This window comes from Colius striatus, chromosome 5 (assembly GCF_028858725.1).
Source record: "Colius striatus isolate bColStr4 chromosome 5, bColStr4.1.hap1, whole genome shotgun sequence".
NCBI lineage: Eukaryota > Metazoa > Chordata > Aves > Coliiformes > Coliidae > Colius > Colius striatus.
This window is the reverse complement of record NC_084763.1, coordinates 56,047,005-56,177,099: the sequence shown is the minus strand read 5'-3', so window position 1 is coordinate 56,177,099 and position 130,095 is coordinate 56,047,005. Positions and strand designations below refer to the sequence as shown.

The following is a 130,095-nucleotide window of genomic DNA, read 5'->3' as shown; positions in this document are numbered from 1 at the left end:
ATGCCTTTTTCATGCTCCCAGCCCTGCTCTGCTCCATAAGGGAGGAAAAAACCCTCACCCCACCCCATCCTGGCCGCCACCAGCAGCAGCTCACCCCTATCAGAAAGCTTTTAGTGATGAGGGTTTGGCCCGTCCAGCGTGGCTTCTACCCTGGAAACTTCTCCAAAAGCTACATAAGCTGCTGGAAAACACCCCACAGACACACAGCCTGTGCTGGGGTGAAGGGGAGATGAGGCCAGAGGTGGGAGATGGGGAGTGAAGCTCTGCTCTGGAGTCAAAATCCCTACAACACCTTCATGGAGGTGGCAGAGGGGACCGGGGAGCACCAGAGCTTGTAGCCCATGGAATTGTGCAGCACGTGGGGAAGCAGGGACAGGTTGGGATGGTCAAAGCCCTCACTACAAGGATATTGAGGGTCCAGAGCTGGGCACTGGAGCTGGGGAAGGGGCTGGAGCACAAGGGTGCTGGGGAGGGGCTGAGGGAATGGGGGTGTTCAGCCTGGAGAAGAGGAAGCTGAGAGGCAACAGGAGCACTCTCTGGCACTCCCTGGCAGGAGGCTGCAGGGAGCTGAGGATCAGTCTCATTCTCTCTAGTAAGAACTAACAGGACGAGAGGAAACAGCCTCAAGCTGCCCCAGGGGAGGTTGAGGCTGGAGCTGAGGCAGAACTGTTTCCCTGAGAGGGGTGTGAGCCCCTGTGCCAGGCTGCCCAGGGAGCTGGGGCAGTGCCCAGCCCTGGAGGGATCCCAAAGCCGTGGGGCTGAGGTGCTGAGGGCCGTGGGGCAGTGCTGGGCTGGGCAGGGTGAGGGGAGGGCTGGGACTCAATGAGCTTAAAGGTCCTGTCCAACCAAACGATTCTATGGTTCATTGCCACTCTGGTGGGCTCACCATGAGGTCCTGGCCTTTGGGGGAATGCTGGACCATCCTCACATGGTGACCTGGTCTTTCTTTCCTGGTGTGGGAGAAGCTCTTCCTGCAGCAGCCATTGCCACCAACAGAAGGGGAAGTGTCCTGGGAGTGGCACAACCAATGACACATTTGGGTGAAACACTTCATTTGATGAAGGTGACTACAGCAACCTCCCTGAGAGATGAAACACATGTGGCTTTGTTGGCCACAACTGCCCGTGGGCTCACGTGGAATTTGCTGAAGCAACTTCAAGCTCCCAGCAAATCCCACCCTACCCAGTTTGGTGGCATCCCACCCAACCTGGTTTGGTGTAGGACAGGCAAGTTGGTCTTGTGTGTGTCCAATGCAGTGCAGGGGCTGTCCTATGCCACTTAGCCCACCTCTTCTTCTGCTCCTCATGCCACCAGGCAGGGTGAGATGTGAGGTGCACAGGTTGAGGTTACTGGGGCACACGGACAACTGGTCTCTTGTGGGAGATTTTGTTCTTCAACCCTTGGGATTTCTGAGAGGGGGCAACTCCAAGCTCTTGGTGTCTTAATGCAAAGGTCTGGAAGGTCTGGCAACTTCCTGGGAGAGGGCTGTACCTTACAGAGACACTGGGGAGAAAGACCAAGGAAAGAGATGTTGGGTCCAGCTCACCACAGAGGGATCTGCAAGCCCAGGGTTCAGTCCAGTCGCTGTTAGGGAACAGGCTCTGCAGTGAGAGGGAAGCACTGGAGGAACTGGTAAAGGAGGGAGCAGATGGAGGTGACATGGGAGAAGTGTCAGGTCTCCTTCTTGCTTCTTTCCAGCAGTGTGGTGTCCACAAAAGGGATGTCTCCTGTAGCTTTCCCCCTTCCTGCCCTTGAGACAGCACCCCAGGGACTCCACGAGGTCACGAGGAGTCTTAGAACAAAGGCCCAGCCACAACAATACAGGGACTGGGAAACATTAAGGGAAACCAGGAGAGCTTCCTATTTCCTTGGGATCCCTGATATTTAAGTTTCCTTCTGTCTACTCCAAAAGAAACATGAGCAAGGGCAAGAGACAAAGAGCAAGGAGACACCCTGTGACAGCTCAGACAGCTTTGAGCTTGTGAGGACCCACACAAGAGCCTGGTGGTATTTAAGACATGTAGACATTGCATTTAGGGACATGGTTTCATGGTGGACCTGGTAGTGTTGGGTTACTGGTGATCTTAAGGATCTTTTCCAGCCTAAATGATTGCATGATTCTCTGAAGAACCAAGAAGGGAGGTCTCTGGAGGTTGATCCATGTCCTCTGGCTGGCTCTGCCTGCTTGGGCTGGATCCAAGTGCAACAACCACACTCTGCTGAGTGTCTCTGTGGGCTGGAAGTCCCACAGATAGATGTTCCAGGAGATGGTGAGTTGCACTCCCATGGTGCCCACCCTTCCTGAGCCAGCACTGAGCCCCAAGCACAAGCTTGGGTAAAGCAGGAGGTGGAAGAGCCCTCCAGATTGCCACAGCCTCGCCCATGTGACACAGGACGGAGGCTGGGGACACGGTCGAGCCTTTAGGGATGTATCATGGGCTTGGCAACTGGTTTTCACTCAGCAGCTGATTGTCTGAGCAGGCATGTGGATCATGGAAAAGAAGGGATCACATCAGGCCAAGAGAGAGAGGAAGAAAAAAATAGGGTGAGCAAGAACATTCCTGGAGGCTCTCTGGCCTCTCTCCCCCCATCCTCCAGAGAGGAGAAGGAGGAGGAGAGAGACAAAACAAAAGGCACAAGACAAGGAGCCAAAGCGACATTCACATGAGGGCTGCAAGGTCCAAACCAAGCAGCAACAGGGCAGGTCCCTTCCCAAAACCCTCTCAGCTTTTGGAGAGCCTGGGGGTCCCAGGCTGTGGTGTGGGAGCTGCCCTACAGAGGGCAAACATCTCCTGCTTGGTGTCTGCAAGGAGAACACCCACAGGGTGAGCACAGAGGATGACTGAAATGCTGCTGCTTTCTGCTGACTCCACTTCTGCGTTTTCAGTCTGGTTTTTTAATGTCACAGCTCCACTGGAAATAGCTTTTAGTCTGATGGGCAGAAGGGAGGAGGGGCAACCCACATCTCAGAGAAGACCCTGACCCACCAGAAAGTCCACTGAAGCTCCTGAATTTGTATTTTCTGTGCCTGCCAGGGCTCCCTCACCTCAACAGGGAAGAAATTCTTCCTTGTGTTGCTTTGGAACCTCTTCTGTTCCAGCTTGTGCCCGTTGCCCCTTGTCCTGTCATTGGCCATCACTGAGCACAGCCTGGCTCCAGCCTCCTCACACCCACCCTTGATGGATTTGTCAACATGAATGAGCTCACCCCTCAGGCTCCTCCAAGCTACAGAGCCCCAGCTCCCTCAGCCTTTCATCACAAGGGAGATGCTCCACTCCATCACCTTGGTTTATCTTGTTTTTACCCCTAGAAATCACAGGATTAAGGACTCATGTTGGAAGGGGGTCTCCAGAGCTCCTCTGGTTCAATGTCTTGCTCGAAGCAGGGGGTTTCTCACCTTTTTATTCCCTCCTTCCTCTCTCAGTGCTCAATCCAAGGATGTGGAGCAAAGAGGAGCCATAATCAAATCCTTCACAGCCCAAACATCTGCTCTGCCACTGAACATCAAGAAACACCTCTTGGGTAGCAAAGCCCAGAGCGAGGTGAGGCTGTGAGGTGCCTCTGTCTCAGCCTGGCTTTAGTGTCTTTGCATCCCTTGTGTGATGTGGGTGTTGGCAGACACCAGCTCCTCAGCAGTGGGACTCGTTAAGAGCTGGTGCTGCAAAAACCCAGCACCAGAACTGGTGCCTGGAGGTACCTTTTCCAGATGGGTCACCCAAAAATGCTTTGTGAGGGAGGAAAGTGTGGTGACATTACCCTGCCTTTTGAGCTGGTCCTGCCTGTCCCTGGGATGAGTTACAGCAGAACAGAGCTCTGCCAGCTCTTCGTTTTGGGGGAAAAAGGGACTTGTTTTGTGTAGGTTTTAAGAATGAGGCCTCAGCACTGTGTGCATCAAGCAAGCCAAGCCAAGCCAAGCAAGCCAAGCCAAGTTGTCCTCACTGCTGTTGTGTTGGAGAAACAATCTCTGTTAAACAACTTGACTTGGCAGTTCCAGCATTTTGGGGGAAAGAAATATCTGTGTTCTCCCACCAGGCCTTTCTCCAGCCATCACTGGCTACTGCTTTCCTGCATGAACCATTGAGCTCCTGTCATGTTCAGGGCACTGGGCAAAAGTAAATTGAATAAAGCATGAGAAAGCATGTGGGGTCTATGTTCTAGGTGGGAAAGCCACAGGGTTTTATAAGCTGCTGTTGTTTTTAAAGCCCTAAACAAGATGATTAAAGAACCTAAGTTGTGTCACAGGGCTGGAGGAAAGGTCCTTCTCTTGCTTGAAAGCTGGTTGAAAGGTAAGAGGCAAAAGGTAGGGCCTTAATGGTCATGTTTGAGGATGGAAAAGAGTCCTTGGGTTCATCAGAGTCTGAGCTTTTTTTCAACATCCTCATCAGCATTCCAGAGGAGTAAGAGCAGACCTACCTCTCCACACCTGCAGGTGAGCTCTTGCAAGGCCATCAAGTGCCACATCCACTGCAAGCAACTCCAGAAGGCTCCTGAAAGGAGAAAAAGCAGAGAAGAAAGTTCCAAATGAGCTTTGGTATAGGAATGCAGAAAGTAAAGCATCTGGAGGAAGAAAGGTCTCAACCACACATGTGTGAGGCCGAGGGTGGAGCAGAGAGCCAGAGCTGAGCTCTTGGATTGCCACCAGCAGCTCTCTGAAATCGCTGGCTCAACGTGCAGCCAAGGTTTGTTCAAGGTGACAGCCAAAAAAAGCCAAGCAATTGTTATTCCTCTGCCTTCCCTGAGCACATCCAACGCTCAAGGCATCAATTTGCTGCTGCAGAAAAGCCTGATGCATCCATGTTTTGACTACTGTGTGTAGTCCTGATCTCCAAGAGGAGTGTGATGGAGAAGCGGCAAGAACAACTAAAATGAGTAGTGGGGTGGGGCAGCTGCTTTATGAGGTGAGATGACAAGCTCAGGACCTTTCAAGACCTGGAGAAGGGAAGGCTGTTGGGGGGTTATAAGCAAGGTGCAGCAAATGATGAAGGCAAGGAATACAGTACATGCAAAGCTATTACTCAGGTAAGGGGGGTGACCTGCTGGAGAGCAGCTCTGCAGAGAGAGACCTGGGAGTGCTGGTTGATAACAAACTGTTGACGAGCCAGCAATGTGCCTTCATGGCCAAGAAGGCCAATGGTATGCTCAAGGGCATCAAGAAGAGTGTGGGCAGCAGGTCAAGGGAGGTTGTGCTGCCCCTGTGCTCTGCCCTGCTGAGGCCTCATCTGCAGTCCTGTGTCCAGTTCTGGGCTCCCCAGCTCAAGAGGGGCAGGGAAGTGCTGGAGAGAGGCCAGTGCAGGGCCACCAAGATGATCAGGGGACTGGAGCATCCTCCTTATGAGGAAAGGCTGTGGGACCTGGGGCTGTTCAGCTTGGAGAAGGCTGAGTGGGGAGCTCATCATAAATACCCAAAGGGCAGGTGTAGAGAGGATGGGGTCAGTCTTTTTTCTGCAGTGCTCAGTGACAGGACAAGGGGTAACAGGCACAAGCTGGAACCTGGGAAGTTCCACAGGCACAGGAGGAGAAGCTCCTTTGGTGCTGAGGTGGAGGAGCCCTGGCCCAGGCTGCCCAGGGAGGGTGTGGAGGCTCCTTCTCAGCAGGTTTCCAAACCCACCTGGACACGTTCCTGTGCCCCCTGATTGAGGAAAACCTGCTTTAGCAGGGGCTTGGGCTGGATGAGCTCTAGAGGTCCCCTTCAACCCCCACCATGCTGCAAGTCTATGAAACAAGGAGCAGAACAGTTTAAAACCAATAATAAAGCTCTCATTTAGTCAGCAGGTTGCCACAAGAGCCAAATCCATAAATGGATTCAAAGAATGTCTGAAGAAGCTCACAGGTCTGCCAACAGGTATTAGAGGGAATCAGTAAGCTGGTCCCTGCCAGCACCCTCAGTGCAGTGACTGCTGCTGGTGGCAGAGCAGAAAGGAACAAACTGAAGATATTTTGCCTGCTGGAAGACTATGAAGCTACATAAACTTAGAGAAAAATGGGGCAGTTTAGTGGAGCAGACCCTCCGAAATCCAGTGAGATGCACTTGGATTAGTACTTACCAACTCTAGACTTCACCAAGAAGCGGCAATAAGCTTCAACCCTTACCCAATCCACAGCTAAGAGGTACAATAAGTGGTTGCTGCATTGTGTGGTGCAAACTTAAGGCTTGAATTCAGTGTCACCCTGGAGTCACGTTCCTTTTTGCTCATTGACAAGCCAGGTGTGAGAGCTGCAGGGCTCCTTCCCAGCACGGGGTTTGCAGTTCAAAGGCATCTTTACAGATCAAGGGATAACGCAGGGAGAAGCAGCATTTCATTAGTCAGGAAGTTATAAATTGAGATCTTGATTGAAATAATTATCAAGAATTACAGGAAATAGCCAGAGAAGGATTTACATTCAGGAGAGTTTCCAGGGAGCAGGGGAAATGTCCCAAACAGGAGTTTCTGTTCAGGGGTGCAGTGCATCCAAATGAAGTCCCACCTTTCAGTCCCACCACGCTGCTCCTGCCTTCTTCTTGTTTTCTTATTACAAACCAGGTCCTTACCTTTGTTGTTTTCCTTAGATAATCTTAGGAAGGGGGTAATTTTGCAGGCTGCTGGGGAGATGTTGGTGCTTGGTGGAGCTGGAAAGCAGACACGTGTGAACCACCACAGTTCCAAAGGCCTTTTGCTCTCCTCAAGCTTTCAGGTCTCAGGAATCCATGGGGAGCCTTTCAGTCATGGGAGGGGTATAAATTGGAAGGCAGGAAACCCTTTTCTTCAGTAAACACTCCTATACAGACAGAAACAGTGATTTTATTTTCCTCCCCTGCCTAAGGCATGGGAAGTAATTCCCCAAACATCAAAATTCCCAGGGTGAAGAACACGTAGAAATGGTCTGATTTGATCTCAAATCAGACTGAAATGATTCCATTACTTTTCTCCAACTGAAATGATTCCATGACTTGTGTTAGTGCTGAAGGGAAATGTGAAAAGAAACACAAGGAAAAGCTTCTTCCCTGTTGAGGTGAGGGAGCACTGGCAGATGGGCTGTGGGGTCTCCTTCCAAACCCATCCCAAACCCAGCTGGATGAGTTCCTATGTGCCCTGCTCTAGGTGGTGCTGCTCTGGCAGGGGGTGAATGTCATGGGGGTGAAGTGGAGGCCTGGAAAAGATGTGTTAGAGTGAGAGGCTCAGAGAGTGTGCACCATCACTCAGATATTCAAAGAGAAAGTTACAGAGGGGATTAGAAAGGCTGTGAGATCCTTTCTGTCTCATCTATTCTATAGATCTGAGGGCGACCACGGGAAACCAGCACCGAGCACCTCCAGCCAAGCTTTTGGGTAAGACCCAACACCCAGAAGCTCGAGACAGACAAGCTGGAGTTCCAATTAAAGGAAGAGGGCAGCCCCTGCTCTCATCCCCACATCCCCAGCACAGCTGTGCTGGCATGGCTGGAGGAGGAGAGGTGGCAGGGACGGATGACACGGCGCCGGAGGAAAGCAGCGCTGCGAGGAAGGAACAGCGCTTGGAGGAGTTATTTATGATCCACTGGGAAGCTGAAGAGACAGAGAGAGAGAGAGAGACAGTCTGGGAATCCCTGGGGATCTGTCCCAGGCCTGGTACTGCTCAAAATATTTTTGTAATAATTACTTGCATGAATAGAAGATGTGCTTCTTACAGCTGCAAGTGATACCAAGCCGGGAGGGACTTCAAGTACTTGGGAGGATGGGCTGGGACTTCAGAACAATCCTGACGCAGGAGAGGAACAGCCTGGAAAACAACCCCCCCCAAAAATACAATAAATAGGCTGCATTTTAGCAGGAACAAAAGGGGAAAAACTTGCTGCTTGTGTAAGAATAGTTGGAGCTGCAGAGCACAGCATGGGCAGGGAGCGGGGGAGCCGGGACACGAGCTCTCCTCTGCTCTCTGCCAAAGCAGCAAATCACAGGCAGGGGCAGGGGATGGGGCCTGAAGGACATGTGGAGCCATGCTTTAGATCTGTGAGGGCTGCAGGGTGTTGCCTGCTTGGGTATGGGGACTGGGGAGGTTTGGGCTGGTGGCAGGGTGCAGGAGATAGGCACATCTAAGGATTGGGGAAAAAAAACCCCAACCAAACCTACCCTCACACAGAAACCCCAAACAACTCGTGTCTGTTGGGTCAGAGAAGCACAGAATTGTTTGGGTGGCAACATGCCCTCGTGGGCAAGAAGCCAGTGGCATCCTGGGATGCATCAGCAGAGTGTGGGCAGCAGGGACAGGGAGGTTGTGCTGCCCCTCTGCTCTGCCCTGCTGAGGCCTCAGCTGGAGCCCTGTGTCCAGTTCTGAGAGACAGGGAAGTGCTGGAGAGAGGCCAGTGCAGGGCCACCAAGATGCTTGAGGGGACTGGAGCATCTTCCTTTTGAGGACAGGCTGCAGGATCTGGGGCTGTTCAGCCTGGAGGAGACTGAAGGGGGGAGCTCAGTAACACAAGTATTTGCAATGTGTTTGTCAAGAGGATGGGGTCAGTCTTTTTTCTGCAGTGCCCAGTGACTGAACCAGGAGTAATGGACAAAAGCTGGAACACAAGAAGTTCTACTTAAGGAAAAACTTTAATGCTGAGGTGAGGGAGCCCTGGCCCAGGCTGCCCAGGGAGGGTGTGGAGGCTCCTTCTCTAGAGGTCTTCCAAACCCACCTGGAAACGTTCCTGTGTGACCTGATCTAGGTGGGACCTGCTTTGGCACATGGGTTGGACTGGATGAGCTCTAAAGGTCCCTTCCAACCCCCCCATTGTATGATTCTAGGATTACAGCAGAAAGAAAAGTGAATTCCCCACCCCAGGCTGCCCAGGGCAGTGGTGGGATCCCCGTGCCTGGAGGGATTCCAAAGCCATGGAGCTGTGGGGCTGAGGGATGTGGGTTAGTGGTGGCTGTGGGTTAACAGCTTAACTCCATGATCTTAAAGGTCTTTTCCAGCCTCAGTGACTCTGTGATTCTATTTCTTTAGAAGGTGCAAGTCATCACTAGAGGATGCTGCAGACCTCACCAGCACAGAAGGATTATTAAAAGCAGAATCCCCACCTGCTTTCTCCAGGCCTTTGCAAACACAGCCCTGGCACAAAGCCTGCTGGGCTCAGCCAGGAAGGAGCATCTATTTGTCCTTTTCTTTCCTCTGTGCACTTGCAGTTTAAGTTAGAAGCACCACTACACTGCTTTTATTCAGAGCCCTCACTGCTTTGGTTCCAGGAAAGCTCTGCAGCTCTCTCTGCCAGAGTCCAGGGGGCACCTGACGAGCTGCTCCTCCACTTGAATGTGCTTTCTGCCAGCAGGGCAGGACAGGGCAAGACAGGCTGACAACTGCTTGAAGCTGAACTGAGTGCCATTGGGTTTGGCCACATCCAGGGGACACAGGCTGAGGGATTAGCAAGGAAGCACTCACCTTTCCCTTGAAGTTCTGTGGCAGTGAGAATAAACATGTAACGTTGCCAACTCTGCACTGATTTAACCTCTTTCTTTATGCTCAAGATCTTGCCCTCTCAGTACAAGGGGTTTGCTTGTAGATTTCTTTCCTTAAGCAGTCTTTCCTCAGCCAGGCCCATGAGCCTCTGTTGGGGGGTTCATCTCACTGGTACATTCCTGAAAGAGTCAATGCTTGTCAGGGAAACACATCAATTGCCCTCTTACCCTCTCCCATTCCCATTCCTGGGGACATTCCCAATCCTCCTCCTGCTTTTCGTGGCTCATTTACCAAAATGCACAGGAGAGAGGTTACACAGACACTGTCTGAGTGATGGGACAGGCACTAGGAAAGGAATACTCCTCCTCCTCCTCTCTGCCAGGGTGCATGATGAGCTGGAAGAAGAAAGCCCAAGAGGAAGGGCAGCCCCTTCCTGGCTGAATGAAGGATTTAAGGAAGGAACAAGGCCAGGACTTGGACACAGTGCCAGGGTGGGAGCTGCAAGTGTTAGCACTCTCCATGTCCCACCATCCTTTGGGTAAGGACATCAGCTTTCCTGAGCCACACCAGGCTCTTGCAAGGACAGACACCACAGCAGAAACATCACTTAAAGCCACATTAACGCCCACCCCCCTTCTCTGGGACTCTGCAGCATCACCTTTGTTCAAACCAACCCCCAGGCTTGTCTGATTTCATGCATGCAACCTTATCTGCTTCAGAGGGATTCAAACAGACATCATTAAGTCCAATCAAGGGGCCTCTCTCATTGTTTCTCTGAGACTTTCAACTTACCCCTGGTTAAGCAATTAAAGCATTTTCAAACCGGGTGCAAAATCACTACTGTTCCACCACCATATAAAGAGAAATGATCTCTGTGGCTGTGAAGGAGGGGTGGAGCATGCAGAGCTTGATCTCCTCACTGCTTGAGATCCCAGGGAGCCTTCAGTTTGGAAATGGCAGCAGGCAGATGCTGGGGTGCAGCTCAAGGTCAGCTCGGTGCTGCGTTCTGCTCCCAACCATCCGCGTGAGCAGCACGGAGCACACCAGGCCATGGAGGGGAGATAATACACTGACACAGCACTCTGGGAGCTCCTGGAAGAGCACTTTAAAAATGCTCCTCACCCTGGAGTGCAAGGACAACAGACAGCCCTTGTTTAAGAGGGACAGGGAGGGAGGGAAATCTCCGCTGGCGTAGGGAAAGGGCATTGCTGCTGCAGCTCACTAACACCCTGCCTCAGGAGAGAGAGCTGGTTGAGAGCCAGACTGTTCATTTAATATTGTCTTGTTCCAGGCAAATACAGCACCTGGAGAGGGGATGTTGGCTCCTACAGAGCTTCACTGTGACACTCTGTGTGCCTACTGCCAAAACAGCCCAAGACACACAGAGCTGACCATGGTTAGAAACCCCCCTTCCTTGTCTTTTTTGTGAAGGCACTGCTAGCAGAGTAGTAATTGCACTGTACTGCAGGATTAAAGACTTATTTTAACAGATAAAAAAGTCTCTAATGAGCAATACCTCCTGAGGCATCAGGCAGGCACAAGCCCCTGCAGCCAGCCCAGCCCCCTGCACGCTGCTCAAGCTCTACAGCAGCAGCCTCTGGAGCCTTCACTGGCATCAGGAGATGTTTCACTTCTGCACAAGATCTGGCCTTTTAAGCCCAAACAGCATCATCATGCATTTGAAAGAAAGGCTGTTGACTCAGAAGGCTGATGGGGGCTGTTTTACAGTGGCTGTCAAACATCTCTGAGCCTCCTCTTTGGTCTGCTGTCTTCCCTCCCACTGCATGTAGCCATTCACCCCTCCCCTGCCTTCAATCACCTTTTGTCACTTCTAGGCTCGGATTTCTCATGCCTCTTCCCCCAAGGCACTGCTCTGAAGCTTGGGAGACACCAGGTTAAGGGGAAAGCACACTAAGGATGAAATCCTTAGGGAAATCCAGTTTGACTAACCTGATATCCTTCTATGAGGGCAAAACCAGCTGGGAAGATGAGGGGAGAGCAGTGGATGTCATCTACCTTGACCTCAGCAAGGCTTTTGACACTGTCTCCCACAGCATCCTCATCAGAAAGCCCAGGCAGTGTGAGTTGGATGAGTGGAGGGTGAGGTGGATGGAGAGCTGGCTGAATGACAGAGCCCAGAGGGGGCTGATCAATGGCACAGAGTGGAGTTGGAGGCCTGTGGCCAGTGGAGTTCCACAGGGATGGGTTCTGGGGCCAGTCTTGGTCAACATCTTCATCAACAACCTGGATGAGGGGACGGAGTGACCCTCAGCAAGTTCCCTGATGACACCAAACTGGGAGCACTGGCTGATTCCCCAGGGGCTGTGCTGCCATTCAGTGAGATTTCAACCAGCTTGAATGTTGGGTAGAGAGGAACCTCCTGAGGTTCAACAAGGACAAGTGCAGAGTCCTGCATCTGGGAAGGAACAACCCCCTGCACCAGCACAGGCTGGGGGAGACCTGCTGGAGAGCAGCTCTGCAGAGACACACCTGGGAGTGCTGGTTGATAATAAGCTAAATATGAGCCAGCAACGTGCCCTCGTGGTCAAGAAGCCAATGGCAGCCTGGGATGCATCAAGAAGAGTGTGGGCAGCAGGTTGAGGGAGGTTCTGCTCCCTCTCTCCTCTGCCCTGGTGAGGCCTTATTTGGAGTCCTGTGTCCAGTTCTGGGCTCCTCAGCTCAAGAGGGACAGGGAACTGCTGGAGAGAGGCCAGTGCAGGGACACCAAGATGATCAGGGGACTGGAGCATCTTTCATATGAGGAAAGGCTGCGGGACCTGGGGCTGTTTAGTCTGGAGAAGAGAAGACTGAGGGGGGATCTTATTAACATCTACGAATACGTGAATGGTGGGTGTCAGGAGGTTGGGACATCCCTCTTTTCTATAGTAGCCAGCAACAGGACAAGGGGGGATGGGATGAAGCTGGAACACAAACAGTTCCACTTAAACATAGGAAACAACTCTTTCAGTGTTTCAGTGAGGGAGCCCTGGCACAGGCTGCCCAGAGGGGGTGTGGAGGCTCCTTCCTTGGAGGGCTTCAAAACCCAGCTGGACATGTTCCTATGTGACCTGATCTAGGTGACTCTGCTTCTGCAGGGGGGTTGGACTGGATGATCTCTAAAGGTCCCTTCCAACCCCTACCATTCTGTGATTCTATGAAATCAAACAACAGGGAAACACTTCCAGTGGGCCTTTCCCCCTCCCCAGACCAAGGCAATCAGCCTTCCCATCAGAACAAAGCTGGTGTTCTCAATCAAACCCAGTCCTCATGCAACAGAAGGTCTGAAAGACTAACAGATCAGTCTGCTCAGCCTTTGCAGCTGCTGACTTGAACCAGTACCACGTCTCCAATAGGCTACAAAGGATGTGGGAATGTGTATTGGAGACAGTATTTAGCAAAGCAGCTCAGCTCAGCAGGCAGAGCTTGCTGGGGAGCATCTTCCCCCAGCCAGGAGAGGAACCTTCTGTGGGTCTTGAGGAAACGGCGAGACCTCAAAGCACTGGGAAAGATCAAAATATTTGTTCCTCCAAGGACTTATTATATAAACCCACCCCAGAGCCTTGCTGAGGAATCACTCCCTATGTAGGTCAGGAGAAGGAAAGGCCACTTGTGTGTTGAGTCTTGCAAGGGACCGAAGCAGAGACTGCAGTGTATTTCTCGTTTTGCTGCCCGTGTCCCCTCAAGCAGCGACAAGATTTTGGCAGATGCAGAGAAAAGAGCATTTGTGCAGAGCTGTACAAAAAAAGAGGAGTTTATTTTACAAACAGCAACTACTTTTGAATAACAAAACTGCAAAAAACCATAGAGTGCCATTAGAAAACCAGCTCAGGGGGATGTTTTCTATCTGAAGCACAGCTGAACAGAATCCACTAAATAAAAATTACCCCCCCCCAACCTTCCCTCACATCCCTCCCCAGTCACCTACCAGATGGAATTGTTTGTAAAGCTTGAACTCAAGATATGAAATAGATATGTGGCAGTGCAGTAATTCTGGGCAACTGCAATGAATTGTCTGACTATTTGTGTGGTCTTTTTCCTGGCTTTAGAGAGCCAATTTGGGTCTGAAATATGACAAAGTCTGAACCTGGGACAGTATTTCCTCCCCAAGGTGCTGAATGGTGAGGGTTGTGTTTGTATGTTGTTACAGCACTAGCCCACTAGTTCTGTGTTGTCAGGAGGAGGAGAAAAAAAACCCAAACCAAGTTACATTTAAACTGCAACAAACGTTACCTTGAGTTAGGGATGAAATCTTTGATCAGGTACCCTGAAAGGGCTGCTCCTGTTAGAAATGGGTCTGTAAATGTATGAGGGGAGTAACAAAGGTACTTCATGTTTAAAAGCAGCAGCTTACAGAACACTGATTGGAAAAGGATTTCGTGCACACACTTGTTCATTTTACTACAAGAGGAGGAAGAGTGTGAATCCAGATCCTTGGCTTCTTCTGGAAAGTGTTGTGTGACAAATCCAGGTTTAGGAACCTGTCTTGGCTGTCCATGGACAGACATGGAAGGCATCATTACAGGGGGGCTGGACTAGATGATCTCTGAAGGTCCCTTCCCACCCCTACCATTCTATGATTACAGTCTTTAAGCTTCACCTGGAGCTGCCTCTTTGTGTTTCAGAGGTGAACCAACAGCTTAATTCAATCAGAGAGAGTATGAACGGAGCTCTACCCTGGAAGATGTGACAGCTTCTCATTTTCAAAGCTGCTGGGTCCTGATGAGATCTTCCTCAATGTTTTAAAACACTTGGGAAAAACAAAAGCATCTCCAGCTATTACAGCCAGCCAGTCATGCAAACTCTGATCACACAACAGTACTCAGCAGCTCCAACAAAGCTGGGTTGCTCTGGTTTATCCACTACAGACCCCATCATTCAGGTTACATTATGCCATTGAAAACTCTTGTCTCTTAGGAGACAACTTTCTCACTGAAAAACTTGGCAAATTCCTTGGGCTTCACCAGAATACTGCAAAAATTCCTCAGATGCTCTTCAGCTTAAGCCTGTGGTTTCTGCAAAGCAGGTACCTGTAACAAGGAGTCACTTCTGGTATTAGACCTCACTTTGAAAGCATTGTCCACGCATACCAGTGCTCTTCTAGCCAACAGCACTTCAACAACATCCAGCTCACTACCTGCAGTGTCAAGATAGTCCCTAGAGTGGGATACACACCTCCAGAGGGTTTGCAAAGCAACCATTATGGTTTGTTTTCTCAAACCAACCAAATAATCACCGTCACCTGCGCTTTTAAAGAAGTGTTTGGGACAAACTCATGATTACACCCAACAGTTTACAGCATTCAGCTTCAAAATGTGTTGAAGGATGCCAAGCTCTGTAACACAAACTCAAACAAAACCCACACAGTGTTTGGAAACACTTCCTTTGCTTCTCAGGCTCTTTTAGGAACGTTGCTGTTTATCACCGTGAAACATCGAAGTTTACACAAGTTGGATATTGAGCTCAAACCTCATTCACCACACTTTTCCCTTGCTGCTTGTCAGTTTGACAATTCCCCTCGTGTACCACCACCTCCTCCAGCAGGATTCAGTAGCAGAATCTGTGAGGATTAAGACAGAGTGGCAAGACTTTTGTTTTCACTGCCTAGCTGTTGAGGATAGACCACACCCAATGCAATCGACAAGACAGCACGGAACCCATCTCCCAGCAGTAAAGAGAAAGAGCAGCACTTCAATAAACTAGAAATGGCAGCCTTCATAAGAAGATTTCTTCACAGTTTCAGAGTTTCTAGCATGTTATTTAATAGCAACAGGCAGAAAGCCCCAAGGTGTTTCTGGTTGCACTCATTGCCGCACCCAGAAAAGCGGTGGCAGCGCGTCATGGCTTTGGGAAACCCAACTGAAGGAAATCAAACTGCTTTGGGTTTAGATTTGGTTGGTTTTGGTTTCCTTTTTGACTCTTCTTGTTCTGTAAAAGCAGCATTTGACATAAAACTTGAAAACCCCCCCAAGTGAGTCGCTGAGCTCAGTACTCGGGAAGCGCACGGTCGGCTGAGTTCGTTGGTGAGGTTTCAGCTAACTCAGTAAACACCCTCCAGCCTCCCCAGTGATACTGTCAAAACAGGTTTGGTTTCTTTTTTTTCTTTAAACATAATACTGGGAAAAAAAAAAAGAGATGATTAGATAGAGTTTCCATCCCCAGAGCAACGTTTTCAGCTGTATCTGCTGCTTTCGCTGGGGCTGCGGTTGTTGGAGTAGCTGCGATCGCTTTCGCTGTCCGAGCCGTAAGATCTACAAAGCAAAGAACAAAAGGTCTCAAAGACTCTATTTGGAGCTTCCAAGTCAAAAATTGCATCATGTAAGGAAAAAAAAAATGTCAAGGGAGACACACACAAGACAAGAAGGAAACACTGAAGAAGTCTTCTACAGGATGACACTTCACAGGACTGAGGTGTTCTTTAAAGGACACTCCGTGGTTCACTCCACCCTGATAACTCCAGTCAAGCTGTGGTTGCAACTACAGGATTTCTCACTTGGTCTGACACAGATAGGAAATCACCCCAGCCAACTGTTTTTATAACTCATTCCACATTGCAAGAGTTACTCAGCCAAGGTCAGTTCATAAATCTTTGCTTTGCATCTCGCAGCCTTTTGTTTGGAATCATAGAATCAGCTGGAAGAGAGAGACCTTGAAGATCACTGAGTCCAGCCTTTGTCCCAGCCCTATCAACCACTAAACCACCTCCAGGGGCAGTGAAGATGGGTCTTCAGAATTAGGCCCCATAACAGCAGGAGAGAGAGTGTCTGGAGAGTGGAAGTGGCAGATTAAAACGTTCTGGCTCAGCACCTGGCCAAACGTCAAGATGAGAGTCCAGATGGTTTCTGACAAGCTACAGGACACACTCAAATGACACAGAATAAACTTCCACTAGAGATTTTCTAGCCTCATGCCCAGAAGGAAAGCTTTCTAAATGAAAGATGAGCATATCCTAATCCAACATTGTCTGTCTGAAGCTTCCCAACACCCTAAACCAATCATTTTGTAAGTCTGTTCCCACACTCGTCCTTCAACCTCTTTAACTTCCCCTCCAACCCACCAGGAAAGTTGCCTTACTGTCAGAACTAGGTGAGGAAGTGGGTGACAGCAAAATCCATTCAGAGTTGGTACAAAGTTGTGGGAAAATGAGTGTGAAGACAGCAGAGGCTGAAAATTCACACTATTCAGAGATCCACCTGATTTACCACTGACTCATGTTGAGAGTGCACTGGACTTGCAAGTAAAATGTTCTTTCAACAGCTGTTCTAGGAAGTCACAAATTAACTCTGGAGAGCACAGCAATTTTTAATCTCTCTTACACACTTTAAAACCCGCCCCCCCCACTTTTGCAGTCTAACCAAAAAGAATTCACCATCCAGTGGAGCTCTTTGCAGATCAGGTAGATTTTAACTGATAACAGGGCACTTGGATTAAATCTTGAGAGCTAATTTGTTCTTAGAGAAGCATTTACAGTTCCTTCAGAAGCCCAAATGTGCTTATTTTGAATGCTTACACAACCAACTGGAGCCTTCTCAAATATTTCTTATCCTGGTTTCTTCCCCATCCTCAAACTCTGTCAGCAATACCAACTTCCTCACTCCCACACTTGCTCTTTTTAGTTATTACTTTTGCTAACAATGTATTTTTTATGTTTGGGGAGGTGGGGAATGCCCATCAGGCCTTCATGAACAGACTGAACTTTGGGCAGAAAGGAACCTCATGAGTTTCAACAGGGACAAGGGCAGAGTCCTGCAGCTGGGGAGGAACAATCCCATGCACCAGCACAGGTTGAGGGTGACCTGCTGGAGAGCAGCTCCAGGAGAGGGACCTGGGAGTGCTGGTTGATTGATTAGAAACTAACCATCAGCAACAACGTGCCCTCATGGGCACGAAGCCAATGGCATCCTGGGATGCATCAAGAAGAGTGTGGCCAGCAGGGTAAGGGAGGTTCTGTTTCTGCCCTGGTGAGGCCTCATCTGGAGTCCTGTGTCCAATTCTGGGCTCCTCAGCTCCAGAGGGACAGGGATCTGCTGGAGACAGTGCAGCACAGGGCTACTGAGATGATCAGGGGACTGAAGCATCTTCCTTATGAGGAAAGGCTGCAGGAATTGGGGCTGTTTAGTCAGTAGAAAAGGAGGCTGAGGGGGGATCTCATCAACATCTACAAATACCTAAATGAGGGGTGTCAGGAGGTTGGGACATCCCTTTTTTCTATAGTAGCTAGCAACAGGACAAGTGGTGATGGGATGAAGCTGGAACACAAAAAGTTCCACTTAAACATGAGGAAAAGCTATTTCATTGTTGAAGTGAGAGAGCCCTGGCCCAGGCTGCCCAGGGAGGGTGTGGAGGCTCCTTCCTTGGAGGTTTCCAAACCCACCTGGACACATTCCTGTGCCCCCGATCAAGGGAAACCTGCTTTAGCAGGGGGCTGGACTAGATGATCTCTAAAAGCCTCTTCCAATCCCTAGCATTCTGTGATTCTGTGATCAGAAGTAGGTATGTAGCACATTCTTTTGCATAAATACAGTGCCAAAATCATGCCAGAAAAGCCACACCTGGATCTCCTGTCATAGCTCCTCGACCTTCGGTAGCTGTCGCTCCTTTTGCTCCTGCTCCGGCTCCTGCTGTAGTAACTGTCATATGTGTATGACCTGCTTTGAAGGGAAAAGAAACATACACTTACATTTAAAACAAAACAGTGTTTTTAGACATGAAAATGTATGTATTAGAGACATTTATACACAGAGCTGAGTGGCTACACAGAAATGGCTTTAGAAGGACGTGGCAAGCTGAGTTAATTCTGCATTTTATCAAAGCTTTACATACAAAGCCAAATGCAACAGTCAAAATCTCCATTTCTTAAGTCTAGAAAAGCCTTGGTAGGCATTTAAAAAGCTTTGTGTTCTCTCTATAAAGAGTAAATGCAGTAAAAAAGCTGTTTGCTGACACCTCAGTGAACAAGAAACAAAGTGGTTAAAAGAAGCATCTTACTCATTTTGCTTTGGGTTGCCACCATGGTATTGTATTATTAGGTGCCACAGATCACAAACTAGGAGATTATTATAGGAAGTGCATTTATTGCAGAGTTGGTGGAAGGACTTAATCCATACCTGGATCGACTGTGATGACCATAAGAGCTGCTTCTGGATCTACTTCTACTGTAGGATCGACTGACAAAAATAAAACCACAAAAGGTGTTTTAAGTTAAATCAGAAAGCAGAGCTGAAGAGAGCAGGGGAAGAGGGGCAGCAAGAGAAGAACCAGTTTTGCTCAGAATTTCTTATCCCCACTACAAATCATTCAATGAAATCGTTTTCCAGTGGTAGGAAATGTTGAACTCTGACTGTTCCAACTCGCACGGTTCCAACTGCAGCGCCCATCCTTAAGCCCCTTCCCGGCTCCCTCAGAGACTGAAGGATCTCTGGCTTTGTGACACACCCCAACACTGCCTCCAAATTGCAATTCACACTATCTTAAAGGTTGGAAGGGACCTTGAAAGCTCATCCAGTGCAACCCCCCTGCCAGAGCAGGAGCACCTAGAGCAGGGCACACAGGAACTCGTCCAGCTGGGGTTGGGATGTCTCCAGAGAAGAAGCCTCCACAGTCCATCTGGGCAGCCCCTGCCAGGGCTCCCTCACCTCAACAGGGGACAAGTTTGTCCTCATGTTTCTTTGGAAACTCTTCTGTTCCAGCTTGTCCCTGTTGCCCCTTGTCCTGTCATTGGCCATCACTGAGCACAGCCTGGCTCCAGCCTCCTCACACCCACCCTTGATGGATTTGTGCACATGAATGAGCTCACCCCTCAGGCTCCTCCAAGCTCCAGAGCCCCAGCTCCCTCAGCTTTCATCACAAGGGAGATGCTCCACTCTCTTTATCACCTCAGTGGCCCTGTGCTGAACTCTCTCCAGTTGCTCCCTGTCCTTCTGGAACGGAGGGGTCCAGAACTGACCACAATATTCCAGATGGCAGAACTCTCTCCACCTTCTGCCCACAGCCCTTCTAACCCATCCCAGGATGTCATCGGCCTTCTTGGCCACGAGGGCACATCACTGGCTTGTGCTCATCCCCAGGTCCCTTTCTCCTACACTACTCTCTAAGAGTTCATTCCCCAGCCTGTCCTGGTACCTGGGGTTATCCTTTCCCAGGTGCAAGAACTACAGACACTTACCTACGACTCTTGTAACTGTGGTAAGAACTACTTCGACTTCTGGAGCGATCTCTGCTGTACCATCCTCTGCTTCGGCTTCTTGTGTAGCTTCTTGACCTACAACCAACGAAGAAAAGCACCAAGTGGAATGTAACTGATGGGAAGAGCAGCAGCAAACGGGAAGCAAAAGCACTATTAAAGCTTTACCCTTTCAGGTAAACAGAAAAACGTGCCTTAAAAGAGCAGAACTCTCAAGTTAAGGGGTTAAGGCTGTGGGAACAGCACAGACTCCTTACCTATAGGAGTACGTGGAACTGCGGGATCGACTTCTGGAGTGACTGTAAGATACAGACCTTGTTCTGTGTCTGGATTTAGACTCAGATTTACTTCGTGACCTACTCAGGCTCCTGGATGGGCTGTTGTCATCTCTGCTTGGAGATTCTTCCTCGCTGGAACTCTCTTGGTTCCTCGGCCTTCGATTCAGCCGGGCTGTTTTTCTAACTTCATCAAACAGAGACCCAGGCCTTACTTTGTTCTTAGCTTTTATCTCAATCCTTAACCCTGCTGCTTTAGGCTCTGGTGCAGAAGCTACGTTCTTGACTTCTGTGGCAGTACCAACTGCTGCTGGTTGTACGTTACCAACCCCTTGCAGAGGTTTCCATTTATTATCTGCCACGTTGCTCTGTGCATTTTCAGTAACTTCACTTTTTAAGCTACAGTCTTTAGCACTAGAAGCAGGGACAGAGTTATTTTCTTGCCTTCCTGTTTCTTTTTCTTCTTTAATATTAGCAAAGTCTATAACACTGTTTCCTACTTTGACAGCATCTTCCTCAGGGGTCTCAACCTGTAAATCTTTGTTTATCGCAGCACTTAGAGGTTTAGCAGCGAGAATGACAGGAGACAAAATGTCCACAACATCAACCTTCCCTGGCGAGTTACGCTCTGGAGTACAAATCTCCATGCTGTCATCTGTCTGAATGACATCTTCCAACCCATTCTGGTTACTCTCTTCAGCTTGTTTCACCTCATTCTTGCAAGTAGTCACATTTACTCCCGAGTTCAACACGTTCGTTTTGGTGCCGTCCTTATGAAGGGAACTGTGCTCCGGTGAGGCATCACACACACTGCTTTTACCTAAAAGGTTTTCACCTGCACAAGACCTGGCACCGTTTCCCATCTTATCTTTGACTATTTCAACCATTTCATTCTTCTCACACGTTTGGGGTTTATCTTTGCTGTCCCTGTCAAGCTGCTTTTCTTTATCATCCTTGGCCACCGGCTTCTCGTTTATTTCATCATCATCTTCCTCACCAAACTCCAGGGGGGGCTGCCAATGAAACGTTTCTTTTCTCTTCTGAACTTTGTGTTTCTTCTCCTTTTTCCCTTTGGATTTTTCTTTGGCCTTTTTGGAATGTGATTTCTTAGGAGGCTTTTTTGACCCGTGTCTGTGTTTCTTTGACTTCCCTCTAACGTTTGTCGAGCTGGAACAGGAACTCTCCGACTCGGAAGACAGCGGCTGCTTGCTTGTCTTCCACGTACAATCAGAACCCAGAAAGCCTTCCGAGGAATTGGATGGCTTTTTCATCCTTTTGGTAACACTAAGCTCTGTGTCAGATCCTGATGTGGCCTCTCCTTCTTCTTTGTCAGAGGAGGGTCTGGAATCTCCCCGCCGCCGCCTTGCCTCTCCTCTTTCAGAGTTGGACTCAGAGTCCCATTTACTGCCAGCGTAGGACTTGCGTTTCGTTTTTGCACCACCTCTAGGTTGCTCAGAAGACTTCTCCTTAGCTGCTTTCTTCTTGGTATGATCAGGATCCCGCTCACACTTGGATTTCTCCTCCCCTCTCTCAGAACTTAAGCTGTTTTTATCCAGTTTCTGAGTATCTCCTCCTAAGCGGCCCTCTTTGTCTTGGGCTGCTTTCACCTTGGCTGAACGCTCGCTGTCGGTAGAGAAGTCTGAGGATGACAAGCTGTCACTCTCTTTCAACCCTCGAGACGACTCGTCACAGTCCTTTGCACACTTGTAAGGGACTGTGCTTTCAGAGCTGGTTTCTTGCCTCAGCTGAAGGGATCGAGCTTTGGGATCACTCGACGTGGATTTCCTTTTGCTGCCGTGTTTGTCGTCGTCACTGACGGAATAGTAGGACGTCGACTCGCTGTAAGCTGACCTGTCACTGCGGTATTTGCTCGCTGATGGTGACCTGCCAGAAGAACGAGACTTTGTCCTCGAGCTACTCCTGGACCTCGTGTAAGATCTTGAGTATGACCTGCTTCGAGAGGACCTGCTCCTGGACCTCAGCCAACTCTCTGAGCTCCTGTCGCTGCGAGACTTGGAATAACCGCTCCTGTCGCTGTCCGAGCTCCTCCGGCGCTTTCGATAGGAGGAGGAAGTGTTGGCTTCTTTAACGACTACCAAGCTGTAATTAGTTTGGGTGGGTATTAGATGAGTCGTTTTAGCTTTCATCTCCTGAATCCGTTCATAAGACGGCTTCCAGGGCTTCTGCCCAGGTTTCCACCTCGAAGGCGGTGGACTGTCGCTTAAGGGTATAACGGGGAGGTTTTCTGGGACGACTGGGGCTACAACAATTTTATCAGTGGGGAGCATCACTGCCCTCACAGGCTCTGCGGGCTTGGCCAACTTGTTCTCATTTAATCGGGTGGAAATATTTCGTGGGGAACTGGAAACCGTCTTTTGATGCCTGGGGTTAGAGCTTGACCTCGACCTGCTTCGTGAATGTGACGATTTAGAGGCTGACCTTGATCTAGAGCTTCTTCGGGAGTAAGACCTGGATTTAGACCTAGACCTGGACCTGTAGTGTGATCGAGACCCTCTGCTTGATAAAGTCGATGAGCTCTGGTCTTCCTTGTCAGACTTAGACCATTCTCTTCTGGATGAATGTCTAGAAGATGACGATGAGGACCGAGATTTCCTCTCACGGTCACAAGATGATTTTGTCCTCCTGAGGAAGGAGTGAGAGGATTCTACGTCTGATGAGGCTGACGTTTTCTTCTTTTTCACTTGTTTGTGCTTCTTGAAATGCTTCTGCTTTTTAGATTTCTTTTTATGCTTCACCTTCTTCTTTTCTTTCCTGTGTTTCTTGTGATGGCCAGAGTATCTCACAGTACTTGGATCACAATAACCGTTGTGCGACCAAGACCTTGATCTCCTGGATGCACTTCTGTCATCCCATCTGCTTGTACAGGGGTCACTCAACCTGGGGAAAAAACCCAACAAACATGCCTCACATTAAGTGGAAACTCCAAAAAACCCTTCAGATAAAGCATTTTCCCCACTTCCAATGCAATTAAGCTCAATAAAACTGAACTTGCAATTATTCAGTTACAGAGAACACTCTCCAGTTCTCCTTTTGAGGTTCACTGATGATCATTTGATAGAAGTTCATTTTCAGTGTCATCAGAAATTCTGGAGAGCTGGCTGGCCTCACAGAGTTTGCAATTGCAGACAGAGATAGCAATACAGGATTGGTGGATTTGATTGTTTTACTCTATACCAAAGAAACCACATAACTAAGTCTGAGGCTCAAGGAAAACTGACACGGCAAACTGTATGGAAAGCAACAAGAAACTGGACAGGCCAATTCATTACTACTTAATTATTCAAGATGGCACTATGGGAAACAACTGTCCTGGCCTTCTGACACTTCCCAGCACGTGTTTATCTGGTGTCACATTAGCAAAGCAGAAAGGGTTTAAGAAAGTCTCCCACTGCTGATTCTTGGAATGTAAGTGGAATGCAATAACCACAAAGATACAGTTTTTATTCTAACACAAGTATCACAGAAGTGTTACAGTTGGAAAAGACCTTTAAGATCATCAAGCTCAACCCCTCACCTCACACTGCCAGGCCCATCACTAAATCACATCCCTCAGCACCTCAACTCTACATCTTTTGACTGTCTCTAGGGATGGTGACTCCACCACCTCTCTGGGCAGCCCACTCTAATGCTTAGCAATTCTCCCAGTGAAAAAGTTCTTCCTAATGTCCCAACAAAACCTTCCCTGGTGCAATTTGAACCCACTTCCTCATGGTCTATCATTCATTACCGGAGACAAGAGATCGACCCTCACCTCACTACAGTTCCCCTTGAGATAGCTGTAGAGTGCTCATGTCTCCTCTCAGCCTCCTCTTCTCTAGGTTAAACATTCCCAGCTCCCTCAGCCACTCCTCATCAGAGCTGTTCTCCAGACCCTTCCCCAGCCTTGCTGCCTATCTCTGGACACATCCCAGCCCCTCAGTGTCCTTCTGGTAGCGAGGGGCCCACAACCAGACACAGCATTCGAGGCGCAGCCTCACCAGGGCCCGGCACAGGGGGACAATCACTTCCTTGGCCCTGCTGAACGACACAGTACATCTACACAAGCTATTAAAGCTGGTGTAAAAAAAGCCAAGATGTTTTCAACTTGTAGTAAGGCTCTTACTTATCGCCTTTGCTCCACTTCTCCCCACTCGGGGGTCTGTAGGTTCGTAGCCGCTGCATCTCCTCCTTCCAGTGAGGAGGCGTCTCGCTGCTCTCGTCGTCATCGGATTCGGAACACGACCGGGATCGAGGTGGGGTGTGATATCGCTGTGAAAGCAAAGAAAGGTGGTTGTGTAAGATACTCTCCTTTAAAGGAGATGATATAGACAATGCATGGTGCCTCCCCACACAGATTGTGCATGCACTTTGTACCAATAAGCCAGACGACACCACTCAAGCAAACACACGAAGACATGACAACTTCTAGGCTTCCTGCCACAAGTACCTACTGTTGGTATGCACAGATCCCACACATGAGGGCAGAACACATAGCTAACTCTATCTTTTCATACTCAAAGAGTATTTCACAAAGCCTAAGGGAGGCCAGCAGCTAAGTCATAGAATGGTAGGGGTTGGAAGGGACCTTTAGAGATCATCCAGTCCAACCCCCCTGCACAAGCAGGTCAACCTAGATCAGGTCACACAGGAACGTGTCCAGGTGGGTCTAGAAGACCTCCAAAGAAGGAGCCTCCACACCCTCCCTGGGCAGCCTGTGCCAGGGCTCCCTCACCTCACAGTAAAGTAGTTTCTTCTTATGTTTAAATGGAACTTTGTGTTCCAGCTTCATCCCATCACCCCTTGTCCTGTTGCTAGATACAATAGAAAAAAGGGATGTCCCAACCTCCTGACACCCACCATTTATACATTTGTAAATATTAATGAGATCCCCCCTCAATCTTCTCTGAAGTCATTTTTTTGTTTCAAGGAAGACTGAGGGAAGAGGTCACAGATTCCCTTTACATAACACCTTTAGGAACAGCACAATTACTGCTGATAATCAACTTTTTTTTCCCCAAGATACCGAAGCACAGATGTTTCACTTAACTGCTTGTCTGGGTAAAGACAAGCCCTACTTCAAATGTTACTGCTGTTCAGCTCTTCTGAAATGGGAATCAATGCAAGGCACCTTCCAAGTGAAAAAAAAAAGCCCTTTCACAGAAGGGTAATGAAGCTTCACACTTAAAAACATGCTTAGGCACAGTATTTAAGTAGGCAGTAAGAGCTACTTGTGCAGCAGAGGAAAAAAAAGCCTTCTAATATTGCTAACTCATTATTTTCCATTACCCAGTTGGATACACACTTAGGTAAATTCTATGAGGAAATTAGTTGCTCCTTGACTCAATAAAGAAAAACATCTGGGTTTTACTCAATTATTTTGAACCAAGCAAGCAATATGTGGAAGAAAAAAACCAATTATATTGCTCCCTAGAATAAAACCAGGAAGATGCACGAGTTGGTTTATTCAGTTAATTACAGGCAGAAGTCTTTAAGACATCCTGTTTACATTTAACAAATAAAGGTAACTGGTCATGAAGATTTAGAGCTTCCTTATGGGTTGAGCTAAAAGCAATGACTACTTGTACAAAAAAGGCTTTTACAGATGAATGACATGGAATACGTTGTGAGGGTTTCATGGACCTAACTCTCTCATATTATACTCAAGAATCTGTCAGGAAATAAGAGGATTCTAAACTCTTTTGGAAAGCATCAAACAAGCTCACTCTGGACAGAAACTGTTGCTAATCAAAGCTAGTTACTACAGGTGGCCAAAAAAGAAAGTGTTTCTCCATCTAAATTGCAAGCCCTAAATTATTTCTGATCTTACGGGTTTTCATTCGTAGTTTTGCCAAGAGAGTGTCAAAATCAAATCCCTGGCAAGAGCCAATTCCACTCAGCTTTAACCTATTTAGCCAAAAGTCTTTATTTATATAAGTATTTCAAAACTTTCCACTTTAATGGACATCACAGGTGTCATAAAATGCAAGTTGTCAGATGCAGCCAAGACAGCTTTAATGATTTAATGTTAAGGCTGGCAAATGAGAGCTGGTTCTCTGGTGAGGCTCAAACACTACAACACTCTGGCCCATGCTACAGACACCTAAAGCTGATTTTGTGGCTTGAAATAACAGCATCATGAGGGAATCAGGAGGAAAGCCCATCCCAAATCCAATGGCTCTCATGAGAAAATCACGCTCAGAGGAGTCTCAGTTAAGGCCACTCTAACAAAAAGTGTCTTCAGCTGCAGAGATATTTGATCTCTAGACATCAACTTCTTTTTCACTTTGAGGACTTCCCCTTGGCAAAAAAAATTGGCAGGACCAAGGTGTGTTTGGTTTATAGTTACCCAAATGCCACCTGCTCAACTAAACCCAGGAAAGTAATCTAAAGGGGAAGATTATGTTCAGTCATGGTATGCTACAGTTTGAAATACACTGGAATGAAATGCACAATTAAGACAGCTTTTCTTAGCTTCTCCTCCTACTGACTGAGAAATAACAGTGTGGCTGTGCAGTGTCACTACCAAGAAGTAACATCCTGCCCATGAGGTGTCAAAGAAATTACACAGACTTGACCTCAGCCAGCACAGCTGACAAAAACTGAGGAACTACATTAAGAAGCTAAAAGGAAACAAAAGGCTGATTTAACTCAAGAAGCAGAACAATGGGATTCCATCAAAGCTGCCAACAAAAATAAACTGTTGAAGATGCAAATATCAGAACTGTGGAGGACAAACAATATACATGAGAAAGGGCTGTACATCCTTTGGACTTGTACAACAGCTTTAGCTACTGTTAATCGTTGAGGCTTAACAGAAACAGCAAGGAAACCCAGTGAGTGGAGAAGAGTAAAAGCTCTTGTCACTTCTCATTACTTTAGATCTTGTGGCTCATGGGGGATGAATCTGGTTGAATTAATTTCAGTCTTTCAAGTAAAACTACTTTTTTTTAACGTTTGAAGTCTTCTTGTAGCTGAGGAGTCAGCATTTGTTCTCCCAATCAATCCTTAAGTAAAAAGACAGTGGTAAGAAAAATGGAGGGGTGCGGGGAATACCTCAGCCTTCCAAGCTAGAATCTACATTATGTCAACAGTAGTTAAAGTGTCACACAAAACCTCCAAGGAAATGCAAAGCCCAAGGTCAGAGGAGGTAGTCTGCATAAGAAAAAAGGATTTAAAAGACTGTCACATACTATTGTGCCTCTTCCTTTAATTTTTCGTCCAGATTTAGAGACTGATGGCTTCTGCTCAGTCAGAACTGGTGTGGCATCAAGAAGCTTCCTACACAGATTAATAAAATATGAACTGACATGGAAACATAACTTGAAATTAGCTTAATCATGCAAAACATTCATTTTATTCATTTGCTTTGAGATGGCAGCACCAAGAATTCATTGAATTCTCTGAGAAATAAAGCAAGACATGCACAGTTCTGCAACCAAATCAAGGTATCCTTGTTTTCCAACAAATGTGCAGCCTGTCAGAGCTCTTGCTAACAAAGAGCTTGCAAAGCACTCTTTAGAAAAGCCACTTGTTACTTTTAACTTGTATTTGGTGCACAAATCATCAAGATAACAGGAGCAGAAGCGTTTCAGGATGTTGAGGAGAAATCCAATGACATTCAGCAAGGGCAAGTGTAGAGTGTTGCATGTGGGAAAGAACAACCCCCATGTACCAGCACAGGTTGGGGAATGAACTCTATGAGTGTAGTACAGGGGAAAGAACCAGGGGTCCTGTTGACAGGTTGATAGTTGACAGGTTCTAAAGCCTTGCTTCTTTCCTAACCAATCTTTCTTTTACAGTTTTGCATGTCCTCTAAAGAAATGGAAACTAAAGCTTTGGAAACATGAAGTAAGTAATGTTTCAAGAAAAGGCTTACAGGAGACCATACCATGAACTGAAATCCCTCTTGATTTTAGGTGTCTGGCAATGTAATGTATTACAGAATCACAATGGTAGGGGTTGGAAGGGACCTTTAGAGATCATCTAGTCCAACTCCCCTGCACAAGCAGGTCAATCTAGATCAGGTCACATAGGAACGTGTCCAGGTGGGTCTTGAAGACCTCCAAAGAAGGAGCCTCCACACCCTCCCTGGGCAGCCTGTGCCAGGGCTCCCTCATCTCACAGCAAAGTAGTTTCTTCTTATGTTTAAATGGAACTTTGTGTTCCAGCTTCATCCCATTACACTTGTCCTGTTGCTAGATACAACAGAAAAAAGGGATGTCCCAACCTCCTGACACCCACCATTTAATACTTGTAAATATTAACAACATCCCCCTCAGTCTCCTCCAGACTAAACATCCCCAGTTCCTGCAGCCTTTCCTCATAAGGATGCTTTAGTCCCCTGATCATCTTGTTAATGATCATCATCTTATTAGCTTATCCCAGTCCAAAAGTACAGAAATTTGACAGAACTGCAGTTTAGTAGAAAAGCAAAACACAAACGGAAAACAACTTGTGAACTCAAGACTTCCTTTACATCCAAAGTCCCCCTTGCAACCAAATATTTGCTGTTGTTTACATCACAAAGTTTCTTGTGATTTCACTGGTGTTTTTTTCCTCCATCATCTGTGAGTTCAAGCTTATAAAGTGCAGGACCCTTAAGGACCAAGGAAACAAACTCAATACATCTCGTTGAACAACCCTGGTGGTAAGGAATATTGCAAAGAAAACTGTAGAAAGCACCATGAAACAACCTCACTTAAAAATTCTGACACTAGAACCATCAGTACTAGCAGCAGAATGTTAGAAGGAAAACTTTGTGCATCGTTTCCACCAAGTGAAGAAGAAAGCTCAGTGCTCCTTACGGTTCAGGTTCTACGTTGACAACAGGCACGTCCCTTCTGAGCAAAAACCTGTTTTCAGGCACCGGGGGAATCTCTTCAGGACGTACCACAGGTTTGTCCCTCTTGGTGCCAACATCAACTGCCTTTTCTGTTTTATCACTCTTGTCAGAAAGGCTGCTGTGGGGAAAAAAAACACCAAGTTGGTGAATCCAAATCAACCGTCAAGGGATAAGACACTTTTTAAAGCGAACCTCAAAACAATCCCACGTGATGCTTCCAACTTTAAGATGGCTTAACAAGCAAAGAGCCCACTTCAGGCTAAAGGGAGGATGGTGTTATTGAGGAGAAAGATCAGTTCTCACTTGACAGCTATTAATTTAGTTTTCTACTTGCCGTTTCTCATGAAACACTTTCAAAACATAATCAAATATACACCAAAGATTTGCCTGATGTCTCACTAAGGCAAGAATACCATCCTAAATGCTTCAACATGCAGACATTCACCAGCTAGAGCAACTCAAACGACTATCTACAATGATCTTTAACTCTTTCCAGGAAAAAAGTCCACTCAAGGATCTCAGCTTTAGGATTTTTTTTGTTGGTTGGCTGGGTTTTTGTTTATAGAAGTCAAGCATCAAAACCCAAACACAAGTAAAAGCATTTTCCTATCCCTTGCTGGAGCATTTCATGAAAACAAAGCTGAATTCCTCAGGTTTCCCTGCAATTCTCAAATGTAAGACACTAGTCACCGTCTTTGGCTGGAGGTTCGTTTGCACCTTGGATCCTCTTTCTTCCTCTCTTCCTTTCTTCGTTTCCTTGACTGTTTGGTTTTAGCTCTTCTTTTGCGCTTTCTCCTTCTGCTTCTTTCATTTTCAGCTTCACTTTCAGATGAAGTTTCTGAAGAGCTCGATGCACTGGAGGAGGAGTCTGAAGCTTCCGAGTCAGAACAGACTTTCTTCTTCTTCTCCAAAGCTTAAAACAGATATTTTCAAGTCACAGTGTGCACATGTACAGGTGTGTGTAGTGTGCATCTACACAGCACAAAGTAGACTATCTTTAATATAGACATATATCAAAAGACACACACTTACTGCCTCGGGAGCTCTGTGAACGTTTCTCACAATGAGTTGCATTAAAGTACAATAATAATAAGTCATAGAACTGTGTCCACTCTAAATTCACACCAATAAAATGATACAAATATTTTCCAGTAAAGACAGTCTTAAGAATTTATCTAGTTGCTATGGAGTAAACTGTAACAACTTTCCAGTGCAGCTTCCTCCCTATAAGATGTGTCACTGTAAAGCCAAAACGTTTTCAAATCATCAAGTTTCTAACCCAAGTTGAGCACTAACTTGCACCAAGCTGATACAGAGAAAGGCTGAGGAGTGTACCCTCAGCAAGTTCCCTGATGACAGCAAACTGGGAGGACTGGCTGATTCCCCAGGGGCTGTGCTGCCATTCAGTGAGGTCTCAAACAGCTTGAGAGTTGGGCAGAGAGGAACCTCCTGAGGTTCAACAAGGGCAAGTGCAGAGTCCTGCAGCTGGGAAGGAACAACCCCACGCACCAGCACAGGCTGGGGGTGACCTGCTGGAGAGCAGCTCCAGGAGAGAGACCTGGGAGTGCTGGTTGATAATAACCTAAATATGAGCCAGCAATGTGCCCTCGTGGCCAAGAAGGTCAATGGCAGCCTGAGGGCATCAAGAAGAGTGTGGGCAGCAGGTCAAGGGAGGTTCTTCTCCCTCTCTACTCTGCCCTGGTGAGGCCTCATCTGGAGTCCTGTGTCCAGTTCTGGGCTCCCCAGCTCAAGAGGGACAGGGAACTGCTGGAGAGAGGCCAGTGCAGGGACACCAAGATGATCAGGGGACTGGAGCATCTTTCATACGAGGAAAGGCTGCAGGACCTGGGGCTGTTTAGTCTGGAGGAGACTGAGGGGGGATCTTATTAACATTTACAAATATCTAAAGGGTGGGTGTCAGGAGGTTGGGACATCCCTTTTTTCTATAGTAGCTAGCAACAGGACAAGGGGTGATGGGATGAAGCTGGAACACAAACAGTTCCACTTAAATATATGAAAATACTGTTTCAGTGAGGGAGCCCTGGCACAGGCTGCCCAGAGGGGTTGTGGAGGCTCCTTTCTTGGAGGGCTTCGAGACCCACCTGGACATGTTCCTATGCAACCTGATCTAGGTGAATCTGCTTCTGCAGGGGAGTTGGACTGGATGATCTCTAAAGGTCCCTTCCAACCCCTACCATTCTGTGATTCTATGAAGGTTTCCCCCCTTTTCTCCTTTGAAAATGTGTTTTAAGACTGAACTCACACCTTTGGGTTAGAATAGAACACATGGATCAGCAAAAAGCAACAGTAAAAAACATACAGTTTATTTCCAAAGTCATATCCATGTTGTACAAAGTTTAACGAAGGGTTAGTTCTATATTTCTCATTTCTAAAGTGTTGTCATCCTCTCCTTTCTGCACCCTCATACTTCTACATGATCTGTCCTCTTGACTTTCTCTAAAGGACATAACTAACCACATGATCCTTAAGAAAAGTCAAATGTGAAGTAGAAAATGCAACAGCAACTGTTCAAATGGATACTGAAGACAATTTATCCCTTCTGAATTCTCCTGAAAAGTTATGTCAGGTACATATACTGCAGAGATTAACGTTACATGGGCTCTTAAAATAACCACTTGGAAATACTCCACAACATTCATCTTCAAGAAAAAGATCTGTTTGTGTCTTCACCTTTCCCACTGAAAAAAAAAGTCTGATTACTTTCTGATCCCATCCCATTGACACCAAACATTGATGAAGAAGAGGAAGCAGGCAAATGTTTTCCAAGGCACAAAGGTTCAGGTTAGAAATCCCTTTTTCCCCCCTTTGCTGTGCTTAACACCAGGATTTAATTTGTAAAGGCTTGTACAAGTTAAGAACCTAGAGATTTATCACAATGATTTTTAGATGCTGGCATCAGTTTTTATAGTCTCTAGAAACACAGAGAACACTCAATGAACTTCAGGTGTGTGTTCTGCTTACCATCTTTTGCTGGTTTGGTAACAAGCACCCCACAGTCAATAACTCGTACATCTGCATAGGGTCTACTTGCAGTATCAGTTTTCAGGTTTTCTATTTGTTCTATTACTTCAAACCCAGAAATAACCAGTCCAAAGACAACATGGACACTGCAGAAATAAAACAGTTGGAAAGCACAAACATTCATACGTTGCTGTAGCTGTTTTCCAATGAATCACAGATCTCTGAAGTCACTCAAACACAAACATTCGGCTTCACTGGCATCATCTGGCTCTTAAAATGGATTAAGCTTAAAATGGATTAAACTTAAAAATAAGGGGTTTCTGACTTTTACATTTAGAATAAGGCTAAAGATTCATGCAACATGAAACAGAGGTCCATGCCAGTTCAACTGGAGACAAAGGCTTGATGTCTCTACACCCTCTTGTACGTGGGTAAATAGATCATTTCTAAACCACCCCTCTATTTTTGAAGAAGTCTTGCTCAAGAGAGAGATCAAGGGTCCATATATAAAGACATCAGAGAAATGCAATTTCCCCCAAGAGAAGCAACATTTATAGATTTATACAAGCAATTCCCAGTGTTGCAGGGACAGTTATCATCAAGGAATGCCCAGTTTGACTCTGCCATACCACATTTTTCTCCTTCTTCCATTCACCCCTTAACTTAAACTTTCAGGAACTTACACATTTTGGGGATAAAAACATGGCATTAAAAAAAAAGGGGATTATCCAAATATAATAAACTTGTCATTAGTTGGACCAGATGATCTCTAAAGGTCCCTTCCAACCCCTACCATTCTGTGATTTACAGAGTGAGGGCAGCAACCATTTTTAAAGAAACAAACGTTAGGATTTAAGACCTTCCAAGTTTTTGTCCAGCTGCAGGAAATAAGTTGCAACTTGACATTTTGCTAGAACTGAAGCTTTTGTTTTCCATCTTGTTCTATTGTATCATCTTTCACAGCATTAAGAACTTGCTTCCCCATTGTTGTGTGCTTTCAATACGACACACAAAGACTTCCAAGCCTTCACATTTTAGCCCGTTATTGGAGAAACTAGAAAGGATTCTTACCCATCGAGATGAGGAGCAGGTTTTGTTGTTCTGTTTGACAGACAGCAAGATGGTAAGGTGGTAAAAAACAAAAAAGAATCAGGGATTCAGGTGAAGTAAAAGAGGAGAATGGCACAGGGGAAAAAAAAACATAAAGAGGTGAAGGTAAGACAAAAAATAGTGAAAAATCCAGTTACATACATGGAATTAAGGAAACTTTATAGCTATACACAGGCTTTTTACAACTCTTACATGACTCCTGCTTGAGGTTTAGCTAACTGCATACTTGAATGTTGTAGCAAGGATCATTCTATGCATGCAACAAAATCTTCACGTAAGTGCCTTTAAATACACGCTCAATAGAACTCACTGACAGCCGCAGATCGGATACAATTTGGCAAGAAATGTTGGGCAGCTAATGGAATTTAAGTGCTCCTGAAATTGTTAGGTTCTTACAAGGTCACTTTAAAGTCAGTGTATTTAAAAAGAGAGTTGTTATATGTGGTAAGAGTCTTTGCTTTTTCCCCATACCCCCCACCCTGAACCTTTCTGACTCTCCGTTTACTCGATTGGCCCCAGGACTCAAGAATATAAAGTGACATTTCTGTCTTTAGCCATCAAGACTGTAACACTTCAGCTGGTAAGCTCACAGGCTTCCCAAAAGCAACAGCAGCACAGTGCAAGCAGACATGTAGCTACCCTACAGCTGACTGGTGTGATAGATGCAGACTTCGTGCCCATTTTTCAGCTTCCCACGGTTAGCTGTTTGTTTCCAGCCTGAAGAAGAAATGCCACTGTGTTATCTTTCCCACTCCTATCCTAAAAGGCATTTGGAGTGATACCAGATTTCTGAGCTGACTTCCAATTGTTCTCCTGAAGGCAGTGAATAGATAAATACATGTTAAGATGCACCTTTTTGATGGTAATACTACGACCTGCTATCTATCTCTACTGCTCTCCAAAAAGAGAAGGGAAATCCCTTGTAGAAGCCTGCATAGTGTTGCACAGGGTGCCATGTTTTGCAAACTCAACAAGGATCATCAGAATTTGCATTTCTCTTACATATTGGGGAAGGGGAAAAAAACCCCATAGAAGTCAAGATAATTTGCATTGGAAGTTATTTAAATATCTGGAAACATTCTTCCTCTCTCCTCCCCAGGCACTGCCTTGTCTTCCCAGCCTTCTTCCAATCAACTGCCCTCTCTCTCTCTCTCAAAAACAAATCAATCACAGATGCTTTTTCTAAATTGACAATAACACAGAGATGCTACAAAGCCATTTTTTTCACTGCTATAATTAAACTTGACTTTTTAAGCACATTTCTTCGCTCGAGTTTTGAACTATTAGGTCACAAAACACTGCAGTGCTCAAACAGATGCCAAGGGATGGAACTGTGAATCAGGAGTGTTTACACTCTTGATTGGTTTTTTTAAAGCTCCAAATGCCAACCAGCCCTTCCAATTCTGTAATATTAAATCCTACAGAAAACATATTTGGTTTATCACAGGGGAAAGGAATGCTATCAGGCCAACACTTCATTTCTCAGTGGTAGGGGGTGTTCTTTGTTTCCTCTCTGCTAACACAGCATATTGCTAGCAACTGAAAAAATTCTTACAGCTTTGAGTTCTTTAAGCAAAAGTTAACTGCATTAACAACCTGCTGTTCAGTGAAGCAGTTTCAGCAGCCTTAATTACAAAGCAGATTTAAACTAGGGGAAAATTAGGAGTGGGTTACTTTAATGAAGCCAATAATAAAGGAGACTTAGTGCTTAGAATTAGCTAGGAACAGCAATGGGTTTAAACACACTTGACAGGGATGCTGTAGTAATGTGCTGCCATGCTGCAGCAGCACTTGAAGACCAATTGAGCAAATCACCTAAGCATGTACATCCTTTAGACCAGTCCCCAATAAGCAAAGAAAGGGACAGCTGGTACATGAAAACCCTTGTAGAGGTTTCTTCCATTACACTGGCAATTTGAGAGCTAGAGTGGATAGGATTTTGTCTCATTTAACTGTTCTTGAAGTGAAAACACAAGGAAAAGCATTATCCAAAAAGATAACTTTTTAGATGTAGCCCAAGGAGTTGGGTGACTGCAACAGACTGACTTCCTAGGGGAACCAGAAACCCAGCTTCTTACTGTGCTTTGCCAAGTTCTCATCAAAATGTCAGGGTTCTAACATCACATCTTATTCTGCAAACATGCACTTTGCAAGACCACTTCAAAGTTTTAATCCTTGAACATTTGCTTTGGCTTCAGCGGTTAAATCAGGAGAAACCCCAGTGTACTGTTTTTACATTATAGAAACCTCAAGTCATGGTGTCCTCTGCCCCCAGAATAGTCATTCATTCAATCATTTCTATACAGAACTTGGAGAATCTAAAACATTCAACAACCTGCCTTCTCATAGATAGTATTATCAGAGTTATTTACAGGGGGATAAACACCTTTCTTCACTCTAAATTTAAACTGGTTTAAGGTACTGTTGAAGGGAAAAAAAAAAAGCACCTTTGACAAAAGCATGTTATCACCCACCCCCCTCCAAGAACCTCAGTCCTAGCAAAGAATTCAATGCACATTACAATATGATCAGGAAAAAAAAACAACACAAGAAAGATAAAAACAGCAAGAAGAAAAGGAAAGGACACAGCCTTAGAGGAATGAGACATTACCTTTGGAGCGCACGATGTAACACTGTTTCTGTAAATTTTACACAAAAATGGCAGAAATAAATTGTAATACATTTTCAGACAAAACTGAGTCTATGTTTTATCAAATACAACTTTAAAGTCAATGTTAATCAAGTCGTATGCAGAACAAGGATGCCTAAAAGAGGGCTCTAAATTTTCTTTAGAATACAAAGGTACTTTGAAAGCTACAGTAAATTCTCCTTCAAAACAAAAAGAAGCCTACAGACATAACCTGCTTGCATACACTGGTACAAAGACAAATGGTCAGAGGATAGAATCCTCCCACTCCCCCCTAAGTCTCAATCCAGTAAGAGCTTTAGAACACATATGCCACTTTAAGCAAATGAATAACTGGTATCAAAGGGTTTATTCACGTGCTTGCAGTTACACAGGTGTTCAAATGCTCTACTGAATCCAGCCCTAAGGATGTACTTCATCCAATGGCACCTCCAACATCTTGGCTTACAGACTAGTTAAGTCAGCAAGTCTACAACTTCACACAGATCACCATTAGCTGACACCTTCCTTGTGCCATGAAGCTTCTCCAAAACTAAGGAAAACAGGTGTTCTCTTTAAAATGGCAATGCATGTATCAGACCACTCGTGTTCAGAACTATAGAGAAACACACACAGTGCACATGCAAAACAAAAGACACCATATGCACCAGCTAGCACCATACTTTTGCTCTGGTATAACCCTGAACAGTAGCAATGTTTTAAAAATGCATTATGAATTGAGCTTCTCCATTTTTGTGTCTATATCCCAGCCCCCTCAACTCCCTTCTCTCCCCTTCCCCCCCAATAAACTATTAGTTCTTAATCATGTCTCTGCATATTCAAGCACTGAAGTAACATGAGTGTTGCTTATTACACATAAAAGCACCCTGGGAATGTCTTCACACAAGTTGTACCCTCACATAAACTTTTGACCAAGCCAATGGGACCTGCCTGTGTGATAAGGGCACATACATCACTTTTGCTCAAGGATAATGCAACTTCAGCCTCTTCCATTAGATATTTGTAGATGTTTATATTACTATTAACTCTTAAATATTTGGCTCAGAGGTTGTTTCATTCATAGTAGAAAATAATTACTATTAACTCTTAAATAATTGGCTCAGAGGTTGTTTCATTCATGGTAGAAAATAATAACTATTGATTAGAAAAATACCTGTTTTGGGACACCAAAGAGACTTAGAAATAAACCACTTTGAATAAGCTGGTAACACTCAAGAGAGAATTTGTGAAGTCAAAAACAAGAGAGTCCTCACAATTTCTTTCATCCTTCATTTAGCAGTGGTTAGTTTGTTTGAATTGAGTAACTAGGCATGGCACCACACATTAAAAACATTTTTCAAACACAGAAAAGCTAGTTTTGAGCAAGAAAGCAGAGCTTGAGATACATTAAACCAACACCACCCTCAATATTGGTGTGTGGGGGGAGGGAAATCTAGCAGTAATAGCAAAACAGCTTCAAGTTTTACATAGCTTTCAAACAAGAGGTAAGAACTCCAAGCATCTGAACTGCTAAGGAACACAACCTAGGACTCCTCTTTAAGTTACAATAAGGATGTATTCCTCACTAAACTCTATGGCTAAATAAGAAGGCAATAAATAAACGATGACACAAAACTTCCCAATGACAACAGGGAGGTTGGTTCCCTTTTTATTTCCCTCCTATTGTTTCCCTTGTGCTTCATTCTGCACAGACACCTCTATTTTTCTAGTAAGTGTAGCTTGACAGATTTTGTATGACAATGATAGCACAGGTAAGCCTCTGCAAGCACTTGCAGGATCAGGAGTCTCATGAATGTTCTAGTACTTGTATATACTCATTTTCCTTGGAGGGCTTCAAGACCCACCTGGACATGTTCCTATGTGACCTGATCTAGGTGAACCTGCTTCTGCAGGGGGGTTGGACTAGATGATCTCTAAAGGTCCCTTCCAACCCCTACCATCCTGTGATTTCCACAAGACATGCACTTCTCCTTGCTAGCAGGTTGGGTCTGGCACACATGAAGGAGTTGTTATGAAGAGACAAGACATCACTATCAAATAAGCTCGACTGAGGTGCAGAATATATTGGTAAGGAAGAACATCCCATCCCCTCAACTTTAAATCAGGGACCATTAGATATATTTGTGCAATGCTCTCCCCCCAGGAAGTAATAATTAATAGTCTTTTCTTGGCAGCTGTTCAAAACAGATATTGGAGTAAGTAGAAATGGAGTGGTTCCAACCAACCTCTACCCAAAGGATTCTGTATCTGAGCATCAAGATGGAAACATGACCATTAAAAGACTAACACACTCCAGTGGTGTTTAGATCACTTAAATAACTGATGGCTCTAGAAAAAGTTCTTCACAGAAAAGACTGAAATGAAATCAAGAGGCTAGCTGAAAACCCAAACAGCCACTTTATAACCTGGTGCCTTACATCTATCTTCAACACAGTTCTGCAACACCATGTAACACCCAGTCCTTTTGGGTAAAGGAAACTGAAGTTCCACTATTTCACATATTCAAGCACTATAAAGGGATGGTCTCTGTATTCTTTCTGCTGGATTTCAACAAGATGCATTTCTTCAGACTAGGAACTTTTAGACATGTGTGAATAGACTTGGCCTATTTAATGTATGTGTGCATGAAACAAAACTCTTCCTTACCTAGACATTCTCTTCTCAACTGTTCAAGTAAGAAGAAAAAGTGGGGAAAATTAGTTAATGAGCCTTGAATACAGCATTTCTGAAATTACAGGTGTGTATATATATATATATATATATATATATATACACACACACACACACAAACATTCACTTCTGACTCTTTATTCTACTTTTAACCTTGCCAGGTTCTACAAGTACTTTTAACTTATGGTCATTCTTTTTACAGTGGCCTCACTGAAGCTTCCTGACAATACATTGCCTTTTCCATGCCCAGTTCTCTACCATCACCTCAAGCTCATTCATGCCAGAGAAACTCACAATCAAAGGAAGCTGATGATGCTTTCAGGTTAGTCAGATGCTTGTTTATGTTGATATTAGTTTGAAGCTTCTGTTTCAAGGAAAACTGATCACTGTAGCTCAAATTTTAACATTCTTAGGCGCTGCATAGTCTTGTTATGACCAGTCAGTGAAATCTGCCAAAGAGCTACTCACTGTCTGATTACTTTCTGTAAAGACTAGTGATTCCAAATTCAGGCTTTTCTGTGATAAGGACAACTGTTAGTCAGAATTCTTGTTATTATTTTAGCCCTACTTGGACAAATAGTTATAGACAAGAAAAGGAACTGACTTGCACTCATCTGCTACAACAGATGTGTGTGACAAACACAGCTGTCAGCCCTGAAGTTACCTATGAAAAAAATGCTGAGGTCTGAAGCAATTCAGGTGGAGATGAGCTACTTCCCTTTCTATAAATCTAATCAATAAAACATGTTCAAAGCATTACAAGGATATCTAAAGGCTGCCACTGAAGACTGCCAATTTTCAGGTTATACACTTAAAGGATAATTTTCCCAGCACTAACCTACTGAATAACTGAGAATCCTCTGGAGTTTAATGACATTTAATGAGACACGTTTCAATTTCAGCTTCAAGTATAACACTAAAGGAAGCAAAATAAAAAGAAAAGCTGTACAGATGACCAGCACACTCCCTGAAGTAATCAGACAAATGTCAGCAAGCAAGACTAACTGCTTTAATAGAGTGCATTCTGAAGTGAATTCAGACACTGCCTGGGCAAAATCTTTAGTAGTGGTCTTGAAATTCACTCTCCACTTTATGAAGCAGAAACTATGTACCACCATTAAAAAAGCCAACCCAATCTGTACAGAAAGACAGATTGTTGAACTATGTGTTTCACCATCCATCCTTGCCTATTTATAAACTTAAGTCATCAAACATGAACCTGATTTTGCAATTGATTATATACATACACGAGTGCCCTTACCAGCAGCCTCAGTGGCTTCTGCACAGCTTCTATAACTGTATGGATTCATTCCCAGCATCAGCTGTGTCCTACAGCAGAGGCCTAAGGTGGGATTCAGCTTAAATGCATAAACTTAGATATAGTCAAGACATTCAAAAGTGAGGTAGGCAGCTCAGCCTTTGGGCAGATCTAGGGAGAAGGCTCATTTGCCATCACACAGGCCTCCTGAGCTGCCTTATTCTATCTGCTTGGCTTCCAGCAGCTGTCCCAGGAATGCAGGGTGTCTTGCAGATGCAATATCATATTTGCAAACCCTGTCTTGGGGTTCCCAACAATGTCTTAAAGAACACTAGATGTCTGCAGGCAGTAAAATAACAAAACCACCATCCCCAGGGTACAGAAGTCTAGAATATGCTTTGAAGACCTGTCAACAGCCCACCTCAACCTCATCAATTAGACTGGGAGTTTACTCCTGGGCTCGATTCGCTTGCTTGACACTAGGGCAAGCTGGTGCCATTTAAGTGTAACAGGGTATCCAAGATATGGGGCAGACAGGTAAGACACAGACCTTTCAAACATCCACATCCTCCTCTCCAAGCAGCTGAAGGCCAAGCAGGACACCAGGACCTTAAAAAGCAGCTGAGGTGAATCTAGCTTCCATGGAGATGGTTATGTTTAGGAACCTTAATCTGCCTGAATTCCCCCCAAACTGGTAATTCCTCTTTACAGTAATTTTATGACAAAGTAGAGAATTTGAAGAAATCTGTCTCTTTGGAATAGTTCTGTATTTGCTGAAAGCACCCTTAAACCCTACACTGTCCCCCAGACATTGTAATTTAGCATTCAATACAACCTGAGGTTGTTTTGAGTTGTAAGGAGAGACAAGGTGTTTCTTTAATCGAACAAGCTGAGTCTGCTAAGCATAAAGGGAAAGAAGACAGCTTCTAAATCAAATGCAGGGAAGAAAAGAAACTTTAGAGCCCTCAAATGACAGCTTCTTGACGGATGTGACATTATTCAGTTTGAATGTATACTGTTCAGATAAGCTTAAAAATGGAAAACGATGACAAGAGAACCAAAAGATAAGTCACTAAGTAGAAAACAGTCAATCAGTTTCTTTTGGAGAGTTTAGTAAGCCTCAACCTTTTTAATATATGGACACTTTTCCATATTAGTGTGCTTAATTAACCTTTCAGGCTTACTGTAAGGAAGCACAACATCTCAAATTTGGCTTGAAGGTAAAAGGAAACAAGCTTTTGACACTGCTCTGTCTCTATGGAAAGTCAGAACAGTGGTAACTGTGAAAGACTTCCACCTAGGCTCCTACTCATTTTCCATTTTTAGGGCATTCTTTAGGAAGAGACCTAAAAATGTTTCTTATCTGAACTTCAGCATACTAAAAGATCTTTTTCAGGCAAAGAAAGAAAGATTCTTGAGGACAATTTACTCCTTTACTGAAGACAGGGAAGCGCCATTCATTCTTATCCCCCAAGAAAGATGGCAAAGAAAACCCCCCACACACACTTTTCCTACTCAAATAACTACCCTGGGATTCACTTTTGAAAACACCAGTGTTATTTCACAAAGTTCTTCTCAGCACAAGGCCAAAGTTATAACCCAGCTCTTTCCAAATACAAGCTGTTAAATACTAAGAGAAGGCAAAAGGGAGTTAACTGGGGGAATCACCACATGACAAATACCAGGTTTAAAAAGATGTTGAATCTAGGATATAACTACCATCCCCTGAAGGCTCTGACATATCAGATATGAGTGTTTGTTGATGGTAAAGTCATGCATTTTCTACAGTATAACAGAATATGGCTACATATTGGAATGGATTTTAAGCTAATGAAGGAAAAATCTGATTATTGGCACATAATTTTACATAGTGTTGGTACCAAACTAGTTGGTGTAGGCACAAGTAAACAGAACTATGCAGAGGTAGAGAAGAAAAGCAAGTCAGGAACAAACACTCCAAAAGTAATGACAAAAATAAATCAAGAAACAATTAAAAAGCAATAAACAAAACCCCAAATGATCCTCCCCACAAGTAAATCATAAAGGATCACAGTTTAAAGAGCACATGCAAAAGCAGACAAATCACCTCCAGACCTCTTACATAAAAAGCTCAACGTTGGAATTGGCAGATTTGTTAAGGTTTGGTTGGTCCACACAGAAAGCCAAAGAATCTGTTTTCTGCACATGAAGAACTCACTGCATAAGCTGTGTGTTTAGGGTAAAATAAAGCAATGAAAACCACCCATGTAGTATCAAGCTTCTAAGCCAAATCAATGCCACAAGCAAATCCTGCTTAACTAAGGTTTCCTATGCCAGTACCCACTCACCCCTGGTTAAAATCAGGCAGATAACATGGTTATAGAGAATTTAGCAATACCATCTTTCTCATGAACAGCGCTTCTCTGGGTAAGAAAAGCTCAACTCTCGTATTCCATCTACTCACATGAAAAATTGGGAACCATTGGTATGTTTCCCTCGGTTTGCCATTGACAAAAGGAACGCTCTGTCATGTTTGAGAATAAAGTTTTCATCTGTTTGAAGAAAAAACATGTTTGTCAGATTGGGTTTTTCCCCCCTCCCCCGACAACGCAAGTCGAGTTTTCTTAGTAACTTATGGATGCTACAAGGAGAAATGCTGCTGCTGCTGCTGAGGAAACATCAACAGGTTGGAAACAACACAAAGCAAGTTGAAACGAGCCTCTCAAAAGTTACAGTAGAAGGCAGCTGAGACAGAAAGCATTCTTTCTGAAGGAAAGGTTCAGGAACAGTGCAAACGTTTCTAATGAAGACATTACAAAGTCATCCTGAGGGTCTTTGATAGACATTAGATTAGACATTACAAAACTTGAATTTAAACCCAGCATTGTCTGAAGGAGAACAACCATACAGACATCCTAAACCAGGACTTCACATCAATGATCCTGCTATTTACACAGCACACACCTCAGGTGGAAAGCTCTGGAGAAAAAGCCATTTCCCTGGTATGGCCCATTAAAAGATAAGCCACCTATCCATTCAGAACTGGAAATCTCAAAACACACAAGGGGAAAAAAAACCCCTCTAGATACCTGAATGAGAAACTGAAGACCAAACTCCCCTCCTGCAACCTGAGTATGAAATCAATCAACACTAAACTAAACATGCATTTTTTAATGCAGTGAATTGAGGAGGACTTGTGGTTGTACAGCATAATCTAAAACCAGATCCTCCAACATCTGCCCTTCTGGTTTCTTCACTAAGGGCAAATCATGCCTGACAAATCTGGTGGCCTTCTACAAGGTGGTTACAAGGCTGGTGGTCAAGGGGAGAGAGACTGATGTCATCTACCTGGCCTCGTGGCAAGGCATTTGACACTGTCCCACGTGACATCCTTGTCTCTAAACTGGAGACATGGATTCACCAGATGGATCACTCAGTGGATGAAGAATTGGCTGGATGGTTGTAGTTACTGGCTCCTTGTCAACGTGGGAAGGAGTGATGGTGTTCCTCAGAGCTCAGTGTTGGGATCACTGCTGTTTTAACATCTTTGTCAGCAACATGGACAGGGGGCTTGGGTGCACCTCCAGCAAGCTGTGCGGTGCATGTGACACGTTGGGAAGAGATGCCATCCAAAGGGACCTTGATAAGCTTGAGGTGAAACACCATGAAGTTCAATGAGGCCAAGTGCAAGGTCCTGCATGTGGGCTGGGGCAATCCCAAGCACAAATACAGGCTGGGCAATGAGTGGATGGAGGGCACCCCTGCACGGGAGGACTTGGGGATGGATGAAAAACCAAGTATGAGCCAGCAATGTGCACTTGCAGAAAGCCAACTGTATCTTGGACTGCATCAAAAGCAGCATGGCCAACAGGTCATGGGAGAAGATACTGCTCCTCTACTCTGCTCTCGTGAGAGCCTGCCTGCAGTGCTGTGTTCAGCTCTCAGGCCCCCAACATCAGAGGGACGTGGACCTGTTGAAGCAATCCAGAGGAGGGCTGTGGAGATTATCAGAGCGCTGGAGCAGCTCTCCTATGAAGACAGGTTGACAGAATTGAGGTTGTTTAGCCTGGAGATGAGAAGGCTCTGAGAAGACCTTATAGCAGCCTCCCAGTACTTAGAGACCTACAAGTAAGCTCGGGAGGGACTTTTTACAAGGACACGTAGTGAGGGGACAAAAGGTAATGGCTTTAAACTGACAGAGGGGAGACTGAGATGAGATGTTGAGAAGTTGTTTCCTGTGAGGGTGGTGAGGCCTTGGCACAGGTTGCCCAGAGATTGTGGCTGCCTCATCCCTGGGAGTGTACAAGGGCAGGATGAATGGGGCTCGGAGCAACCTGGGCTGGTGGAAGGTGTCCCTGCCCATGGCTGGGGGGTTGGAACAAGATGAGCTTTAAGACCCCTTCTAACTCAAATTATTCTAGGATTCTAGGATTCTGAAGTTTGTTTTCAAAGCTAAAAAATAGTTATTTGAGTGTATAAAGCCATTAACTTTAAGACAACATATCAAACCATAATGTTGTATGTTTGCCACTCGCTGCCTTTAGAGACAAACCTTATTAAATTCAGAGCAAATGGATGTATTCAAGTTCTTTCAGATTAAAGATTGCAATGCTCCAACACCAATCTATGTATCCATTTAAGACAAACTTAATGGCATGCACTTAACCACACAGAGCTACCTGCAGAACATACAGAACCAGGGGCCGTTACATAAATATGTACAGTGCCTTATTAGCCCTTGAATACCACAATAACTGCATGGCTTTTGGCAAGAAAGAATTGTATGTCTTTAATCAAATACTCTATAAAACTCACCATTTTCCTTTCAACAGGTTTTAAAGTAGGAGGTAAATGCACATGTATTTAGAGAAGTTATTTCACTTGCAAAGAATTTGTGGCATATAAACAAAGTAAAACACTTCTAGAAACAAACACTAAGCATACAAACCTTGAAGAGGGAAGGGGAGGAAAGGGACATTAACAAAAGAAGAAATAACTGTTTAGATCTGGAAATGATGGCAGTATTTTCTCAGAATAAGTCATTAACCCTCAGAAAGGTTAGACACAGAACTCTTCATTTCTCCGAGCAACACAGATATCCATCTACAAACGGACGTACCAGTTGTCTATATATTTACTAGGGAGGGTACAAGGGAACAGAGTTTGAATGTGTGTTACTGAGCTTTTGTCTCTTACCTTTTCATTTTGCAAAAGACCACATTCTCTATAAACAAAAGAATATGTTGACAGTTTTAGGCAGGAAGATAGGAGTTTATTCATGAATAAAGTTGCCTAACCTCCATGCTGAAAGTCACGTTTAACCGATAACGTTAGCCTTAATTAATTCTCAGTTAAAGTTTAATATTAAAGTAATTATCTGAAAGTCATGCATATAAAAAGAATTACCATGCAACATTAGTTTCATGCAAAAGGTGATCTATAAGTAGACCTGTTTGCATTAAATAACTTGGTAATCAGGACTGGTTTATCTCAGAACTGAATAAAGAATCCACAAAGACATGTTTCCTCTTACCTTTAAAATAGCCACCATAAATAGATTCACCTCCTTTTCCATTACCTACATGTTAAAAACAGCATTAATTACCCCTTTTGTTTCCTTTATGAAACAAGCTATACAGAACATTTCACCAGTGTATAACAAACCAGAGTACTCCAGCCAGTTACTAGCACCTGAAAGTATAAGCTCCTTAATTAAAAGTCATAGCTGCACCTAATCCTGTTGATACTCAAAACACTGAGAATGGAGACTGCCTTAGTGCCCTTGAACACTAGATAGTCTGAAGCAGGGCTCCCAAGGCTAATCCTCACTGGCATTTGCTTAAACAGCAGTAGACAGCAAAACAACAGCCAATCTAAAACCAAGACAACAGTAGGAATGACCAAGAATATTGGTCAAGGGGTAATATTGACAAGGGGTAATGGGATGAAGCTGGAACACAAAAAGTTCCATTTCTATAGAAGGAGAAAGTATTTTACTGTGAGAAACTATTTTACTGGGTTTTTTGCTGGCCCAGGCTGCCCACAGGGGGTGTGGAGGCTCCTTCCTTGGAGGTCTTCAAGACCTACCTGCACGTGTTCCTATGTGACCTGATCTAGGTTGACCTATTTCTGCAGGGGGGTTGGACTGGATGATCTCTAAAGGTCCCTTCCAACCCCTATCATCCTGTGATTCTATGATTATTTTTAACTCCAAACAGTTACATCCCTGTATCAGTAGAGCACTGCTGGTGTTGCCTCTATTGCAGACAAAAGTAGAAAGCAGTTAATGCCACTGTTTGGATTTGATTTGCTTTAACATGACAGGCATTCTCACTCCCGTGAGGGTGGGTTTCTTCTTCTTTCAGACTTTTTTTCTAACAAGTATTTACTCAGCTGAAACATGTTAGAACTTCAAAAAAATTAACAAAGTAATGGCTGATCTCTACTTGCACAGCAAATGGAATACTCTTATGGCATTGTTAAGACTTCCATGGCATTTGCTAAAGTTGCATGACAACCACATAAGTTACAACATTCCTGTTCCATTTCCAAAGTGGATTTTACCTTCGCTGAAGTCCCCACCCTGAATCATGAAGTTTTTAACCACACGATGGAAGGTGGTGCCTTTGTAACACAGCTTCTTTCCAGTTGTTTTGCCAATTCCTTTTTCACCTGCAAGAAGGTTAAAGACAAAAGAATCTACAGATTGGCACTCAATAAATTCCAAGGGTTTCACTTCCATGGTGCTAATGGTTATAAGACATCAGAATAGCACAACTCTAAGTGATAACAGTCTTACCTGTTGCCCTTTCACTGCCTGTTAATAGAGTAAGGCACCTCTTTTAAGGAGATTTTCAAGTGACAATTAGGTTTCTTCTCAAAAAAATTCCTCCCCTCAGCAGAAGGGTGTTTACTACAAACCCACCAGGGACAATTTGTAAGAACACAAGAGTTTCTGATAATGATGGCTTCACTATTTTCTGTGGTTATAGCTTCACTGCTCCATTAGTCAAAGCTTACATTGGGGTCCTTTTCAAACCACTGGATGTGCCAGGACAAAAATCAGAGCTCAGAACAGTTTCAGTGTGATGCACTCTTGGCAAAGTGGAGTTGAGCTACTCCAAGTACAAGTCATATCTTCATAATCCACGGAGAGTGACAGGCCAATTTGCTCAGCACCCACCCTCACCAACTCTGTATGAAACTTGCTTTCATTTCTGAACGCACTGACAGATCAGGGGAGCAGAGTTGTGCATACAACCACCACTGCAGGACAAACTGAAGGAAGCATATAGTTAGTTTATCATCAACCAGCAGTGCCAGGTCTCTCTCCTGGAGCTTCTCTATAGCTGGTCACTCCCAGCCTGTCCTGGTGCAAGGGGTTGTTCCTCCCCAGGTGCAGAACTCTGCACTTGCCCTTGTTGAACCTCATGAGGTTCACCACATTTATCCAAGGTCATCCAAAGTTCTTTATTACAGAGACTGGCATGCCTCCATTCCCCTCCAAACATGCTCCTCTTTGCTACAGCACTGGAAACTCCACATCAGTCAATATCAAGGATATCTGCCTGAATTTCTGGTCATGTTTCAGCATGTCCCTCAGGCTATGGATAATCCCCTTACAGAATGGCTGCACTTGACCATGTAATTGAGCTGATACATTAAGGCAAGAGGTGACTTTTACATCATGGCCAGAAGTTGTAGTCTGGATTTTCTGCTCTCCTTAACAGTCTCACCAAGACAGCATAGTCCCATCGTAATAAATGCTAATGCCTGTGATGTTCCCTTCCTTTCATGCACAATACAACTGTGGGCAAAATCACAACTCAGCTACACACTTCAGACAACACACTTGAGTTGCTGGCTAAATGGCAGAGGGATAACTTCCTGCATTATGTCACTCTGATTTTTCAGACCTATCCTTGGACTCCCAGTCAGGCAACAGAAAGAGACCAGTTGTTCCACTGATTAGACCTGAAGCTCCCTACACTCACATGTTTCTCCACAACAGTCAGTACAAAGCCTGGGGGCTAGGCTTCTTCTGTTTATGGCCAAATCCTAGCCTTGTTCTTTTTGCCCTAAATATGCCTGAGTTTTGTCTAAGGAAAAAAATGTCTTTGATCCCAATCTATTTGCATCCTTCCTGCTTAAGCAGCTCTTTCCATCTTCTGCAATCACTTGGCAAGGGGATGGTGGATAAGAATCCATCTAGTGATTAAGACAGATTGATCCATTAGCAGGGGAAGACATAACAGAAGGTCCTTCCTGAAAGTGCTCTTCTCTCCCTTTGGCCAACTCAAATTGAGATATTTTGAACCAGGGGCCCAATAGTGGTCTCAGTTGGAGATTCTCAAAAAGGAAGCTCCTGACAATGTGCCAAAGAGCAGATGGGCCTCGTGCTTATTCAAGAGGTGGACTGACTGAAGGACCTGAAAGTGCCAGTTTGCAAGACCAGATGTTTTAGTTTAAATGCAAGGAGCCTCTGTCAGGGCAGACAGCATTCTTTCACAGCAGCCAGGTCTATTTCTGTCAACAATTTCAGACTGCAGGAAGGCAGCCAGAATTACCCTGTCCTTCTCCATCTGTTTCTGACAAAAACATCCTGGCTTGCCTCACAGATACTATGGAGGGAGCAGCAGGCCTGATGATGGGCATGGCATTTCTAACACTGTCCTCTAGTCTTTCTCTCAGGGTATATCACCTCACCTTGAGACAAGTGAAACCGCACTGCACAATGCCACACTGGAAGTACACTGCCTGATTCAAGTTGTTACAAGGACCATAAGAGCCTAAGCAAGGAGATATGGTGCCAGCTCTGCAGCTGTGATGCCTTTACCAGCAACAATGGAGGTGAGTACCCATACACATCTAAGGAAAAAGAACATGCTGGACTGGCCTAGCATGCAGAACCCTGAATCTACATGATACTTAAGTGCACAACCTTCACAATCTGCTGCTAAGATATTGCATTATGCGTGGTCCAGAATGGGATAGCATCCCTCCTCTATTATACAGCTATGTATCTCCTTAGATAACCATGCACCTTATCTGGCTATAAGAAGATGCCAGCACCAGAAAATGATGCTGTACTGAATAAACCTTCAGTGGTTCAAAGCATGCTTGCAAAGACCAAACGAGAAGGATAAAAGATACACCTGACAAGAACTCACACTTTTATGTTGACTGAAGTTCTACCTCTGAGAAGTGGCAGGAGTCAGGGGAGCCCAGCTTCTGGAAAGAAGTGACTTATCTGGTCTCTGAAGGTGACAGAGCATCTCACAAATCTAAAAACTTAAAGCAGCTCTTCACATCTCAGTTCTGGTTGCTAGAGGTCAACACAACCTTATCAGTGCACCTTCAGTGCAACAATTCTGTGATGGGAGATGAAGACAAGCTTTGTAGGTCCTCTAACACAAGTAACCCAACTGGAATGCTTCATCAGTCCATGGGAACAGAGGGAAAGTATGTAACAGAAAACTGCTGGATGTTACTGTGAAGAGTGTGGACAACCCTAAGCCTGGCCTGCTGCTCCTGTTCAACAGTTCTAAGCTGTGCTACCACATATTCTGGATTTGAGCTCTTTAGGAAGTTAATGCATGAGGATATCAACAAAACTATTCCACGTAATCAGTTAGCTAAAAGCTGTTCACTAAAGCCAGATGTGAAAACACTGCCTGGACAGTCATGCTGGAAAAGGAAAGAGTCATCACTATACTGTGCATTAAGAGTCATCACTATACTGTACATTAATACTTAACATCCCTCCTGGTAAATCCTCAGGAATTGCTTGCCTTGATCCCATTTGCGTAACTTGATCAATCACTCCACCACAGTCCCAGCTTTGTCAATCATTTCCACTTACAGGAGCTCCACATTAGGGAGGAAAACCCCTAAGTTTTTATTCCATGAGCTCAGTTTCACCTTCTGTAATCATGTATTACCTCCACTACTCAATCACAGGGATAGAATCCTACACCCATTCCTGCTGTGCTGCTTTCAAACGCTCCTCAGTGCTAACAAGTCTCAGCCTTGTTTCCACAAGGAGAAAAGGGATCAGCATTATTCTTATGCATGTGTTTTACAGCTGCACAAACAAACAGTACTTACAAGAAACATTACCATTCTTTAATGTAAGCATGTTACTTACCTGAGCACAAGCAAAGGAAGTTTTTGCAAGTCTTCGGACATATGTCTGAGAAGAGCTGAAACATGATTCGACCAACTAGAAGACAGAACAATAATTGATAGTTTTGTAACTCTTTATTATAAGAAAACCTGCATAGAAATAAATCTGCATGTTTTGAAAAGAGAACTTTCTGTGACTAAGTTGTTTTCTTATCCTGTTTAATAAAATCTCTCATATATGCACATAAAAACAAGTGGCAGCAAAGGACAATACCATAATTACATACAAAAAAGAAGATAAAGTACTATAATCATAACTTCTGTGTTGAAAATCCTAAGCATTCCATTTTGATTTGAACCTGGAAAGCCAAACTGAGTTACTGAACTAGTTTACCCTATCAATTCATTTCAGTTTTGAAATGATTTGACAAAAATACAGAGCTGGGGCAATTTTTATTCCCTCCCCTCCCCCAAGAACCATGTTTCTATAAATACATTAATAATGCCATTTCCACGGTTTTACCTGTGATTAGGGCTTCAAGACCCATCTGGACATGTCCCTATGCAACCTGATCTAGGTGAACCTGCTTTTGCAGGGGGGTTGGACTGGATGATCTCTAAAGGTCCCTTCCAACCCCTACCATTCTGTGATTCTATGATCATTACCTAACAACTGACTGACTTCCATACTGTGTTAAGGATTCCAGACACATTGCCACTCTTGGCCTGAAATCCTGATATTTGAATAAAATACTACTTAAAATAGATGAACCAAATCTGCAAGATGAGGGGTGGGTAGAACAATACTAGCAATTTCAGGACTAATGCTCCACTTCTATGAAGCAAATACCACTTTCCCTCTATGCCAAGTGAGCAGAATAGTTCTCACTCTCACTACAGCTGCTCCCATGCTATTAGTAGTAGTTACTTCATGTACCTTGGAAAACTATCACACTAGTGATGAGGAGTGGCTTAACAGAAAAACGCTTTTAGAACTGATTCACATTTTCTATTGTGTTTTCCAAGACAGTGGCTTGTATATCACTAAAGAATGAAAGCCCCCCCAAAATGCCTAAATATATACAATTAGCAAAGCAAAAATAAAGTCTTTATAGGTTGTGAAACAAGCTATAAAAGCCACTTTGTTGGCCAGCCTTGCACGACCAGTGATGAACTGTCAATGAGCACTCCCCTCTAGTGGTGTACACTGGTAAGGCTTTAAAGGGAACTAAAAGGAAACTTACAGGACTTCTATTTCCCTTCCCTTAAAGGGAAAAAAAAAGAGAGAGATTGAAGTTCAAAATGTATTTTATTCAGTCCTTCACCATCAAGAACAACCCAGAGAGGCTGCCAAGAAATCATGTTCAATGTTAAGTTTTGGTCCAAACATTTGCAACTGTCAACAAGGTGAATTGCTGATTCAAAAAGAGGAGAGAGAAAGTCACTTCCAGACTGCCTGTATTTTGGTGCTTTTACCTAAAAATCCATGGTGCCTTCAGTTGCTGAAATGTCTGCATTACAGTAACTGCAGTGGGAATGTTCTCTGAGTGTTTGGAAGGAAAATCAACAGAAAATGGGTAGGGTCAAGAAGAAGGAAGTAGGAAATGTACCGAGGTGACAGCTACCAAATAACTCATAGGTGTGACTGTCTCTGGCCTCCAGAAGGGACTCAGGCATAAATTGCAGAAGCCTAGTTGCAAGTCCCTGTCCTACATATCAACCCCACCACATTTAGCAGCTTTAGCAGCAGACACCGTCACTTCTGTTTTCCAGTGGGAGATTGTCATCTGAGGTTCTTGAAGATGGCAAGATCAGAATGTGGGAAAAGATGTTCACAACTAAAGTATCAGGATTTCAACACTGTGTGACAGAGCAGTGGCACAGGCTGCCCACAGAGGTTGTGGAGGCTCCCTCCTTGGAGGTCTTCAAGACCCACCTGGACATGTTCCTATGCAACCTGATCCAGGTGAACCTGCTTCTGCAGGGGGGTTGGACTGGATGATCTCTAAAGGTCCCTTCAAATCCCTACCATTCTATCATCTTGCACTAGTGCTTTGTCAATAGTTTCTCATGCCTTTCAGCTCCTACAAACTGTAACACAAATATCCAACATCAAAAACCTATAGATCCAGTCTAAAAGGATGATTCCCCTCCATCTAACCTAAAGTACTGCTTACCTAGTGTATATACACACACACACATATACACACTGCAATATAAAATGTTCTTGTAAGACACAGGCCACATACTGTGTGCCCATCTGCTGGGTTACTGTTTGTATTTTACCTAAACTGCATGAATACCATAATCACTCAAAGGTTGTATTTTCCACTCACAGCCAATTAAACGTGCCAGAAGAAAATCAAACACATTTTCACACCCTGCTCAAACACATACATATGAAATAACAACTGATAATCAAGTGAAATCTGCACAATTCAAGAAAGCAGAAGGCACAAACACCAGACACAATCCCACTTCTGAACTCTGTTTTCAAATTGAGAGAGAAAAGCTTTTTTGGTTGTTTTTGATCCCCTGATTAATTTACCAGTTGAGAAAGAACTCAAATTAAGCTGTAAAAAGAGTAGGAATGTCCATGCTATACTGTAACAAGGGCTCCTAGCAAAGTTTACTAAAATGACCCTTCATTTCAAATGTTTATCCACTGATTTCCTTCAGCTTAGCTGCTTCACTTTGCAGAAACAACCTCAGAAGCCAAACACATACTGCTTAAACCTATTTTTCCATGCAAGACAAACTGTTTTGCTAAGTTATGTTATGTTTAGACCATATGAAGTGTCAATTTTAGGTAGACACCCCCAAACTAAACCTAGTTATTCAAAATAAAGTATTTTGGGCTTGTCTTTTCCCCCAGTTTCTTGAAGTAAGAAGCTACTGCAGCACCTTCCCCAGTAAAAATGCTGCTGAAGAAGAAAGGAGGGATTGTAACCTTTAAGAGTGATGCACATCCCTTGCAGACCACGACATCTGCCAGAGACCCAAAGGCTTAGCTAGATGGGCATACAAGTTTACATCCAACACAGTCATTTTAGTGAGCTGTTCATTTGATTAATGTCCTTTTCCTTCAATTTGGGAGCATTAAATCATCTACATTTTAAAAGACTGCTTTAAATTAGAAACGTGGCTACAGAAAAATGAAAGCTTACTGTGGAAAAAGAACTGATTTCATTGAAAACAGTTAAAACAAAAGCTGTCCCAGCTCCCCTGTCCCTGAAAACTGAAATAGTCTTGATACATTAACACTTTGTTACTGCTTCCACATCCTCCCTTACACTGTTTGCAAGGAAAACCTCCATAAACTTATTTCTCCAGCTCTCCACCAAGCCCTGTCCCTCCACAAATACTCCTTGAAGCTTGCCATTCCAATATTCCATGGCAAACATGTTTCAGCACTGCACATAAATTGACTGGCTTCACTTTCACAGAAATATGTGAGAGATTACATCTTGTCTGCTCATAGTAGTAGAGGCTGCTCAGTTTGGTCTGCCATTTACTAACCCAATTTACTCTAGATCTCAAGTGTCCAAGGTATTTGATTCTGCACTGACAACAGCAATTCCATATGATGAGTGACTTAGAATTGTTATTAAACCAGTGACCCTTAAATTCCTCTGTATCCTACCTCCCTTAGGCCCTGTAAGAGGGGTTCCTCATACATATATATGCCCCTTTGGCTCATGTTGTACCATACTCAGCTGGACAGTCAGTCAGTTCACATCCAGAGTCAAAGTGCTCATCTATTTTCTGCCAATCTACAACTTCTTGCCTTCTAAAGGCTAAAAGTTAAGGGGAACCCAGGTGAGAACAGTTTCAGGAAGGGTAACAAGGACTTCTGTGTTGGAGCTGATTTCACATAAGTTTATAGCAGTTGAAATCCCAAACTACACCAAACTTTAGACAAAAGTGTATAGAAGAAGAGAAGCAATGAAAGGGCAGAGTGACTGATGAAGGAAGGGACATACTACAGGAAGGAAAGAAACTGAAGTGGAGAGAAAAAGGGAGCAAAGGGTCAAAAGAAAAGGATGAGAAGGAAAACTCTTCTGTAAGGCAAAAGAAAGACAAAAAAGAGTGACTATAACATACTTGATGATGGATTAGGCCAGTCAGGGGGGTGAAGAGGGGAAATGTGGGGAGAAAAAAAAATCTTGGATGGCCACACTAACTGCTACAGCAGCAGACTACGTGGGCGATATCCTCATCAGACATCTGTTCAATTACCACAGTACCTGAAAGCCTGCAGCTCCACACAGATTTTGCACCACACAGTAAAGCCAGAATTATTTAAATAAGCATCTGCTGCCATCCCAAAATCCTTGGCATACTGTAAGCAGTTTATTGCTATGTGCACACTATATGCATCCAAATCCATTGGTAGGACCCAAAAGAGAGATGCTGTCTGTGCAAGGATCCAAATAAATGCTTACTCCAGATTTCTTCTCCCTTTGATCTTTAAAGATGATGAACTACAATGTGCATGCCTAAAAAAAAAAGACTTCACAGACAACTTATTAAAAGCCTAAGTTTAGAGTGAAAAAGCCCTGACACACAGCCTACCAAGTTTGCCCTGCTGCAAGAGGCACGTACAAGCAGGCATCATGTTTTAATTTTAGCTACACGATCTTGGAATAAAACATGAAGAGAAAAGCTGTAATAAAGCTTCTGAAAGCAAAACCAAACCTATAATATTCACTCCTGTAGTTTCTAAAGAACTTAGTTAAAGAGAGAAACTGATTCCAACTTTGCAGTGCTCTTCCCTCTCATCACACAGCACCTTGTGCTGCTCCCTCCCATCTCCTCTTTAATTGCTACAGGTATCTTGACAATCATTGCGTGAGCACAGTCTGCAAGGGGAAAGCTGAAGAGTTAGCACCTGCATGGGGGAATGTTTTCAGACTCCAAGCACTGTTAAAAAGGACACAGCTTTGTATTCTGCAGGCAGAGAGATGACTCCAGGCATGTCTTATTCTCTGCATTTGTGGAGAGATGTTAGTTCAGTTTTTCAGCATAGACAGGCTGGAGCTAATGTCTTATTTCTTGGCTAGCAACAAAATGTAGGATTGTTCCTTTTCACAGAATCTTAACAGCTGGAAAGGATCTGGAGAGATCATCTAATCCAACCCCCCTGCCAGAGCAGGGCCACCTAGAGTAGGTCACACAGGAACTCATCCAGCTGGGCTTGGAATGTCTCCAGAGGAGACTCCACAGACCATCTAGGCAGCCCCTTCCAGTGCTCCCTCACCTCAACAGGGAAGAAATTCTTCCTTATGTTTCTTTGTAACCTGTTCTGTTTCAGCTTGTCCCCGTTGCCCCTTGTCCTATCACTGAGAACAGCCTGGCTCCAATCCTCCTGACGCCCACCCTTGATGTAACCATGAATGAGCTGACCCCTCAGTCTCCTCATACAGATGGAGTTATTGCATTCCAGTCAAAGCAGCACAGCATTAAGTTGGAAATGTGCCGGCACTTTGAAAGTTAACATTAATACCTCACTAGTATCAGGAGGAGAGTACACTTCTCAGAGCTAGCACTTCATGTCATCTGGAAGCACTGCTTTATCATTCACACTTGATTCAGCTTTTGAAGGTCATCTTACAGCTAAAAGAGCAACATTCAAGCTTTTTAAATAGAAGCTCAAATCCCGAGATATAGTTGCACAGTGAATTACTAAACAGACACCAGAACAAAGTGCTATAACCAGATTATGCACAAGTCCCCATATCAACATTCTACAAATTGGCATGCTTTCCTGCAAAAATACAAGTCATTAGTCAGGTGCAACAAGAACAGCAGGGTTCTGAATTGGATACACAGCTGTGAGATTCCTGTTTCTTCACAGAGAAAATAGAGACAGATACAGAGGCAAAGCCCCCAGTGTACTCCAGGTAACTAAAGCTCTGCACCAGCAAGAACACTAACGCTGCAATTCCTCTCTGACACCACAATCAGTCATCAAACCCAAGTAGATGTAAGGGAAAACAAGGTAATTCACTCTCTCTCTCGTGATGCACTGCACAAGGCTGAGGAGGGGACAAGGCAGGCAACAAGAGGTGTTATGAAACAGGAGCAGGAAGGTGCACATAAAGAAAGAGAAGAAGAAAACAGTGCAGGGAGAGACTCTTCAAATGAAGAGTCACGGCAAAAACTCCAAAGACTAAAAGCAAACGAGATGAAGAATGAATTGTCTTTGCTATAAATCAATCCCATCACACTACCATCCCTAAACTGGAAACTTGCCTAACCTACAATGTTTTAAGTCATCTGATCCCATAGTAAATCTGAACTTAAAGCAACAGAAAAAAATGCTACAACTCCCTTCACAGGGACATTGTCATGACTTCAGCTAAAGCACTCAGAAAATTACCATTAATTAAAATACCTCGAGTAGGAGCTACAATAGCAACAGATTTATACATATGCCCTATCAGGTCACTGGAGTTCGAGCTGAATCTTTCTTTTGAAGTTGTGGTGAAGTAAAAAGCAAGTCAAAGGGTTTACAGTTACATTTGACTGGAACTTGAAAACGCAGACACATAAGCTCTTACTTCAAAAGGCTTTCACAGAAACACTGGAGCGGAAAATGAAAGTGAAAGCATAATGAAGCCGTCACATTTATTCATTTTTCTGAGACACGAGTAGTAGCAATAGGAAGCACCGAGTACATGTGAAACAGCTCATATGCACCGAGGAATTCACGCTCGAAAAGATGGGGAGGCAAATCCGCACCATCATTTTTACAGTGGGGAAAAGGGAAGAGGGAATCAAGTAGCTGTGGCAGGATTAAAACTCAAGTCTATCACTCACGGGGTATTAAACTTTTATTTTCCTGAACAGAAGTGATGGGATTGATTTTAATTGTTATTTTTTAAAACAAGCCACTCGGTGAAATATTCTCTGCTTCTGTTGTCAATTCTTCATTTGCCTTCAGAAGACTCGCTTTGAGCAGGAGGAGGAAAGATTTGGACCAGATGAACTCCTGAAGCCCCTTCCAGGTTTTAATTACTGCATGATTAAAAGCACTTCTAGGAGTGTCTCTCCATTTTCCTCACAACCTTGCCCCAATTTTCCAGCGTTTATAGAACTGTAAAGGTAAAATACATGGCAGACAGCCCTTCTAATACAGAACGCTCTTCGTCTTCACGAGTGTTACTTAACCCCACTGAACCTCTCTCTCCACCTATGTCCATAAAAATCAATCGCAAGAAAGAATGCACAGCATCCAGCACCCCCGTAAGCATCAAAAGTTACTACAAACTAACCCAAAAACAACACATCAATGACTCGACTCATTGCTAACGGCTCAAGTCAATTTCTAGGGCAAAAAAACCCCGTGGTTAGGAAACAACGGCAAACGCACCACTTGAGCGCAGGTGTCACAGACACGAGCCTTACCTGGCTCCCGGTTGATTTCTATCTCGAAGAAGCACTGGGGCCGGTCCTGCACCCCCATGGCCGCGGGCAGCCCCTCGCCACCTGGACACAAAGAAGAGGCGCCCCGGGGCTGAGCCGCGCACCGCCGCCTCCCGCCCCCCGGCCCCGCTCTAACGCCGCCCTCTCTCCCTCCCCACCCCGGGTAAAACGACACCGCCGCGGCTCCGCCACAAACTCAAGGCGATACCTTCCCCCTCCCCTTCCCCCGCCGCGCCGGAGGGGCCGCGGGTGCGTGAGGGCGGGGGAAATTCACCCCGAAGCGAATCTGTTCCTCTCCCAAGCAGCCGATCTGGGAAGGTTGGGGGAGGGGGGAAAGCCCCGCCAGCGCTGCCCGCCCTGCCCATCCCCTCCGCCGGGCACGGGGCGGCAGCAGCGACCGCAGCCTTACCTGGCAGTCCCGGCGCTTTGTTCCTTCTCCGCGCCGCAGCCCGCCTCCCTCTCAGCCCCCACTACCCGCACCCGCCCCGCCGGGAGGTACGGCCAGCCCCGAGCGCCATTAACCGACGGACTCAATGGCCCGTCCGCCCCGCCCCGGCACGGCGCGTCCCGGTCCCGCCTCTCGGTCCCGCCTCCTTCCCCCCACGCCGCGGCCCGGTCCCACCTCCCCCCACGCCACGTCCCGGTCCCGCCTCCCTCCCCGCCGCGTCCCGGTCCCGCCTCCCTCCCCTCCGCGTCCCGGTCCCGCCTCCCCCCCACGCCGCGTCCCGGTCCCGCCTCCCTCCCCTCCGCATCCCGGTCCCGCCTCCCCCCCACGCCGCGTCCCGGTCCCGCCTCCCTCCCCTCCGCATCCCGGTCCCGCCTCCCCCCCACGCCGCGTCCCGGTCCCGCCTCCCTCCCCTCCGCGTCCCGGTCCCGCCTCCCTCCCCTCCGCATCCCGGTCCCGCCTCGCCTCGCCCCGGCCGCGCTTTCCCGCCGCCCGCGCGGTGCTGTGAAGGGAGGAGGAACGGGAGCGGCGAGGCCGAGTGTTGCACCTCAAGCGGGATGAAGCTTTCCCCGTCCTATCCTCTCTTGCCGTGGTGTTTTATAGAATAGGGAGGTGTTTTATAGGAGAAATAACCCGCTGAACCCCCGCACGGGAGCATCCTCTCCTCACCGCCCTGCCCTGAGCGCTTTTGCAGACCTGTCTACCTGTGAAGGGAAAACGGTTTTTGCACGTACAACAACTCTGAATGATTTTGTACTGGAAAGTGTTGGCCACGATGCATTCATCAGGGCTGTGGTAGGACCACTCTCATTCTTCAGCAGAACAGGGTTGCTCCAAGGGCCAGCCTGGGATGGTCATCTCAGCCCTGCCTAAACTTACCCACCCACGGCTCAGGAGACCAAGAAAATGCAAACCAAAGCATCACGCCATAATTTGGGGACGGGGGGGGTGGGGTGTTTTCTGAGTTTGGCATGTTGGCATGAAGTGATAACTTCAACAACCACCAAAGTGTCAAACAGTTCAAGAAGGAGCACTAAGTCTATAAATGCTTAGCTTACAGCATCCTCCAGACCAAGTTACTTCCCAGCGAGGATGTCCAGCAGCTTAAAACTGAACTAGGGGTAATGCACATAAGCTGGAACATAAGCTGCCCAGGGAGGGTGTGGAGGCTCCTTCTCAGGAGGTTTCCAAACCCACCTGGATGCGTTCCTGTGTCACCTATCTAGCCAGACCTGCTTGAGCAGGCAAGTTGAACTAGATGATCTTCAGAGGTCCCTTCCAACCCCTTCATTCTGTGAAAGCAGCTTTTCCTGTAGCCCCTCATACTAATCTATTCAATACAATTACTCCTGTAGCAGTAACTTTGTTCTCGTCTGGAATGCAGCGAAGTGGGATTGTTTGAGGTGTCATTTATCTATAGCTTTTATGGCTGCTGTCACTATAGTATTTGAGCATCCCAGAAAGTTTTAGCAGCTAGATTCTGCCATTCTTTATTACATCTAATATCACTTGATTGTCCCTAAGGACGCCTGGCTTTGGAGTTATCACATAGGTTTGCTGGTTCTTTGGGGATATTTGCATGGGGAACCATCACACAACGGGGGATCAGTGTAGCACAGTCTTGGCACTAAATTAGTTAGCTATGAAATGTAGCTATATAAAGTAGATGGGTATTATTTGCCTCACTTTAAAATGGTAAATGGAGAAACAAAGGTACTGAGGGACTGAGTTACGTTAGGTCCACGGCCATTCCTTTCCAAAACTAAAAGCTGAAAACACATCTCTCCTTGATTTCCTTATTCTTCCCAAGCAATGAATATGTTTGTGGTTTTTATGGTTATATAGGGGTTTTTTTCCCCTCATAAGCTGAAATAAACTCAGTTCCCATTTACCTGCAGTCTCTTGCTTTTCTGTTTGCAGAACGTGAACTTGCTAAAGGCAGATGAGCAAACAAGTCATTCTCAAAAAAGACATGGAGATATGCTACTGACTCTATGCAAGCAGCAAAGATTGTGAGAGATTAAAAAGAAAAGGTAATTTCAAGCCCTGATTATTTTAATAAAGGAGCAAATTAGAAAGAAGCTCTGATCCCCTGGGAGATGAGCTCTTAAGATCATCTCTAGCACTAGAGCTGATAAATACGCAGCTTTGTGGAAGAAAGACACATCCAAAAAGGAATTGCCAAAGCATATCTGAGGCCAGTCTTTGGAAACATGAAACATTTAGTTACAAGGGAAGATTTTAACTCGTGTTCCTAATCTGGGAACTGCTGCAGATGCTACATCCTGTGCCCATTGAAACCAGTGACAAAGTCCCCATTGATTTCAGTGACCATGGATGTAGGCTGTTTGAGGGGGATTCAGGTCTTTGTGGCAAAGCAATATAGTCATGAATAACTGCTTCTTCACAATACTAGTTTTTGATAAGCCATCCATTTGCAAAACACCTCCCTTTTATAGGCAAAAAAAACCCCTCTCCTGGCTAGGTTCCAATCACACAGACAGCTTTTGCACGCACCCAGATCAGCGGACCCAACTTTATTCTACCTCAAATCAACCCCTGAGATTTCTCAGTGGCATATTTTGTGCCCAAGAATTCACGTTGACAAGCCTTGGCTGGAAGTTGCACTCTTTTCTGAAGCAGAGGGTCCGTGGTGACAGGAGTTTGAAAAGCAGGAGGATGCAAAAGCCACTGCTGGGGGGAAACTGCTTAATTTAGGATGCAGTCTTTATTTCCCAAAGTGTCTTGGATTGCCTTAATGATTCTTAGTCTACATGTGGCCACAAAGTTCAAGCTAAGCTTTTGTTTAGGTATTTATGGAAGCTTTTCCTTATCTTTTTGCACATTCCATGCATTCCTTACAGGCTGAAATGGAAAACAAGCTTCTTTTTTTGGTTGTTAAATGAGCACTAATTTGTTTTGCAGTTCTTTCTTGTGCTGTTGTATACGTTGCCATAGGATGCAGGGACCTAGCATCTGAGAAACCTCTGGTCTGTTCCTCGGGTGCTGAATATTTTCTTACCTAATTTGTAATTTGAGCACACATTAGTCAGACAAGGAGCAGAAAGAATTTTTAACACTGCTCTTTGTTTTCTGGGGTGTGTTTGGTTGGGGTGGGGTGAGGGGAGCTGTGCTCAAAATACTTCTGTGAGTCAAATTCACGGCTGCTTATTCAAGATCTCGCTCTGTCACTGCTCAGAGCGGGTTCTGGTTTGGTGTGAAGGGATGTGAAGTGTTGACACCAGGAGAAGTGACACAGAGCTGTTTGTGAGGGTCACCAAAGTTTTGAACATTGAGGGATGGTGGATAAAAGAGCTTTGGAATCTCTCTAGAGCTGGGAAGGGATCAAGCCCAGTCCAGCAAGGATAGTAAGATGGTCTGGACAGGAGAGGACTTGCCCTGGGTGGAAGAGGAAGAGGTTAAAGACTTGTTGGCCAAGCTTAAGGCTCATAAGTCAATGGGTCCTGATGGCATGCATCCAAGAGTGCTGAGGGAGCTGCTGATGTGGTTGCTAAGCCACTCTCCATCGTTTTTGATCAATCCTGGAGGACAGGCGAGGTGCCTGAGGGCTGGAGAAAGGCCAATGTCACTGCAGGCTGCAACAAGGGCAAGGAAACTAAAAGCCAGTCAGTCTCACCTCCATCCTTGGAAAGGTGATGGGGCAACTCATCCTCAATATTGTTACTAAACATATGAAGGAAGAGATGGTTATCAGGGGGAGTCAACATGGATTCACCAAGGGGAAATCCTGTTTGACCAACCTGATGCCTTCTACGAGTGCATGACTGGCTGGCTGGATGAGGGGAGAGCAGCTCCTACCGTTCTATGATTCTGTGATTCTAAAGCTTTAGGAGTGTTTCCATCCCTGCCATAAGCAGGTAGAGCCATCTGCTATCCAGGCAGCAACAAGAATTTGTTAATGACCACCCTAGTGTGACAGAAATCTGAGCAAACCACGAACCCATATGTGTTAAATTGCTTAATGGGGCAGGGTATATTCCTGCACATATGGTTTCTTTAGGCCCTGGCACCCCTATTTCATACGAACTGGTATATAGGACTGCAATGGACATGATGCATACAGATTATTACCAACAGCCTGCTGAGACTAGAAGTCAGACAGTACCCTGCACTCTCCCTGGATAAATAAACAACTTCAGTCTCTCTGGCTGATGTGTCATAAATCTCCACAGTGCCAACATCTTATCCAGAAAACATCTCATCCAGAAAATATTCAAAGGCAAATGCTGTCAAGAAAACCTAAATATGTGTTCAGAAGCTGGAACATCATTTAATGTGGTTTTCTATGCAATTCTCTCAGCTGCTCCAGCCTGATTCTCACCTCCACAATCTTTCCATCTACCTGGCTGCTCATTTGCTTCCTTTCTTTAGTATCTGAGTTCTCCCAAGGTAGTTTTTCAGGAATATCTCAATTTCGGGCTTCTTCCACTGCTTGTAGAGAAAGAAGTCGATGATATGATATTTCCTTAACCAGTAGATGCCAGATGTCTGATGTGTGGGTTGGTGTGGTGTGTAGGTCTCAAGATCACATTTGACCTGATCCAAGCCTCATTGTAATGAATTGTTTTCTTTTTCATCTGCTGCAGAGAGTTATAACTCAGGGCTATGGAAAGAAATTAAGTCTTGCTAGTAATCAAGACTATTATTTAGCCAAAGGATGAAGCTTACTTCATATCAGATCTGATTTACCCATTCAATAATACTTAAATTAGATTAATAAAAGAGCTTCTTTTATACAGATGTATTTAACTGGTGAAACTTGGTGCCACAGGAAAGTGCAGAGCTTCAAGAAAGCTCTGGTTTTGCATGGGGAGTCTTGTGTGGAGACCAAGCAACCACCCCATGGAACAGCAAAAACCCTCACAATCAGATTAGACTGTGTTTCCATGTTCTTGCAGTCTCCCATCTGTTTCTCTGTGCCTGTTGTCTCTTGTCTTATATTAAATGATGAGCTTTTGCAATGGATGACAAACAAACATCTTTTGGTAGGTACTTTGACAAACTATATTGGTGATCTTAGGCCAGTAAAAGAAACAAGGCAATTTTGCCTGCAAGCCTACTTTACTCAGAAGTGACACTGAAGGAGGTGAGTGGAAGTAAAAAATGGTGCTGCACAAATAGAAAACAAAAGAAAAAATCATACACATTGCTGAAGGCAGCTAACCTACCCTGGGAGAAGCTCGATATGAAGTGTAATACCCCAGGATCACTCTGATTCAAATGAATATTTGATTAATAGCTTTTTGAGGGGGAAATGGCACCAAGATTCCTTTGCCTTAGCTTTTTGCTTCCTTTTTTTCCTTTCAAATTTGGTTTACCTTTTTTACCTTTGCATTAAAGTTAAATAAGCCCCAGCTCAACGTTCTCACAAAGAACCATCTGAGAACGTTCTTGTTATGCAGCACAATATGCTGGAAATGGTTGAAACTGAGTCAGCTCAGGTACCTCAGAGCTTGTTAGTTTTAGCTCCGACAGTTTGGATGTTTCTGCACCGTGGTTGCCAGCACTGTGGACTGCAGGAGGGTTTGTTAATTTAGCTGTGATGCAGATGTATGCAGTCAGCAGAGGTTCAGGGCCCTGCCCATATTAGGGACCATGGAGCAGAGACAGAAAAGCAGCTCTGCAGACCCGTCTACTACCAGCAGAGATTCATCAGACACAATTTGCTTTGCTGAGAAACAATTTCACGTAGTGCTGGTGGGACACCTTGTCATTGTCTTCCCAAAGTTACTGTTTCCAGGAGTGTGACGTGGTACAGAGATGCTTGAACTGCTTCCAGGCAAAACCATCTGAGCTATGCCAAGGATTTACTAGCCCAGGCTCAGCACTATTGCAAAGCAATTGCATCGCTCCTAGCCCTAAATTGGCCCCAGAACAAGTAGAGCTCCATTTGCATGCACTGCTCTTCCTCAACCAGTAAATCATATTGAAGCCAAGCTGACTCCAGAATAGGCCATCTCAGGTACATCTAAATCAAGACAGCTAGCAGTGCTTTAAAAATAAAGAATTCCAATCACAACACAGAGGTAACTGGGTGAAATGCAGTGGCCCCTGTGAGCTTGGAGGTCAAACTAACTGATACAGCACTTTGTTCTGGTGTTAAAGCCATGAATCTGCAGCTAAGGCCCAAGAGCAGTGAGGATAATAGCAAGAATAGTGCCAATAAGGAAAAAAGCTGAATTGTTGACATGACCATGGCTTCTGTGAGGTGGGTAATTCTCAATAGATCTGAGTAGGCAAAAGGAAACAGCTACCTACCCTTGAACCTGGGGGGAGAATGGAGAATCCCCGTAACTAAAGAGGGCACAGAGAGATTTTGGCTTGTGGATGTGGGCAGAACCGTTGCAAATGCAGGTGAGGGATGGATTTGTACGGGGGGTTCCTGAAAAAAAAGTGGGAGGAACTTACTGGGATTGCCAGAAGTCCTCAATTGGCACAGTGAGTTTAGAGATGAGCATTAATAAAACATGCAGTGCCTCCCTGTAATAGCATTAGTACTAACCATCAAGATTAATGTTAATGTTGGTATAAAGAAAGCTATAGGCAATTATCATCAGCCAAGGTCAGGAAGGTATCATTTTTCTGGATTGAACAATTAAGTGCATTTGGTGCACTTGACAGACAGAGAAGGTTGGAAGGGGAGGTTTCATATTGTCTTCTGAGACATTCAACACTGACCACTGTCAGAGAGAGGCTGCTGCATCGATCTGTTTGGGAATGACAATTTCTCTTTTCTGCAACAACTGCAAAATATTTGTGCTGGGAACTCAGAGCTTTAGCCTCACTTAATTCAATATTAAAAGTCTTGGTGGAAAGAGATACATAAAACTGCCAGTGTGATCTAGTGAGATTCTTGTTTATGCCCCTGCATAGAAGAGTTTGTCTTACATTAAGGCAGGAGCTTAATGTATAACCTGAATGTAAACATATAAATAAAGTGCTTTAGTATTTACTTTAGACTCTAAATTCTAGCTCCCAAAATATAAATAAAATGGCTTGCTATTTACTGTAGCTCCCACTTGCAAGAATGTCATAGGCTTGTTCTAGTTTAATTGCAGATATACTGTCAGTTGTGCTGGTGTCTTTGTTTAATGGGTTGCAATTGTTGCCATAAACAAATGGTAATTGTTTGGGATTTAAAATACACCCTAATTGCACTTTTACCATTGAACTTTGGTGATATAAAGAGGGTAACTGAGGGACGATTCAGCTGAAAATAAGAGGGAAAGGGCAGTTTTGCAAGGAAGACCAAGAGAAGCAGGAGAATGCTTTAAGACAGGGAGCAGCCAGCCTCCAGCCCTGCTGCCCTTAGACTGCAGAGCAAACTGCCCTCCCAGTGTAAGAAATTAGGAGTGGTCATACATAAACCCACACAGGGATTTCCCAAATAGAGCCTTCAAGTTTATGCACATACATCAAGACTTGCATTGGTACAATCAGAGTAGGATTGCTGATGGTGGCAAAAAGGAAGAGGAGAAGGCTGTTCATCCTGATGCCAAGTATGCCCGATGGGAGTATGGGTGAAGCTGCCAATCCCATCCCACTCTGTGGCTCCAGTGAAACTCCCTGAGCACCAACCTTTCCATTGCTCAGCCTTGGTATTGTGTGAATAAATAGCCTTTAGCTTACACCCTTTGTTCTGATAAATCCAAAGCATCCATGAAAGGAGAAGGCTCCATCTAACTTTCTGCACTGAATTGAACTCATGTCATAGGTTTCCTGTCTAATGACTCTCAGCCTTTCACAGCCACTGACATCTCTGGCATTTACTTGACCCTGGATAAACAACCTAAACCAGCAGAAAACTGACAAAACCAAACCCATGAAAGACTCCCCCTAAACACGTTTGTTGCTAGTCTAATGAGCTGGGAGTGAAGGAGGAGAGAGCAGGAGCAGCACTTTTGGCAGCAGCAAGCTGCTAGAGTGTCATAGATCCCGATTTAGGAATCAGCCATGTGGTTTGATCACTTAAAGGGACACCATCAAAAGTATTAGCAAAAGTGATTGAAGAGAGTGTGATGGCAAGGTTCACTCTATGACTTACTACATGGAGGAAACATATAAAGGAAAATCTCTCTTTACAGAGACTGGAGAAGCAAAACGGTAAGAGAGAGCCTCCTGCTGGGTCACGGGGTTCAGAGTGGATCTCCTCTTTCTAAACTCTTTCTTAAAGAGGAGTCTAGGTGTGGCTGGATCCAGTCTTAGTCCCAGACTTGGTCAAGATTACATCTGAAGGATTATATGTGCACACTCAGTCTTTTGTATCACCTAGCTAAGACTTCAAAGCTGCAGCATGCTTACTCCCAATTCACTCACCAAGTATCTGATGCAATAAGGGGTCTCTCTGCCTCTATGTCTACTGTCAGTTCACTCTAAAGTTCAAACCTGAGGTTTCCCAAAGCAGTCACAGGCATCAAGGTATATAAACCCAAATAATTTAATAATGCAGCAGCAAAATCAGCTCAAGTTGGGTGTCTCTGGGGAGGGTCCAGCTGAACAGAGAAATCCCTAGGCAGTTATACTGTTTACCTACCTGTCATGCAACGGTTTGGTTCAATAGTAATATTTGGGTCTGGGTCTTCTTGATCCTCACTGGATCCTTTCTGTGCCTCCAGGCAGGCTGTTATCTTGTCCAGTTGCAGCTATTGTTGATGGTTGTACCCTTCTTCTGAAGGCTATGTGTACACATTCAGTAACTGAAGGTTTACAGCTCATGGTCTAAGGCTCCAACAAAAGTAGCTACTCATGCTAAGTAAGTGAAGCTAAGCAAACAGCATACCAAGTCACACATGATAACTCTAAGTGATTCATTCTATTGAAAACCTATTTATTTAAGCTAAACAACTAGTATTTCTTAACCTTGAGAGGTGTTTCTGCTTGAGGGGAGATCACTGCCATGCAGCCACGCTGCTGAGCAGGGAGAGCTCAGAGAAGGCTCCTTTAGGCTGTCATATTTATGGCATAAAGTGGTTGGCTTGTAGTCACATTGTGAGGGGAAGTTAAGTAGGATGAACCTGAACCACTGAGGTGTCATCTAGGTGAGGTGTTCTGTACCTACAGCTTGGTAAAGGTATCCTGATTGACCTGTGTGCATCGGTCAGTCGAAGAAAGAGAAATGTTGCTGTTCTGATTATAGATCAGTTGGGAAATTAGTTGTGTTATATTCTGCTACACCCTGTTAGTTTTAGTCCTAATGCTCAAATCTGTCAAGTATTCAGCTGGGGTAACTGCCAGGTCTTTGTGAGGGTAATAATGAATAACTAAGCTTTTTGTTGTCACAATAATAGTGCTACATTAATGGTGAATTAAAGAATAGAATGAGAGAAAATCCAGCCAAGCAGCCATTGCTGCCAGTTACCATCTAACTAGATAGTGAAATGTGGAAGCCTTAATGTATTTGGGTAAGTGAAGGAGTGATATAATCACTCTGTGTCTATAAACACAAAGCAAGATCAATAAAAACACTGGCTGCACAAATTTAGCCTCAGATTCTGAGGGTGGATAGAATGGCTTTAAGGCTACAAAGTTTAACTTCACCTGTAGCTTTAGCATCCTGCTTGTATACCCTACCAAAGCTTCAGTATCTTCCCCTGACAGTGGTTGCACTGAGTTCCTGAGAGCACATACATGTATTCTAGGAGAAGAAATGTTTAACTGAATCAAGGATAGTGTAGAAAATAAGACAAAAAAAACCCTCTACAAGCAAAAAACTCTCTAACTCAAAATTATCTGTTTAATGCTCAATTTATAATAGAAAGCCACCAAATAAAAATGTATATATTTAGTTGCTATAAGCTAACTCATACACAGCTGTAAGACAGCTACAGACCTGTACTCCTGGGCTTTTAGATCTTGGCTGCACTAGAAAATGTTTCTTCCACATTCTGTGAAGTTGAGCTGTAGTGCAACAGGCCAACAGAGCTGACAAAATTGAATCATAGAATCATTTCAGCTGGAAGAGACCTTTAAGCTCATGGAGTTCTGTCTTGGTCCCAGCCCTATCAACCACCAGCCCACTTCCCTCAGTGCAACATCCACCCGTGTCTTAAACCCTTCCAGGGACGGTGACTCCAGCACCTCCCTGGGCAGCCCCTTCCAATGCCTGACAGCCCTGGCAGCAAAGAAATTCCTCCTCACATCCAGCCTGAACCTGTCAATTGAGGTCCACACAGTAGAAAAAAGTTTTGAACACAGCTTCTGACCCATTGGATACACTCAGGTCTGGTTAAAGCATGCAAGCCAAGGAAAATCACTGGAAAACTTCATGAGATGGTATTTAATCATGTCTCCACAGCCTTGTTTTCTCTTGTGTGCTTTCCTTGCATTAAGATGCAACTCAGTCAAATTTTCCTGGCACTATAAATAGGAATAAACTGTATCACTTAATTCTCAGGTGGAAAAAAACCCCATTTCTTACAAAAAACCTATGGTCCAGCCTTCATTTTCTTCCTATTTTCCCCTCTGTCAGAGCACTACATAAATCGTTTTCCTCTACCAAAGACAACCTCTGCTGTTGACTCGTCTCAAAGAATCCCAGGATGAACTTGCTGTCAGAAAACACCTTCTGATGTTTGGCTTGACTGAACTGTCACTGACCCGTGGCCTGAACTCACTCACACCCTTCTCTCTAGGTCGTTTTTTTGTTCTTGTTCAGCTTGCAGGAAAATGAAGTGTAAAACCAGAAAAATAACAAGCACATAAGCAACACTGCCAGAGAACAAACAGCTCAGAAGAGCAGTGAAAATCATACACAGCAAAGAAAATCTCCCATAAATGTGAAGATTTAGGGCAGTCAGACAGTAATTGCAGCGTTTGCAGAAGTCAGCGTGTGTGTACTGTGTTATTTACAGCAATCATCACGTTCAGGCCACGCAGCCCATTCTCTGTTCCTGAGTCCAGTGATTTCCCTTTTGTTTTGTTCCCTCCCTATTTGATCACACTTTCCAAATAATATCCCCAATGCTCTGGCCTCTCATTTGCAGTTTTATGGGCTGGTACAAGCGATGTTTGGATCTGGTGTTCTCAAACTGAGACAAGTCACAGAATCACAGACTCTCAAGGGTTGGAGGGGAGCTGGAAAGCTCATCCAGTGCAACCCCCCTGCCAGAGCAGCAGCACCTAGAGTAGGGCACACAGGAACTCATCCAGCTGGGTTTTGAATGTCTTCAGAGAAGGAGACTCCCCTCAGTTTAGTATCATCAGCAAACTTGCTGACAGTGCACTCTGGTCCCTCCTCAGGGTCATTAATGAGTATGTTTAACGATACCAGTCCCAGCACCGACTCCTGAGGGACTCCACTAGAAACAGGCCTCCAATTAGACCCTGCCCCACTGATCACAACTCTCTGCATTCTTTCCTTCAAACAGTTAACAATCCACCTCCCTACCTGATCATCCAGCCCACACTTTCTCAGTTTTGCTGTGAGGATGCTGTGGGATGTGTCAAATGCTTTACTGTAATCCAGATAAACTGCATCCACTGCACTGCCACCATCTATCCAGCTGGTTATGTCTTCATAAAAGGCTATCAGGTCGGTCAAACGTGACTTTCCCTTGGTAAAACCACACTGACTGCTCCCAGTAACCCTCTTGTCCTTCAAATGCCTGGAGACAGCACCCAGGGTCAGTTGTTCCATCACCTTTCCAGGGATGGAGGTGAGGCTGACTGGTCTGTAGTTACCCAGCTCCTCCTTCTTGCCCTTTTTGAAGACTGGAGTGATGTTTGCTTGGATCAGTCATGATAGGAGTGCTGTAGTGCCATGGCTGGGTAAGCTTTACCCTAGAAGGCAGGTTTCTAGGATAAACTATTTATGAGCACAAGCATCATTTGCTGAGGGCAGGGAAATGTGAGCTCTTTGGAGGAAGATCGAGAAAACAAAATTGAAACCACTTCTGAGTGTGGCTCCCTAACTTCTGGGGTTTGTGTAAGTGCAAGTGCATTGTCAGTATCTACATTCTCCCCTGCTCAATACCATCCAAATATCCTCCTGTTTGGCCAGCATTTTTTCTGAAGCATGCAATGGTGTGTATCACTGAGGAAGCAGCCCTCTCCATCAGACTACACACAGACATCTTGACTGATGAGGAAGCAAGGTGTGAAAGTTTCACTCACTGTTCATATCCAGATTTTGGGCTGCAGAAGCAAGTTTTGCAGAAAAGATACAGTGAAACAAGAGCGGAATAACAATCCTATTGCAGGAAATCATGAGACTAGTATAGCTTTTGCACTCCAATGATTTTTTTTCCCCTCAAGAAAATCTACCTGTGAGTGGTTTAACCTGTGTTGTCTCATTGTTCAGGGCATATTTCTCAAGAATTCTTTTGCATGTCTTTATCAAGACAAGTCACTCCATAAACCTGATGCATGGCTGCTCCTTTTCCCCATTAGCAAAGGTAGTAACTGGAGAGCGTGTGAGTCACCTTCTCCTGCTGCACCACTCCCAGTGTACATCTATGATACCATCACCTTCAGATGCTCATCTCCTGAGTCCAACCCCAAATAAACCTAACATGGAATGGAAGTAGGTGAGATTTTTAAAGCAAAGATGATTGAGTGCTTGGGGTTTTTTAATGCCTTGAAGGAGTCATATTATTGCTCTGCTCTTCTACGATGAGACCCAGAAATTATCTTTCTTTGGGAAAGCAAGCTGGGATTTCCCTCAGTTTCCCATTATTCCACAACTTTGATCCTTAAAACCTCGTATTTCACAGGTCATGGTAAAGTTGATGATCACAGTGCCCAAAATAAGCTATATAAGCTCTTTTCTCTCTAAATACTGGATGAAGAGGAAAATGACTGTTTGACAGACTGGATCTTTCTGACAGGATCCATAAGGACTGCCTGGGATTTAGCTTTTATGGACTGAAATGGATTGGGCTGAGTGGACAACAGGCAGGACTTTGCTGGAAAGAGATGCTGCTGGAAGGCAGTCAGTTTCTTTACCTCTCATCCCTGCCACCTCTATAAACTCTGCCTGGGGATGATGTGTACTCAGTGCAGCTCACTAAATGCGTCCAGTCCTCCATTGTGGTGAAGAACATAGCTGCATCTTACAGGAAAGTGCTCCAGGGATACTCAGAAGCTGCAATTTTCTCTGTTTCATCAGTGAAAGCCTGTAGGTGCCTGCAAATGGCTTTGTGCCCAAAAGCTGTAGGTGTGCTTGGGACAGGTTTAATCCAGCTAAGCAGGGTATGATGGTAAAGGTGGTTTTGTGAAACTGACTTTTGGTGAGATTAGCAACTGGAGAATACACCCAGAATCCCTGGTGTGTTTATGTGGTCTGTACTGAAGGCAACATTATTCCCAGGGTAAACTAAAGCTGCATTGGAAGATACACACTTCACCTAAGTGTGCTGAAATCCAGCCTCTAACTGCTGTGAAGCTGCACTCTGAGTGTGCCCCAAATGCCCCAACGTGCTCTCAGTGCTGGTGACATATTCGGCAGGAGGAAGAGATGATGTCTTGAATGCTGCTTCCCCTCAGGACTGAATGCAGACAAAAGGGCATGAAGCAGAGGTGGGATGTGCAGTAACACCACTGCTACTCTCTCAATGGATGTGCACTACACCCCATAGTATCAGCGTAGGTGCCCTCCTCCTGTGTTAAACCTGTCCAGCATTACTGTGGTGTTCCTAGCTGATCCTGTCAGGATTAATTTCTCCCTATAATTAAAACTGGCCATGATATGCTTTTTAAAATTTGACAAGCTTTCTAAAAGTTCTCCATCCCTGTGCACTCAGCATGACTGTGCTACAAGCAGGGTGTATTTACAGGGTGGATGATCACAGAATCACAGAATGATGGTGTTCCTCTAAAGGGCTAATCCTAGAGATCCTCAGGGGAAAAAGGTTCTTTGAACTTTATAAAAGTGCATATTTGCCTACTGCTAATTAGGCACATACAACCTCCAGTTTGAATCTTCTGGGAGACTGGCAAGAAGAAACATATCCTGCAAGCAGATGGGGAAGGGTTAATGAATGACACACAGGCTGTGAGATTGAAATATTCTTTCTGGCTGAGAGATGTTAGGCAAAAGTGCTCATCAAGCACAGAGCCTCTCTATCTGCTCTCTGACAGTGCCACAGGGGACAGCGAGGTGCCTGCAAACCAAGGTCACTGCCTCTGTCTTTGAAGTCATGCATTACTACATAGTGGCACAGAAAGAAAAGCAGGACCTCCAGCACAGCCAAACCGATGGAGTGTCACCAGTCAGGCAAAGAAAGCGTGCAAAAAAGGCAGAAGTATCAGCACCCAAATCCTCAGATACTGAGAGTTGAAAGGGACAAGGAAATTCTCCAGTCTGACCTCATTTGTGATTGGATTTTGCAGCAATTATTTCTCCCCAGAGCCTGGTAACTTGTCATTTCAAGGGGAACTAAAAGTCAGCAACCTACTGATGGTCGATAAATTAAACTCCCCCTTTTTGAGCTGGGAATCAGAGGAGAAAATGAAACAGCTTTTAGGACCAAATCCTGCCAAGATTTATGCACTTACTTACTCAGTGGACTGGATGGACATATCCAAACCTGTGAACAGGAACAGACACTCGTATGAACACTTGTCCGTGGGTGTCTGCACTGTTCAGTTGTTGGCATTGCTTTTGGTATGGTGTGGGCTTCTGCTCACTGACCCAGACAGTGAAAGTCATAGAGAAAGTCATAGAAAGTCATAGAATCATGGAATGGTAGGGGTTGGAAGGGACCTTTAGAGATCATCTAGTCCAAAGACACGAGCCAGCATCTATTCCTGGCCTGAAGAAAGAAGTCAATCTCTCCTAGGGAAGAACAGAAACAGAGGTCATCTATATAAACAGGAGTCCTGACACAGTCTTTGATCTCAGGTAGAAGCATGAGCCCTGACTTTACTTATGGATATAGATACAGGCAGTTAGATGATTTGTGGGCCAAAAAAATGCCTGAGCTTTTAAACTACCTCCTGTCAATGTTTTTCAGATGCTACTGCAATGCCTGAGGAAGAGAAGCAATTGTGCCTCTTTGGAGGAAGGACTGTCATAACATTTATCCAGAGCTGAGTGTCTTGTTAGTGCTCAAGAAGCAGCAGTGCTCTCCAGCATCAGACAGATGTCATCTTGGAAAGTCTGATGATGCTGTGACTTAAAATGAAGAGAGAGAGGGAACAGAGAGACAAAGCTGCAACCACCTCCCCTGAAGCCATCACTAATGTTGTGGTTTTGCCCAGCCAGCAATGAAGCACCACAACAGTCTCTTGCTCACTGCCCTCCATCCACCCTCACCTTCCTTTCTTCCTGGGCTCAGCTCACTGCTCCCAATATCTCTCCCCTCAATGGCTCAGGGGGGCAGGGAATGGGGGATGTGGTCAGTTTCTCACAAATGGTCTCTGTCACTTCTCTCTTCTCAGAGGAGGATGACTCCTGGCATTCTTCCCCTGCTCCAATAGGGGGTCGCTCCCACGGGACACAGTCCTTAATGAACTCCTCTGGTGTGGGATCTTCCCAACACTTAAAGCTTCTGCAAACACAAGGTCCCTCACATGGGGGACAGCCTCCTCTGGGCATAGTCACTGCCCTTGGAACATGGTCTTTTACAAAGTGCAAGAAGGTCAGTAAGTATTTACATATTCCAATATAAATACAGAAGAAGAGATTCATGCTGTGGATAGTTTGAGCTACACCACTCTGTGTCAGAGGCTGTGAATGTAGAGAGTTTACCTGGAGGAAAAGGGAAATTAAGAAAGGATTTTAGAGAGATCTGTTGAGGATTACCAAGTAGCTGAACTACATCACGTTCACAGAATTCTCTGAGATGAAAGTAGCTGGACATTGTAGCTGGTGGGTGAGGTATCACTTAATTCTTTCTTTGACATCTGCTTATGGGCACTTTTGGAAACAAGCCAGTTTATTGACTCTTTTCATGTTATCTTTAAAACAAACCTTATATCCCAAGAATGTTTCTCCAAACCACATAAGACTTCTTCAATGCTTTCAGTTCAGCGAGAGCAGACAAAGAAACCATTCCTGTGTTCACCAAATGCTCACCAAATTGAGGATTTAGATTACAAATGATGACATGTTCTTCTAAAACAATGCAAACAGAATGCTTTACCTCCTGTTACAATATTAAATCAGTTGTTCTAGAAGTTAACAAATTACTTTCCAAATTCCTAGGACTTTACTTACCTTCCTCCATCATGGAAGTTTGGGGTAACAAAGTGAGCATCATGATGGGATTCAGAGACTGGCTTTACTGCATATTTATACCTCTCTGAATGTAGTGCTCAACCAGTGTCCCATGCTGATGTGTTGGTAATGCATAATGTTTAATGGTGTCTCTCATGACAGCCTGTCACTCTGCTGACAGTCTGGGAGAGAAATGTGGCAGGTACTGAGGAAAAACTGGCTACAGACCAGGGCCTTGAGCTAACTTACCTTGCCAGCTGTAAGCACTGTGGTCCACTACCGTAGGTAGGACATCAAATGCCCATTCAGAACACAACTAATCTCCTCAAACATATTTTCACTGAGGCTATGATGACTGGACATGCTGAGGAAGTTTTAACCTTACACATCTTTCCCATTTTGCAAATGGTTGGGATTCACTCTTTGCATAACAAAGATCCACAACAATGGCATAGCTCCACTCACACAAGGTGTGAAAGGCATGAAGACTCTAACAGCCTTCTCTTTCAGGTTAGAGTACACCTTTTTTAAGCAGAGCTGTGTGCTGTCAGTTGGACAATTCACAATTGTTTACCTTGGAACCAGCACAGTGGCCTTCTACAAGCAGGATTTTTGTCCAGCACCCTTGCTCACTCAGGAAGTATTGGTGAAGACATTTGAGCTCTGACAAGCTATTATGTCTATTTTGTTTCTCACATCACTGTCAAATCCCAACTTGCATTCATGCAGAAAGCTGTCAAGGGTTTTGCATGTCAGTTTGTTTTCTTCTACTTTAAACTTCTCAGTGAGAGTTTCAGTATTTGCCATGGCTTGGATCATTAATGCACAAGGAAATCCCAAAGGCAAGCAATCTAACAAAGCAGTCCTTTGTTTTGTGGCTGGCATGACAATTCAAACTGAACATCATGCTTTTCTGAATACCATGGGGAAATGGGTGGATGAGCTCCCTGCCTCCTTCTAACCATCTCACTAATGTTTACAAACATATAAAGGACAGGTGTCAGGAGGCTGGAGCCAGGCTGTTCTCAGTGATGGCCAATGATAGGACAAGGGGCAATGGGTACAAGCTGCAACATAAGAGGTTCTAAAGAAACACAAGGAAAAACTTCTCTGTTGAGGTGAGGGAGCACTCAAAGGGGCTGCCCAGATGGGTTGTGGAGTCTCCTTCTCTGGAGACATTCCAATCCAAACCCATCTGGATGAGCTCCTGCGTGATCTGCTCTAGGTGGTTCTACTCTGGCAGGGGGGTTGAACTGGATGATCTTTTGAGGTCCCTTCCAACTCTTAACATGCTGTGATTCTGTGTGTAATGCAAGAGATAAAGGCACAAGAACTCAGTGAAATAACAGCAAGTGATTTTCAGAGCAAGGCACTGCTCTTCTTGGCTTCTTGGAGATTTTGTATAATCCACTTGGCCAGCCTGCCTGACCTTGAATGTGACATGTCTAATGTGTGCTAACCCCACTCCCTACCAGCTTGCAGAAGGAAGCTTTGAAAGATATTCAATTTACCTGTTTTGTCACCTCTTATCAATGGAACACCTTCCATCACCTTGCACTGGGTGTCAGTAAACCATCCTGACTCTAGGGTAAACCAGGAGCTGCTGATTCAGACTGTACTCTGTGTTTGATTGTTTTGGTTTGGGTTTTGTTTTTAAAGATTTTTAAATGACTCCATACATGAAGTGGAAAAAAAATGCAACAGTTTGAGTAGTGGTAAGCAGTTTTCTGTCTGTTTTGTTTTTGCTAACTGCTGCTCTCAGCATCTCTCAGGCAAGTAAACCAGCTCTCCTAACACTGAGGTTCTCATGCACTGTCAGTGTAGTGGTTAACACAGAAGGACTCTTCAAACACTCTATTCACTGGTGGATGATTGCTTTTTCTTTTCTTTTGCCCCAAATACTCAGCCTATGCTCCATAAGTTTGTCTTTGACACGAGGCTGCACTGCTTTAAAGTGGAAGCAAAGATTGGCTTCCAATTCCCTGGCAAAGCTTCTCACCCAGGGTACAGATCATCTTAGCTTATCTGGTTCAAGCCTGTCTGCCGGTACCACTGTTTTCTTTCAAAGTCCAGTATTGGTGCTGTGCTTCAGTGTTCTCATTTCTTACAGCTGCAGTTGTGGCAAAAGAAAAATCAGCATTTTGTTTCTTTTCAGCACCAAGGGCTACATCACTGCTGATGTAGATGGAAATGTTTTTCTCTTATAGATTTTGGACTCAGCCTTCAGGCTTCTTGTCCCAGATCCACTGCAAAGAGGAACAACGTTGGGTGACTGCTGGAGCAACTGGAAAGACGTGGAGCATTTGGTGGTCAGTGCAGCCTTACTGAGTTGCAGTGCTTCTGCATTTTTACCTGCTGGGCTCCTCCTTTTTTTTTCCTGAGCACAAGTACTGGGAAAGAACAGCAGTAGTTCTGCCTACAAGCAGTTGTGAAGTGTTGCCTGGAGGAACTCATATCTCCCAGTCTTCTGAGTCAGTCTTGTGCTACACCTTGTTGCAGCTGGTTAGCTGGAGCCCTGCAAAGCACAAACTGATGCTGCTGAGCTATAACAGCGTAAGGAGTTCACTTCTGAACATACAATGGATTTGTAGATCAACCTTCCTTCAGGACAGGAACCTTATGTTTTGTATTGCATTAGGACATAATGGGCAGCAGGAACGTTTCTGTCCTTTTGCACAAACATAATCTCTGCTTAGCAGTGCTCACCATCTACACAACTTCTGTCTGCTTACTCCTCCTGGGCTGGTGGCAATTCAGTCACTGCCTGAGTCTTCTGGCCACATGAGTCTCTTGAATATTGAAGAGCTATAGAGGACGCTGTCTTAGGCTAACAAATCCTCCCACAGCTGTACCTTAGCCAGCTCCTCAAAAGAACTCGTGAAGCAAGCAAACAGTGTGACAAGCAAAGGGTGAATATCAAGAGGATTGAGACAGTCTTTTTTATCTAGTGGCCAACAACAGGACAAGGGGTAAGGGGCATGAGCTGGAATGTGGGAAGTTCCACTGGAAAGGAGAAAGCTTTTTGGTGCTGAGGTGAGGGAGCCCAGGCTGCCCAGGGAGGGTGTGGAGGCTCCTTCTTGGGACGTTTCCAAACCTGCCTGGACACGTTCCTGTGCCCCTTGAGCGAGGGGAACCTGCTGTAGCAGGGGATGGGGCTGGATGATCTTTGGAGGTCCCTTGCAACCCCCACCATTTTGTGAATCCCAGTTCATGTTCTGCAGCAGCTCCTACAGAGAAACATCCATCATTCACCTGGGACGCACAGCAGCAGAGCTCCTCCTGAAGCACCTGCACAGGAACCCCATCGTTTCCCCCTCTTCTGGGGGCAGGTCCGAGACGACCGCGGCGTTCCTCAGGGCCTCGCCGTGCCGCTCCGTGCAATGCCGGGCCGGGCTGGGCCGTGCCATGCTGGGCCGGGCCTGGCCGTGGCCCTCGCTACCGCGATGTGCGCTCCCGTTCCGCCTCGGCTCCGGCTCCGGCTCCGGCCCCGGCTCCTGCCCCGGCCCCGGCCCCGCCACCGCCGGCCTCCCCCGTCCCGGCGTGCCCCGCGCCGCCGCCACTCTGCCGCCGCGTCTGTGGGCGGAAGCGGGCGGGGCGGCTTGGGCTGCGCCTCGTTGTGGGGCGGCCGCGCTGGGACAGGCCCGGCGGAAGGTGAGCGGTGGCGGCGGGGGGCAGGGGAGGGGGCTGCTGCTGCTTGTGCTCCTTCCTCCGTTCTCTTCTGGGCCCCTGGGGGCGGGGCTGAGCCGAGGTGGGGTGTGAGGGGGGTGTGTTTGACGCTGGGAGGAGTGTGAGGGGAGGGATGGGCCCTGAGGGAGTGAGCCGGGGGAGAGAGGGTGGCAGGGGTAATGTGAGGGTGTGCGGCTGGGTGTGTGGGTTCCTTGGGGTGCTTGAGGGGAGTTGGGGTCTTGAGGGATGGGGTGAGCAGAGGTGATGTGTATGTGTTGGGCATGGGGATCCTGTTTTATGGACATTGCGTTTGTATATCCCTTATGGTGCTTGAGAGGAGTGCAGGGAGTTGGGGTCTTGAGGGATGGGCTGAGCAGGGGTGATATGCATGTGTGTGTTGAGGTGGGGATCCTGTCTTATTGTTGCTGGGTTTGTGGATTCCTTGCGGTGTTTGAGAGGATTAGAGGGAGGCAATGAGGGGAATTGGGGTCTTGGGGGAGGTGATGGGGATGAGAAGGAGTGATGTGTGTGTTTGGGATGGGGATCTTGTCTTATAGAGTTTCTGGGTTCCTTGTAGCGCTTGAGAGGTGCAGGGGCGAGGGATGGGGATAAGATTTGGGGGAGTCTGAGTGCTTGTGGGGAGACTTACCAGTATGAACGAGTGCCCTGACAAGGTGGTTGACTGTCGAAGTGTCTGGGTTTACTGAAGAGTGTGGGAAAGGGGTGCTTTTGGCGATTTTGTGATGCTTAATGTGAGGGGAAAGAGGAAGGAATAGAGTTTAGGTATGTAAAATTCAGTGAGTGAAGCTGGAAGGGTTGTTAGTTATGGGGGCCAGTGAAGGGGCAGAGATGAGCTGGTGGGCTTTAGGAGGCTTCAGGATATGGATTAGTGAGGGCAAGCACATGTTTGGGAGGTGGGGTTTGTAGGAGCCTATAGGCTGTTGACATCCACAAATACTGTTTTAAAAGTTGAGGTAGCATCATGCTTCCAGTTTGCTTTTTGGTTTTAATTCACTGCTGAAGGGAGAAGGACTCTTGTTGCACTTTGGGTCTGTGATAGCAGTAGCTTGGTCAGCACTGAGAGCATTGAGGGAGAACAGATGGGTACAGTTACTGCAGTCTTAGAAGATGAGAAATTTAACAGCATTTCACATTTGCCTCTTTGTATATGTGAGAAGAGGATAAAATCCACCTTATGGTCCTGCAGAGAAATAGTAACTTTCTCTTGTAAACCATGTGTCTTGTTGGTTGAGACTGAAGCCAGCACTTGAGCTGCAGCTCTGTGAAATATTTTGTGTTTGACTGAGTCAAAATGAATCTCTTTTGTTTGTATTCTGGCATCCAACTTGTAGCTGTCTGTGACTTCCTCTGAAGCTCGAGGAAAGATGCGTTAGTTGCAATAGTTGCGATCGTGTATCAAGCCATCATGTGTACACAAAACTTCATAGGCTGCTTCAGGAGCCTCCTGGACTGTGGTAACATTCACTAGAGCTTTATGCTTCTCTTTCAATATGGAAATCAGAACTTGACAAAGTAGTTGGATGTTGTTGGGGTTGAAACTATCCCATGTGCAACCTCGAGAAGGAACAGAAGTGTGGCTCTGAAAAGGGAGAGAAGACAAACGCTTGAGAGAGATGCTGGTAACAAGACATTCCTTGTTAGTGTTATGCCATGCTTAGAAGGAAGCTTTCTGCTTTTGATGGTTAGATAAAATCACCAGTCTTCAAGAAATCAAATTAATTCCCCTCATGAACTATGTACTGGTTTGCATTTGCTCTCCTAGCCTTTGGAGTAGATTGTTTTCTCCGTACAGACAATAAGGCAGGAGTTTGTCTAGCATTTGGAGAAATGTGGCACTTGTGAATAGGGTCTAATCTTATTTGAAGGAGCTTATGTAACTGTGTAGTAAAGTGTAAGAGGTCTGATTAAGACTGCCTTAATAATCCCTGCATAGTCAATGGGGAGAGTTGGCTGCTACTTAGGAAGCGAGGGATGGAGGAACTATGCTTCAGGTAGCTTCTTAGCTGCCTACTGTGGGCATACCCTGAAGATTCTTGTTTGTTATAAGACTGGTAAATAAATACTGTTATATGAGTCTTACACTAAAGAGCTTTTTTTTTCCCTGCTGAAGTGTTGTACAGATGCCTCAGATAATGAAAACACAGGATTTGTGTAGTTCAGTCATAAATCGTAACTTGTTCTTCTGAAACAGTTGTTTAAGATGTTTCTCAAGGTTTTGCCTGCTTTGTGCCAGTAGAATAGGTGGCCTGACATACCACAAGATTTCTGAATACCACAAGATTTGCTCTCTGCTTAATCAGAAGACACATGTACATTGTCAAAGTTCAGGACTTGAGTTCAAAGGCCTGCCACGTAAGGTCAGTTGCAGACACTTTGGGCTGCTAGTCGTGTGCAAATAGAGACTGGAGGAGGAAAGGGTAGGTCTGTCTGAAACAGTAAAGTTATAGATTGACTTGGTTGTGTGCACACGTTGGACAGTCTAGTAAGTTGTGATAGTATGTGTTCACTTGCTGGTGATGTGGCAAGATTGACTTGCAAGTAATTAAATTTTCAAGGGAAGTGATGTTAGTGACTGTTATTTGCCCTTGGCACAAAACACTGATGTGCAAGTGACAAGAGGCTTGTGGTAAAGGCAAAAAAAAAAAACCCCAAAGCCTTATTGAAGTGCAGTGCCAGAGGCAGGAGAATGTGGAAAAGGAAAGGAGAGGGCTAAATGGGTCTGAGTGATAGCTGTTTGATGGTAAGAGTTAAACACAAAACAGGTGAGTCAGTTGCATGAATTTGTTTTTAGGCTTTAGAGGTGATGTTGGCTTTTGCTTCTTTTAGCTGTACCTCTGCTACATTTCAAGTAAACCCCTCAATAAAGAAAAAGTTGTTTGGGTTTTTTTTAAAGCTCTTCAGAAGCCTTTACAGGTGCTGTTCTCAAATCTCACACCTTTTTGCTCTGTTTGAGAGTAGGGGGGTAGTGATGCAATCATTCCTTTGGACCATGTAAATGGGAGCTCTGTAAGAAGCAGAACCGGTGAATGCATTTCCACGTGTTGTGCCCTGAGGTTGTGCTCACATGCTCTCTGTTAGATTTGAGTCACTGCATCACCTCTTCTCTCTGTTGGGAATGTACATTACTTTTATATGTTTGCCTATCATCACAAACCAAAAGGCACAGAAGATAACTATCCCATTTGCAATTACAGCTTGATTGTGTAAGCCTCATGTCCTCAGGCAGCAAAACTAACCACTTGATAGGCAGGTAGGCATAAACAAATCAAAATCAAGCCTTTTGGATGAATAGAGCAGTGATAGTTGATAGTCTGATAGTGTGTCATAGCAGGTGTATTCTCCAAGCATTGACTATTCCTCCAGTGAAGTCTGGCATTTCATTTGGAAATCTGCCTGACGGTGAATGATACCAGATCTTTCACAGGAGAACAGAGAAACGCTCTGATGGGCAACTGATAAGCAACAAAGCTGGTGAAGGGTCTAGAGAACAGGTCTTATGAGGAGTGGCTGAGGGAGCTGGGGATGTTTAGCCTAGAGAAGAGGAGGGTGAAAGGAGACATGAGCACTCTACAGCTACCTCAAGGGGAACTGTAGTGAGGTGAGGGTTGATCTCTTCAGTAACAAATAATAGAACATTTAGGAAACAGTTTCAAGTTGCATCAGGGGAGGTTTTATTTTCTTTGCCTTTTTTGTGCTGACTTAAACTGGAGATTTAGAGCTGCTGTTTTACAGGAAGCTAGAATAATTTAAGAATGGTTGGGGCATCAGAAATATTTTTTCCTATCATTTCATAGTCTCAGTGCATTTAGGAGTTGATCTATTAGATAAGAAAATGAGTTGTTTGTTTTCCTTTGGGCAAAATACTTTCTAGGATGTGTTTACCCACTGTGTGGCAGATCTGAAGCTGTAAATATATATAATATAGATCGTTAGTTTTCTAAAATGTTTGTTATGGTTATCTTTCAGAGATTATGTGAGCTGCTGCATTAGTCTTCTAACATCTTGCACTGGATACTCATGGTATGTCTGAAGGACAGATCTCTCATGTGTTCTGAATGTGCCAGGTAAATCCCAAGAATAACTTTTCATGTGAGATTTTGACCTGTTCATAGAATCATAGAATGGTAGGGGTTGGAAGGGACCTTTAGGGATCAGCTAGTGCAGCCCACCCTCGTGCAGAAGCAGCTCCACCTAGATCAGATCACACAGGAATGCGTCCAGGTGGGATTTGAAGACCTCCAGAGAAGGTTTCCACATCCTCCTGGGTAGCCTGGTACACTCTGAATGACAGCACAGCCTCTGGAGAATCAGCCAGTGCTCCCATTTTGGTGTCGTCAGGGAACTTGCTGAAGGTCCCTCTGTCCCCTCATCCAGGTGGTTGATGAAGATGTTGAACAAGACTGGCCCCAGAACCCATCCCTGTGGAACTCCACTGGCCACAGGCCTCCAACTCCATTCTGTGCCATTGATCACCACCCTCTGGGCTCTGTCATTCAGCCAGCTCTCCATCCATCTCACCCTCCACTCATCCAACTCACACTGCCTGAGCTTTCTGATGAGGATGGTATGGGAGACAGTGTCAAAAGCCTTGCTGAGGTCAAGGTAGATGACATCCACTGCTCTCCCCTCACCTAGCCAGCCAGTTATGCCCTCGTCAAAGGCTATCAGGTTGGTCAAACAGGACTTCCCCTTGTGAATCCATGTTGACTCCCCCTGATAACCATCTTTTCCTTCACATGTTTAGTAAAAACATTGAGGATGACTTGTTCCACCACCTTTCCAGCTATGGAGGTAGGGCTGATAACTGTGACCTCTGAGGACAGTTTGATTCCCTTTTAATAGCAGTGTTGTTACAAGAGACACTGTTCACTAGCATTGGTGAATAAACTCTTCCCATGTTTCTGGCTAGCTTATTGGATTGTAAGTAACTAATATCAGATCTGTTAAGCAAAGCATTTCGTTTCCAGGTTGTCCTCATGAGTACTCCAGTGGAGAATGTCCATGATCTTCTTTGCCTGTGTGGTGCGGGTGAGGGATGGCCTTCCCCTGTCAGCCTCCACAGATTTTCATCTCAACCAAGACTTTTTGGAATGCAGAAAGAGGTTAAAGGCATTATCCTCAATCCTGGCACAGTATCCAAGCCGAGGCACAGCAAAAGGACGTGACCTCAGCATACAGTAAGAACCTGCTTTTGCTTGGTTGTTTTTCTGACTTTAATTCTTGAAATGATTGTCCTGGGGCTTAGTTGAACTTGAAGGATTAGGTGTATTCTATACTGCTGTGGTGGTTTAGCCCTGGTTGGGTGCCAGATGCCCACTATCACTCCATTCTATCACTCCTCCTCAACTGGACAAGGGAGAGAGAAGTATAATAAAGGGCTTGTGAGTCAAGGACAGAGCGATCACTCAGCAATTAGCATCATGGGCAAACCAGACTTGGGGAGGAATGGTTTGATTTATTAATGAACTATCAAAACAGTCACAGCCTTCTTCAGGTATCCACCCTCTGCAGCGTCGGGTACTCCACGGGCTGTGAGTGGATCTCTGCTCCCCTGTGGCCTCCATGGACTGCAGGGGTACAGCTGCCTCACTGTGGGCTGCACCATAGGTCACAGAGGAATCGCCCCACATCCTTCTCCACTGACTTTGGTGTCTGTGGAGATGGTCTCACTCAGCTCTGCTGCGGTTCAGCATCTACCCAGCAACTTCTTACTCACAGAGATGTTACTTCAATCACTAATTGCACAGTTGGGTCCATCTTAGAATTGAGTGACACTGGCCTTGTCAGATACAAGTGAAGCTTCTGACAGCTCTGTGTAGAGAAGCCACTGCTGTAGCCATCCCCCCTACCAAAACCTGGCCACACAGAACCACAACAACTGCCTAACACCAGTCTGAAATCTCATCATACATGTCTAGATTGTAACCTCCAGTATTTTGAAACCTTCTTTTTCAGCCACACAGCTCAATTTAGTAAGCATGTGTTAAAGTTGCTTCATTTACGTGTCATGTTTTGTAGCAAATGCTTTCTGCTTGATGGGCAGTACTTGTTACTGTTAGCCATTGGGGTACCTTGAACTTCTACAAATTCCTTCTGAGATGGCATCCTGATGAATTAGTTCAGTCTGAACCTCAAACCCTTTTCTTCAGGGACTGTCAAGTCTTGCTGATGGCTCCTTTCAGGTCCCTGCAGTTCTGACTCTGGCTTGTGCAGAACTACCCTGACTCCCTCCTACCTGCTGCCCACTCCATTTTCTGAATACCAGCAGGATTCAAGTCTCTACAAGCTCTGGCTGATGGGTGTGTTTTGAGGAAGCCTGAAGCATACTGACAATACCCAGTGTGGAGAAATGTTGAATACTTGCTTTGATTTATTGGAAATGGATTTGCTTCTTTTACTATTATAATTCAAAGATGAGAATTTTCATTCACTATTGATTTTAGTTTAGTTCTAAAAATGAGTTTTAGCTTGTGGTTGCATTTCTAGCTAACAGATAAGTGATCCTGAGCTAAAACTGAAGTATCTCTTTTTTGGGGAATGATTGAAGAAAGGGGACACATGAACTTCAAACCAAATCATTTGGAAAAGCAGAGATTAGCATTTTAATTCTGTTTCCCTCAAAGCAAACTTTGCACTTTAATGGTAACGTGTTCTGCAGCTTTTAATCTTCTGTAGTGTCTACAGAAGCAGCTCTGAGTCTGGCTCTGAAATGAGGAGAGTGTAAACAGATACGTGGCAAAAAGGCCATAAATTATTGACAAGTGGGAAATGAGAGTTTTATGCAGGCATGGTGTTGATCCTCAGCTGTGAGCTGGGGACAGAAGGAATTTGGGGAATGTATCTGGTGTAGCAAGGCTAATGAAAACCATAAATCCCAAATATGTAGTACAGAGGTAAAATAGAAGCCATAAGTATTTCTGTAGGAGAGGGATGAAAGATATAACTAGGAGAAAAGAGAGAAAATAGAGTAATTGTTCAGCTTCAGACCTTTGTGTTTATACTGATTGATTGCTAAGAAATGGCTAACCTGTGAGGGAAGATTCCCTCAGTTCTCTCTCGGTGATAGCTACAAACCCCTAGTTATGGTGAGGATTGTGGAAGTTCACCTGTCTACTTTATGAGTGCTGACAACTGAACTAGGTGCCCTCACCCCCATCTTATTTAACAAACACTAGAGTGATTTATTTCCTCCTTAAGTACACACCTACATTTTGGGCAGATGAATCCCCTATTAAGTTTCTTAAAAGGTTTTTTGGTCATTTGCAAGGTGAAACTTCTGCAGAAAGATGCCTTTGGTGTTGGAGGACTTTGGTGTTAGGCTCTACTTTGGAGTAGAATTTTTATTGCCCTGTTTCTGATACAAACTCATCTTTTTTAATGGATGACTTAGCAGTGGCAGTGTTTGAATATCTTGATTTATGCAAGTTAACAAATATATCTTGCTGTCAATATGAAGTTACTGTGTTCAGAGGGAGCAAGGAATACATCTGTTTGCTTCTTGTGAACCAGATTGCTTGTTTCTCCTTTTGCTTGTGCAGTGCCACTGTGTTTTCTTTCAAAACCTCCTCACCTGTGATGTTTTCTGGCCATCTCTTTTCTTATTGACACGGTACAAGGCCAGCTTGAGAAGTTGTGTCCTAAATTTTTACTGATGCAGCAATTGAATGAAATCTGTATTTTGATCTTTAGTATGCAAAGGCACGTTGAATGAGCCAAGAATAACTGCTAGATCTGCAGGGGCTGCAGGACTATTACATCAGTGCAAATGATGTATGTTTTGCAATCTGCTCTTCCAGTGCACTCTTGTGGTGGTTTAGCCCTGGCTGGGTGCCAGGTTCCCACCAAGTCGTTCTGTCACTCTCCCTAAACTGGACAGGGGAGAGAGAAATATAACTAGTGGTTGTGAGTGGAGATAAGGACAGGGAGGTCACTCAGGGATTAGTGTCATGGGCAGAACAGACTCAACATGGGGACCAAAGGTTTGATTTATTAATGAACCATCAGAACAGGGAGATGATAAATAAAACCAAATCTTAAAACACTTCCCACCATCCATCTTCCCAGGACTCACCTTCGTCCCCTCCAGCAGCGCAGGGGACGGGGGATGGAGTTGCGACTTTTTTATTACAGATGGACTTTGCCGCTGCATCTTCTCAGGGGGAGGCCTCCTCACAATTCCCACTGCTACAATGTGGGGTCCCTTTCAGAGGAGACAGTCCCTCACCAACTGCTCCAACGTGGGTACTTCCCATGGGATACAGTTCTTCATGAACTGCTCCAGCATGGGGCCTCTCACAGGGGCAGCTCCTTACACCCTGCCCCAATGTGGGTGATCCATGGGAGACCAGTCCTTCAGGTACCAGCTGCTTCAGTGTGAGTCCCTCAAAGGATCACAGAGCAAACCTGCTCTGGTGTGGGCTCCTCTTTCCCCATGGGCTCCCAGGTGCTGCCAGGAACTTGCTCCAAGATGGGCTTTGCATGGAGTCACAGCCTCCTTCAGGCTTCCACCCACTCCGGCGTGGGGTCCTCCACGGGCTGCCAGCGGGTCTCTGCTGCCCAGTGGCCTCCATGGGCTGCAGGGGCACAGCTGCCTCACCATGGGCTGCACCACAGGTCACAGGGGAGACTTTCTTCAAGTGCCTAAGCACCTCCTCCCCCTCCTTCTCCACTGACCTTGGTGTCTGCAGAGATGCTTTCACATTCTCACTCCCTGTTGCTGCTGCAGTTTAGCAACTGCCCAGCAACTTCTTCCCCTTCTGCAATACCTTATTCACAGAGACATTACCTCAGTCACTAATTGGCCAGGCCTTGGTCAGCAGTGGGTCCACCTTAAAATTGACTGGCATGAGCCCTGTCAGATACAGGGGAAGCTTCTGGCAACTCTTTGTTTAAAGAAGCCACCCCTGTAGCCCCTCTGCTACCAAAACAAACCTGGCCCAGGCAAAATCACTACAAGTCTGTGTATTTTGTTTTCAGACTTAAACTGAGCTATTTGTCATGTTCAGCATGACTCTCTTCACCTTTTTAAGTTGATGTTGCCTTTTTTTTCTATTTCAGTTTCCTTTCTTCTGGGGATATTGCCTGCATGGCAATCTGTTCCAGCAATTACTCAACCATCATGGCATTCTGCTTCCTCGAGGAGCTTCAGTGGGAATTTGCTGCTTCCTATGATACAACAAGCATCAGTTTAGCTTCCAGACCATATGCTTTTCTTGAATTTGGTTTGTAACTTTGTTCTGTAATAGTAAGAACACCGTGTCTGCTACTTTTGTGGTGTTAAACAATGTCTCCTGGCCAAAACCTGATGATGAGAGAGAATTTGTGTATGTGCATATGCATGTGTGGGAGATCTTGTAATTGCATTAAACAGATTATTAGTTTTTACAGTTCCTAAGGGGCCATATAATAGATGAACAAAATGCTGTGATGATTGATAAACAAGCACAGAAGAAAAAGAAATGCCCATCTAAACCACTTCTAATGTAAAAGAATTCTGACAAGGGGAGACAGATGGGTACAGGAAGGAAGGGAGACAGAAGAGGTTATTATGGGCAGCTTCTGGTGTAACTTAGATTCACATAATGCTCATAACCATGCCTGGTGTTTCTTTTTTAACCTCATATAATTGCATAAGGCTCTTCTTAAAGACTCCCCCATCCTTTTCTTTCTACTCCATTTTGTTACTGTTTTGGGTTTTTTTTTCTTCTTCCCGTGTTTGGACCCAGAATGAATTTGATGGCTAAGAGCTTGGCCTTTTGCCTGGTAGTTACAGGTAATGATAGCAGGCTGGTTTAAGGTAAAACACAGGATTATTCACTAAGGAATGCTTATATCACTGTGTATTCTAACACAACCTAACCTCCTCCTGTGCAGTCTCATAAGTCATGCTCAAGCTATTCCAAATGTATCACATCCAGTAGTAGCTGTGGTCAACCTATGCAAGTCGTCTAGTTAGTGTAACATCTTCATGATACTGATTTTGCTTGAGGCTGTCTTAGTAAAATACATGTTTCTGCATTTTCTTTTCTCAAGCATTTGAAATGGCTCAAATTTGCCAAGATCTTTGCACAAGTAATAGGAAGTAGCAGTACCACAGTGAGGTACTCCAGCTCTGGAGATGGGAGCAATTTGTAGTCAAATTCTCTACTTGGTCTCAGTGCAACTCCTGTCAAACCAGCAGCCACATTTGTGGGAAGGGATTTGCTTGCAAATGGTATTAAAATTAAAGTGTAAGAGGTGAAGCAAGGTGATCTGTATGTAGATCTGGGGCTTGGGAGAGAAGTAACCTAGGAGAGGTTGCTTTTGTTTCCTAACCAGTGGTAGAGATTTATACCTGGAGCTAATAAGGAATGAAGAAATGAAAAACAATCAAAAAAGAATGCCATGATTTGATTAACAATTCTCTAAAGCACTTAACCTTTCAGAGCTAACTGAGGCATGGGTTTATATTGTTTCAGATAACATCATTCAGAAAGTTAAATGCCATTTTAACTGTGTGAGGGGCTCTCAAAACAAGGCCAACTGGGAGAAGGTTGAGGAGGAGCTGAAGTTTCACCCCCCAGTTCAGCTGAAACTGGAGGACACAGAGCTGATGAATGGGATGGCCAACGGTGGGCACACAGGCGTTCATGTGGAGGTTGGTAAGTTACTACTACACACAGGTGACAGTAGATTTCCTGAACCTGACTTTACAAACCACAGGCAAACATGTAACAGCAGCAGTTCCTTTGGTACTGAGCTATCTGTGTATCACATGGATGGAACCCAAGAAGGAGGATTGCCTTTCTAGACTGGTAAACAACATTTGGTCTTTAGATTATAGCAGGTATGCCTCAGAGCCTTTAAGGACTCATCACAGTGGGATTTTTGTTCAGCTTGTTTATATGGACAGTTGTAACTGGACTTGGCATTTTCCATGTGAAATTCTCCTGCTTTTAAAGTAGTTGCTTGCTAAATTTTCTGTGACATTAAGTCATTGCTCCAATAAGTCGTTGCTGGTTGCAAACTCTCACAGAAGCTACATCATTACAGTCTGAGTGAGTTGCTTCATCTTTGAGGAAAGAACAGATGAGAAGAATAGGAACTGAGGGTAAAACTCCCCTACCCAGACTATATCTTACATTGTGCTCTCTTCTTTGCTTTCTTCTTTTACCTTAGTCTTTAAAATGTAATGCATTTGACTAAAATTCCAGGAGAGGATATGTATGTCTGTATGAGCAACTCACAGAGGCTGGACAAGGGGCTTTTTAGTAATGAATACTTACATTTACCTGCTTTTAGAAATACTAACCTCTACCCATCTGTTGTAAAACTGACGTGTGATTTATGTTTCAGTTATGTAGTCCTGCCTACTTCCTCTACAAAATCAAATCATGGAATCAGTATGATTTAGCTTGGAAGAGACCTTTAAGATCATCAAGGACAACTCTAAACATAATACTGTCAAGTCCACCACTAAACCACATCCCTGTTTGAATCATATTAGCATGGTGATTTAAATGCATCTAGAGCACCATGAGCTTGCATTTCCTCTTTTTTTTTTCCTTGTTGTTCTTGGCTTATGAAACACTAATAAAATTAAGTTCCAGTTGCATCATTTGCTGATGGATGAGCTGGAATCTAATTTGACACAGATATTTTAAATTAAAATACAGAGAGATTAGCCAGAAAGAAGAGAAAGATAGAACTGAAAACATTTGATCAGTCAGATTTTGAAATGCTTGAAGGTGAAAAGTTTTCCTGATGTGACAAGGCTTAGCAATTCTGCCCTAGTGTGTACAGTTTCAGTGCCAGTAAGTGTTTGCAAGCTAGTCTGTGTCCACAGGTCAGAAATACATTTTCAGTTCCTCCATATCCTTAATTGCTTCTTTTTTTGCTTTCCATCTGGCTTTGTATTTCTGGCTGTTCTCTCTGGTCTAACCCAGATACTCTTACAGATTGTTCTGCCTTTGTTTTAAGGATCCTGTTTATGATCATCTGTTTCCCTCAGCTGGAGTCAGCTTTCCTGGCTTACGTGTCTCTCCTCTTGTCGTTACCTCCCAGCTGAATCCCACTTTGCTGTGTGGATACTGTTTGTTCCCATATTATTTATATTCTGCCTCTGCTATACAAGAGACTTTCTGAGCATTGACTGAAGTGTTGTGATTGTAGGAGAGCGGGATTTAATCATGTCTGCTTCTGTAGTGATGATAGATCAATCATGGGATTGATCAAAACATCAGTTTCCCTACGTGCTTGTAGATAGTTCCTGTTTTCTTTTAAGATGTGTGAGCACATCCCCTGGCTCTTCCTTTTAGTGTGAAAAGAGCTTAAAAAGGCAGGGCAATTTTGTCCTGGTTAGTATATATAGGAACAGTTCTTTCTTCTGTTGATTCCTTCCTTTGATAACTAAACCCATCCGAATTTTTGCTACATAGACGCTGGCATTGTACCCTTGAGCACCACCTTCACAATCTCAGCTCTTGCAAAAGCCTCACCTTGTGTCTCAATACAAGCACAGCTCTGGAGGATGGTGGGGTGTGTATACAGAAAGGTGAAGTGTAAGGAGCTTTGTGTGAAGAGGGAGAGTATTCCCATCAGAACTGGCTCTATGGAGTAGAAGAACAACTTGTGCTCTTCCTCTAGGAAGCTGTTAAATTATGCAGCATTGTGCTGATGAACATTCTTAGTCTCTTGTAGGCATCCAGGGAGTCCTTCACAGAGCCCTTTTTAAGGTATTCTTTGAAGATGTCTCACTTCTCTCTTTTGTGTGCTTATATTTTATCTTAAAATGTTTGAGTCTGATTTCATTTTTTTATTGTGCTCCTGGTGCTGTCTTTATCTGGAGCTTTGAGTATGTGACTCATTATCAACCCCTTGTTGTGATATGCCTTGAAGAGACAGAATGAAGCTTGGTACAGGCATTTGTGTCAGTCTCCACTTAAATAGCCAGAGGCTTCTGCTCAAAAAATCTTTTATAGGCAGAAGCTCCAATTTCTTCATTGTGTGAGGCTGTTTTCACAGAATTGTTCTGTACAGGTTCAAACCTGCAGATGCATTTTTCCTGGGTGCTAGATAATCCACAGTCCCCAAAACATCTTCTTAATGAGTCTTATACTCTAGGCACAACTTTTCTACTTGAAGAGTGAAATCAGTTTGGATCCCGTTTAGCATTTAATTGTGCTGCCTTGGACTAAGGGTGCTTGTAGCTTCTTGTTCCCTTGTTTAAGGTAATGAGCAATTCTAGTATGAAATTCTCTTTACACAAATGATTGAATTCACACAAGGGAGCCTTACAGTTTTTTTCCTAGCAGTACCCATCTCACTTGTTTTGTGGAATTTGAGTTTGTGGGTTAAATCTCAGAATGATACAGCAGAAATAAAGCTCCACAGCAAAGAGCTTCAAGATCATTTTTCACAGAATCTGAACTCTGAATCTCCCCTGCATCTGTGATAGCAAATCTTTTTATCCTACTGGATTAAAACCAGTACATAAAACTTGTATATAATATTCCATGTGGTTTTCAGCCTGCAGAAGCAGAATATTGAGACTTGCATTGTTCTTCCCTAGGGGCTGCAAACTCTTTGACATGTATAGCTTGCAACATCCTTTCCAAAGAACAGTAGATGCTTGATAATGTTTCTTGGTTTGAGAGACACTGGCCACCTCTGAAGAAAACTTTAGAAACTGAAGAAAAGTTTAGAAACTGAAGAAAAAACAGCAGTAGCCTGTATTGTGAAATTGCCACAAGAGACATGCCTGGCTGCACCATTATTTATCAAAAGAATAGGAAACTGAATACTCAGGTCAGTGAGTGAGCAAAGGTGCTGGTACAGCTGCTATTCAGGGCACTGTTTGGACCTTAAATTTCACTGTGCAGAAGAGAAGTGAAGTTGTCTTTGGATGACTGGGTGACTTTCAGCATTTCATTTGCACGAACGTGTGTGTGACAATAATGTAAAGTAATGCCACATAATGTGTCATATATCAAATGGAATGAATCAATTTCCTTTTGCAGCTGCTTTGGAGATGAAATTATGGAGGTTTGAGTGTATGCCAGGTAAATTAATTACACAGGCACTTATAAAAGATACTTTATATCCCTGTATAAATTTGGCAGTAAAGTTTTACATCCATCTATCAAAATCTTGTCTTGAAGGAGAAGACACAAGTGTTTTCCTATCTTAAACCATGCAATACTGCAATATTTAACCTGTTCACAGAATCACAGAATTTTAAGGGTTGGAAGGGATCTTGAAAGCTCATCCAGTGCAACCCCCCTGCCAGAGCAGCACCACCTAGAGCAGATCACACAGGAGCTCATCCAGCTGGGTTTGAATGTCTCCAGAGAAGGAGACTCCACAGCTCATCTGGGCAGCCCCTGCCAGTGCTCCCTCACCTCAACAGGGAAGGAGTTTTTCCTTAATTGTATTTCATCTGTCACTAAAACAAAGCCAGAGATGATCTCTGCTGTATTGCATAGCTTGTCTCCAAGAGTCAGGAATTGGCTATGTCTGGACAGGAGGCGGAAGATCGTGAGGGCTTGGGGAGACTTCTTGAGGAGTCATTTGTTCTCTCCTGTATCTTATGGATGTTGATGCAGGAAAGGATCTGAATTTGGCACCTAAGCTGCAAATTACCCTTCTTTTATTACACTGAGAGTGCTACTTGTGATCCAAGGGCAGGGAGGGAATGAAATGTAGGTGAGTTTCTAGGTGTGGTGTCGGTTGTTGAGTTTGCTAGTAGAGCTAGGGCAAAAAAGAAATACATGAGCTTTTGGACAAGCAAAAGCCTGTATCAGAAGTGGCAGATTCCAAAGTTACATACACACTGAGAAGGATTGCTTTGGCTTTAGTTAGATATGTATCACAACATCCTAAAGAAATGGTGTTTGGGTGTGTAGGTGTTAAATAGTAGTAGTGATGGTGGTGGGAGAGAGACAGGTGATGTGCTGCTACCTGTGCAGCCTAGCAGAAAGCTATCCATCTGTAAACTGTGGTTCAAAGACTGACTTGAATTCCTAGGCCCCAGTGTTGACCTTGTTCTGTCAGTCTGATGGGCCCAGAGGTAAGAGCAGCAGCAGTTCTCTCACAGATGTTTCTCCTCTGTGATTGTACTATCATCTTGACAACTCCTACAACAACTGTTCTAGCGGCAGAAATCAAAGTCCGTGGCCGCTGCAGATGGATTCTGGCAACTGCTTGATGAGGGCACCAAATGCTGTGTGGAAACTGTGCAGGTGAAATTACATTTGTCTATATTAGGATGAACCCTCAAACTGTCAGTGGGAAGAAATACAGAATTAGCAGTTGAGGAAGAGCTGCATTGCTGTCTTGCTTTTATGGGTGTCAGAATTGGCTTTCCTGGGGTACTTACAGCCTCTAGCTTTTCTACTGACCTCTGAAGAGTGTGAAGTATGCTAATCTGCTGAAATAAACAGTTGAAGAATATCTATGTGCACCATAAAAGAAGACATTAATGCCACATGTCTCAGGAACAAATTGTGTTGCTGAGATTGAAAACTACTCCAGAGCTCTTGTAGATTTCCAGAGGTCTGAAGAACTAAACAGTGTAATGCAACAAAAAAAAAGGTGTTTCTGTTCATAATTGATCTTCTCTGGAGAAAGCATGAAAGGTTTAGCAAATGTTTAAAACCCATGTTACAGGTTTCAGAGGAACAGTGCTGAATTTATCTGGTTTTTGCCTGTTTTAGTCCCTACGTACCGAATGCAGCCTGTGACTCCCCTGGGCATTCTGTCGCTTGTTCTGAACATCATGTGCGGAGCTCTGAATCTCATCCGAGGAGTTCACCTAGCAGAGTATTCATTTCAGGTAACCTTGCTTGAATTGAAAGCTGGAGATGAGTCAAGGGGAGAGAGAATAAGTTGAGTAACCAGATTAAGGGTGGCTGTTCTGCTTCTCAGAGAAGCAGAACATCTTTCCACCAGAAGTATTTAGTTTGTCCGAGGAAGGTACGATTCATTGCTTACCTGCCAGACCTCATGTGTCTTGTTCTATATTGCTGCACATTCCATTTTGTTCGTTTCTAGGGAGATAAAAATGTGGGGAAATATTTCAGTCTTGCCAGGCTGTGTGTGGATTTTGTTGTTTTGGGTTTGTTTCCATCCATGTGTTTTGTTTTAGATGCTCTTGTGTAACTATTTTAAATGCAAATACGAAACTGTAAACAAGTTTCAGAAGGGTAAAAAAGCCCTGAATTGCATTGTGGCACAGTTTTACTGAGCAGGAATTGTCACATCAGCCTCAATTTTTAGTACCTTATTCAAATGATATTGATTTTGCTGTTTCACACTAGTCAATCAACATAAACTGGGATGAGAGGTACTTGATGGAATACAGCGTGTTAAATATCAAGCAGTACTTGGTGAAAACTGTACCTGACTGTAGCTGTTTGTCACCTCTTTAAATCCAAACAGGAGGACCATGAAGGAATTGGAAATGTGATAGCTTTTTTCCTGCTTTTTCTAGCCTGTGTTTTTCAGGTATGTTGACTGTAAATAAAATGCTTTCTGGTTAATTTAGTGTTATGATATACAAGACAAAATAATTTCCAGCTAAGCAGAGGAACATTTGGGTTATTAGCTACAGCCTTACCTCTGAGGTGTTGCAGTGAAGGAGTAAAAATAGAACCATAGTTATAGAATCATTTCAACTGGAAGAGCCCTTTAAGCTCATGGAGTCCAGCCTCTGTCCCAGCCCTATCAACCACCAGCCTACTTCCCTCAGTGCAACATCCACCCAGCTCTGAAGCACCTGCAGGGACAGTGACTCCAGCACCTCCCTGGGCAGCCCCTTCCAATACCTGACACCCCTTGCAGCAAGGAAATTCCTCCTCACATCCGGCCTGAACCTCCCCTGGTGTAACTTGAGGCCATTTCTTCTTGTTCTATTGCTTGTTACCAGGGAGAACAGACTGACCCCCACCTCACTACAGCTTCCTTTCAGGTAGTTGTAGAGAGTGAGAAGGTCTCCCCTGAGCCTTCCTTTATCCAGGCTCAACAGCCCCAGATCCCTCAGCCCTTCCTCATATGAGACATGCTCCAAATCCTTTCCTAGCTTGAGTTATACAGTTAATCATGGAATCATTAAATACAGCTAAAGGTACAATTTGACCCTTGGCACATTGCCATTGCAATATTTTTCAGTGCTTTCATGTTGTGACCTACCAAATGGGGCTGAGCATGATAAATGAGTACTAGGCCAAAGATGGTTTGTTTCCCAAAGGAACAGAAACAATGTGGAACAGCAACATTGTTAAAAATGTTATAATTTACATTAAAAATGACTTTTAGTTCTTGACACAAACGTGGCTCCTGACTTGTGTCATATTTGTTTCCTAATGGATTATTTTCTCTGACCTTCATATGCAGAAGAGTTTGAATGAGGAAAATAATGTGTTCTCCAAGTGAGATCTTCTTGACAGGTTCCTTAAATGCCTAAAACAGTGATCCACAACCTTGAACTTGAGGGCAATATGTTGTTTGCCAAATATCCAGGTTTTAGGAAGCTGTAGTAGTTGTGTTACTAGTTGACAGAAGGAATAGCATAGTGCCCACAGTGTATTCATTGCTTAGTTCTGTTGCACTTGGCTAATGGTCTGGGGAGCTCCTATCTGAAGACTTCTGTTTATCTATGATATTTAAAACTTGCAGAGAAGCTATTTATTATATCACAATAGATACAATGTACTGTCCCTCAGCCTCCTGACACCTCTGCAGAGCTTTAAGGTGGAGATAAGTGATTTGGATCTGAATACTTGATGCAAGTCATTCCTTATGAAGAAAGGCTCTGTCCTGCTTTTTTTTTGCAGTTAGTACCTGAAGTCAGAGAAGCTAAATAAAGAACAGTTCTCCCTTATCCTTTTGATCTGTAGCAGTTATCTTCACAAAATACTTGTGCATAAATTGAGCTCAAATGTGAAGTGCTTTCTGCATGCTCATCTCTACTTGTGTCATCAGCACAGTTGGAAACTGTGACCTTAAGTGAGAAAGCCTGATCTGTTACTGCCTGAGTTAAAAAAGGAACTCCTTTGCCAGCACTTTGTGAGTTTTTAGTTTTCTCCTGTAAGGGTTGTTGCTCTTCACACTTACTTAGCAAGTGGGTTCCACCTGTTCCTGAATTTCAAAGGAAGAAGAGCCCCAAACCCCAGCTAGACCTATTAACAGAAATGATGGTCTTTCTACCAAGTCTAGTCTAGAGGATGAAGTCTTTGAATTACCACAAGAACAAATAAAGCAGAAGTGGGTTTGGTGTTGCCATTTTCCTGCTTCTGAGCCTTTGTTCTGCAAAAATTGCAGGTGGTTTGTGAAAACTGGCTCAGTTTTTGGACTTGGAATCACAGAATGGTGGGGGTTGGAAGGGACCTTTAGAGATCATCCAGTCCAACCCCTCTGCCAAAGCAGGTCCCACCTAAGTCAGGAACGTGTCCAGGTGGGTTTGGAAACCTCCTGAGAAGGAGCCTCCACACCCTCCCTGGGCAGCCTGGGCCAGGGCTCCCTCACCTCAACAGGGAAATAGTTTTGCCTTTTCTTTCAGACATAGGAATTGAAGGGGAGCTTTGAGCTTCTCAGTGGTGAGTGCAATGGCAGACACATCCACATGATGCAGTATGCCAGCAGTTCTCAGCTGTGTCTCTTGTCTCTACATACACAGTTCAACACTAACACCCTCTCTCTGGTCCTTTTGTAGTGTCACTTGTACCTGTTCTACAGCTCCACAAGGAAGATGAAGACACTTGTACTCTTTGTCTCGGTTTGCTTTTGCAACATTTACTTGTGTGGGTTACGGAACCTCTGGCAAATCGCCTTTCACATAGGAGTGGCATCTCTTTCTTCTTATCAGATCCTGACAAGGCAACTGGTGGAGAAACAGCCTGACTGTGGAGTGTGACAAAGAACTTGGGGTTTGCTACTCTATTTTTACAACTTTTTTTACATTAAACTGGCCAAAACTAGGTTGAGGTATTTGTAAAGCTCTGTGACAACGGTTTTTGCAAGGAGAGTATTTCAAAGCAACTTGAAGTAAAGTAGGATTCAGCAATGATGTCAAACATACAGTGAGGAATGGAGTTGTATTTAACATGGCATGTGGTAATTGTGCATGGCAGGTCTTATCAGGTATCATCAGCAGATGGAGGCTGTCCTTAAATGGGCTTCTACTCCTTGACTGATACCATCTAGACAGCATTTTGCTGTTTGCCTTACTGGCTTTGTAACAGTTTGGCAAGACACTGACTTGCCCTACCAATGCTTCTGAAAACATGAACATTGTGTAGTAAAATGCAGATGAAGTGGGGAGGGGGGTAACATTTTTGTCTATGTAATTTGTCAAGCATCAAGATTCTTGATAAGTGGAAGTAAAGGAGTTGTTTGCCATGATTAGATGAGTTCAATATCAGTGGGAAGAAATTGTTAGGATGAGCTTCAGGGTAATTTTTGTAGGTTTTGAAGGAAAGGAAGAGGCTGTGGCTCCTTTAAAGCTATAAATATCTCCTGGCTAAACAGCACATTGTAGTGAAGTATGTGCTCATTGGTTAATTGCAAATATGCTTGAGGCAGCATAAAATAATCCAAGTGAATATAAGCCATCTTTCAGCTCAAATGGCCCTTATTTCCTTGGTTAAGGCCACTCCTAATGTAAGGGTAATTCCATATTTTCTTGATCTGTGTGGGTAATAAATCTTCCAAGCCTGTTTGTGACAGGCCACTGACTCCTTCACCTTTTTTAAAAACAAAATTATAGCTGGTGAGTGGAAAACAATCTCCAGTAATGGAAAGCAAGAGCAGGTTCTCTTTATTATAGGAAACACCTTTAGTTAATGGTGTTATTACACTGAGGTGAGTTTCTGAGTGTGCACTTTGGAGTATAGTACTTAAGAACTGAAATGCTTAACCTCTGCTGCACTTGGGTGTTCTTGGATGTAGTGGATGGAGGTGCATATGGGCATTTTAGAACATACATGAATAACTTCTGCATTATTGTTAACAACCTAACATTTCAATGCAACTCTCCTTAGAGAATTGTAGAGTTTCAAACTGAGAAGGTGTAGAGAACTGTAAGTGTGTTGTAGTGGATGTATGGTCCTAGGTTTTCTTTCCCTTTTTCTTAGGAAGCTCTTTTCTGGTCACCAGACATCTCTCACCAAAGATTTCTTTTCCTCTCTCATAGTCTTTACCTCTGGTGGTTGCAAAGGGGTTAACATGATGCAGAGTTGTCTTCCTGAGTTTGCAGAAACACTTAACAAAATCACTTTCACGCATCTCAGTGAATTTTCATGATGCAAACACGAGTACCAGTGCACTGCTGGACCAGAAAGCTGTGTTTCTGCAGCTTTGAAACACTTGTGTGATGCAGCTGTCTGCAGCAGTGGCACTGATGGGCAGCCTCTTACATTTTCTAGGCCATCAAGAGACTTAGTGCCAGAGCTTTACCCAGTAGTGAAGTGTAGGTATTTCTCTTCCATCCCATGTTAGCCCATTTACTGTAACAATACCATTCTATGAGGAATACTCTAGTAAGAATAGTGGAGGAATAAGGGAACACTATTCCATTCTATGAGAGAGGATTAAAATAGTTTTTTCTGTCATGAACCCCCTTTTCTGCCAGAGTGTAAGTGGAGAAATGAAGCCAGATTTCAACCATTGTGCTCAAGACACTCAAATGACCCCACAGATGTGAGGGGTTTGGTACTGATGAGCTTTCCCTTTCCATGCTGTTCAGTCCTAGTTTCACTTGATCCCAGCTCATCCACTTGTATCCTCTAGCAGGCTAAAGAGTCCCAAAGAGCTTTGCAGTTTCTCTGCAGGCTGGGGTAAAGGTGGCCTGTAAGCTGTAGCTTAAAGGTATGCAGAGCATTCACAACTGGGGCATGAGGCCAGGGAGCCATTACTTTGCATTTATTCCTCATCTTTGTATTGAGCTGTATGGTAAAACAACCCCATCCCCATGCCAGGTGATGTTTTACTGCAGTGAGCAGTACCACAAAGTGCTCTCATAGCTGGTGTAATTAACATAATTAGAGGAGATAATGATTAAATGCAGCTTTTGTGTAACATTTCCTTTTTCCCCACAAAAATGTTTCAGTGAAATCAAACCAGACCATTTGGTTCCATTCAGTTCTGCCTTTGTGTCAGTTATTCTTTGGCTTTGTGGATTAGATGGAGGATGTGACTAGATCTTTTCTGCTAAGTGAACAAAGCTCTGGTTTGCTGTTAGTCTTAATCCCTTTGCAACCTCCATTTGTTTTCTATTTTGCCCCTGTAATATGGATAAACTAAATGAGTTTTACCTGGATTATTCCATGTGCATTAACAGCTGTGCACTCGGTAGGTTTGGGTTGTGATTCAGGGATGAGGCAGACTATGTTGAATGGCTTCTGTATCTGTGTAGTGTTTATACAGTTAAACTTTTCCTTCTGGTGAAACAACAGGAGGAGCAGAATGGTTTACTTTGATCTCAGTGCTTTAAGATTTAATAAAAGAGAATGACTTGCAGTTTGAGGAAACAAAATCTGACTCATAACGTGGGATTTATGCCTGTAGTGAATCAAATCCACACACAGGACTCCATCCCTTTTTGTTCAGCTCCAAACTGTTTAATGTAGTTTGAATTGCATCTCCTTCACTCTGTCAGTTAAGATAAGCCTTTTGGAAACTTTTCCTCATCCAGTGGCTCAGCACAAGAAAGTTGGCAAAGGATAAGCTTGATCAATGTAACGATTTGCAGAGCATAGTCACCTTATGAAGCTGATCATTTTCTGTGGCTCTGTTTCCTTTCTTTCTTTCTCCCAAAGATCTCTTTAAGTTTGCAGAAGGTGGGCTGGTACCTTTTTAGACATTTTTGCACTGTATTAATAATTGAACCTTGTAAATGTGTATAAAATCATTTTGCATGTATATATGTACATAGACCTAATAAATGGCTTTTTTCTTTTGTAATGGTTTTCTTCATTTGTAGCTTTGAAGTACCTGAGTATATAGGAAATCAGGTAGGTTAACCATTTCGTGTTCATGTTCATCCTCAGTGTTTCATGGGGCAACGTTCAAAGGATTCAGAAGAATAAACTCAGTTTCTTCTCTCTAACAAGTAGTTTCAAAATCAGAGTGTTCTCAGATGCTGTTGGAGTGATGGCAAGTGCTCTCTTACAGAACTAGCAGTATGAGCTCAGAGTGGCTTTTCAGAGTCAGTGTGCTCTCTGATACCTAACCTACTTGGGTGCACACTGCCTCTATTTGCTCAGGGAGCATTAGGTATGGTTTTAATCTATCAGCACACTGAAGAAGGGACTATTTCTTCAGTGGAACTATATAAATCTATTTATAGATATGTATATAGAAACTTGCTTATCAAAGCAGCAGGTTGTGGTAGGCTGTTAGTATAGTCTTTGTAGCTTTAACAGTTAAACACCCATGTTGTGTGGCTTTTCCTGCAAAACTTGCATTTTGGAGTATTGAAGTATGTGAAGTAAGATTGTAACATGTCCCTGGGGGTCCTTTTCCTGTTGTTTCACAGTGACTAGTGGAGATTTTGCAGATCACTGGCAGGTTTTCACCCTAGTCTCTTAATGGCAGTAGGCCTATTAGTGCTGCTGGTCTAAGGTAATGTCATGGTTTGACATGACAGCCTTTTCTGGTAAGGAGGAAGGGGCTGTAAAGATGACTCCTGTAAGAAGTTGCTCACAACTCTCCCCAGCTCTGAGCCAGACCCACTGCTGGGGCTGAGACAATGAGACGCCTCCACCATCACTTTTTAAGAAGAAGCTGGAAGAGGAGGTTTCTTCCTCCATCTTCTTCCTTCTTCTGCCCCTTCTTTTCCTTCTGGCTGGTGGTGGTGCAAGGAGTAGCAACAGTGAGAGAAACAACCACGCGGACTCCAAGGTCAGTGATGAAAGAGTGGAGGAGGTGTGCTGGAACAGAGACTCCCTTGCATCCTGCAGAGAGGACTGGTGAAGCTGAGATTTATTTGCATTTCTTTAAAGACCCCACATCAGTGGTAGAGACTCTTTTTGATAATGAGCCCATGTCAGGGGCAGAGACTGATTTTGCTAAAGCTGGCCCCAGACCAGGGGCAGTGATTCACTTCATTAAAGGGCCCGAGCCAGGGACAGTGACTATGGCTGGAGGAGGCCGTGTCCCATGGAAGGGACCCAACCACTTCACTGCAGACCCTGAGCCAGGGGCAGTGATTTTCTTCTTTAAAACTATGGCTGGAAGAGGCCATGTCCTGAAGGAGGGGCCCTTTATCACTGTGGCCAGAGCAGGCTGTGTCCTGAAGGAGGGGCCCTTTATCACTATGTCTGCAGCAGACCGTGTCCCGAGGAAGGGACCCAATATCCACAGCTGTAACTGTGGGGAAGAACCACGACAAAGCAGCTCATTAAACTTATGCCCAGAAGAGGCCTTGTCCCAAGAGAGGGACCCTGTAACTGCAGAAACTGCAGCCGTGGTGAAGAATCTACACCAGAGATATTCCCCAAGGACTGTGTCCCGTGTGAGGGACCCTGTATGGGCAGAAGCCGCAGCTGCTGGGAACAACCCACACCAGAGAAGCTCGTTAAGGGCTGTGTCCTGGGGCAGGGACCCCGTGTTGGAGCAGGGGAAGGATGCCAGGAGTCGTCCTCCTCTGAGAAGACAGAAGTAGCAGAGCCCATCTGTGAGAGACTGAGCACATCCCCCATTCCCTGCCCCCCTGAGCTGCTGAGGGGGAAGGAGGTAGAGATCTGAGGAGCAGTGAGCTGGGCCTGGGAAGGAAGGAGGGATGGGGGAGGGAGATCTTAAAGTGCTGGGTGTAATTTTCTCATCATCCTACTCCCTTTTTGTTTTTATTCCATTCTGTTTCTTGTAGAATAAACATTCCTACTTTCCTCTCTCAGTCAAGCACTGGAGTCTGTTTTGCCCAGAACCATAACTGGCAGCGAGCCCTCCCTGCCCTTGTCTCAATCCACAACAACCTTGCTTATCTTTTTGCTCCCATTTCACTGGGGTCTCTGCCATCCTCACGAGGGTGGGGGTGAATGGGGGCAGCGAGTGAGAGACTGTCGTGGTGCTGCTGTGCTGGCTGGGCCAAACCACGACAGGTAAACGACTCTTGAGTTCATTTCAGCCAACTTTGATAAAGGCTCAAGAGACACCAATTCATCAGGCTTTTCAGAAATGAATGGGACAGAAAGTTCAGCTTTGCCACTCTCTGAATGTAGAGGGTTCAGGTTTGGCAAATGTGCTTTGGGAAAGTGATGCTTTGAATGGCAGGACTTCCAGGAGACCCCGGCCAATCAGGAGCCAAAGAGTTGCCTAAAAATCACACAGCCTGGAGAAACCAGGCATATGCAACTACTGCTTTCTTCCCATTTTTCTGCTCCCTGGTCCTCCACAGGAGTGATACCTAGATATCTGTAGCAAAAGCAAAACATGATGGGTAAAGGGCTGGGTTCTTCCCTGGTTCCTGCTGTAAAGAGTGAACTCTTTTCTGATCTCTGAGACTTAGTCTCTACCAAGAAGACAGTTGTGGGGGAAAGTGGATCTGGGAGAACCTCAGATTCGTTAGCATTACTTCTTTTGCTTTAAAGATACATCCCACTCTTTGCCTTGACTTGGCCTTGTAGCCTTGGAGCTTGCTCAGGAGCTGGCTGGTGGCACTGAAATGTCAGCAGTAGGTTTGACATAGTTACAGTGCTGTAGCACTCCTTGCTGTGCTTGAGAGAGAGAAACCTGTGTGTGCCCCTGGAGTGAGGAAAGAGGCAGAACAGTGGGTTGTGCAGACAGCAGGTGGTAATATGCAAAAGCTGATGATGGGGGAGGGAGGAGAGAGAGCCTTGTTCTGAGCTGCTCTGCCCCTTGGAATCTAGATGCTATTTTTGTTCTGTAAATAAATGATTGCTCAAAGCATGTTTCTTTTCATGATGCCAATAGAGAACAGCAACCTTTTCCTTTTTTTTTCCTAAGGTAAGGGGAGAAAGTAATTAGAACTGCCTTCTTCTTTTGAAGATGCTGATAAAAGGAAGTGGGAGGATCAGAATGTCCCTGTGCCAAAAGAGAAACAAAACCTAAGGTGATAGAAATACATGTTTTTGTTTTAAACAAAGTAACTCAACTTCTGCTGTGTGTCGACTTTCAAATGTGACCTAATTGCATGCAAAAACTGGAGAGGGGAAGGAAACAGTGGTCACAAGAAAAAGAGCAGCTCTGTCTTCAAATGTGTTGCCTGCTCAGGATGCTGGTTGGCTCAGCTCTGGTGCCCAAGGCTCAAAGCCCAGGGCAGGCAGGAGGTGGGGACAGTCAAACAATCTCTCTCTAGTGCTGTTTGGTTTTAAAAGTTACTGACCACAGATTTTAACCTGAGGTGCTTCTGCTGAGGATACAGATGAAGGGGACTCTTTATTCCATGCTTTTTGGCTTTTGCAGGTACCTCATGGCTGTCTGCAAGTGAGTCTGTGCTAAAGGGATGACATTAGAGAGAACAGTTTGGACAGGAGCAGTATTACATTGACAGGAAAGGTAAGTGTGTTTGAGCTCCTTGGGGTGTGGAAATTAATCTTCCTTCCCTCAGTCTTTCTTTTCCAAAACACTTGACAAATTGATATGTTTAAGTCTGACCAGTTCCTATGCATGCTTTTCCCTCTCAAGTATTGGTCTGCCAAAAAAATGAGGACCTTGGAGTGGGAGTGAACTGTGTCTGCTCCATTTTCCCAGGCTGCACATGTGTAGTACCGTGTGACTGGTTTCATCAGGCACTTGAGGAAAGGCTGTTCAAGGAGAGAAATTGTCAACCCCTGCTACTGGACAGGGAGAGAAAAGGTAATATCCCTTCACCAACAGAGCATTAACTCTTTTTTTTGCCAAATGATGGTGGTGAGTAACAACCTGAGCTTGAGCTTGTGCACAACTTAGATTGGCTTAAGCTAATTTTTAATTAGGGAGACACAGCTAAAAGGGGAGGTGTCTCATCCCTGAGGCTGCAGGTCCTTCCTCTGAGTCACTCTTTCTAGCCCCAGGAAGGCTGAAGAGCCATTTAAAAAGTAATTAAATGGTAATGCAAAACAAAGAGCCCTTAAAAATCTTTGCTCTCTGTTCCCACTTAAAGTAGAAGAGAAGCAAAACACAGAAGCATATAAAATCTCCTTTGGTGGAATAAATGTAAGGATGCTAAGAAAGGCTTGAAATAATGGCCACTAAAATGTAAAGCAGCAGTTAGTATAGCACAGACTATGGCTGAGATTTATTGTTTCATTATGCAGGGGAAGACATTAACATACAGAATCCCTTATTTCCTGGGCTCTTCTCAGGAAACACTAAAAACCAATTACGCAGAAAGTTGAGCTTTGAAATCCATTAGTGCCCATGGGTATGCATCCTGCAAAACAAAGGGGCCTCTGGGAAGTGCCACCTCCTGCCTGCTGTGGCCTTGAGTGAGAATTAAGGGCACAGACCTTCTGAGCAGCCCAGAACTATTTGGATTTGCCTGCTGGATGAGGCCAAAAAACCCAAGTGGAGCTGTAGTGAAGGTGCCAGGCATGCTGAATAAAGCCCCTGCATGTCACATCAGGCTTTCAGCAGAGCAGCCTGTGTTCAATGAGCTATGGAGTGTTCCTGGCCAAAGGAGAATAAAGGCTGTGCATGATGATGTGGCAGTGCAGCTACAGCCTCTGTGTGGCAGGGATTGCAGTGGCTCTGCCTCACCCTGGCTTTTGCTGTCTTCATATACTAGGTGTGATCTGAATGGTGTGACTTATTAGGAAAGTGACTAAAGAGGTGTGACTTACAAAGAAAAGCTGTGGGACCTGGGGCTGTTTAGCCTAGAGAAGACTGAGGAGGGGTCTCATTAACACTTTGAAATACTTAAAGGGTGGGTGACAGGAGGATGGGGTGACACCTTTCTACAGTGGCCAGTGACAGGACAAGGGGTAACAGGCACAAACTGGAACATGGGATATTCCACTGGAACACGAGGAAAAACATATTTGATGCTGAGGTGAGGGAGCCCTGGCCCAGGCTGCCCAGGGAGAGTGTGGAGGCTCCTTCTTGGGAGGTTTCACACACTCCCGAACGTGTTCCTGTGCCCCCTGATTGAGGGGAACCTGCTTTAGCAGGGCGTGGGACTGAATGAGCTCTGGAGGACCCTTCCAACCCCCACCAGTCTGTGATTCTGTGAGTGTGTGTGTAACATCAGGCTTCCCTGCAGGACAAGGCAGAAGCTGGGCACATCTACTGTGAGCATGGCCAGGAACTTGAGCCTCCTTCCAGAAGATGAGTCTCCTCCCAAGATAAAGCCTTTCATCTACACATGAGTCTAGCTTACGATTCATGAGAAACATTCAGATGACACAGAAACCTCCAGTGCTTGTCTCAAGAACTGGCAGCTCAAAGTCCAGCTGAGTTTGTGGTTTAGACTCACACCAAAATTCTCATGATCTGTCCCTGTGTTGGTGCTGAAATTTCTGCTTTGTATCTAGTCCATAGTGCCATTTTTCTCCTCTTTCTTTGAAGCTTCTCCCTAAGGCTGGCCTGCTCTGCTGGGGTTAGCAGGAGCAGCTGAGAAGCAGCAGCAGTTCATAGTCACACTGTAAGCTGAAGCAGGGAGAAGCCTGGCTGCCTCTGTTCCCAGGACACATGCCTATGGCTGTTCCTTGCAGGCTTTCCTGAACCCCTGAGCACAAGTGGGTACATAGCAAAGAGTATTTGGATTTAAAGGAGAAAAAAATGAAAGAATCTTTAACGTTCTGCTGCTCCCTCTTGCAAGCGCTGGGAGGCACCAGTGTACAAGTTACTGCTGCACTCCCAGGCTGGCAGAGAAACCAAGCGGCTGACTCGGGGAACGTGGCAATTTCTTTACCTGCTTGTACAAATGCTACTGTTCCCTCGGTGGATTTTGCCGTGGGATTCATGAAACAGAGATAAAACACCCTAGAAGCAGGAGGGGGATCACTTCAGGGCTACAAATCTACTTACCTAGCTAGGCTGGAACCAATTTGTCAAAAACAAAGTCACTGCAGCTTCTTTTTTTGTCTCTTTAGTCTTTAAGGAACAAAGAAGAGTTCTTTATGTTAAATATTGGTGCTCCTGGTCTGAACATCGGGGCTTTGTTCTTGGCCTGAGGGATTGAGGAAGAGAATGAAGGGTTTCTGAGAGAAGAAACCAGCAACTTAATTAGCAAGAAGTCTGGAGGCATATGTGCATACATCTCTGGTCCTTAATCCATCTGCAGTAGCTGCTTGGAAAGTTAAGTCAGATGGAAAGGGATTTGAGGGAAAATGTTGTTTCCAAAGCTCTGCTAATAAACAGGCAAAGATGCTGCTGGGCAAAGCCATAACTGATGTGAACTAATGATGGTGTCAGTCCTGCCTTGGGCAAAAAGTTGGACTAGAGTCCCCTTCCAGCCAACATCTCAGTGATTCTCTATGTCACACTGTTATTTGGGGTTCTGGGTGCTGCTCAGCTACTTCACAGCACTTGGCTCTCAAAGTATAAGCATAATGCTAAAAAGAATCCCCACCAACAACCCTAAATCTGACTGACCCCCATGAAGGCTCCCTCACTCTAAATCAAACATTAATGTAACTTAGAGCAGGAAAGCTTCACAGAGTAATTTGAGGATGCATTTATCATTTCACTCACCCCTTGTCTGTCTGTCCTGTGGTTCTGAAACATTTACTGTGGGCATCCTGGGCAGTTACAGCAGCAGGGAGCAAGTTGTATCAGAAATAGTGTGCCCAGCAGAACCAGGGCAGGGGTTGTCCCTCTGTACTCAGAGATGATGAGGCTGCACCTCCAGTGCTGTGTTCAAGTACTTTCTCACTCCAAGAAAGACACTGAGGTGACTGAGGGGGGATCTCATTAACATTTACAAATATCTCAGTGGTGGGTGTCAGGAGCTTGGGGCAGCACTTGTTTTTCTGTTGTATTTAGTGACAGGACAAGGGGTGATGGAAAGAAGCTGAAACACAAACAGTTCCATTTAAACACAAGGAAAAACTATTTGAGTGTTGAGCTGAGGGAGCCCTGGCCCAGGCTGCCCAGGGAGGGTGTGGAGGCTCCTTCTCAGGAGGTTTCCAAACCCACCTGGACACGTTCCTGTGTGACCTGATCTAGGTGGGACCTGCTTGAGCAAGGGGGTTGGACTGGATGAGCTCTAAAGGTCCCTTCCAACCCCTACCAGTCTGTGATTCTGTGAGGTGCTGGAACATGTTGAGCTGGACAACGAAGCTGGTGGAGGGTCTGGAGAGTAAGTCTTATGAGGAGTGGCTGAAGGAACTGGGGTTATTTAACTTGGAGAAGAGGAGGCTGAATGACGTGGCCACTTTCTACAGGTACGTGACAGGGGATTGTAGTGAGGTGGGAGTCAGTCTCTTCTCCCCAGTAATGAATGACAGGAGAAGAGGAAATGGCCTCAAGTTGCACCAGGGGAGTTTTAGATGGAAGCTGAGGAAGAGCTTTTTCCCTGAGAGGGTTGTCAGCCCCTGTGCCAGGCTGCCCAGGGAGCTGGGGGAGTGCCCAGCCCTGGAGGGATCCCAAAGCCGTGGGGCTGAGGTGCTGAGGGCCATGGGGTAGTGCTGGGCTGGGAAGGGTGAGGGGAGGGCTGGGACTTGATGATCTTAAACCTCTTTTCCAACTGCAATGATTCTATGATTCTCTGACTCACCTCATGCTGGAATGATGCTGACTTGCAGCACATCAGATTTATGACTTATGATACCATCTGAGGGAATTGCTTTTGCATTAACGACCTTCCTTCTCACACAGAAAGGTGACCTTAGGGCCTGCTGCTAATGAAGCAGCATAATTAACACATGGATTGTTATTTAAAGTTGCCTCAGGTGTGTGAAGAAAAACCAAACCCAAACACCATCTTTATTTTTGTCTGGGTATTGCCACAGAATCTTAAGGCTTGGACAGTTATCAGCAGTCAGGCTTAACTAAGCTCAAATGTACATGTTTAGAATGTGCCTTTGAGAGAGTTACAAGAACCTGGCAACACCAGTGTCTTCCCCAAGTGGGATTCAAGTTGGTTGTGGTTTATGTGTGGGAGAAAGGGGATTTTGTTCCTGTGTCCTAAGGTAATTCTTTTTCTCTGATGGTTGAGACACCTCAGCCTCCAAAAGAGGACCCAAATGTGCTTTGTACCAGAGACCTATCAGCCCAAACTTCATCCCTGCTCTTGAGGGCTTCTACTCTCTGGAGGACTTCCAGCTACTTTTAGGCATTAATTGTGACAGCAAAGAGTGAGCCTTTGTCTTCTTGTATAAAGGTGGCCTGTGTGCTGGGGACTGTGTTGCTAAGTCTGAGTTTTATTAGGAGACTAGTCATTTGAGCTAAGGGGATGGTGCTGACCTCTGTGCCTTTCATTGGCACTTCTCCCAGACATGCATTGATGTAGCTGCATCTCTCTCTGTCCACCGAGTGTTTGCACAGCCCTAAATCACCACCAGCAACTGCTGCTTCATTGCAACGCTACTGACACGGTGATGATGTGATTTCAGGTTATTCTTTAAACCTTGATGATCTTAAAGGTCTTTTCCAACTGTGAGAGGGTTGTCAGCCCCTGTCCCAGGCTACCCAGGCAGGTGATGAGTCCCCATCCCTGGAGCTATTGCAAAGCTGCGTAGCTGAGGTGCTGAGGGCCATGGGTTAGTGGTGAGCTTGGCAGTGTGAAGGGAGTGAAACTCATCACTAAACTAACCCAGCTTTGCAATGTCTCCAGGGATGGGGACTCCACCATCAACCTGGGCAGCCTGTTTCAGTGCTTAATAACCCTCTCAGGGAGAAGTTCTTCCTCATCCCCAATCTAAACCTCCCCTGGGGCAACTTGAGGCCATTACCTGTTGTCCTGTCATTCATTACTGGAGAGAAGAGGTCGACCTCCACCTTACCATGGGTATTTAGTAAGGTCAAGGTGAGCTCTGTTTTGAGTTCCAAACCTGAATTCCACAACAGCTGGCTGGGGAGCAACTCTGCAGAAAAGAACTTGTTTATTTTAGTCAACCAGTTGAACATGTATCAGCAATGAGTCTTCACATTAATAACAGCCAACAGCATCCTGGGGCTGTATCAGCAAGAGTGGAGCCAGCAGATGAAGAGAAGGGTTGGTTCCTTTCCACCTGGCACTCGTGAGACTGCATCTGGAGTGCTGTGTTTGGTTTTGGACACCCCAGTAAAGACATTAACATACTGAAGCATACCCAGTTGAGGCAAGATGATGATGGGTCTGGAGCACATGGCATAGGAGTAGCTGAGAGATATGGGTTTGTTCAACCCGAATAAGGGGTTGCTAAGGGGAATGTAATTACTGTATTCAACAACCTAATGAGCAGTTATGGAGAAAACAAAGCCATGCTCTCTCTGGAGATGCCCAGCAAAGAGATGAGAACCAACCTCCATAAGTTGGGAATTTCCAACAGTATGTAAAGAAACGTTTTTCAGCGTGACAGTGGTCAAACTGCAACAGGGATCTGGAGAGGCTGGATCATCTCCATCCTTACAGACAGTCAAAACTGGACTGGACAAGGCTGGTAAATGTTGAAGCTGTCCCTGCAGTGAGTGGGGGACTCAGACTAAAGAGGCCCTGAGGTTCCTTCAAACTATTCTGTTATTTGAGTAACTCTAATGACTTTACCCTCCAGTTGCTGCCATAAAATGACTGTTATTCCCACCAGCAACTTATTCCCCTAACAAGAAATCAGAGACAGCAGAGGGTGTAGATGCACTGGGGGAAATTCTCTCCATGGCTGAGGGAGGTGTTTTCCTGCTTTGCCCCAGGCCAGGACCTGAGTGGTGGTTTCCTTTAACCCCAAGAGAGTCCAGTCAAGCCAGAACTTCTTGAGAAAAGCCTCCTTGTTTAACATCTTCTCTCCCTTTTTATTGTTTCATATAAAATGTTACTGGGCTGCCTTTGCCACAGCCCTCCCCAGCAGAGGAGTCATTACATTTATTGGAAGTGCTTCCTGATCCCAGATTCATTTAGCAGCTGCTGAAGTAAAATGAACTGGGCAAAGCGCCACTGCAGAGCTGGATTCGTAGCTTGGAGAAAGCCAATGAAACAACTGCTCAGTGTGTCGTTGCTTTCCCTCTCCAGCAATTAATTCTCCTCCTGCACAGCTGATTTAGGAAGTTAAAAGGCAGTCAGGATGGCAGCATGTGATACTTTCTAGCATGAGCATAGCTTTGAGGTCATCAAATTTACCTTGGACTGCACTATAAAGGGCACAGCACATACCCCAACCTTATATCTTCAATGTGATATATAACAACAGTAATGAAACTGTTGGTTACCCTCAGTCCCTCTCATTACTGTTGGGTTGTCACTGACCCATTTTCATCTTCCCTGTCCCCTTTTTCCCTCCCTCTAGCCCAGGATCTGCTTTCTGGACCCCACAACCAGGGTTTCAGCCACACAGAGATCCCACTGACACCTTCAACCCCACCAAGTGCTGTGAAATAACTGCTGAGGCCACATGACTTGTGGAGGCCACCACATCTCACTCTACAGAGACAACTTGTGGGTCCCACCTCTCTGGCCTGCAAAGGAAGAGTCCACTCAACTGCTTGTCTGAGGGATTAGATTTCACCTTCCAAATGAGCTGCCTGAACGTCCCACCAACCTTCACTGTGATGCAAAGCAGAGAGACCCAGCAGCAGTGGACTCTCAGGTGTCTCTGTGTGGGTCTGTGTTGTAGCATATCAAACTATGGCAGAAGAGAGTTCACTCAAACATCTCCAAGCCTCCAGGTGCCTCTTCCATCCTTCCTTCCATGGTTTAGAGATGTCACATGGACAAATGCAGGCTCAGGAGCCCGAGGGAGGTGAGGAACCAAGTCCCAAGCTTATTTTCTACCTATCCATGAGATGCACACGAGTACAGGGCTGCCAAAATCCAACTGCTGCACAAGCACACACCAGCAAGGGATCAACTTTGTTCCAAGCACCACGTACTGCCAGAGGCCTCGTGGAGATGGAAAAAGTAGCCATAATGAGCCCAGATGGGCAAAAGAGTACAGGCACAAACCTTCTGGTGCCCACATGGGAATATTTGTCAAGGCAGGACCCTTTTGTCCCTGATCACTCAGTCTTCATCCCCAGGGAAGACCTATAAAATCTGTTTGAAACATGAGCCTATAAAGTAAACAAGATACATCTAGTAGATGTAGCAAATCAATAGCCCTTGATTTTATGGCCCGTTACTCCCCACCCCTCACCACTCTCTATCTCCTTCCCCCTGGCAGTGGCAGGCCATACATAAATAATTCCAGCTGTTTCTACTCTCTCCCTCCCCTTCCCATCATTTTGTGTCTCATGAAGGCCAATAAGCTTGTAGCCTTACCTGCAGGTGCTAACAACTTGCCTCCTTCAACTTGCCCAAAAGTCCATCATAGCTTTGGAGCATTTCTTCTCATGTTTAGCTCCCATATTGATGTTTTGCTCTCAGTCTGAAGGAGGAACTGTCTGTCCACACTGTTTTCTTCTCTTAGATATGACTGTTTGTCTAATAAAAGGTATGAGCTCACCCTCTTTGGCCCCGTTTAACACATGAAGGGAAGGGACTGGATGATGTTTAAGGGAGGCTTCTCAGACTTTAAAAGTTGCTTGATAGTCTTGCTGTCTCTTAAGCATCTTGGATGCTCTTTGATGATGTGGATGCCTTGCTTTTTATCCAGAAGTTCAGTCAATACCTGTCAGTATGAAGATTGCTCATTAGACTCATAAAATTCAAACAGAGGGTGATAATACACATCCTAGACAAGCAGGCTCTGGGACTGAGCTGATAAAGGCTTGAATTGCTTGAAGAGAGCTTAACATAATTGGTGGTTTTCTTCTGCAAAGAGATTTGTACAAAGCATACAAAAGCAGCACTTAAAAAGAAATGATTTGTGGCATAAGTGGTGTGATAAACATCTGAATGCTAATGTTCTGGTAAAGAACTGTGTACATTTGTGTCTTTGAGCATTTTTTCCCCCCTAATTTAGGCACACTGAGCTTTGGTTGTCTGAATAACAGTCTCTAATGGCATTTGAGGTCACAGAATTTTAAGGGTTGGAAGGGACCTGAGAAGCTCATCCAGTGCAACCCCCCTGCCAGAGCAGCAGCACCTAGAGCAGGGCACACAGGGACTCATCCAGCTGGGTTGGGATGTCTCCAGAGAAGGAGCCTCCACAGCCCATCTGGGCAGCCCCTGCCAGTGCTCCCTCACCTCAACAGGGAACAAATTCTTCCTTGTGTTTCTTTGGAACCTCTTCTATTAAACAGAACAGGTTTGAAACCTTCCAAAGGAGGAGATTTCACACCCTCCTCAGACAGCCTGCCCCAGGGCTCCCTCACCCCAACTGCAAAGAGATGTCTTCTCTGGTTGTGCAGGCTCTCAGCAATGAAAAGTGATGCTGCTACTTTTGAATGACTTTGCTGCAGAGCTGCTGCTGGGGAAGTCTCTACAGAGAGACTTCACCAGTCACAGCCCCTTGCAAAGCTGGCCCCATCCATCTGGATGTCTCACTTACTGCAACTGTAAATCCCAGCAGCCCCATCACATGGTGTGTCCCAGCTGGGAATATAGACCTTTATAGACACAGGAGGTGACCTGAGCTACAACAGATACAGACAAGTGAAAGATTAACAGAGTGTGCTGCAAAAATAGCCAGACATCAAGAGAGAAGGTTTTCAAATAAACATGACTTCAGGTTGGCTTCAGCTCAACAGAAAGGACAGAGATTAATTAACTTCCCCTAGTAAAATCACATGCCCAGCTACTGTCAAGATGTGAATGGGACTGGAGACATGGGAAAGACTGGGAAAGAGCAAGTTTATATTGGCTATGTCAGGTTTGCAAGATGATGGGCCTGTGAAACATGAATGCACACAACCTCTTTGTCCACACCAGCACACAAACACAGCCTCCTATGGACACCTCTCTCTGGATCTTTACATACCTACACAATGCAGATGTGTCTTTGTGTCACCCATGGCTCTCTCCATACCCACAGAGGTCTGCTAAATGCAGTCCAACTGCAGGTCATTTGGCCATAAAGCTGCTATCCAAGGAGAAAAGACAAACATGTGCCTTTATGGCTGGAAAAGTGACTGGATGGCCAGGCCCAGAGAGAGGTGGGGAATGGAGGTGCATCCAGTTGGCAGCTGGTCACCAGTGTGTTCCCCAGGGCTCAGGGGAAGCTGCTTTAGCAGGGGATGGGACTGGATGAGCTCTGGAGATCCCTTCCACCTCCCACCATCTTGGGATTCTGTGACTGGCTGCAATGTGCTGTTCCCCACCAGTGTGTCTGGGTGGATACAATGCTTTTAAGGAGCTTACCCTTGTCTGTAAGGTAGAGTGATGCTCTAGGGATGGTGGCAAGCCACTGTCCATCCATCCTAGTTAGTTGGGCTTCAGCTAGGAAAACCCACCTGTGGCTCTGTTTGAAGCCAACCTGCACATTGTGAAACTGTGCTCCTTTCTTTATTGAGTCTCCTGCCTTGTGTTTCCTTCTTCCTTCAGGACCACAGCCAAAACCTGTGTGGATTTCCCAGAATAACTCTTGTTTTCAGCCCTTGGAACAATTTCTCTGCTCAAAGCCAAGCCCACTGTCTCAGTGCCAAACTGAGTTGCTGCAAAGCCTCCCAGCTGTGCAAGGCTCTTGTGTGTGAAGATGGTCTCTTTTCCCATAGCCTGTGTTTGTGAGAGAAGTGGATGGAAGGAAAGGTGACTGTGCTGAGCCAAACCCAGCTGCATTGCTTGGTTGAGATACCAGTGATGGTGACAACCAGCTAAGTCAGCTTGCTGCTAGTAGAAATGGCTGTTTTCCTCACTGATACATGGCTCTAAGTGTATTGTAGAAGTATGATACCCTCTGGAGTTCCCTGTAGCAACCTTAAAAGTGAGTTCCCACTTTGTTCTGAACTCAGAGGTCTGGAGGGTGCCTTTGCTGCTCAAACTTCTTCACCACAACACTAACAGGGTGAAAAATTCCACATCCTTCAGGGCATTGTGTTGGCCTCCTGTTCCACATCCATCCATTGTGTTGGCCTCCTGTTCATCTGCATCTGTGTCAGTCTTGTCTGTGGTTCTCCTGAGGGTTCAGATCTTGAAATTGTGCAAGAGTGGAACTAGATGCAGATTCAGCAGGCCAAGGCCACTGAAGCTTTATCCCCTGTTGTGATATCTGCTTGGGGATAACTGATGGCACAAGGAATGATCCCACTGTCACCTGCTCAGGCTGTGGTTGCCTCAGGTGACTTGACTGATACAAATGTGAGTTGTTCCTGGGGAAATAAAACCAAAGGTAAGGCTGAAGGGCAGCAATATTAGTGTATGAGAATAGCTGTGGGCAGTAGGTGGAGAGAGATTCTCCTCCCCATCTCCTCTGCACTTGTGAGACCACATCTGGAGTGTTGTGTCCAACCTCCCCTGCTGAAACAGAGCCACCTGCAGCAGGTTGCCCAAGGCCCTGTCCCCCTTAAACCAGCTGAATTTTCCTTTGAATTACAACTATTGTCTCTAGAGCTTGGATGATTCCTTTAAAAACAGTGATGAAACCCATTCATCATCCCTTAGGGAGGCTGGCCAAGAGCCCCGTGGTGTCACCTGTCACATGAGATGTGTGCTTTGGCATCATCATTTTGAAAGGCAGCAGATTGTCTTCCATTCTGGAGAAGTTGTGTTCATCCTCAGGTATCCCTCTTATCTGTTCAGTATTGATTTGGTGGGGAGAACATTGAACATAACTGCCAGCTGGTTCTGATCTGTTTGATCCAGAGTGACTCCCGAGGCATCAGTGAAATCACATTGATTCAGAAGCAGTTAAATGAGCTAATGGATGAGGACTGTGGAGAGAGAGCTAAATGAGAGTGATCTGATCCAACTGGGAAGCTGGCAAAAGAGGTGAACTCAGCAACTGGACCCTGAGGGTGCTTGGACACTTCTTTGTTTGGGTGTGTTTGTCTGTTGCTGGCTGAAGCTGGTATGTGGGTGGCTGTGTGTGCCAGAGCCCTGTGAGTGTGTGTGTGTGTGTGTGTACCCTGGGGGTGTGTGTGTAAGTGTGTGTGTGTGTACCCTGGGGGTGTGTGAACCCAGGAGAGAGATTACTTTATGAAAAGGGAACTGTGAGTCGAGTTGATCTGTAAAAACTATTCATGCTGGTAAACAAAATGGTTCTTCTAGGCTGCAAATTCAAGGGCCAGGGATTGAACTCGAGTGCTAGAGGCTGGAGAATCCTGCTTCCTTAACTGCTTGCTTACTGATGGTGCTTTGGGCACCTCCAGCTATGCATTTCCAAGATCAAGGTGGAGTTTTGGGACTAATTCACTGCAGGAGCAGTCACACCATAGTCTCTCTCTCATTCCCACCTTAGTCTCTCTCTTTCCTTGCATTGTCTTTCAGTGAGACCTCAGGAGGGTCTGGAGCACAAGTGTGATGAGAGGCATGGGGGTGTTTAGTCTGGAGAAGAGAAGGCTGAGAGGGGACCTTATCAGTGCTGATAAATACCTAAAGGCTGGGTGCTGAGAGGATAAGGCCAGTCTTTGTTCTGCAGTGTCCAGTGACAGGGCAAGGGGGCAGTGGCACAGGCTGGTACAGAAAAAGTTCCACAGGCACAGGAGGAGAAGCTCCTTTGGTGCTGAGGTGAGGGAGCCCTTGCCCAGGCTGCCCAGGGAGAGTGTGGAGGCTCCTTCTCAGGAGGTTTCCAACCCACCTGGACAAGTTGCTGTGCCCCCTGAGCCAGGGGAAGCTGCTTTATCAGGATGAGCTCTAGAGGTTCTTTCCAACCCCCAGCATTCTGTGTTTCTGTGCCACTTCAGCTCCCTTATGCTGCAAGTCTCAGGTGTGACTCGGTTGCCTATACGTGGCTGGCAAATACCCTTGGAGATGGTGTTTAAGGCATTTACATGGGACTGGCAGGTGTGACTCAGGATTTACAGGACACCACTGTCCTGCTGAAAGGCAGCTGGAGGCCAGAAGGAATATCTGGGAGGTCCAGAATTAGTTTCCACTTTTGTAAAAGGGACTGACTCCACTTTAAAGGGAGACACATGGCAGATGGAGTCAGCTTCATTTGGATGTGCACATGAAGGTGTGAGCTAGAGACAGGATTTGGCTGCTCAGTGTTTGCAGTTGGAGCTGTTTGAGAGTGAAGCCCTTGGGCTGCCTAGTCATCTTTGTCCAGAGGAGAGAAATCCTGGGGAAGAGCATGGCAGGTCATGATCAAACCAAGATTAAAGCTGACCTCTGAATTCAGTTCTGGATGTCAGGAGCACTGTGCAAGCACATGAGGACAGCAGCAGCAGAGGTAGGGAAAATGCAAGTGCTTGGTTATGAAAAGTGAACTTCTGCATGGGAAAACTATCACCCAGTTTTGTCACTTGGCTTGTGTTAAAGAGGTGTTTCAGAAAGGGTGAACAGGAATGGCTCTTAATAGCCATCCAGACAATAAAACCAGTTCCTTTGACCCCTCAGAAAGGAGGAAGAGTGAGGAAAGCTGAGTGAGACACCCTCTGGGTGCTGGGTTTAGGGAAACACAGCTTGCCTCAGGATCAAGGTTCAGAAGGTTTCTGTTGAGGAGGGAGATAGCACTGTGTGCTCAGCTGGGTTTTGAACATAAGACTGGCTTAGCTGTGAGTAGAGGACTCTCAAAGCTGGTGTGAGGAAGAACATCAGGATGAACAGGAGCCACCAGATAAAACTGTCACCTCATCCATCACAACATGTGCTTCTCATCCCCAGGCTCGCTGTTAGGGATATGCTGAACTCCAAACCAGCCCCAGCAGCCCCTTGAGGAGCTTTGCAGGCAATTAAAGCCCCCAAACAACCTATAAACTGGTTTAAAATATACCAGGGGCTCCACTCTGTGCAACATTGTTAAGGGGGATGTACATTTACACACAAATGCTGCAGAGCTGAGCTGAAGAGCAGCGGGTGACAGACATCCCTATGCCACGAGCACACAGAAGGCAATGGGTTGCCCTGGTGTTTTCACTCTGGGTTATGTCTGTACAGATTGAATACAAAAGGTACCAGGGTGCTGGTGCTTTCCCTTCTCTGTAAAGGCAGGGGAGAACTTTTATTTGACCAAGGTGAATGTGTTGCTTGTTTTCCTTCTGTGTTCCTGATAAGGGAGGAGAAAACACCCAGGGAGAACCTGCTCCTGCCCTGCCTGCCAGACCTCCCTGCAGCCACTTCCACTTCAAAGTCCATGTGAACTGGCTGTTAGGAGAAAGCAGCTTTGACCTTGTGTGTGAGTGGTGGACAGACCCCTCTGCATGAGCAAGCATTTTGTTTTTAACGAGTAGACAAGATTTCTCTTGCCAGAGATGTGGAGAGTGTGCAGTAAAAGTGTCCAGTGGTGGCTTCTCTTGAAGGAGCGTTGGATGAGTCTCCAAACATTGCTGGTTTCTTCCTCCTGTAGAATCAGCTGGGGATCCTGAAGTATCCTGATCATGATGTGTGGAAGGTGGTGGAGCAGGGCACTGAGTTTCCATGGAGTGTAATGGAGTTGGGCTCATGAGGGTGGCTGCATTCCCCCTTTGGAGGCCTGGGATGAGGCTTAGCTGTAGCAAAGCAAGCTCTCAACCCGTGTTTCACCTTGCAGGGGACAAGACATCCTTGACATGGCACATATCCTGAGTTTTTTCCTTACATTGCCAGTGGCTTTCAGCTCTGGCAGACCTGTCAGTGTCTCTTTTTATCATGCCTGTCAGTGCCAAGCAACATTCTTGTTTCTAATCCAGGAAAATGTTTAAGCCTGGGTGATCTCTTGAAGGGAGATGCTCTAATTAGCTGATGTGCATGGTGAAGAGGAAAATAGTGTTTGCTTGCCTCCCAGAAGAGCAAATCTGAGCTGCACATCAGCCAGGCAGAGCTCTCCTTGTGCCTGCCAGAGGATGGTTTCTGTTTAGGGGTGCTGAGTTGCACCTCAGCAAAGTGTTGCTGTCTGGACAGCTGGTGACTGCTCCAGCCTGGGCTGACACCCAAACCAGGGAGACAAACATCCACCTTTCTGGGCAAGGTGTGTGTCTGTGTTGGGTTAGAGGGAGCCAATGGTCAGGAGTGCCTTGTCCACAGCCTTGTCTGCCTACAGCTTTGGGGTTTTTGGTAAGGGACACAGGTCAGTCTTAACTTTCATTGCTAAAGGGTATGCTCTTACCCTCTCCTGCAGGGAGAAAGAGTGAAGAGAAATAACTTCTGACTCTGTATTTCTCGATGACACAAGTATTATCCCCTCTGGAGATAAACCTCACAGTGCCTCTTGTTGATTTCCTTGCTAACCTAGGCAGGCTTCTTGGTATTAAACTTACCACATTTCTCATTAAAGAATTGTCTTAGAGGACTAAATACCTCCTGGCACCAAAAGCCCCTGCTGAACCAAATGCAAGGCTTCCCTGTACATGTCAGAGACCACATAAAGCATCACATCTGTCCCCAGGAATACGTCAGGACAGTTGCATTTTGAATGGTTGCTGAGGGAGACATTTAGAGGGGATCTAGAAGCAATGTGAAAGGGAGTAATATTTTAGGGAAAAGCAAAGCTCAAGCAGCCCAGTGTTAGATGCCTTGATCCTGGGCAGGTGAGTGAGGGCAGGTGGAGTCCTTGTGATCAAGCTGAAGATGGTATAAGAACTGGGCCTGATGGCTGGTGACTTTGCCTTGGGGTAAGGGGGAGGCAGGAGGTCCTTGCCTGGAACCATTTAATGTCTATACAAATCTAGGGCCTGGCTGTACTCAGCAGTCTTGGTCTGGCACCAGACATCAGTGTAAGCAGGTACACTCACACCCATGGAACAGGGAACGAGCTCTATATGGTTCTGCAATGACGAGGGACCTGAGTTAATTCCTCCCTGTTCTGCATCACCTCCACTCTTTGGTCATTTTACCCTTCTGGATCTCAATTCCCTCCAATAAAATGGACATATTAATCCTTTAGTGTTTGATTTGTGTCCCTGGGAAAGACAGCTCTGTCTGTGGGCTGGTGAGGCAGCACTAGTTTCTGCTATTGAGCTGCACACAAAGTGCCTCTGTGCAACCTGCCTCTCCTGACACTGCTCCTGCAGAATGCAGCGGGATGCAAATGCTGTTTCCTTTCGTGCCATTAGGTGGGGATGGAGGAAGCAAGACAGAAACAATCTGCAGAGTTTCAAGCTGGGAAAATCAGAGAATGCCTTAAACCTCTCACAAAGGGAATGTTCCTTGGTTGGCTGCTCAGAGGAATGAGACATGGACAGGGGAGGGTGATGCCACTTGTGTGTGAAAGAGGGAGAGATGAGGAAGGGGGACCCTGTGGGCATACAAGGAGGAAGACACACAACTCAGGCTTTTGGTGGGGAAATTAGAGGGGGAGGAGGGGGAGAAGAGCAGAGATGAAGCTCTGCAGATCTTCTCCCTGAGTGGGAGACACCTCTGGAGTGAGATGACAGGAGGTGTGTGAACCAAGCAGGGCTGTGGTGGCTTGACCTCAGGAACAAAACCTTTGTCACTCGAGCTGTCTTGGGGGTTGGTGTGTGAAAACTCAGAGTTAGATGAACAGGAGGGGGAAAAAAACATAGAAGCCAACTCAGAATAAGCAACCAACCACATGCAAAAAAACCCTCAGCACTGCTTTGCTGTCCCTGGCTTAATTGTCTGTGAGGAGCTGGTTTGGAAAGTCTTGTCTTCACTGGCCTGGTGGTGTCACATCAGCAGCCAAAGAGACCTCCTGGGTACCATGAGCATCCTGCAGGAAAGCTGTCTTGTAGGGTACAACATTTGTGTCCTCCTTGGTTAACTTAGTGAGGGATTAGACCCTGAACACCCTCCTTTTGCCACTAATACTAAATCTCACGTGGCAGCTGATGTTTGTGTTGCTTTTGTCTTTTCACTGTGCATCCAGATTTCACTGTCTTGCTCAATGAAGTCCATGGAAGGGGCCTGCAGACACTTACAAGGACTAGGAGCTCCAAAGCTGTGACATTTGGCATCTGCTCTTGCAAAACCCTGACCTCAAATAGTGCTTTCTGAGCTAAGCTGGTGATGGGTGGGATCAGCAGTGGGATCAAGTCACATTATGCCAAGAAAAACCAGCCCCAGGACTGAAGGGGGAGAAACCACTGGAGCCAGTTCTGCTGCAGCATGTCCTGCATCCCTGTCTGAGCCTTTAGCAATGAGGAATCCAAGCAAAGCCTGAAAAGCTCAAATGCTTGAACATGCAAACTTCTGGTTCTTTGGAGATTTTCCTGATGGATATTTCCTTCCTGATGCATTTCTCAGCATCCAGAGATAAATGTCCAGAAGGAAGCAGTCAGTGGTGTAGGTCTGGTGTCCTGGGGGCTGGCATGCTGCATTTTCCCCTCTCTTCCCCCACTCAGAGTTCTGATTTCTTGGTGAGAGAATAACATCCCTTTGCTTCTGGAGGAGCCTTCTGTCTGGTTTCAAGCCTGCACTTCAGTGTTTGAAGCTGCTCTGTATAAAAGTGAAGTGCCCTTAGAGCCAGACAGTGATACTTGAATCCTGAGACCAAACTCAGCCTGTGAGTGGGACAGGGGAGAATTGCAGGGAATAAAAGATGTTGCCTGAGGATCAGGTCTTGGAAATAGCAGTGGTGGACCCTGGGCAGTCAGACTGCAGAAACTGCTGCTTTTGGCTAGGCTCAAGCTAGGAATTGCCCATATTTCATTTAACCTGTTTCTCTCAGAGCAAAGCCTCTTGTATCAAACCTTCCTCTTGGTTTTCAGAGGCATGGACATCTCTTCTTGGGCCAGGTCTTTCTCACTGGCTGTTACAAAAGCCATTTGGAGAGCAGCAAGAGCAAAAGAGGTCACACCAAATTGCAGCAGGCTCTCAGGACATCTCAGGTCTCTTGTCATTTCATTGTTGACCCTTTTTTTTCCTTTAAGACACCCACTGTAGGCAGAGCCAGAAGTGCACTGTGTGTATTCCTGTGCAGTGCAGTCTTTGGGAGGCTGGGGTAAATGTTTGTCCCAGCAGGGATTTAGTGCTGCCTGTGTTTGCTGACACCAAGCCATGGCCATCATTCTCCTGATTACTCCTAGAAGCCTTTGTGGGCCAGAGGGCAGAAATGGTGCCTATGGCACATGTTAGTGGCATAGACTGTCCCCATGCTGCTCTTGTGGCCAGACACAGCTCAGGCACCACAAGTTTTCTCGGTTGCCACGGGGTTAATTGAGGTCTCAACACTGGGGCCAGCTTTTAGTGCCTCTCCCCAGAGAAAGGACAGAAGGAGCAGCCAGGTGCAGCACCACTGCACTAAGTATATTCACCACTGGGCTGCTTTTCCCCCCTCCCATTTTGTAGGCAATCCCTGCAGCCTGAAACACAACTGACCTGCTTTCTCTTGAAAGGGATGAAACAGAAATGCAGGCTACCTGCTCTCATTAACCCCCCACATTTCTGCTGTTGTGATCCTGCTCTAGCCCAGTTTGCATCCTCCTGTAGATGTTCTTCGTGACCAAAGGGAACAGGAACAAAGCTGCTTCACCTAAGGGCAGGTTGTTTAAAGAAAAGTAAATCTTTGGATACTCTAGTGATGACACCCACATAAATATTTGGAGAGGCAGAAGCCTCCTGTGGCAGGGGGACTATGCAGAGAATGCCAAACACTCAGTGAAGGAGAGAAATGGCTGGTGGGGCAGTTCACCAGGTTATTCCTGGTGTAAACACAGGAGCGTGTTTATAACCCAGCAGCTGTCAAAAGAGCCTCAGTGCTTCTTAAAGGTTTGCTCCCAACACTTTGGTGCCTCTCCTGTGAGCCAAAGGCAGGTCTGGTACAGTGGAGGTAGTGCTGCAACATCTCAGGCCTCTCAGGTGGCTGCTTTTCACCTTCTTGCTTCTGCTTAAGTGGGATTTAGCAGAGCCCTGACCTGTGCATGTTGTCTCAGCCTTTGCCTACGTGCAGCTGCAGCTATCAGAAGGAAAGAACCTACCACCGTAGTCAGCCCAGCTCCAATCCCTTTTATGTGTTTCTGATTTGCAGATTAGATTTGCCCAGCCTCAGCTTTCACTCTGTATCTTTTGTCCTGCTGCTGAGCCCCCCAGCCCCCAGAGTTACCTCTCCATGGGCTTGGCAGCGTGAGGTGAGTGGTTGGACTCGACGACCTTAAAGCTCCTTTCCCACTCTCATGATTCCATGATTCCTTTACATTCCTTCAGCTTTTCCTTCTGTTAACTGCAGGAATTTTCTCATGCCTGTGAATCATCCTGGGGGTTATCTTCTCTATCTTCTCCATAGCCTTTTATTTTGCCATCAGTCTTCTAAAAAACAGCTGCATCACTGTCCTCTGGCTGCAAATTGTGACCTTGGGGCCATGGAAAGAACTTCTTCGAGACATCTGTGCTTCTATAGGCATCTGCTGCTTGTGTGTTTTCCTTTTTGAAGTAAAAAGAGAAGCCAGCCCAGGTTACCAGTATTTCCCTGTGGCAACTGACATCATCCTGCCTGAGGTGGGACTTAAACATCCAGACTGTGGCACGCTGGGAAAGCCAAAGGGCTGGGGATGTCCTGGGAAACAGAAACAAGCTCCTTTTTCCCTCTACATCAGCTGGGATGCAGCTCCCAGGATGCACAATCAGATCTGATCCACTCCTCTTGGTGACTTGGGAGAGCTGGTCTTGACATTCCTGGGGGCTGCACTGAGCTTCATCCACGTGTGTGGCTGTGAGGACAAATGGCAGAGTTTTCACTTAGGAGGCAACTCAGAAGCTTCCCTTGGTCTTGCTCTCTCTAGCAAAACCAGAAAGAAGAAATCTGGTAGGGAAAAAGCAATTGTCCTCAGCATTTTTGGATCTGGAAACGATTTTGCCTGTCAGACTTTGCTGGAGACTGAGTGGAAGAGGATTTGCTTGTCTTTGTAGCCCTGGAGTGTAGCCTGAATGTAGCCTTTTGTGAGTGGGAAAGCCAAAGGCAGGCAAAGTGCTGACAAATGGCTCTCTGCAGGGCTCAGCTAATGATATTAGATGGCTGTGGCCAAAAGAGAAATCTTCTTTTCTTTCTGGAAAGCCCTGTGACCTACACCACAACCAGGGGCAGCACAAAGGCTTGGTGCCACGTTTCTAAACTGGGATGAAGGGATGCAGTGGCACAGAGCCAGTGCCAGAAATGTTATCGGTTGTGTCCACAGTGGTCTAGTCTGCGCCCTGTGGCTTTGGGTCATAACCTTTATACCTGCACTGTGCAGAGGGCTCTGGCAAAGGGCAGCATTAGATCACAGAATCTTAGAATCATAGAATCATTTTGGCTGGAGAAGACCTTTAAGACCATAAAGTCCCAGCCCTCCCCTCACCCTGCCCAGCCCAGCACTACCCCATGGCCCTCAGCACCTCAGCCCCACGGCTTTGGGATCCCTCCAGGGCTGGGCACTGCCCCAGCTCCCTGGGCAGCCTGGCACAGGGGCTGACAACCCTCTCAGGGAAACAGTTCTGCCTCAGCTCCAGTCTCAACCTCCCCTGGGACAGCTTGAGTTGTTTCCTCTTGTTCTGTCACTCATTACTAGCTGTGTTGGATGACAGTGAGGTGTTCTCCTACTGCACCCATGCCTTTGACATCTGCCCACCTGCATTTTTGGGGCATGCTGTGCTCTGCACAGAAGGAAATCCCTGAGAGCTGCAGCTCAGTTAACTTGGGGTATCACTAGTTCTCCTCAGATTGCATTTCCCAGGGATCAGAACTGGCTTGAGAGGACAGGTGGTGGCTTTTCTGTATTGTCCACTAATCCCTTGGAAGTGTTGTTGCTTGGATCCCAGCCAGGTGGCTGTGGCTGGTACAGAGAGAGGTGCTACCACTTCTCTAACCTCTAAGGCTCAGCCTGGCTCAGTGAGGGTATCTTGACCAAGACTTTTGATGGATTTTGAGTCAAGGGTTCTTTGGATTTTTACCACACAGAAACCAAAGCCAGGCTGCTTCCACCATGGGGAAAGGAAGGAGCATGAAGCTGATTGCTCCTTCTGCTTCCCTAGACAGCCCTCACTCAGGCATCAGGAGACAAATGTTCCTATTGAAAAGCTCAGGGGGAGGACTGAGCACTGGTGAGGATTCCACAGCAGGCAGCTGTGCTGGTGAGGAGGGTTTGCCCTCACTCCAGGTCTCAGGATATATTGATTTATGTCCCTGTGGTACCATGGTTTTTGGAAGCAGTGCACAACCTCTTCCAGCTAAACTGTATGTCAAGGGATGTTGAATAAATGCTGCAGGCAGCTGAAAGCCCCAGTGCTGAACTCAGCTCTTGCATTTGCAGGCTGTGGGGCCAAACAGGGAGCATCCTTCCAGTGAACTGCTGGAGGGATGTTGTTTCTGAACTCAAGGCACTGCCACCTTCAATCCCCTCAAGAAAAGGGGCAGGCTTGTTATTTTTCTGAGGTTTCAAACAGTCTTGGGAGCAATGAGACAAGCAGGAGCATTGGCAGCACAGTCAGCATCTGCAAGCTGCTTCGTATCTTGGGCAACAGCAGTTCTGGTCAGCTGCCCTTTGCTTTTTAAGTGAGCTGTTTCTTTCTCCCCCCTCCACCTCCACCCAGTCTTCAAAGATACAGTCTCCTCTCTCTGTCACAAGAGGACGTCTGCTTTCTGTTTGAAAGTTGTGGTCAGAGAACCCAACCAGAGGAAATGCCTCCAGGACTGCTCTGAAACCTTGCAGTTGTCACCCCACAGCTGTGCTTGTGTCTTGGTTGTGTCTTCACCTCCTCAGTTCACTTCTCTGTGTTCCAGAAGCTGCCCATTGCACAATGCTAACAGCTGACCCACCAGGAACGTGATCAATGAGGCATTTGAGGCCATAATTCTTACCTCAGAGAGAGAAACAAAACCATTTAGATAAGCAGAGGAGTGTGGAGGTGTTTGTGGTCATGCTTGTGTAGTCATAAGGCACAAGCCTGAAACACAGCACATATCCTCCCAGTGAGCTCGCTCAGTGCTTCCAGGGAGACAACACACATGCATCAAGCTGATGTCTCTGGGAAGGACCAGGGCTGTCCATCCCTTCCCTCATGGAAGCTTTCTTCCTCTCTCTTTCCACTCTGTTGTCCAGCACTGTTAGTGCATCTCCTCTTTGCTGCAGCGAATGTCATCTTCACTGCTCTCCTTCCTTTTGGTTTAACCCAGATGTGTCCCTGCAGTTCCCCACGTGTCCTCAAATTATCCCTGAGAACCCTTCTACCAAGCTGGAAAATGCCTGTGCCTTGACTTTGTTCACTAGTATAGAAACAGCCTCTTTCAAATGGGAGGTGACATAAGCTCAGGTTCTTTATGTCAGATGGGTACCATACTGCTTTCAGAGAGGGACTGTGAAACGTTTCACCTTGGTGAAGCCTCAGTGGTGAGGACTGTAAGGACCTCAGGTGCCTCTGTCATCTGTCAGCTTTGGTCAGGTTTTTGAGATCATTTTGTCTCCCAGCACCTCCTTCATGATGGTTTCTGTTACTCCTGCTTGAATACTGTTAAAGGACTGAGATGTACACAGGGAATACAACGGTGTAAGACTGTGGCTGTAACAAAAGCTGGTCTCCAGTAAAAGATGTTTCCAGCTAGGGAAAAAAGCACTTTGTAAGGATGAAAGCAAATCCAGGAAAGAAAACCCTACCCAAGTAAGAAACCCAGCCTGTGCAGGTACATGTTGCACACTGTTCTCATAAGAGACAGGTTTGATTTTGCAGTGAAAAGACACACTGACTCAGACACAAACTGACCCTGCTGTGAAAGGAGATTGTGGGTGGACATTTCCCTCAGGTCTCCCCAGAGCAAGGGAACAGTCACCCTCCTACCTGCTTCATTCCATCTTGACAGAGAGCTGAGCTGCTCCAGCTTAGCAATGCATTTTCCTTGACCTCCCTGCTAAACCACTTGAGCTGAGCTAATCCTTCTGCTTTTACCTTTTGGCCCACACAGGCAGCCACCACCAGCCACTCACCCAGCTTGAGGGAGGCAACACGGTGGTTTGTGTCATCTCTCACCAGCACAGCTGCACCTGGAAGGCTTTTCCTCTTTGCCATGTGCTTTTTGTCACTTGCCTATAGCCTGAGGTCTTTCAGTTGCCTTGGCTCCTTATTTCACCTGAAAAAACAAGATGTATCCAAAGCTCTCCCCAGTTGTTCAGCCCTTGCTGTGATTCTCTGGGTAGTGAACACTAGTCTAGTCCTCATTTCAGTTCTGAATATGTGTCTGAAACCCATCAGGAGCAAGCTCTGCAGCCCCTTTTGCTGTTTGCTTCAGCTGCCTGCCCCTGTGTACACCCAGAAAGCATATACCTCCTGATGCCTTTGCCTGGGAAGTTGAAAGGACCTCAGTGTAGCTGGTTTTTCACTGCTAGTGTTAGTCCAGGGGATCAGAGCTCCCATCCATCCTGCCCAACAAGGAGGAGTTATCACTGAGGTAGAAGCTATGCTACCTGATGTCAGGTCATTCCTGACTTGTCAGCAATGTCATCATGCTCAGTTTCTCAGCCAGACATTGACTGCTGTCCTCCTGGGTGACTCTGGAGTGACAGGGAGCTGCATTCACATCTTGATGTGTGCTGAGCCCAGCAGAGAGCAAGGCCAGGGGCCTCTGCATAGTGTGGTCTTTCTCAGGAGGAAGAAAGCATGTGTGTGTCCTTCACATGAGGCTCTGTGCCAGACAGGTGATGTCCTGGCCTTGCAAATGCCTGGTCAGGCTGGCCTGGAGCTGTGCAGTGGAATCTACTCCACCATCCAGGAGCACCAACTTTAAACCAGCTCCTCACAGAGCCTGTAAAGCCACTTGGGATAGCAAGTAATGTTTTCTTAAATGTGAGAGCTTTACAGCACCTGAAGCAAAGACTGATGTGCTGGCAGGAAGACACCAGTTTCTCTCTCCCAGTGAATTAGTAGTGTCAGCCTTTCCAAACCCAGTATGATGTACCTATGGCTTAGTATTTAGCATCAACCCCTTCTTTGGCATCTGGGGACCAGTGATGTGTCACCCAAGATCACTCCTGCACTGAGACAGTCCAGCTCCTAGGAGCATCCAGCCTGTAGGTGAGCAGAGGATAGCCTTCACATCATTATCATCTAGGTTATTTTCTCTACAGAAAGAGGTCTAAAGCCTCTTCTCAACCCCAGGTGTCAGCTTGGTTAAGGTGTATGTCTGTAATCAGCAGTGGCATCATGCATCTAGAATGGTTTGGGGGTCTTTCCCAACCAATGGGTCAAATGTTCACCTACAGCTCACTCAGCAGATGAAGATGTAGAAGTGGATTGACATTCAGATTTGCACTTCTAAAATGATTCATCTAACCATGCTGCCATCGTTAAGGCTTATAAAGCTGTGTTGACATGCTCATTCCTTCCCTCCTATGCCTGAACAGGCCCTAAGGGTATTTAATAGCTCTAATTGCAGTGATCTGAACAGCACAAGGCCTCCAGGACAAGTTGCCATCAGCTGAGTGATGGTGACACGTTACATGTGAGCTTTCAGCAGGAAGCAAGTGTGAAATGAGGAAGGAGTTCAAGGCAACTCCCACAGGCACCAAGCCAAGAACACATTGCTTAACTGTGGACTGATAACTGACTGATAACTTGCTCCACAACTTACCACACTTTACAATATTACATTTGCATTCACATTGGTATATTGCCAGCTGCATCACAAATAGACCAAGTGTGTAGCTTTAACTCCACCAAAAGAATCACTCTTATGCAGGAACTTCACCATGACTGATTTCCTTGCTTGGCTCTCAGGTGCCTCCAGTCAGTGTGTTGTGTCTTCTGCAAAATAAACCAAGAGAGATGATCTATCATCAAACCCCCCTGATGTGCAGACCCCCTTCAGCCAAGTAAATCCCAGAGTGGGGGAAAGGCAGGTTGTTAAGACATCCACAACCTGGTGTGGATGCTTGAGGAGCTGTAGGGGCAGCGAGAGCATGGCAGGTAGCTCTGTTGGCTCTGTGTGGGTGGCATAGGCTGGCAGGAGGTGAGTGCCAGGGTTTGCACAGAGTCATCCTCCTGAGCCATCAGCAGCTGTAGCAGCTGGTGCCTGCCATGGAGGGTTAGGCTGAGAGAAAGATGATTTTCAGCCTCCTGTGGATCTGTTTTATCAGGAAGATCTTGGCAAAGAAGGGAAGCAGAGAGCTGCTGAAATGCTCTTTGAAGAAGAGTAGTGTCTTCAGTCCCTCTGCAAGGAGAGGGAAGAGCTGTCTGATGAGGGAAGACTTTACTGAGCATAGATTCTGAAGCTAAATCTTCCCTGTTTCATTAAAACAAAAACCAACACAAAACCAGGTACAGAATCAGGAAGATATTCCTTAAGCTCAGGCAGCCCCAGAACCACAGAATCACAGAATCATTTCGGTTGGAAAAGACCTTCAAGATCATCAAGTCCAACCACTCACCTCACACTGCCAAGTCCATCACCAAACCACGTCCCTCAGCACCTCATCTATGCTTATTTTGACTATCTCTAGGGATGGTGACTCCACCACCTCCCTGGGCAGCCCACTCTAATGCTTAACAACCCTCTTGGTGAAAAAATCCTTCCTAATGTCCAGTCTAAACCTCTCCTGGTGCAGCTTGAGCCCATTTCTTGTTGTCCTGTCGCTCATTACTGGAGAGAAGAGACTGACCTCCACCTCCCTATGAGTCCCCTATCAAGTAGTTGCAGAGAGTGATCATGTCTCCCCTTAGCTTCTTATTCTCTAGGCACCCCCAGCTCCCTCAGCTGCTCCTCATCACACTTGCTCTCTAGACTCTTCACCAGCTTCAATGCCCAAAGTGGCCTGTATAGCAGGGCCATTTTTTACTCTGCCCATCCCATCTTTCCCAATGAAACAGTAGGGGAAGGATACATTTCACCTAGTGTCAGGCATTTAATAGATGGCTGCTAGTTTTAAATTAGTCCTCCAGGCTCTTTCTGTGTCAGTCCAGTGAAGCAGACACTTGCAGAGCCCAGTTCATTCTCTGGTGATGCTTTGTAGGCTGCTGTGTGGGATTCTGCCATATATTGGTAGGTTTATGACCTTCAGCTACAATTGAGAGGCTGGACCCATGAGCTGGATGCTTTACAGATCTCTGGCTGGGTATTCCACAGTCCTCATCTCTTAGCTTTTCTTCTTCTTTCTGCTTGTTGTTTTTCAGAGCAGCAATAACCTTGCACCCCTGTCCCTGAGGTTGCTGGTTCACATCTCTCATTCATCAGTCATGATGTTTGTCACCTCTGCCCTGCTAAAACGGGCTCTGATGTTTTCTATGAGCTCATCCCCTTGTCTCAGCCTCACAAGTCTCTGTTTTTCTTGTTCATTAACACAATTACTTCCCTGCCTTATTGACACCTGCAATAAGAGTTTCTGTTCCTCCTGGTGAAAGCTGTAGAGGTCTATGGCATGGTAATAAAGCCAACAGGCTGGGTGAATAACGACTGACTCTCCCTGCAACTGTTAGGCTGGTTTAGCAGAGCTCCCTTGCTCCAGTGCCTTTGGCCTCAGGGGAAGTCAGGGGTTCATGTGCTAAAGGTTTTGCTGGATGTAGAATGCTCTAGAAACTCCTTCAGGAAGCTCACTTTGATAGTTTGCCTGGTGCCAGCTAAGAGCAGGTGTGAGGTGAGGGGAAACTCCTTGCATTGCATGGAACAACATTCCTTCCTGAGTGCAAGGGTAACATCCAGTGCCAGAAGTGATGCTGTGAAGAAGCTGAAACGGGTGTGTTCCTTTGAGAAGGCTTTGTTCCACACTTGAAGTTCTGAGCCCTGTGAATTGTGTGCACTGGCTGGGCATTCATTGTCTTTGAGAACCTCTTTCCACTGCAGGATTGTTTTTTTCCCTGCTTTGCCTATTTCTGCCATCTGTAGAAGTTATTTCAGAGCTGGAAAAGAATAGATCTTACAGTAAGACCTCACAAACTCTGTCTTCCCTGCTGCAGTTGATAGGGGGATTGATTACTGCCTTAAAAAGCACATCACTGAGGGGGAAATATTGGATGCTAATGGGCTCTTTAATCTAGGCAAGAACACGACAGAGCAAGGAGAAAAATATTAATGGTGAAGGTGATTCACTTACTAGAGCAAGCTCCTAAGGGAATGATTGTTTTCTCTCCCTCCTGAGGTTTGTGATCAGCTCTGTTCATTTGTTCTTAGTGCCTTTTAGTGACCTGGTGTGAGACATTTGAATGGGGCTGAAGGGCTGATGAGGTATTCAAAGTCTTCTGAAGTGGCAGCTAGACCTGTGGGTCTCAAATGGCACCAGGAACCTGCTTTTGGGCAACTAAATTATATCCCAAGCCTCTGATTACGGGTTTAGGGGAGAAGTTGGTACATTTAGGGAGCAATATGCTTGACCTATTTATATGTCCTCTTTAGGATGAGGTGAATTGCCTCCTTGACTGATTTCACCTGGGGTCAGGAGCTCAGACAGAGACACTGATGCCTACTGAGATGGATGCCACCCAGAATGCCTAAGGGAGCAGCTGGAATTGAGCCCTGTCTCTCATGCCCATCTCATTGCCTGTCTCACAAAGGCAACCTTTACAGAACTGCATGCTGCTTTCATCCTGCTTGGGAAGTCAGGGTGACCTGTGTGCTTGAGCTCTGACTCCTAGACCACTTGATAACTCCTGCACTAAGCAAGCAAACAGCCCTGTCTCTGCAATTAGGGTAATTAGGAAAGGCAATGATGTTTTGAGCTCCTGGCAACTCTTAAGAATCAAACATTTCATTTGAATCGAAGGGCTGTGATCAAAGTTTGAGCACTGAGATAACAATAGAGCAATTAAGGGAATTTTCCAAATGAAAAGCTTGTGTGGGTGGAAATAGTTCCTTTCAAAAATGTCACCAAAACAGCTGAACTCCTTGAGAGTGCTCCTTTTGTTTTGAAATTGCTCATTTAGGAGAACAACACAGTGACATGGGTGTATCGTATTGTTAGCATCATCTGTTCCTCTCCTCTTTTCTCCTCCATTCCCTAGGACAAATGCTCCAAATCCCAGTACAATCTGAGCAGGTCTG

At 45.4% G+C, this 130,095-nt stretch overlaps 2 protein-coding genes across 10 annotated transcripts; one reads left to right on the top strand and one right to left on the bottom strand.

Annotated features, from left to right (window-relative positions):
- Positions 1 to 13,184: 13,184 nt before the first annotated feature.
- Positions 13,185 to 57,359, bottom strand: NKTR (natural killer cell triggering receptor). Of its 8 annotated transcripts, none has more exons than XM_061996485.1 (17): positions 57,304 to 57,359; positions 56,877 to 56,957; positions 49,489 to 49,563; positions 45,906 to 46,013; positions 44,875 to 44,919; positions 41,806 to 41,893; positions 32,749 to 32,778; positions 31,678 to 31,823; positions 29,386 to 29,608; positions 28,658 to 28,813; positions 27,044 to 27,131; positions 23,977 to 24,122; positions 19,836 to 22,751; positions 19,561 to 19,656; positions 18,503 to 18,562; positions 17,948 to 18,046; positions 13,185 to 15,646 (listed from the first exon to the last, which is right to left on the bottom strand). In XM_061996485.1, exons 2-17 carry the CDS (start codon positions 56,932 to 56,934, stop codon positions 15,568 to 15,570), a joined length of 4,413 nt encoding a protein of 1,470 aa, XP_061852469.1. In that variant the 5' UTR covers positions 56,935 to 56,957; positions 57,304 to 57,359; the 3' UTR covers positions 13,185 to 15,567. The 8 variants fall into 8 exon arrangements, with proteins under 8 accessions (XP_061852469.1, XP_061852472.1, XP_061852471.1 ...); XM_061996488.1 differs by having other exon boundaries at positions 17,948 to 18,043; XM_061996487.1 differs by having other exon boundaries at positions 28,658 to 28,810.
- A 19,730-nt stretch (positions 57,360 to 77,089) lies between these two features.
- Positions 77,090 to 99,134, top strand: SEC22C (SEC22 homolog C, vesicle trafficking protein). Of its 2 annotated transcripts, none has more exons than XM_061997072.1 (8): positions 77,090 to 77,167; positions 81,170 to 81,223; positions 82,171 to 82,380; positions 86,261 to 86,424; positions 87,661 to 87,843; positions 92,896 to 93,014; positions 93,620 to 93,685; positions 95,892 to 99,134. In XM_061997072.1, exons 3-8 carry the CDS (start codon positions 82,199 to 82,201, stop codon positions 96,090 to 96,092), a joined length of 915 nt encoding a protein of 304 aa, XP_061853056.1. In that variant the 5' UTR covers positions 77,090 to 77,167; positions 81,170 to 81,223; positions 82,171 to 82,198; the 3' UTR covers positions 96,093 to 99,134. The 2 variants fall into 2 exon arrangements, with proteins under 2 accessions (XP_061853056.1, XP_061853055.1); XM_061997071.1 differs by having other exon boundaries at positions 81,170 to 81,267.
- Positions 99,135 to 130,095: the final 30,961 nt, after the last annotated feature.

Excerpts from the sequence above, each read along its gene's own strand:
- SEC22C (XM_061997072.1), top strand. The coding sequence starts at position 82,199 with ATGTCCATGATCTTCTTTGCCTGTGTGGTGCGGGTGAGGGATGGCCTT. Across the intron at positions 86,425-87,660 it reads ATATGCTTTTCTTGAATTTG|ATAACATCATTCAGAAAGTT; the intron begins GTTTGTAACTTT and ends ATATTGTTTCAG. Across the intron at positions 87,844-92,895 it reads AGGCGTTCATGTGGAGGTTG|TCCCTACGTACCGAATGCAG; the intron begins GTAAGTTACTAC and ends TGCCTGTTTTAG.
- NKTR (XM_061996485.1), bottom strand. The coding sequence starts at position 56,934 with ATGGGGGTGCAGGACCGGCCCCAGTGCTTCTTCGAGATAGAAATCAAC. Across the intron at positions 22,752-23,976 it reads AAGTGGAGCAAAGGCGATAA|GTTGAGTGACCCCTGTACAA; the intron begins GTAAGAGCCTTA and ends TTTTTTCCCCAG. Across the intron at positions 15,647-17,947 it reads AGCTATGACAGGAGATCCAG|ATCTTACGGCTCGGACAGCG; the intron begins GTGTGGCTTTTC and ends TTTGCTTTGTAG.